General features: G+C 32.5%; 19 protein-coding genes, 1 non-coding gene and 2 pseudogenes across 42 annotated transcripts; 10 read left to right on the forward strand and 12 right to left on the reverse strand.

The window, feature by feature from the left end:
* Positions 1 to 1,875: 1,875 nt before the first annotated feature.
* On the forward strand, positions 1,876 to 3,983 carry LOC121223682 (uncharacterized). Of its 3 annotated transcripts, none has more exons than XR_005921001.1 (5): positions 1,876 to 2,211; positions 2,402 to 2,488; positions 2,692 to 2,826; positions 3,277 to 3,480; positions 3,768 to 3,983. XR_005921001.1 is itself a non-coding variant. In XM_041105741.1 (4 exons), the coding sequence occupies exons 1-4, from the start codon at positions 2,062 to 2,064 to the stop codon at positions 3,349 to 3,351; spliced, it is 447 nt and encodes a 148-aa protein (XP_040961675.1). In that variant the 5' UTR covers positions 1,876 to 2,061; the 3' UTR covers positions 3,352 to 3,983. The 3 variants fall into 3 exon arrangements, 1 of the variants encoding a protein (XP_040961675.1); XR_005921000.1 differs by having other exon boundaries at positions 1,877 to 2,211; positions 3,710 to 3,983; XM_041105741.1 differs by having other exon boundaries at positions 3,277 to 3,983.
* TRNAA-UGC (transfer RNA alanine (anticodon UGC)) lies at positions 3,848 to 3,920 on the reverse strand. Its single transcript has one exon. It is a non-coding gene; the product is annotated as a tRNA-Ala (tRNA).
* A 1,490-nt stretch (positions 3,984 to 5,473) lies between the features above and the next one.
* LOC107911814 (vesicle transport v-SNARE 13) lies at positions 5,474 to 8,665 on the reverse strand. 5 transcript variants are annotated; one of them, XM_041105742.1, is made up of 6 exons: positions 8,497 to 8,665; positions 8,264 to 8,402; positions 6,952 to 7,005; positions 6,678 to 6,866; positions 6,398 to 6,568; positions 5,474 to 6,020 (listed from the first exon to the last, which is right to left on the reverse strand). In XM_041105742.1, the coding sequence occupies exons 2-6, from the start codon at positions 8,333 to 8,335 to the stop codon at positions 5,868 to 5,870; spliced, it is 639 nt and encodes a 212-aa protein (XP_040961676.1). In that variant the 5' UTR covers positions 8,336 to 8,402; positions 8,497 to 8,665; the 3' UTR covers positions 5,474 to 5,867. The 5 variants fall into 5 exon arrangements, with proteins under 5 accessions (XP_040961676.1, XP_016695241.2, XP_040961678.1 ...); XM_016839752.2 differs by having other exon boundaries at positions 6,952 to 7,010; positions 8,497 to 8,628; XM_041105744.1 differs by lacking the exon at positions 8,497 to 8,665 and adding an exon at positions 7,508 to 7,610 and having other exon boundaries at positions 8,264 to 8,403.
* A 430-nt stretch (positions 8,666 to 9,095) lies between these two features.
* LOC107911815 (SNF1-related protein kinase catalytic subunit alpha KIN10-like) lies at positions 9,096 to 13,794 on the reverse strand (annotated as a pseudogene).
* LOC107911816 (transmembrane protein 230) lies at positions 13,381 to 17,147 on the reverse strand. 3 transcript variants are annotated; one of them, XM_041105745.1, is made up of 4 exons: positions 16,810 to 17,030; positions 15,848 to 16,175; positions 14,676 to 14,763; positions 13,381 to 13,560 (listed from the first exon to the last, which is right to left on the reverse strand). In XM_041105745.1, the coding sequence occupies exons 2-3, from the start codon at positions 16,116 to 16,118 to the stop codon at positions 14,684 to 14,686; spliced, it is 351 nt and encodes a 116-aa protein (XP_040961679.1). In that variant the 5' UTR covers positions 16,119 to 16,175; positions 16,810 to 17,030; the 3' UTR covers positions 13,381 to 13,560; positions 14,676 to 14,683. The 3 variants fall into 3 exon arrangements, with proteins under 3 accessions (XP_040961679.1, XP_016695246.1, XP_016695245.1); XM_016839757.2 differs by lacking the exon at positions 13,381 to 13,560 and adding an exon at positions 13,936 to 14,182; XM_016839756.2 differs by lacking the exon at positions 13,381 to 13,560 and having other exon boundaries at positions 14,542 to 14,763; positions 16,810 to 17,147.
* Positions 17,148 to 31,863: 14,716 nt separating this feature from the next.
* On the forward strand, positions 31,864 to 36,406 carry LOC107911817 (chorismate mutase 1, chloroplastic). Its single transcript, XM_016839759.2, has 6 exons — positions 31,864 to 32,487; positions 32,939 to 33,164; positions 33,255 to 33,341; positions 34,955 to 35,098; positions 35,825 to 35,917; positions 36,013 to 36,406. The coding sequence occupies exons 1-6, from the start codon at positions 32,297 to 32,299 to the stop codon at positions 36,256 to 36,258; spliced, it is 987 nt and encodes a 328-aa protein (XP_016695248.1). The 5' UTR covers positions 31,864 to 32,296; the 3' UTR covers positions 36,259 to 36,406.
* Positions 36,407 to 53,048: 16,642 nt separating this feature from the next.
* On the forward strand, positions 53,049 to 59,812 carry LOC107911818 (uncharacterized). 3 transcript variants are annotated; one of them, XM_016839760.2, is made up of 10 exons: positions 53,049 to 53,387; positions 55,360 to 55,653; positions 56,246 to 56,326; positions 56,638 to 57,117; positions 57,223 to 57,358; positions 57,492 to 57,654; positions 57,786 to 57,914; positions 58,585 to 58,779; positions 59,253 to 59,375; positions 59,476 to 59,812. In XM_016839760.2, exons 2-10 carry the CDS (start codon positions 55,383 to 55,385, stop codon positions 59,587 to 59,589), a joined length of 1,692 nt encoding a protein of 563 aa, XP_016695249.2. In that variant the 5' UTR covers positions 53,049 to 53,387; positions 55,360 to 55,382; the 3' UTR covers positions 59,590 to 59,812. The 3 variants fall into 3 exon arrangements, with proteins under 3 accessions (XP_016695249.2, XP_040961680.1, XP_016695251.2); XM_041105746.1 differs by lacking the exon at positions 53,049 to 53,387 and adding an exon at positions 54,168 to 54,373; XM_016839762.2 differs by lacking the exon at positions 53,049 to 53,387 and adding an exon at positions 54,418 to 54,903.
* On the forward strand, positions 59,721 to 60,189 carry LOC107910869 (stomatin-like protein 2, mitochondrial). Its single transcript, XM_041103916.1, has 2 exons — positions 59,721 to 59,741; positions 59,863 to 60,189. Exons 1-2 carry the CDS (start codon positions 59,721 to 59,723, stop codon positions 60,187 to 60,189), a joined length of 348 nt encoding a protein of 115 aa, XP_040959850.1.
* A 3,815-nt stretch (positions 60,190 to 64,004) lies between these two features.
* Positions 64,005 to 65,606, forward strand: LOC107911232 (lamin-like protein). Its single transcript, XM_016839108.2, has 2 exons — positions 64,005 to 64,294; positions 65,217 to 65,606. The coding sequence occupies exons 1-2, from the start codon at positions 64,285 to 64,287 to the stop codon at positions 65,537 to 65,539; spliced, it is 333 nt and encodes a 110-aa protein (XP_016694597.1). The 5' UTR covers positions 64,005 to 64,284; the 3' UTR covers positions 65,540 to 65,606.
* A 2,009-nt stretch (positions 65,607 to 67,615) lies between these two features.
* Positions 67,616 to 69,478, reverse strand: LOC107911819 (lamin-like protein). Its single transcript, XM_016839764.2, has 2 exons — positions 68,984 to 69,478; positions 67,616 to 68,261 (listed from the first exon to the last, which is right to left on the reverse strand). Exons 1-2 carry the CDS (start codon positions 69,162 to 69,164, stop codon positions 67,915 to 67,917), a joined length of 528 nt encoding a protein of 175 aa, XP_016695253.1. The 5' UTR covers positions 69,165 to 69,478; the 3' UTR covers positions 67,616 to 67,914.
* Positions 69,479 to 74,793: 5,315 nt separating this feature from the next.
* LOC107911820 (chorismate mutase 1, chloroplastic) lies at positions 74,794 to 78,452 on the reverse strand. Of its 2 annotated transcripts, none has more exons than XM_016839765.2 (6): positions 77,875 to 78,452; positions 76,859 to 77,084; positions 76,680 to 76,766; positions 76,230 to 76,373; positions 75,333 to 75,425; positions 74,794 to 75,235 (listed from the first exon to the last, which is right to left on the reverse strand). In XM_016839765.2, the coding sequence occupies exons 1-6, from the start codon at positions 78,063 to 78,065 to the stop codon at positions 74,990 to 74,992; spliced, it is 987 nt and encodes a 328-aa protein (XP_016695254.2). In that variant the 5' UTR covers positions 78,066 to 78,452; the 3' UTR covers positions 74,794 to 74,989. The 2 variants fall into 2 exon arrangements, with proteins under 2 accessions (XP_016695254.2, XP_040961681.1); XM_041105747.1 differs by having other exon boundaries at positions 74,794 to 75,230; positions 77,875 to 78,409.
* Positions 78,453 to 78,968: 516 nt separating this feature from the next.
* Positions 78,969 to 81,686, forward strand: LOC107911821 (tRNA (guanosine(18)-2'-O)-methyltransferase). Of its 2 annotated transcripts, none has more exons than XM_016839766.2 (6): positions 78,969 to 79,292; positions 79,554 to 80,007; positions 80,198 to 80,336; positions 80,543 to 80,604; positions 80,998 to 81,136; positions 81,249 to 81,686. In XM_016839766.2, exons 1-6 carry the CDS (start codon positions 79,181 to 79,183, stop codon positions 81,387 to 81,389), a joined length of 1,047 nt encoding a protein of 348 aa, XP_016695255.2. In that variant the 5' UTR covers positions 78,969 to 79,180; the 3' UTR covers positions 81,390 to 81,686. The 2 variants fall into 2 exon arrangements, with proteins under 2 accessions (XP_016695255.2, XP_040961682.1); XM_041105748.1 differs by having other exon boundaries at positions 79,098 to 79,292; positions 79,585 to 80,007.
* Positions 81,687 to 82,914: 1,228 nt separating this feature from the next.
* Positions 82,915 to 88,914, reverse strand: LOC107911822 (phosphatidylinositol 3,4,5-trisphosphate 3-phosphatase and protein-tyrosine-phosphatase PTEN1-like; annotated as a pseudogene).
* Positions 88,915 to 89,444: 530 nt separating this feature from the next.
* LOC107911824 (uncharacterized) lies at positions 89,445 to 91,950 on the forward strand. 2 transcript variants are annotated; one of them, XM_016839769.2, is made up of 2 exons: positions 89,445 to 89,686; positions 90,765 to 91,950. In XM_016839769.2, exon 2 carries the CDS (start codon positions 90,832 to 90,834, stop codon positions 91,636 to 91,638), a length of 807 nt encoding a protein of 268 aa, XP_016695258.1. In that variant the 5' UTR covers positions 89,445 to 89,686; positions 90,765 to 90,831; the 3' UTR covers positions 91,639 to 91,950. The 2 variants fall into 2 exon arrangements, with proteins under 2 accessions (XP_016695258.1, XP_016695257.1); XM_016839768.2 differs by having other exon boundaries at positions 89,527 to 89,675.
* A 163-nt stretch (positions 91,951 to 92,113) lies between these two features.
* On the forward strand, positions 92,114 to 94,579 carry LOC107911826 (uncharacterized). Its single transcript, XM_041105749.1, has 6 exons — positions 92,114 to 92,609; positions 92,734 to 92,883; positions 92,987 to 93,245; positions 93,331 to 93,549; positions 93,631 to 93,773; positions 94,107 to 94,579. Exons 1-6 carry the CDS (start codon positions 92,313 to 92,315, stop codon positions 94,404 to 94,406), a joined length of 1,368 nt encoding a protein of 455 aa, XP_040961683.1. The 5' UTR covers positions 92,114 to 92,312; the 3' UTR covers positions 94,407 to 94,579.
* A 201-nt stretch (positions 94,580 to 94,780) lies between these two features.
* Positions 94,781 to 97,667, reverse strand: LOC107911825 (membrane-anchored ubiquitin-fold protein 2). 2 transcript variants are annotated; one of them, XM_016839772.2, is made up of 5 exons: positions 97,334 to 97,667; positions 96,661 to 96,966; positions 95,487 to 95,648; positions 95,200 to 95,290; positions 94,781 to 95,112 (listed from the first exon to the last, which is right to left on the reverse strand). In XM_016839772.2, the coding sequence occupies exons 2-4, from the start codon at positions 96,791 to 96,793 to the stop codon at positions 95,235 to 95,237; spliced, it is 351 nt and encodes a 116-aa protein (XP_016695261.2). In that variant the 5' UTR covers positions 96,794 to 96,966; positions 97,334 to 97,667; the 3' UTR covers positions 94,781 to 95,112; positions 95,200 to 95,234. The 2 variants fall into 2 exon arrangements, with proteins under 2 accessions (XP_016695261.2, XP_016695259.2); XM_016839770.2 differs by having other exon boundaries at positions 96,661 to 96,969; positions 97,334 to 97,662.
* A 677-nt stretch (positions 97,668 to 98,344) lies between these two features.
* Positions 98,345 to 103,114, reverse strand: LOC107911827 (probable galacturonosyltransferase 13). Of its 6 annotated transcripts, none has more exons than XM_041105751.1 (7): positions 102,401 to 103,111; positions 100,997 to 101,052; positions 100,719 to 100,874; positions 100,239 to 100,560; positions 99,970 to 100,076; positions 99,570 to 99,872; positions 98,345 to 99,268 (listed from the first exon to the last, which is right to left on the reverse strand). In XM_041105751.1, exons 1-7 carry the CDS (start codon positions 102,585 to 102,587, stop codon positions 98,984 to 98,986), a joined length of 1,416 nt encoding a protein of 471 aa, XP_040961685.1. In that variant the 5' UTR covers positions 102,588 to 103,111; the 3' UTR covers positions 98,345 to 98,983. The 6 variants fall into 6 exon arrangements, 5 of the variants coding, with proteins under 5 accessions (XP_040961685.1, XP_040961684.1, XP_016695263.2 ...); XM_041105750.1 differs by having other exon boundaries at positions 102,377 to 103,109; XM_016839775.2 differs by adding an exon at positions 99,410 to 99,440 and having other exon boundaries at positions 99,127 to 99,268; positions 99,970 to 100,560; positions 102,377 to 103,114.
* A 1,281-nt stretch (positions 103,115 to 104,395) lies between these two features.
* On the reverse strand, positions 104,396 to 106,970 carry LOC107911828 (pentatricopeptide repeat-containing protein At5g39350). 2 transcript variants are annotated; one of them, XM_016839776.2, is made up of 2 exons: positions 104,826 to 106,970; positions 104,396 to 104,660 (listed from the first exon to the last, which is right to left on the reverse strand). In XM_016839776.2, the coding sequence occupies exons 1-2, from the start codon at positions 106,806 to 106,808 to the stop codon at positions 104,484 to 104,486; spliced, it is 2,160 nt and encodes a 719-aa protein (XP_016695265.2). In that variant the 5' UTR covers positions 106,809 to 106,970; the 3' UTR covers positions 104,396 to 104,483. The 2 variants fall into 2 exon arrangements, with proteins under 2 accessions (XP_016695265.2, XP_016695266.2); XM_016839777.2 differs by having other exon boundaries at positions 104,396 to 106,968.
* Positions 106,971 to 107,502: 532 nt separating this feature from the next.
* LOC107911829 (protein FAR1-RELATED SEQUENCE 5) lies at positions 107,503 to 110,427 on the reverse strand. Of its 2 annotated transcripts, none has more exons than XM_016839778.2 (2): positions 110,268 to 110,427; positions 107,503 to 110,046 (listed from the first exon to the last, which is right to left on the reverse strand). In XM_016839778.2, the coding sequence occupies exon 2, from the start codon at positions 109,574 to 109,576 to the stop codon at positions 107,870 to 107,872; it is 1,707 nt and encodes a 568-aa protein (XP_016695267.1). In that variant the 5' UTR covers positions 109,577 to 110,046; positions 110,268 to 110,427; the 3' UTR covers positions 107,503 to 107,869. The 2 variants fall into 2 exon arrangements, with proteins under 2 accessions (XP_016695267.1, XP_016695268.1); XM_016839779.2 differs by having other exon boundaries at positions 107,503 to 110,030; positions 110,268 to 110,418.
* Positions 110,428 to 113,396: 2,969 nt separating this feature from the next.
* On the reverse strand, positions 113,397 to 116,249 carry LOC107911831 (UDP-glucose 6-dehydrogenase 1). The gene is made up of 2 exons (NM_001327056.2): positions 116,160 to 116,249; positions 113,397 to 115,142 (listed from the first exon to the last, which is right to left on the reverse strand). Exon 2 carries the CDS (start codon positions 115,118 to 115,120, stop codon positions 113,681 to 113,683), a length of 1,440 nt encoding a protein of 479 aa, NP_001313985.1. The 5' UTR covers positions 115,121 to 115,142; positions 116,160 to 116,249; the 3' UTR covers positions 113,397 to 113,680.
* Positions 116,250 to 130,541: 14,292 nt separating this feature from the next.
* LOC107911832 (probable mitochondrial-processing peptidase subunit beta, mitochondrial) lies at positions 130,542 to 135,354 on the forward strand. Of its 2 annotated transcripts, none has more exons than XM_016839783.2 (9): positions 130,542 to 131,469; positions 132,163 to 132,327; positions 132,504 to 132,641; positions 132,734 to 132,885; positions 133,005 to 133,113; positions 133,873 to 133,971; positions 134,445 to 134,510; positions 134,757 to 134,869; positions 135,016 to 135,354. In XM_016839783.2, the coding sequence occupies exons 1-9, from the start codon at positions 130,798 to 130,800 to the stop codon at positions 135,221 to 135,223; spliced, it is 1,722 nt and encodes a 573-aa protein (XP_016695272.2). In that variant the 5' UTR covers positions 130,542 to 130,797; the 3' UTR covers positions 135,224 to 135,354. The 2 variants fall into 2 exon arrangements, with proteins under 2 accessions (XP_016695272.2, XP_016695270.2); XM_016839781.2 differs by having other exon boundaries at positions 134,757 to 134,864; positions 135,015 to 135,354.
* Positions 135,355 to 135,391: 37 nt separating this feature from the next.
* On the forward strand, positions 135,392 to 137,183 carry LOC107910870 (metalloendoproteinase 1-like). The gene is made up of 2 exons (XM_016838794.1): positions 135,392 to 135,418; positions 136,623 to 137,183. The coding sequence occupies exons 1-2, from the start codon at positions 135,392 to 135,394 to the stop codon at positions 137,181 to 137,183; spliced, it is 588 nt and encodes a 195-aa protein (XP_016694283.1).
* Positions 137,184 to 139,544: the final 2,361 nt, after the last annotated feature.

Genomic DNA, 139,544 nt, shown 5'->3' on the forward strand with positions numbered 1-139,544 from the left:
ATATTCAGAAAAAAGCGGATGAGCCGTATTTATCGACTGGGGTTCTCTGCATGTTCTAGGGCGAAAATGGGCAAACCTCACGCAATGTGAGTTTAGGCAAATTTATATTGCAAACATGACAGTTCATGGGGTGCCTAGGTGGCATTTTGTTAACCTTTTTAGCGTATTCTGATTTGGCCTTTATGGCATTTTAATTTGGCATTTGTGGTATTATGTTAGCCTTTGTGGCGTATACTGTATGTTGCCTTTGTGGCGTAGTCTATTTGACCCTTGTGGCATACTTTGCTAAGTTTATATGGAGAATTATGTATCGCATTGTGGTAAGTTTTGGGTACATTTAAAATGTTCTTGATAGATATCTCTATGCTAAGTTATGATATGTTTGAAGATATTTTGGTTTAATTAGTTCTGTGATGTAACCAAAAGATTCTTAAGAGAAGCTCCTTGAAAAGAAGTACGCATCTGTATGTTCGAAAAGGATATTCGCCATGATAATCTATTAGTTTAAAATATAGGCGTGTTCGCAATTATGAAAGAAATAAGTATCCATTGGTCTAAGTTTGTCTGTACTATGTAGGGTTCTATATGAATTATCTAAAATCCTCCATATCTGGATAGCATCTTGTTTCGATTCTATAATTTCATGGTAACTACACTATTCGTTAATTTGGGTATCATCGTGTTTGTAGCAAGAGTTGTGAAGAATTCTTCTGAACGATCTAGTTATTTCATTATTAGTATGAGTTTGGGATTAATATTGAATTGGAATATGAATTGATTGGTAAACTGATAGTATTCAACTTAGTGTGGAAATCAACTGAATGTGTAAGTATCCCTAGTGAACAACCATTCTAGATTAAGAGTATATGTGAAGAGATGGTTTGTATGAAGTAGTCTCTGATGGTATATTCTTTCGAAAGATATTAAATCAACCAGGTAGCTAAGAGAGAACTGGTGTGGCGTGTAAAGGTAAGCCTGAAGTTGTGAAAGCATTCGCCGAAACAGAAATAAGATGTTAAGAATGGTAGTTAGCGCAGATATTCATTTGATATTAGAGAAGTATCTGCTGAGGTATTATGTTTTACAAACTCACTAAGTTTGTATAACTTACAAGTGTTATTTTATATTTTAGGTATATTCAGAAGATTGAGTTCGCCTTGAGGGACTACACCAGGAGGGCGCGAAGGAAGCGACGGTCCATGTTAATATGCATACAGTGGACTTTTGAAAGTGGTGTGTTGTAGGACTACACCTTAATGGGTTTGTCTTAGGCAAACTTTCGTAATGTAATTAGATGTAACAAGTCTGATGTAATATATTATTTTTAATATTTCCTTTATTCTTTAATATTGAGTCATTCAATAAAATGAAAGGAAAAATATTTTAAACAAGTAATATTTGTCAACTGTTTTGAAATTTTTGTTAAGTAGTATGTATAATAGCACCTGAGATCTAGATCCAGTGAATCAAGTCGGGAGGAGGGTGGTACACCACCACTCTCTTCTTGCCTCCTCCCTTATTGATCTTAGGCATTAACAAATATAAATCACAAATAATACATGTTCAATGGACTAAAACTATAGTACATATAAGTAACTCCAAAGTACAATAAATTAAAAATTAGAATATATCAAAACCAAAACCCATATATATTTAATACATATATATAATATTTTTATTTAACGTTTTAACATATTAGTCATTTATGTTGTATTTGTATTTAGAGAATTGATAATAATAAAAAATAAACACGACATTAGTACATCAATTCACTTGGCTGATTTAGGGCAACAGATAAGCACATCTACCATAATAATATTGTTATGTTTGCATTCTCTCTCTGAGTTGTCTACGTCAGTGAAAATATTAGGCACCACAATTACATGAACATGAAAAGTAATTAAAAATATATAAATATTTCAAAATTAATATAATAAGCATATCAAAAAATATAAAATACTTCAAATACAATTACAGACAAAATGCAGAATACAGAATGGATGCACGGATTTTGCAGTGTTTGTTTTGCATTAGAATTTAGCGAAGGAAATAACAAAGAATATGAGTAAAGTTGCTCCATTGCAACTGAACTATCATTTAGAGCGTAGGCTTGAGAATTTGAGGAATGGGAAAAGGGAAGTGAAGCTGAAGAAGAAACCACAACTTGAATGGCATTTAAAGAATATGAAACCAAAATCCCACAAATATTTGGTGAGGAATGAGTTTTCAGTAAAGCCAGCTACTTATTCTGCAAAAATAGTCACTGATATTCCCCTTTATGAGACTCCTTGGGAATGCCCACTTCCTCTTTTCTTTTCTTGAGATTCCGATATTAAGCTTATTGAGAATCACAGAGTCAACATAGGTTGACTCATTTCTTACCTAGATGGGGTTTGTACAGGCTTTGTTTCACGAGTATTTGGAGGATAAACCCAGAGTTTTCAATGCCATGTTTCCTCACAAACATAGTATCCAACAGCTTTATGAGGTAATTTGCTCTTTTTTTTTCTAATTTGAGTTTAGTTTAGTTTAGTTGATTAAATTCTAAAAGCTTGCAGTTGTTGAGTTGAGGAGTACAGAAGATTTCAATTGTATCATCATTTACCTACACCATCAACAATTATAGAGATTTCAGATATTGAAACAGCTAGAAATCAGTATGGTATAATTTGGGTTGAACATATAATGCAGGATGAATGGAGGATTAAGATGATGCCATTAAAGGTGGTGGCCCTAAAGGTGTGGCCAGTAATTGACTTTAGGTTGAAATGCAAATACCCACCCCAAGTTCCTTCGGATATCACAAAACTTCTCGAGGTTCAGTCGGTAAGCAAATATGTGAACCAAACAAATTAGCTTTTGTATAATCCCACAATCAAACCAGGTTGTCACTGTGTGTCTACTTATAGCCAAGGTATTCATGTTTTTCAGCATCTAATCCACTTTTCAAAGCTTTACCTCCTTGGGTTTCAAACCATAGCATTTCCTTTACCGAGAGTCTTTTTACCCTCACTCACAACTACCAATTGAACTAATATTGTTTTTGCTTTGAAATGAGGGAGATGCACCATTGGATGGAAAAATCTTGAAAACCTATTCATAACACTTTTTCATGTAAACCATATTTTCACTGTGAATTAATAAAGCTTGATGAAGTTCCATATTAATATGCATGGGTCATCAATCACTCCAAGTGATCATTACACTTTGCATGTACACCATTCCTTCATCCCTTATATATATATATGTAAATCCAAAGGTGAAGTGTTGTTGCAGACAAGATGTGAACTCCAAGGGCTTGACAAAGTAAATGACTCATCATCGCATTTCGCACTTGGTGTGAAAGCATGATTATACCCTGATAGAAGAGGCAACAAAAGCCGGATTAGGGGTGACTGTGAGATCAACATTAGCCTTGTTTTTCGGCCCGCTGTCACTTTCATACCGGGTGGCGCCATTCGCGACATTCTTGTCAAAGGGGTAAGTCAGTAAGTACGATTGGTGATGAAAGTTTTTAAATTCATGAATTAACTTTTTAATGTACTTGAAAACTAACCTGCATGGTGATAGTTAGTTAATTGGCAAGTATTTATTCTCTAATCTTATTTTAATATTCTCATTTCACCGTATCATATATACATATGTTGGTGGCTTTTTAGTTCACAAATGCTAAACAATGACTAATTTAAGAGAAATGTGGTATTGAAAGGTAATGGCAGAGATAGGTGAAAGGATAAAGGTGGGTGCTGATGATAGCTTGCTTGCAGATTGTAGAAATCTCAGGAAAGAGAGATCAGATAACCGCCGGAACTACTTCACCAAAATTTAAAAACAATGTATAAGCAAATGGAGATGCGGGGGATCGAACCCCGTGCCTCTCGCATGCAAAGCGAGCGCTCTACCATTTGAGCTACATCCCCTGCTGCTTAATGCTGTTAAGATGATTTTATAAATAATATTAAATCATTTCGGTTGAAGGCCAATCCCCGTAAAGTAGTTGGGACGGTTGACAAAATATCATTTCCTGGCCAGCCTTGAAAGTATTTAAAAAGTTGTTTTTATTAAAATTAAAATATTATTTACAAAGAATCAGAATAATTAAATTTATTAAAAAAACTATTACTAAATTTAATTTCAACGGATTACACAAGCTATATTATTCCCGTGTTTTTTTCGATAAATTTATCCTAAGTTAATAATACCTAATGTTGCTTATCATATCAAATTTTAAAATTTCAAATGATTCAACTAGATGATTATACGCGGCAAACATAACAGAAAGATCCAAGGTCCTTCCTTGGGGGTGCTGATATTGTTACAGAAGGTAGTTACTGCTCGTAGAATAATGCAATAGTGTGATGTGTTAATTTTTTAATTGGAGAAAATAGACCATATGTATGATAGTAATTGAATTTAATCAAATGAGTTTAATTATTACTGTTTGGATCAGAATTAAAATCGAACAATTCAAAACGTATAGAAATTAAAATTGATCGTTTCGAAAAATATAAAAATTAAAAATCGATCAAATAAAAGTATAAGAACTAAATGTATAACTTTTGTAAAGTATAAAAACTAATAACAAAATTCAACTATTACTAAATTCAATTAAGCATAAGCTGTAATGAAATCTGCACATAAAGAATGGTATTCCCTTGCTTTTTGATAAATTCATCCAATGCTAGTAACACATGATGTTGCTTTAGGTATCACTTCTAGCCGTGGCTTGAACCATAACTGTAGCAATAACATATTTGTGGATAATTCTTTAATTTACTGTTTACACCAATTTTAGATTTAATTTTTGAATAATTTTATTTTTTATAATTTTTTTATTGAAAAGATCCACTTATATTTATATATACTTTTTATAATTTTTTATGTGATTAAGATTTTGATAATCCAACCAATATAATTATAATTATGGTGCATATAAATTTTTAATCCACCCAATTCAACTTTGGCAATTTTTTTTTATTTAGTTAGAAATGATTTTTAATTATTTCAGGGTAAATTACATAGATAGTCGCCCAAGTACAAAAAAAAAATCATTTTAGGCACTCACAATAGAAAATTTACATAATTCACTCCTATTAAAATCACAAATGGTACGCAGACGTGACAATTAAAAAATTGGTATAATAATAAATTTAGCCATCAAATTTTACATATTATATTAATTTAGTCATAATTTTAAAAAATTAACCCTTAAAACTTATAAATATTTTCAATTTTATCTTTAACTCTAAAAAAATTAACTCCAGTACTCCATCCATGTATCCTTCATCGTTAATTTTCATTTATCGTGGATTTTAGCATTTGACTCAATAGTTGATGTGCATATCTCTATCATTCAAAGAATAGAGTTCGATATTTTATTTATTTATTTTTAGCATTAGTTTGCAGTTGTTCTAAAATAATAATGGATATCCATCACAAAAGAAGATCCAATGGAAAATGCAAAGATCGTGTATAATAAATTACCATCTTTATATAAAATGCTAAAACCGTGATAATGTACATTTATGCTTTGACTTGTATGGAACAATAATTAAAATTTTTGTCAAACACTTGACACAAATTCAACCCATTTACCCTCACCCCAATATTGTATATAAACAACATTTATTTCTTTGTATGTCTGACACCACATTATCCTCCAAATAAATGATAAAATCTTTAAAAGGAAGTCCCAAATCCAAGGACTGAAGTCAACCTCTTTCTTAACGTTCACCACATAGAATTGAAATGAATGAATGAATAAAACCGAGTCTGTGGATTAATGAAGCACATTGCAAGGACAAAATAAACTTATCACTCTCAGAAACACCCAGAGCCAAGATGGTGAAGATGCAGAATGCCACTACCTATTTAACACGTTTGAAGTATAAAACAGCGGCAATAGTGATGATAAGAACTGCAATAATGATGCCAATGATCCACTTGTTCCGGTTCATCCTCCTTGACATGGCTGTCAAAATTCTCTTGCTCTTGCCAATGTTGTCATCCACTCCATGAAGCTGCAACCGTAACAAAAACCCCAACTTTTAAATAGATATCCAAACTGGTTTACAGTCGAAAATTATAGCTTAATGTGAGATATTTTAGGATTATTGTATAAGCTTTTTGACATAACATGCTCATGCAATAGTCAGCAGAAAAGAGGGAGGAAGAAGCAAAAGAATAATATGCTTGAAGGCTACGAGATGAGAATACTAACATCATAATAATCAAACAAAATAGCTACTATTCCACAGTCGACAAATAGGGCTTGAATGAAGTTATATAACTCAAATACGAGAAAACCAAAGTTAAAAAAAGCATACTACTTATGGTAGAGAATTGGAGGTCATATGCAATAAACAGAGGAGAAAACCTCAGTGAATAAAAGAGATACCGTGTTATTGGCATGCAAGAGAGCCTGTCGCTGCGAATGCAAATCCTGAAGAATGGAAACACCAAGCTCTTCTGTTTCGAGCATGGTTCTTCTACTATCCCTAATTCTGTCACTGCTCTGATTCAATCGCTCTGTAGTCATCACTAGTCTTGATCTTTGATTAGTTGATGCCTATTACATATTCATCTATAAGTAATCAAAAGTTAAATGTAAGGAAAGCAAACAGTAACAACTGATCAAAACGGCATGTTAAAAGGAAGTTAGAAGAACCAAAACATACCGTGAGTGCATCAGCCATTCCAGACTCTAACAACTGATCTCGAGCATCTGGATTTATATTGCCAGATGCAATTCTTTTAACTTCGCTTTTCAGATTGTTAAGGTCCGATTTATATTCCCTTAACTTAGCAAGAAGCATAGTCTTGACATTTGGCTGCAAACTTCTTGCCTCAAGGTCCATTTGCCGAATCTGATAACCAGAAAAGCAACAAGTTAAATAGTCAAGTGAAAGGAAAAACCACGTAAGAGAATCAAAACATGAAATGACCAGTTACCAGATCTTCTGCATTCTCCAATCCAGCTCTTATATCAGAAACTTTTTGTTTTTTCTGCTCTGAAAATAAGAAAACAATCAATTACTTGAAACAAGAACAATTGGCTAACTATAAAGGAGGATGCTTGAAAAACTTTGAAAACATTTCTCATCAACACCTCCAATGACTTAAAAATCAAACCTACTGCATTACTCGATAAAAGGAAACACAAATTGTTAAGATTCAAGCCTTAATTGTGTCTCTAGCAAACTCTTCACCGTCACATTCCTTCACTAGCTCAATGATTCAAGCAGTGGATGCCATTATCTACAGGCCAAAAACTTTCGAATAGTGCTGGATTTGATTCTAACTTTTTCTATCTCTTCTTTTCTCTTTATTGTCATCTTTTAAGATTCATATATCTCAATCATCCTATGTTACTCCAACCCTTTAATTTTCTTGAAGTGCCCATGTCCGACACTCATGCCAGATGCATATTAAGACATGAGTATGGGAACGTGACACTCCAAGACACTCCAAATACATAGAAAAAAACTTCAAAAAAAAATTAACATACCCATGTCAGATATATATCCGCGTCCAATACTCACATCTGAGTCCAAGTAACAAAATAATCATCCCTCTACCTGACTGTTTCATATAACTTTCCTCTTCTGTTTCTACTTGCAAATAATAATACACCGATTTAAAGATCCCAAGTAAAGAACAAAAGCAAACGCCATTGCACATGATAAAGCAATGCAAGTTAATTCCAAAACTAGAATTCAGTCATAGCAGTTTAACATTAAATCACTGCAAACCAATTCCATTTACAACATATATTCTACTTTATATATCAATATTAGTTTATAAATTCCATGTTTATCGCTTAAAATTCAGGCATTTCAAATTCATCCCTTAGATATATTTAACTTAAAGTTCCCACCTCAAGTAGCAAAACTTCAGCGAATTCCAAAAAACTAATAAAAATCAAATATTGTAAACTGCAAAAAAGCACGATGAAAATCATGAGTATTAATGAACTTAGATAAAAGTCTAAAAACCAAAGGAGATAAAGAAGATCTGATCTCCTTTTCTTCATCTTCATATCTCCAAATTAAGCATTTTATTTTAATTTATTTTTAATAAAACCCTAATTGATAATCAGCATAAAAACAAAAAAGCACAAATTAACCTGAGAATGCTTTATTCCGCTAAATTAGAAGGAAATAAGAATCTATTATGCCATCAAGTATACGCAATCAGGAGCACGGAAATGAAGAAACTAACATAAAAGAAAAGACTCGTTCAAATGAAAATTTTGGATTACAACCTCCACCAAGTGCAGCCGCCGCCGTACACTTCTTGGAAAGATTTGCCGACAGCTCGCAATATTGCCGTTCATATCCTTCGAAAACTTCACTCATCTTTTAGCTTCTTTATTATCTAACAATGATTCTCTTCAAGATCAACTAAAATCAGGAAATTAAAATTTAAAATCAGGTCGAAATTCGAAAATTTTCAAAAATTATAAAAATGATGAAATTGGAGAGAATGCGAGAGAACCTGAGATGGCAATCGTCGTGGCTCGCGGGCTTCGAATATTATTTCCTTCACCTTTTAATAATAAAAAGTAGACAAACGACAGCGTTTCAGCTTTTTACTATTGTTATCGTTTTTGTTCCTGTGGCTGTGGGGGGGGGGGCAGGGAGTGATGATAAAAGAGAAATAAGGTTAGTTTTAGTTTGTTTGTTTTTTAGTTTTAATTATATAAAATATTATAATTTTTTGCAATATTTTATATAATTATATAATTAATAAAAAATATTCAATTACCCAAATTATCGCAAATCTCGTAAACAACCCCACTTGCACAAAATAATGTTGTTTCTTTTTTCTTCATAGAACTTATTTGATTGAGGGGAACTTTAATGTGGACAAAAATATTCAAATATCAAAATGAAAAGAGTTATTAAATTCAGGGACCAACGATAGAATGTTCCGCTGATAAAGGCAGCCTCCTTGTAGTAGTAGATATCACTCAAATTAACCAGTTAATTCATGCCACTTATTATGGTATAACTCATTTCAGTGACAGTGAGTGAGGGAAGAACTTGATATAACGAATATTTAGAAATATAAAAGGAGTCGGTAGCGGATGCCTGTAGAATATAATAGATACCAGTTAGATTATTATAAATTTTAAGATTATTATGTATCTATTAATATAATACATAGAAAATTATGAATAAAGATACTAATATTACATTTTTTGGCACAGATATCAATATTGCTTTTAATACTAACATTACTATTATGGATTGTATACTAAATAATTTTACAAGAGTCCCTATAAAACCCCTTAACCAAGCCTGCATTTAATTCCAGCTAAAGGGCCCGGAGGTGTTGAAGGAATGCAGCACAAACATCCAAGAAGAGAAACTGCGGCCCCTCAAGCCTCTGAACATCCACCACATACTTCTCCTCTTCAGTTTTGTAAAGCTGCCCATCATCAATCATACATTTTAAGCCAAAAACACCTGATTTTCTCAAACAAACAAAGAAATACATTACCTGCAATTGGAACTTGACAACATTCGGGGACTTGGTAACACCACTGTTTTCGATGACGGTGGATTCATCATCCCCAAAGTAGTGATTGTTGTTAAGACCAGGAATAAATCTGGGAAGCCACCTACACTTCATGTTATAATGCCCTATATTCTTCCATCGGACGTTGATTGCTTGCAGAGCTTTGAGAACTTCCAGCATGATTTGGAAAGGCTGGCCTCCTGACTGTATAAACAAATAACCCTGCAATGTCAATTACATGCCTACATACTTAAAACTGGACTTACTTGTCCAAACTTCTTAACTAGTAAATAAAACTGTCAACCACATTTACAATTATACTTCATTTTCCGAAAACTGTTATCACTAGGAAAACCAATTGGAAATCGCAAACCCAACCTGAAGTCCGAGTGCCCATTTTCTCTCAGGGCTTCTTAAATCCATTGCTTGATTATCAGTATATCCTGGAAGGCTGTGTCCAACACCTGGGGCTGCAGCTTCAATTGGATTGGTGGGATTGAAGCTAGTAGTTTCCTAAATATGGATTAAAAAAATGTATAAGAATTCCGACTCTATATGGAAGTCTGCAAAGGTAAGAAGAAATGACAACTAGACTAACAAAAATGTTTTCCACTGGTGGACTATATTAAATCATGAATCCCAAACTCTTTTTTTTTATTCACGACACAGGTAGGTTTACGTTATGCTTAGCGATAAAATGGACAAAAAGGTATGTTATACCTCTATGCCTCATAGATGCGACATCATCCAAAACAACTATTATATCAGATTCAATTTTATCGATCTTTTCAATTTTCCAAGTCTACCAACCTTGAAAATGATCACATCCAAACCATATTCTGATTTGAGTGTAAGTTAGACCTTACGAAAGAGCAAATTATGGGGTCAAAGACCAACTACAAACCATCATCTATAAAATACTCCCTCTTCTAAGAGAAGAGGAACAAATAAAACAATAGCATTCACACTTTGCTCAAATATGTACTCAACATTCTCAAACTATCAATTTTAGTAACTTTTTGCACCATTTATAGTGTGAATCATGCTTATTCTATTGTCTTTTCGCATTTTATTCGGTGTGAACTGCCACTTGTATATCATTCTATATTTGGTGTAACTTAATTGTTATAAGAAGGTACAAATAGAAGTGCACCATAGTTTCTTGAAACTCAGCTCCAAGATAGCCGCTGGGAACTCCGAAACGGTTGTCCAATAGTAAGTAGTAAGCAACAGTTCCCTGGAAGATAACGAAATAAGAAACTACTCAAACCCATCAAGGAAGGAAAAAAAAGGTTAAGTCCAAACCTCATTTTGAACTCTGTTCCGAAGGGACTCGACTAAATGGTTCTTTTCAAACCCCATCCTAACCACTTCCTGAAGGATCTCCTCATCAACCTGAAATTTATGTTTCAATCAGGAGGTTTCATGTTACATAACAAGTACAGTATTAAAATATCTAATATAGCAGTTCAGTAGAGAAAAAAAAGAACCTTTTTTGCTTGTTGCGTTGTATCTGGTCGGGGAACAGCTAAATATATGGGAAGATGTGCCTGAAACCAGGGGTGCTGGCGGATCTCAGGAATGGTCGGTCTCTTCATTGGATCAACTACAATAATCCGTGAGATCAAGTCTCTAGCACCAGCAGATAAATGCCTTGGAAGAGTGTAGCATCCGGCCTGAAAGACCCCCCCCCCCAAAAAAAGAAAAAGCAGATTTCAACTCAGTAGTCAGTACTTTCAGGATTTAAGCGGGTAGGTAAGAAACATCATCAAAACGTGGAAATCCAATTTGGAAACCATAGACAGGATAGAGAGAAGCAACAAACAGAAGATCAAATGAGCATAAATATGCAAATCAAGACCTATTTGTCTTGATATTACTTGCCTTTATTTTCTTATATAGGTTATGAAAGCTTTCATCCTCAAAAGGAAGGGTGCCACTGAGAAGGGCATACAATATAACTCCACAACTCCATGCATCCACTTCAGGCCCAGCGTATAGTTTACCGGAAACAATCTATAGCAAATGAAGATCCACATACATTACAAAATTCCATCATAACGTGAAAAAAGGTTTGATATTAAATAAACAATAAAAATGTATGAAATCAACCATTAATTTTTATTTCACAAACTCCTACCTCAGGGCAGCATAGTTTGGGCTGCCACAACTTGTTTTAAGGAAATGACCATCTCTCATTATGTTGCTAAACCCAAAATCAGCAATCTTCACATTAAAATTGGAATCCAGAAGCAAATTTTCAGGCTTAAGGTCTCGATGAACCACCATACATCTGTGGCAGTACTCCACCCCAGAAATTATCTGCTCCCAAACCAAGATTTCATGCCTATAGTTTCCAAGGAAAAAAGAACATAAAAGTAGACTAATGATCAATAATATATATAGATATATCCAACAAGACCTGCTGAAAAAGTTTGCGAGCCTCATCCTCCTTAAGCCTTCTTTTCTGTACAATATAATCAAAGAGGTCCCCATATTCCGCATATTCTGTAACTATAAATATTTTTGTTGTGGTCTCGATGACCTCATACAGTCGTATGATGTGAGGGTGCATAAACAATCTCGATATTTTAATCTCTCTTCTAACTGCACCAAATATTAAGCTTCTCTCAGTCGATACTGTGACTACCTTACGCAAGAATCCATCCATGTACCCCCCCCCCCCTAACTCATGCCAAACACTGGTCGACAAAGCTACCAAAACTTCCCTTTTATTTATTGAGATAATGGCAAGATTTACCCCTGCACTTTAACAAAATTGTCAATGTGGTACTTATACTTTCAATTTGACTAATTTGGTACCTATACTTTATCTTTGTTAATCATTCTGGTACCTGACCCTAACAACAACATAAAGGAAAGTTTTGGTGTTTATTTTGAAAAAATAAGTCGTATAAGAAGAGGAAGTTTTGGGTTATCAGTAGGAGGTCCCTGATCGCCGGCCCGACAACTGACTATGGTGACAAAGGGCAACTAGGGTATTAACAAAAAAAAGTAGAAGAGGAGAAGTAGTTTTTGTTTAATTAAAGGTTAAAATGAAAAGGTAATTAATTAATTTTTTTAATGCATTTAATTATGAAATTTTAAAAAAAAAAAGAAGAAGGAATTTATATCAGAAGGAAATTAACTTTTTTAGTACACGTCACAATGTCATTGAATTTGATTAAAATGTTTTTATTTTATTTATGTTTTATTTAATATTTTAGCTTAAAAAAGAAAATGATGTAAAAGAAAAAGGGAAAATTTGATGCAAGTCCCCCTTCCATTACATTCAGCTTTTCCTTTGGCCCACCATGTCATGTGGCACCTTTCAAATGGTCCACGTGGTAATATGTGTCAAATTTTAATATAATTAAAATAGAATATCAAAGTATTAGTACTAAATCGAATAATTTAAAAGTATATATCACATTAACAATTTTAGTGAAGTATAGGAATAAATTTTGTTATTATCTTATAGCAGGAAAAAAACGATATTTGAGTTGCATTTGAAAACTTAGATTTCTGTAATTTGGATACTTTTCAAATGATTAATTTTTGGATTAACTTGAAATCCTAGATCTAAAATTCATGGTTTTATAGCTTTCAAATATTATATCTTACCTAATTTATATATATAATTTATGCAATTCCATTTTCAAAATTTACATAGAAAATTGTATTTGCAAATTTATGTTTCGAAAATAACAGTTAATCAAACTTTAAAAAATATAAAAAAAATTCTTCAGAAATTTATAAATAACGTGATCAATCTAATTAACAAATAGTAAACACAAAAGTGACGAAAATATATTCATTCAAAATTTTTAAAAAAAAAATATACCTGTTTCCTCCATTCCCATATTCTTAATTTTTGTGAGTTTAAGAATCTTAATAGCAACTTTATGGCCAGTCAATACATGTTCAGCTATTTTCACTTTTCCAAACGTGCCGATTCCGATCCTTCTTCCAAGCTTGTAAGTAGGTGATAATACACCTTCCAGTCCACTTTTCACTGATCCATCCATTTTTCTCTTCCTTAAATTCGAAACCAAAAAAAAAAAATCAAAATCAATCGAATCAAAGCAGTTAAAAGATCATGGAATGTAAGTGTAAAAATCACATGATCGGATCGAAACTGCCTCCGCTTCGGCTTTCTTTGTTTCTTTGTTAATGGGGAATTCGATCGGAGAAGACCCAACAAGCGAAGCTATGACCCTTTTTTTTTCGAATGTTGTATTCATCAAGGGAAAACTTTTTATATACAAGAAGCGAAAAGGAATGAAGATCTCAATTATTTTATTTAAAAAAGGGTCAAAATATATGTAAATAATTAGGATAAATAAATACATTTAGGTTAAACAATATATTTAAATGATGTCAAAGGGAGAAAAATACTTAAATGATGTGGCATTGACGCACAATCTGTTCATTGTAGCTTGTCTTGATTGAAATAATATAAAATCAATATGACATGTTCATAGTCCAAACACCATATATTTAATTCATATATTCTATTTATACATAAAATTTCAATAACTAATACTAATTTATAATTACATAACTGATAATGAAAATAAATATTAAAAATCCAAATAAAACAAATTTAACTTTTTTTACCAGAGAACAGCTGGATCATCACAGTTTTAACTTCCTTGGCCTGTTTTATTATTCAAAAACAATAAAATATTAAATAACTATTTTTTACATTTAAATTTAAATAAAATGTATATTCAAAGGAAACCAAACACTGAGTTCATTTCAACAGTATTTAGACAGAGCAATTTCCATGACCTTTTTACATCCAAAGAAGAAAAAGAAAAACATAGATACCTTTGGACTCTATGAGTCAGGTCGGACAACAGTATGAACTTTTAATTTTTCTTGACCAGGCTCGATAACCCATATTACTGTTTAAAATAAAATTCGACTTAAATAACAAAATTCATTGCCCTTTACATATGGCTGAACCTGTCTCTAAGAGGAAAGAAACTTGAACTAAAGGATGTTTTCTGCCTGTTTACGATTAAAGTAACGAATAGATTGCACTCAAAATTCATGAATTTACAGCATTGTAAGGTTGCTTTAAACAATCTCTTTAACTATAATGTTACGATTTAGTTCAATACAAGAGGATGCATCCCTCGACAAACCTCAAGTCTTAATAATCTGGAATGGAAGCAAAGCTGTATCCTTCAGCACCCCTCCAAGAATAATATGCTATCCGAGTCTCGTAAAAACCTGCATCATACAAGTTCCGATCAATAAAAATAGCATCAGTCACACTCTTTTGAAGTTTGACAATAGCTAAAGATAGCATCGAAGCAGATCGTTAAGAGGCTTTCAAAGAGACATCAGAATGATGGTTTTTTAAGTTATTCAATAAAAACTTCGCCTGCAATGCCGCAATGCCACAGTTGTATTTGTCATGCACTTTTTGGTATGTAATGCCTCTCACAGGAATGTTTGTTGCAAATGGGATCGTAATGAAATAAATATAAGTGAGTCTGATCAAAAGCATAGAGTTTTCCTATTATTGCTTCCCGAATAAATGGTCGTGACGAAATTAGTTTTAAAGGAAATCAAAATTTGGAAGTTCCATAGAAGGAAGAATTTATTTTCTCCCACTAAAATTCCCTCAACTTCAAGGAAATACAAGAAAATTTCTCATACCATCTCCCTCCATCCAAACAAAGGGGCTAAAATCATCTAGTGCTGCTCAATTCTTCCTTTTTCTTTTAAAGTATTAATGTTCCACACCTATGTCCAATGCATACCTAGAAATGGTTGGTATATGACCCTCTAAGTACGCTCTGAATATATGGAAAACTTCAAAAAAAAAAGATACCTAGAACAGATACATGCCATATCCAACACTCACACCCACATCCCAATAACTTAGATGTCATCTTCACCCAAAACTTCCCCAAGTCAGCAATACATAAAAAACAAGAAATGGAATGCCCTATGGCTCTATAACCATAAATGCAAGGGTCATATGTTTTAGCAATATCATAACTAGATCCACCCAGGTCCAGACCAGTGAACAGCATACATGAAACAATTAAAACAATGATTTCACAGCAAGCTCTATACTAGTATTCAATAATTATCCAAGGATGATAAACAACTTCCCTCCCTGAGAACCCAGACTAATTTCACCATTACATAACGAAATATCATTAACCATCAGGTACTAAGGAAACAAGTTAAGCATAACTCTGAAAAATGATTTAAATTTTTAAACCAAATCACCAATTCAACAGTTAGACATACTTTCAACACCATCCAGTTAAAAACACAATTTGTCGAATCAGTTGCGTACCTGGAAGGAAAGTAAGAATTCCGAGGACTAGAAGGCCATATGCCTGTGACTTCTCTCCTCCCATATGCCCCGAGAAGATGAAAAACGAAAGAAAAAGAAGCAAGCACCCCAGACAAAGCAGAAAGACTGCAAGGACAATGGATTTCCATGGGACTCTATCAAAGGCTTTTGGTGAATAATCAAACCTTGGGTCGAAACGCCTTCCACCATTATAATCATCATCTTCATCAACAGCTAAAGGACTGTAACGAACATGACGCCTAGACGACATAATAGTTAAACACTCAACTGTCTCCTAGAGGATCCTTTGCAGATAAACCAGATTCGTCTAAACACACAAAAAGAAAGACAAATTTGCTAATCTCAGATGTTAAATCAAGAAGTTATTAAAGAAAATATATTGCTTGAACTCTTCATTATTCTTGAAATAATTGTGTCTGACACTTATTTCTGACACATGAATATAGGGATATGACCTAAAAGAGCCTCCAAATGCATGAAAAAATAGTATTTACTACTATATATTATTGTTTAGAAACCAAACAATCGGATCACCACTGAACTTCCAAATCCAAATAACCAAGCTTAAGAAACATAAAATCTAGCAGTAGGTACTAATTAATTCAATAAAATCCAGAATAATTAACATCAAAGTTGCAGTTCTTCTTTATGGATGATTTAGCAGATAAAATAAAATCAATTAACAACCAAATATTTTCTCCTTTTTTTTTCAATTTTTTCCAGCAGTAAAGACCATATCTTTGAGCTATGGATTAAATTGGGTAACTATTAAATACAAGAAAAAATAGAAATTAAATGACCCAGAAACTAAAGTCCGCGTGTAGTTCAATTCTAAATAAACCCAGTTGCAAACATATCTTATCATTTCTAAAAAATTGATAACGAAATGAAAATATAGGAAAATTAACGATAAAAAATAGAGGGAGAAAGAAAGGACTTACAGAGGAGAATAGAAGAATTTTGATCGCAAATCAGCACAAGAAACGAATAAAGAATCAGTGTTATTGAAACTTCAAAGCAAATATTCAAGATCGGAAGCGATATTGTGGGATTTTCATTTGTTTAACATGATATGACGTAAATACCCTTTTTACTTCTTTTAATTACGAAAAAGTCTCTTAAAATAGACATTGTATGGGGAGGTTAAGTGATAATTTTCCCTCAACTGGATTTAGCCTTTAGACCCAATCGCTCTCATTAGAAATTCATATTTGTCTTGTACGGAAATAAAGTCTTCGTCTGTTACTTTTACTCGGTAAGCATTTGTTTATTTGAGATTAGAGGAGTTTATGGGTAGAGGATGAGGTTTAGGTCAGGTTGAATAAAAAATTTAGGCTTGTTTGTTAGGTTTGATTGGACCTAAAATTTTGATTTAAAATTTTGTCTAAGTCTGGCCCAAAAAAATATTAAAATTTGGATTCAATCCGCCTGTATTATTTTTTTATTTTTATATAATTTTTAAATATATATAATATATAAAAAATACTAAAACATTAAAATAAATATTTCTCAACAAATTGAAAATAAATTTTAAAAAATATGTATACTTAAATAACTCTAAGATAGATGCAACTTAACGAGTAAATGCCTCTAAAATAATAACAAAATTAACAATATAACAAGTATTATATAATATTCAAATAATAACAAAATGGTAGTAACGTAATTGTGAAATGCTAGCAAAATAAGAAGAAAAAATAAGAAAATAGTATTAAAATAACAAAAAAATAACAATTTTTTTGTCCTTTTGTGAATTCGAGTCGAACTAGGGCCAAAAATGTCTTACCCGAGGCTCGGCCCGTTTAAAAAATGGGCATTATTTTTTTGTCTAAGCCCATTTTTCAGATTTGTAGTTTTACCCAAACCTTCCTACTTTTCGGGCAAACCAAGTGACCCGGCCCATGAGTAAGTCTATTTGATACTTTTAAGTGAAACATTTTATTTAGAAAACCCTTTAAATTTAAGTAAATAACTATACCTCTAAATAAATATTAAAAGTTGTACCACTTTCAAATATAAAGGTATGTTTAATATATTTTTTGAAACTAATTAATAATAACAAAAAATTAAAAAATGTACAATGTTAAAAAGAAAAGAAATTTAATTTAATTGTGAGTAAAACAAAATTTAAATATGTATATACATTAAATTAAGAATATTAAAAGAATACAATTTTTATTATGATATTGTCATCAAATTTGAGTTGGTGCCAATTTAACTTGTGATACCAACTAAATTGACAAGATTATTGTACCAGTCCAATTTTCAGTGGTGTCGAAAATAGTGGTTCGAGACCACTAAATCCAACGAGTGAGTTTGAAAGTTTTATTAATTATTATTTACGATTCAAGTGTGATCTTAGGAAGACTTTTGAATTAGTGATTTGAGTTTTAGAATAATTTATTAGGTAAATTGGTTGTGAAAACGGGGTATTGAGACCTCGATTTTATAAAACGAGCCATAAATATTTTTATAATTATTTACGAAGTGTCATTAAGTTAGAATTAAAGTTTCGTTAGAAAATTTTAACGTTTTGATAGTTAATTAAGTAAAAAGGACTAAATTGAAAAAGGTGTAAAACTTACTAATTAAAAAATTGGTGATTAAATAGCTTGAGAGGTAAATAAGGGAGGGCCAAAAATGAAATTATACACCCATTAGAAGGCTGAAACGGCACATGTGTACAAGAAATAACAAAATTAGTGTGAACAATGGGTAAAATGAGAAGTTTTGTAAAATTAAACAAACAAACTGACATTAAAAGAGAATTCTAGACCATTTTCTTCATGAATGAGCTGCTCAAAACGTGAGAGTCCTTTTCTTATTTTTGCTTCAAGTAAGTTTAATTCTTGCTCTTTTCTTAAATTTTTTGTGTTTTTAAGACTTTTACAACTAGGTCCAACTATCTATTTCATTAGTTTTTGATTTTATGGGTAATTTTGAAAGTTACCATTGATGAGTGTTGGAAGTTTGTGATGAATTAACATGGATTTAGAGCTTTAATTTTGTTATATGGTATTTTTATCAAGTGATTTTAAAAAAATTGATTTTAGGACTAAATTGTGAAAATATTAAAATTTAGGGTTTGATACTAAAATTTTGTTGATCAAAGACAGTATGATAGCTTAGAATATCTAGATAAATTGTCAATTGAGAAAAGTTAGCTCAATTAATAGGCTAATTGGTGAAGGACTAAATTGTAAAAATTATAAAAAAAATTGGGGTAATAGTGTAATTTTGAAAATTGAGGGTATTAATTGTGAAGTGGACTGAAATTTAAATATATGCTGATAAATGAATAATTTTACATTTTAGATCAAGAGCCCGTAGACAAACGTGAAAAAGGAAAAATAACAGAATAGTCCCTGAATTACTACAAATCTTACAATTTAACTCAGGTAAGTTCGTATGGTTAAATTTTTATATTTATTTATTAACTTGATGAATTTTATTATGTATTTATTTATATCTATTGTTAAAAACAAATTTTACTGTTAAATTATGAAATTGATTTGAATGTTCAAAACCGAGTGGAGACGCATGATTGAGTATAATCGTTCTTTGGTAAATGATGAATTGACGAATAATGTAAAGGATAAATTGACGGAAAATATAAAGGAGGAACTGACGGAAAATGTAAAGGATGAATTGATAGAAAATGTAAATGCTGAATTGATGGCAATTTACCTAAGTAAACCAATGTTCAGCATTTGTTGCGAACTTTTGTGTTTACTTTCCGTTTAGCTCTCACGAGCTTCTCTTAACTCATATGAGTTTCCGTTTAACCTTAATGGGTTTCCATACAGTTCCTATGAGCTTCGCTCAACCCTTTGGGTTTCTGTTTTCCATTTACGTGCTTCTGTGCAGCCTTCGGGCTTTTGAATACAATGTACTCATATCTATAAGTCGTTCTCCGATTTGGCGAGGTTTGGCAAAAGACTTATGTGATTGAAATTGAAAGATTTATCATTTTTTATTGATATTGATTTGAGGGAAAAGTATTCATCGAATTATGTTGTATTTTTTACAGGAAGAATGTATTATTAATTAATTATTGAATTTATTATATTAATTTCGTAAGATTTATGTTTAAAGCCAATGAAGTTACTAAGCTTCTTTAAGCGTACTTCTATTGTTTAATGTTCTTTGTAGATTTTCTAAAAGTCGGGAGATCGGATCAACACATTGTATCACACTATCCAACTTGCCCCGATAGATTTTGCTATACATAGGGGTGTTTAGTCGGTTAACCGACCCGAAATAACATTAACCGAATTAACCGACCTTTCAAAATTTTTAACCGTTAACTGAACCAAAATTTTTTTAAAAAAATTAACCGAACTGAAATTTTTTCGGTTAGTTTGGTCGGTTAACCGAATTAACCAAAAATTATATGTTTTTTTTATTTTTGGTTAAAAATTAACTGAATTACCCGAATTAACTGAATTAACCGAATTACCCAAATTAACCGAATTGAATCACTATATAATTTAAAACATTACATAAGTCTTTGAATCACTAACATTACATAAGTCTTGAAATTAAATTATTTTTAGTTATTAAATTATTTGTAATTTTTATGATTGGGTTGGGTTGGGTTGGATACTTGAGTTTGGATTGGGTTTAGGTGAACAGTGGGTCTATTTATATATTATAATTTTATTTATTAATTTTTTTTGTTAAACCGAAAAAATTCGGTTAACCGGCCGGTTTCGAACCGAATTAACCATTAACTGAAAAATTAAAAAATAATTAGCCGACCCCCAACCGAAAAAAATCGGTTAACCGACCGATTATCCGAATTCAGTCGGTTAATCTAATTTTTTCGGTTTTACCCGAATTTTGCACACCCCTATCTATACATACTATGTTTTATACGGCATGTATAGGGATTTAAATGGTTGTGTAGATGATAAAAATTACACTATGCTTATGTTTCCAGTCAACTTATATATGTATGGTTTTGTCATGTTTGGTATAAGTGTTGGTGTGTTTAATGGATGAATAATTTCTAAGCATAGTAATGAATGAATTGATAAGCATGTTGATATAGGTAATTTATGAGTGAATTGATTTATGTTCTAGTTAGAATGTTAGAATATATGTGATAATATAACCATATTAAAGTTAGGAATTGATTGTTTTGAAGATCTTGTTATGACCTATAAGTATGAAATTTGAGTTGTATAGGTTAAAGTCAAGAATGGGTGAGAAGAGATGTCATAAAATGACCTATTGTAACACCCCTTACTCGAGACCATTTCCGAAGTCGAGCATGAGGCATACTTAGCTTATCTTACTAATTCGGAGTATAAAAACTTGTTTTGAAAATTTATTTCACTATTTACAGCAAATATACCCAATCGTGCAACAGTTACTAAATTAATTATAACTCCAGCTACGAGACTCAAAATTTAATTCCGTAAATTTTCCCTGAAACTAGACTCATATATCTTCCTACCATAAAATTTTTAGAATTTTTGGTTTAGCCAATTAGTACCGTTTATTAGTTAAAATCTCTCCTATTTCACCACTTGACTATCCTAACCTCTTGCCACTAAAAATAAATTTTCTCATTATAGGATTTTCATATGATGTTCTCACTTGTTTCTACAGAAAATAGACTCATTAAGGAATCTAAGAATGTAAAATACAGCTCGAAAATATTTTTGTACAATTTTTAATGATTTTCTAAACTCAGAACAGGGGACTCCAAAAACAGATCTGACCCTGTCTCATTAAAATTCACATATCTCAAAATATAAAATTCCTTTTGTTAAACCGTTATTTTTCCATGAAAATAGACTCAAAAAGCTTCCAATCTACATATCAATCACCTTCTAACTAATTATATACTATCCTAGGTGATTTTTCAAAGTCACGTCACTGTAGCTGCTTGAAATATGTTTCTTTGTAAATTTTTACTCTTTCATGATTTCCATGCATGATTTATCACCTAAACATACATAGTATCAAACATATTCATACTTAACCATTTTAAAAGCCAAACATTATCACATACTCACACATCTTCCTTTAGCAATATCATAGATACAAACATTCAAAATGACTAATCCCTATACATCACTTAGGTATATGCATTACTTAGGTACATGCCACGTTATCAAAAGAAAAGTACATCACTAAAATTTTTCTGAGATCGGGATTACTCTGGATGCTGGACTGAACACTGAATTTCTACTAACCTGCGCACGGAAACAACCGTACGCTGAGCGTGGGAATACTCAGTGGTATTACCATAATTCAAATTTATAACATTAATCGATAAATTATATACATTTAATTTATGTCTACAATTATTCATTAATTGTCTCATACTTTAAAACTACTTGATCACTAATAACAATAAGCAATATTTCAATTTTATATTTAATTGTATTCATACCTTATTTCACTATCTAAATTTTATTGGATTTTTCAACATCTCATTTTAATAACTCATTCCAAATTCATACAAATTCAATCAATTTATCAACTCATTCATTATCATTTCTATTTATATCCAATTTATACTTTAAATCTTTTAATAATCAAATTAAAACATTTAGACCAATATGTTTCAATAAAAAAATAATATCTAATTTTATAAAATTGTATTCAAATGAACTCATACACTATTTCTTAATTCAATTTATACCATTAATCTTTCAATAAACATTTAGTGCATTAAATCAACTTGTTTCAACAACAATAATAATAATAACTATCTTTTAATTCGATTCGTTCTTTTATAATCAATTTACACTTATAATCTTTTAACACTCAATTTATTCATTAGATCCATAAATAAATTTCAATAACTTGTATTCAATTAAAATCACATATTATTTCACTATTTCAAATCATTTTATTTTCACTTCTCATTTCTCAACAATAGCTATTTCAATTTGTTTTTCTTTACTTATATTTTTACATCATCTCATACTACCAAAACCATTTCATGAACTATATCGTTATCTATTTCTTGAACCCATGGTTCATACATTTCATTTCCATATCTCGATTTAATATCTTATTTCAATTCATATTCAAGATCATTCAATAAAATTTATATTATCAAAATTATTCATTTACCCCTATTAACTTGACTCGGACTTTGGCGGATACACGGATCCAACCAAACACACCAGAATGGCACCTAGTGCCTCATCGGATAGTTCGAAGCAATAAAGTGACACCCAGTGTCTCATCTGCCAAGCCGAAGTAAGTTGGTACCCAGTACCTCATCGAATCTATCCGAAGTAACAGTATGACACCTAGTGTCTCATCGACTCAAGGTCGAAGTATCCCTAAACACTTCCAATCCTATGGCATGCCAACTATATCCGACTCAACCCGACTAGTTAATAGGGTATTCAAATCATTTTTCTATTTCAAAATCACATTTGATTCAATCACAATTCAATTCAGATTCACTTCCCACTTTCTAATCAATATACAATTCAATACCAATACATATTTCAGATATTCACGTACAATCATACTTCAATTCAATTTAAACCACTTTTCAATCTATACTCAATTCACATATTCACACATAATCATAATCTAAATCACTTTTATTCAATTCATATTTTTAATTCATTTAATTCAATATCGATATTCACCTTATTTTTATTTACTAAACATATTATTCAAAATTCAACAATTACTATCAATAAATTCAATACCAATACGTATATATATATTTCATTCAATTCAATCGTGATACTAACCTCAATTTGCTTATCATGTATATTAGCTACGTAATACTAACCAAAATTTCTCTCGAGTTACTTCTTATCCACCTTTTTCCTTTTCCTTTCTTGGACAATGACTCTTGCACGACATTAGCTACGTAATTAAACAATTAAAAATCATTAATACACAATTTCAGGGTTTTTTACAAAAATATTATAAAAAATAAAAATTTACCAAAATGTTATAACTTTTTTTTATTTACCAATATATTTTTTTATTTACCAAAATATATCAAAAAAAAACCTGCAAAAAAAATCTGACCAATGTGACGGCACCTTGGTCACGCTAATGGCATTGGCGTCACCGATGGTGCCAATGCCATTGGCGGCACCGATGGTGCCATATTGATTGGCGGCACTATTTGTATTATAAATCCGAGATCTATCCAGCTGAAGGGAGAAAAATCAAAAAAAGAAGAAGAAGAAGAAGAGTTGCTGCGAAAAAGAAGAGAAAAAGAATGTATTTTTTAAATTTTTTTGATTATATTGTTGTTATTATTTTGTATATTTTGTAACATTTTTTGTTTTAGTTTAGTTATTAAGATTAATAAAACTCAAAATAATAGTATTAGTTAGTATTATTATTGTTGTTGTTGTTGTTGTTAGTATTAAGATGTTATTAATGTATTAAGATGTAACTTAGTAATATTATTGTTAGCAAAAAACTAGTATTATTATTATGGTTACTTATTATTTTTATTTACCAAATTAATAATTTTAGTGTGTATTATTTTTCGTATAAAATTATTAATATTATTAGTGTGTTAGTTATAAGGATTAGTGGTTAAACATTAAATTTTTTTTAAGTAATTTAGTTACCGTTCGAGAATTCTTATGAGATTTTATTTTTTTGACAGATTAAATATTGAAGATGGATGCTAAGTTTCTTGTATGCGTTTATTTCGATGGAGTCATCTTGACAACAAGTGTTGGATGTGTATTTGAATGTCGACAACAAATAGCAATGAGATTTAATAGAAATATATCGTTCGATGAAATGAAGGCAAGGATTAATGCAAAAATTCATAGATGTTGTGGAGAAGGGTATCAAAAATTTTCTACAAGTTTCCAGTTTCGACAAATCCGGTCAAATTCGTCGAAATGGAACTTGTAGACGACGAAGACGTGGAGACAATGGTCGATCTCTACTGTGGGAATGGGAGTGAGAAGAATGCACCGATTCACTTATTTGCTGAGTTAGTCGGTATGGAGCAAAATGAATATGTTAATGCATCTGATGAAGAAGACTGGGCTGAAGAACTGCGGATGGTGGCTCCAATATCATACGTTGATAGTGAATCAACTATGGGTGGGATGGGTATCGACCTGAATATTACACCCGATGTTGACATGGTTGGTGGTGAAGAAAAAGGTACCGGCGAAGAAGAAGGTGGTGGCGATCATTGGGATGAAGAGGTCGATAGTGACGCTGATCCCGATGTGGACGATGTACCTGATGATATTGACGATGAAGATGTCAACAACGATGAAGGTATTAACGCTTCTTCGGTCGGGGAGCAGATGCGGCGTATTGTGGTACACAATAATCCTGGGCCACACATGTCGCTTATAGACCCCGACGCAGCGTATGTAGCTGAGTTTCCGGAGTACCCTAAAATAGTTCATTCTCAAGGACTGGCCGTAACATTTGATGATGATGAGTTATTCATAGGCCAGAGATTCAGCTGTAAAGAAGAGTGCGTATATGCCATTAAACGGTACAGCATGAAGATATCAGTGAATTATAAAGTCTTCGTGTCTACTCCGATAATATATGTTAAGGAGTGTTGAAAGGCAACGGAAGGCTGCAATTGGCGGGTACGAGCTGCATTCATTAGAAGTTCTCAAATGTGGGAGATACGAAAATTTGTTTGTCCTCATACATTCACATCAACACGTATGACAGAAGATCATAGAAAACTTGATTCGAAAACTATTTGTACGTGTATCATGCCAATGGTGAAGGACATGCCGACCATTAAAGTTTCGGTACTCATTGCGGAAATGCAAGCACGATTCCAGTATCGAGTCTCATATCGGAAGGCATGGATAGCTAAACAGATGGCGATGGAGCAACTGTATGGGGATTACGATTCGTCGTATAACGAGCTTCAAGGTTGGATAGCTGCTATGATGGAGTACGTACCGGAGACTGTGATTGAGTTGCAGACAAGTTCATATTACGGCCCGGATGACCAGTTACAGCTGGCAAAAAAGATTTTCCATCGGATGTTCTGGACGTTTGATCCATGTGTGTGGGCATTTCCCCACTGCAAGCCAGTTGTGCAGGTGGATGGGACCTGGCTGTATGGAAAATATACACAGATACTGCTTCTTGCAGTTGCTCAAGACGGTAACAGAAACGTGCTCCCGATAGCATTTGCTATCGTAGATAAAGAGAACATGGAGTCTTGGGAATTCTTCCTCACAAATCTGCGAAGGTATGTTATTAGGAACGATAACATTTGCATCATCTCCGATAGAGGGAAGGGTTTAATTGCAGCTATTAGGCGTTCCGGTATGCCGTGGAGATCCGTTTACTGCATTCGTCACATTGCGTCTAACTTCCATAAAGATTATAAGAATGCAGACTGGAAGAGACAATTCGTGGCAATGGGTAAATATCATAAACTTAGTCTTTTATAATTTTACATTATTTCAGTGCATCATGTTTGAAATTTATTAATTTAGTGTGTTAAGGGGAAATAAAAGAAAATAATAAATAAGGAGGGATTAAAAGTTAATTAGCCACATATTTGTGCCGCATTTTTTTCCCCTCCATCACCCTTTTTTTCCCTCTATTATTTTGGTAAATAAAGAAAAAGTTTATAATATTTTAGTTTTTTTTGTAATATTTTGCTAAAAAACCCGCAATAAACCCTTTCCCCTGCCCTTTGGTCGTATTATTATTTTCTCGATTTTTATTACTTTCAATAAAACAATATTATTTTCGTATTTTATTATTTTATATTATTTTAATACATTTTATTTCAATTATTTGTATAAATTATTTCTGAATTTTTTAAAAAAATTTACTAATACACTCTTACTTCAACCATTTGTTCGTATTTTTTTATCCGCATTTTATTTTTTTTAAAATATCGTAATTTTTTATTTTATAATTTTACATTATTTCAATTTATTATGTTTGAAATCTATTACATGTGCATTTTTCGCGTTTTTTCCGCATTTTATTATTTTCGATAAATATACAATTCTCGTTTTTTCTTTTCGTATTTTATGTTTTCTTAAACATACTTCTTTGTCATTTTACTTTTAATGCTATTTTCCTAAAATTTTAATTTCAAATTCCTAAGTAAATTTCATAAAAGAATCCCTAATTAACATACAATGTACATACCATTATTTTTTCATTCTAAATATATTTCATATAATATATATGCTAAATAAAATAATAAAATAACTATAATGTACATAACATAAATTTTAAATACACAAATATTACAAAAAAATTAAATTTATAAATAAAATTACTTTCTTTTTTTTTCCTTCCTTCCCTCTTCTTCTTCCTTTTTTTTCTCTTCTCCTTTCCTTTTCTTTCCTTCTTTCTTTCTTTTTTCTTCTCTTTTCCTTTTCTTCTTCTTCTTTCTTTCTCTTCTCCTTTCCTTTTCTTTCCTTCTTTTTCTTTCTTTCCTCTCCTTTCTTTCTTTCTTTCTTTCTTTCCCTCTCCTTCTGCCCCCCACCACCGACCCCCCCTATTATTAACTGGTGCCGCCAATGGTTTTGGCACCTTTGGTGCCGCCAATACCATTGGCGTGACCAAGGTCCCGTCACATCGATCTGATTTTTTTTGCAGGTTTTTTTACAAGTTTTTTTATATATTTTGGTAAATAAAATTTTTTTTATATATTTTGGTAAATAAAAAAAGTTATAACATTTTGGTAAATTTTTATTTTTTATAATATTTTTGTAAAAAACCCCACAATTTCATCTAAATATTTCAATTTATACCTAAACTTTACCCAAATTCTAATTTAATCCCTTATCAATACTAATTTTATTTTCCCATTCTAACTCCATATTCTCTCTTAATTCTTACTATAAACTCAATTTAGCTCTTCAAATTTACCATAAATCCCTAATTTCGGGATTCTTTCAATTTAGTCCCTACTTTTCAAAACTTACACTTTATTTTACAATTAAATCCTTTACTAACTTCTAACTTAAAATTCAATCAATTTAACCCATAATTCTTTCATTTATTCAATATAATCAATGTCTAGAAATATAATAACTTCCAAAATTTCAACATAAACTATGAAATATTTTGTTCTAGAACTCTAAAAACTCAAAAAGTATAAGAAAAGGGCTTAATTTGACTTACCAATTGAGTTGGAATCTCAAAACCTCAAGTTTCTCTTTTCTTTCTTTCTTTTCCTTCTTTCCTTTTTTCCTTCTCTGTTTCGTTTGCCTATTCTGTTTCTATCCTCTTTTCCTATCTTTTCTATCTTTTATTTAATTAGTTTAATATAATAACAATAAAATAATAATAAAAAATTAATTACTTAAATAATAAGTAAGTATGTAATAATTACTAATATATGTATTTCATTTTTCCACATGTCATCATATGCACCATACATTTGTCAACAATTTTTATTTATTTTAAATATAATAATATAATATAATTAATATAATTTACAATATAATAAAATAATAACATACTTAAAAAAAATCTAAGATTTTTATCATGCAATGCCGACTCAACTTTAGAAAAAGGTATACTTTCCTATTTGGTCCTTTTAACTTTTCTTTGATCTATAATTAAACTTTTATCTCTATTGCAATTTAATCCTTTTTCATAATTAACCTCAATTTAGACAAATTCACTTAATTAAAACCTAATTAACCACACAACTAACTTCGTAAATATTTATTATAAATATTTACGAATCCGATTTACCAGAGTCTCGGGAATACATTTTTTTCAATTTTTTTGTCCCTTTTTAATCAATTAACCATCGAAATGTTAAAATTTCTTAACAAAACTTTAATACTACCCTAATGACACTCCGTAAATATTTATAAAAATATTTATGGCTCAGTTTATAATATCGAGGTCTCGGTACCTCGTTTTCGACCCAATTTACCTAATAATTTCTTTTAAATCACAAAATTCACTAATTCAAAAATATTTCTAAAATCACGCTTAACTTACAATTATTAATTAATAAATTTTATAACTTTTTCATCTGATTTAGTGATCTCAAATCACTGTTCTGACACTAATAAAAATTGGGCTGTTACACCTATTTTCGTCCACACGGACAGAGACACGGGCGTGTGTCTTAGCCGTGTGTGACACACAGCCTGACACATAGGTGTGTGGTCTGCCCGTGTGTCCCTTACATCTTAAAATTTCAAAACAAAATGCTCAGGTTTTTGCACACGGCCCAGTACACGGGCATGTGGCTTGGTCGTGTGACCCCTGCACTTTACACACGGCCTAGCACACGGGCGTGTGACTTAGCCGTTTGACCCAACTCAGAGAGTTATAAGGGTATAGATACGAGCTGGGACACGTCTGTGTGTCTCACATCAAATGCCTACATGACCTAAGGCACGGGCGTGTCTCTTGGCCGCGTGAGCCACACGGCCTGGCCACACGGGCGTGTGTCTCCTACACCTAGGAAAAATTTTGGAATTTCATGAAAAATTTTCTGAGTTTCTGATTTGATCCCGATTTATTTCTAATGTGTACTTAGGGCATTGAGGGCCCATATAAGGGACAACATGAGTGTTTTATTATTGATTCCTGATATGTATATTAAATATTTTGAAATGTTCGTTTTTAATCCATAAAGTCCGGTAATGCTCCGTAATCTTGTTCCGGCGACGGTTAATGATTAGGGGTGTTACAATTATTAATACTATAAATTTTGTCACACACACATGCTTGTGGGAACTATAAAGTTAGAACACAAATATTTGTTTATAAATAACATATAATAAATAATAAAACATATGATTTGAAGCTAATTAATAATAACACGTGAAATATATACGATGTTAAAATGAAAATATTATATTAAAATTGTTTATCATAGTGTTGTGATTAATCTTGAGTTGTTGTCAAGTTAACTTGTAATACAAACTCAATTGAATACATTAATATACATTAAAATATATATATACAATTGATAGAGGTAATAAAATGTGTATAATAAAAATTAAAATGTATAAAAAATCAAAATGAAACTTTAGTTAAATGGTAAATTAAAAGTTTTACTAATATAATTTATTTGTGTTCAAATTGTATTATATTCATATTTTTATTGATTTTTTAATAAAAAATTTAAATTACCCTAAAATAATATAACTTATTTTAATTATTAAATAACATTTCTCAACTCAGTAAAACACTTAATAAATAGTATAGATATATATATATAACTATGGAGATAATAAAAATTGCATAACAAAATTAAAATGTATAAAAAATGTTAAAACAAAACTTTATTTGCGTGATAAATTTAAAGATTTTTTAATATAATTAGCCTGAGTTAAAATTTCATTACATACATATTATTTTATTTAAAACATAAAAAAATTAAAGTATTATTAAATAATATAAATTATTAAAAATACCAAAAAATTCAAAATATTATTCTTCAGCATCCTAGGTGAAGTTTAAACTGAATTAGTTCCTTCATTTTATTTGAATAATTCATGTACTTTTTTACAATTTCGTACAAGTTTCATAAATTTTCTATGATATTCTAATTTTTATAGTTTTTTTTCATTTTTGTATTATTTTAATGTTATTATAATTATTAATAACTTTTAGTAATTTTTAATATTTTTTTTCTAAAATTTCATTTTTTAGAATTTTTCACTTCACATCATCCATTTTTCCATGCTCATGCACATCAATTGTCAGTTTGTCACATCATTGCTTGTTTGATGGAAAATTATAATTTTGACGTTCCAACTTTTTTTTTAAAATTATATTTAATTTTTATTTAAAATTTTTTAGTTTTTAAATTTATTTTTTATTAAATCACCTTTTAAATAAATGAATATATATTTTTATCTTTATTGATGTGACACACATGTAAATAACATGTCAATATTTAATTATTTTTAAAAATTTTAAATTTTAAATCAATAAGAAAAACATTTTTAAAATTAAAAATGATTAAAATTATAAATTTTTAAAAATTAATTAAATATTAATATATTATTCACGTGATAATTCACATATACATCGCGTTAGTAAAATTAACAAATATTAATTTTACATTAATTTTATAATAATTTGACAAAAAAATATAAATTTAATAACTAAAAATAAAAATATTAAATAAATAAAACTATTTTTTTTTATAAAGTTGAAGTGAAAAAAAATTCATTTTTTTTTTCATTTCACAAATAGGCAAAACCATGTGATATGCTGAAATAGACCTTTAAGTTTGTCCACAAACTCAGAAACATCCATGGCTACGCACTTTCTAAATCTTGAATGGCTGTCTCCTGTTGTACGAAATTATATTTATTTTATTCTTAAATATTTGATTTGATTTATGTAAAAGAATTACACTCCACATCTATTTGATTAATTAATTTTATTAATTGATTTAATTAATTGATTCTATTAACTGTTTATTTAAAATTGTTTAGTAAAACTTAATTGATCGTTAAAAACTGATATGTATAAACTGACAAATAAAGACATAACATATTTTATTGTTAACTATTTATTTGTTTATAATGCTCTAACTTGAGTAAATTTATTGAAATAATACCCTATTACCAATGAATTAAAATATCTATTATTAAAATTAATTAGTGAATATTTTTGAAAATTTAAATAAACAAATTTCTTAAGTTCCTTATTTGTAAATATTAACATTGTAGAAATTGCTAAATATTAATAGTTTATCAATATAATTGTAAACTATATTTTTAGTGATAATTATGTCATGTAGTAATAATTAATATAAAGTGATTTTTTAAATTTAAAAATACCAATCCCATAAATTTAATAAAAAAATTAACCTATTGATTTTGAATGTTTAAATTTGAAAAGTAAATAACTTAGTTTCAACAAGTTTAAAGCATTTTTTTAACACTGAAAAGTGAGAAGCTTGGGACCATACTAACAGGGGACCATTAAGTCAAGTAATTTTAGTTTCAGACGACTCTCTGTTTTACTTTTAGGAATGAAGCAAAAATTCCTTTAATGCACAGACAATCTATTATTTATATTAAAGAAGCTTTGATTTTTTAGTGGATTCTCATCCACCGATCACCAACTCCACCACCACCACAAGGAACCCGCAAAGCAGGTCTTTTTTCCTTTTTTATAATTTTTTTATTTGAATTTCTTTTCTGTACTTTTCGTATACATATCCTTTTTATTTTTTTCAACTTTCTCAGCGATTCATTGTTTTGAAGTTTCAAATTTTTTATTGGTTTCTCATACTCCACCAACCTCTGTTTTCTGTTTTCAGTTTCCACCACCTATAATTCACCTACCACAAGGAACCCGCGAACCAGTCCTTTTTACTTTTTTTTTTAATTATTCACATATACATATCCTTTGTCTTTTTTCAATATTCGCAGTGATTCATTGTTTCAAAGCTTCAAACTTTTGCATTCTTTAGTGTTTCTATTTCTTTGGAAAAGGTCTTTCTGTGTAGCATCAATGGAAGCTAAGTTGTTCATAGCTTCTTCTTCTCCAGCTTCGTTTTCTGTTAACGGAACCACCAAACTTTCAAGACCCAGTTTTCCTTTAACTTCACAAACCAGGGAATTTCCCATATTTAAGCTCCATTGCTCTGCAAGGTTGTCAAAGACAGCCATTCAATCTCTTCATGCTTCCACCAACTCTATTGGGTATAAAACTATCCTCCCTTTTGCCTCTTCTTTTGTTCAAAACTCCAATTCAGATTTTTGGTTGTTTAAAATTTATTCTTTCTTTATTTTTTTTCTCTGTTCTTTTGCTTTGGTTGTGCTTGACTGTGGACTTCGCTGACCTTACTTTATAATTGCGTTTGTTTCAATGCTTCAGTTGTTTAAAAGTCCATTGTTAGGATTCCTGGAATCTTGTAATTTAATTGTTATTCTGATGTTTGGCAAGAAAATGTTTTCCTGGCTGATTAATGTCTGAATTCCTTTTTTCTCACTGAATTTTTTAAAATTTATTTTGGAATGGATTTTATACCTTTATCATGTCACTACTGAATCAATTACTTTTTCCCCCTTCTGGAGAGCTCCAATTTGAGTGCTCTGGCCAACATTTGATGAAGGTTTTTGATAACTTCATGTTATGGTAACATCTCTTTAGATCAACAAGAATCAAGCCAAGGGTGGATAAGAGCGAGAACTTGACCCTCGAGGCAGTGAGGTACTCGTTAATTCGACAAGAGGACAGCATTATATTTAGCCTTCTAGAGAGAGCTCAATATTGTTATAATAAGGATACATATGACCCTGATGCCTTTTCAATGGATGGGTTCCATGGCTCCTTAGTTGAGTATATGCTTAGAGAAAGCGAAAAGCTTCATGCCAAGGTATTTATACTCAATAATCATAGGGAGAAAGGAGATACGTGTAGCAAAATCCACGTTGCTTTTCTCATAAACCCTTTAATTGCATGTTAGGTTGGCAGGTACAGGAGCCCGGATGAGCATCCTTTCTTCCCTGATGAATTACCTGAGCCCTTGTTGCCACCTTTGCAATATCCACAGGTAAAATAATAGGACCGGATGGTAGGCATTACTTTTTTTGTTCTTTTGCAGTGGCCTTGGACTTTTGTTCATTGCTCCATACGTCCAAATTCTCGCTAATACATGAAGTATTCTGTGTTTTATTTGAACTTTTAAGTATTTGTTACTGCCATCACTCTAGCTGTAAAGGGGTTGGAATATGTTGAGGTCTGTCTTAGATTCATATTTGACAGGGTAAAATGACAATTCATGGAAAAACGTAGTCTTTCGCTAGGAAATCAGTTTTAGGTACCCTCTTGAAAGACTAGGGAGTTCTTCTCTATAACACTTATCATCTATGTTACTCAAACTTGGGTGACACAGTGTATGTCTGATATGAATACATGTTCAACATGAGTATGTTTAAATTTTTTTAAAAGATTTTCCATTTTTGGAGGGTCTTTGTAGACTCCTACCATCATTTTGGTGATGAATGATGCTCCTCTTGCCATCATGAGAATACAACATTTAAATTCTTATGCTGAGTAATGCTATCGTCCTATTTATTATAATGAGATAGAAGCTTGAAGAGGCTTTGTTTGACTCAGAAACAATATCCGAGAAAATTATTAAAGCGTTTTGGCATGATTGAAAAGTCAAAACCTGTTAGCACTCCTCTTGCTCATCATTTCAAGGTTAATGTCTCTATGTCGCTAAAGAATGATACAGAACGAGAATATATACATGATCCAGGAAAGTAGCATTAGGAAGCTGTGAAATAGATTTTGCAATATATCCATAATACAATGAATTTTGTAATATATTATTAATCCAGATTATGCTGGTGATCTGGACAAACGATGGTCAACTACTGGTTATGTGTTTACTCTTGCAAAGGCACTAGTTTGTTGGAAGTCTACTTTATAGTCAACAGTTGCCTTATCTACGATAGAAGCGAAGTACATAGAAATCACAGATGCCGTAAAAGAGGCAATTTGGCTTCAAGGGTTGCTTGGTGAACTGGAAATTAATCAGAAATATGTTAAAGTGCATTGCGATAGTCAAAGTGCTATTCAATTAGCAAAGAATCAAGTTTATCATGCAAAGACGAAGCACATTGATGTCTGATATTATCTTGTATGAGAAATTCTGGAAGGTGAAGTAAAGATCCAGAAAATTTCAATCATTGAGAATCCTTCAGATATACTATGTTTGGACTTGATCAATGTTAAATCTTGAAGTTTGAATTTTGAAGGCACTATCAAATGTTATTTTGCAAGGAGATTGAAGATAAGAAAATTTACTAAGGTGGAGATTTATTGAAATAGTACAATCCCAAAACAATCTTTTCCTCTTTCTGTTTGTAATTTTTTACTTGTATCTTTTGCAGTGAAATATATTCAGTAGTGTTTGGGCTATTAAATTACATTGGAGGGAGATTCTCTCTAGGAAGTTACCGTCTGCTCCAATTTTTTTTTCCTTAGAAATCGAACCTAGTGTAATTTTTTTAGTACAATAATTTACTCTCTTTTATCCTATTTGCACAACATTATTGTCCATAATATTTATACATTTTTGGACACTCAGAATTTTATGCGGCGACTGCTAAGTTTTTAACTTCTTACTGGAGCCTTTTTTTTCTGACAATCAAACAGGTACTACATCCTGCTGCTGATTCAATAAATATAAATCCAAAAGTGTGGCAAATGTACTTCAGAAATCTTATTCCCAGATTAGTAAAGGCAGGAGATGATGGGAATTGTGGATCTACTGCCGTTTGTGACACTGTGTGTTTGCAGGTAAATATTTTAAGACAAGTTTCGCATGCATTTCCATTTCAGTTTCTGCTCGCTTGTTCACATGTCCGTAATATGGCACCTTACATCCCTGTGTCTAAAATGGTGACTGACTCGGCATTATGTCTATCAGTCTTGTTTTCAAAGGATGAGGTGGGATCAAGACTTTCTAACTGCCAATAACATATGCTCTGACTCGGGGAGTTTCGTAGCATTGCTCTTTTTTCATTGCTTGAAATTGACAGCAAATTGTATATTAATCCACCCGCAAAACTAGTCTTCTTGGTTTATATTGGGCACTAAATCATGGAGAGTTGATCTTTAGTAACTAATTAATGTATTTGTCTGACGTCGGTATTAACTTTTTTCAAAGATTTCCATATATTTTGAGTCATTGGAGATCATATCCTCATATCCATGCCCAGATATGTATCGGGTGATGGACATAGATACTTCAAGAGAAATGAAGACTCAGAGCAATACAAACTCAGGTCTTACTGTGGGAATTTATTCCATTTGTATTTCTTTAAGTGTGAACCATTGATGACTATGTTATCCAATTTTGAGGCCGATTCTCGAATGTATGTGCTTTGTTGGTCAAATAAGGTTTTCATGTCATGTGTATTTACCTGTTGTTCCGATTAGTTCTTCCATCGAACTGGTTATTGTACTCCAACAACTTGATGTTCTGGGAACCGCTGGATGCTTAACATTTATGTGTGACTGCAGGCTCTTTCGAAGAGAATGCATTACGGAAAATTTGTGGCAGAATGTAAATACCAGGCATATCCGGATGCTTATCGAGCTGCAATAAGAGAACAGGTATTATTTATCAGTTTCATTTAAAGAACAGTTCATTGAAACCTTTATTGAATTGTGTTCTCATTAGTTGTTCTTAATTTTTTTTTTTTTTGCAGGACAGGGATTGGCTGATGAAGTTGCTCACATATCCGTCTGTGGAAGAATCGATCAAGAAAAGAGTAGAAATGAAAGCTAGAACTTACGGACAAGTAGTGCCGGATAATATGAACATGAAGGATGGTGATCCGGTTTACAAAATAAACCCAAGCTTGGTAGCCGACTTGTACGGGGACTGGATCATGCCATTGACGAAGGAAGTCCAAGTGGAGTACCTGTTGAGAAGGTTAGACGGATCCGAATGAATAATATAAGCAGTTTATGATGAAACAGAGATAAAAGTCATAAGGGATCAACTTTTCATTAGCTGTTTGTTGATGTTGTAAATTGTTGAAGGCACTAATATGAACTACAACATTATTTTTAAGATTTACCACATTAATTTCATAGTCATTTGAGATTTTTTTTTCTTTTGCAACTTAGTCAAAAGAAAGAAATAAAAAATAAAAATCTCTTCATTTCTTGCTAATTACTTCTATTTCTTTAAGAAATTCTTTTAACCTTCCTATGGAAATCAACTGCAAATTTATATATATAATATTCATATAGATTAAGCTATATATCTTCAGATCCAATTTCTTTTCATTAAATTATAGAATGCTCTCTTTAACCACTACTTCATAACCAATCAGATTACTGTCACAAGAAAGTTTATCTTCTCCAAACACTTGATCGATGAACGATCAAAACCGAAAGCTTCCTTCTCAATTATTTCTAAAAACGATTCCTCTATTACCAATGTAGATTTGTCTTTAGGTTTCTTTGGAAAGTACTCGGAATATGCTTTACAAGTTGTATTCCATTGCAATGCCTTATGTTTTAGACTCAAATTCTGGAGATTATGGTGTTATATGTAATTTAGAGAAAAGATTGTATAAAACTGTGATTCTACATTATTTTTATCCCTTCCCAATAGGAGCATGACAAATCAGATTTTTCCTACTGATTTTCGGCTTTTTCCTCCTGAAAAATTTCAAATCCAACTAAAAATGTTAAAGATCAGGAGAAAAAATCTGACTTATCATTGGAAAGGGATAAGAATGACGTGGAATTATAATTTCATACCATCCCTTCTCAATATTATTCTCCTATTAAATCTGAGTTGTCGAAATAAGTTAGCATTTACCATGTTATTATTTAGCTCTTTGATTCGGATGTAATCTCCAAAACTATCAACACAAAGCTATCCAAATTCTGAAATATGCAAGAGACTTTGAGAGGGCAAATTATTATCTTAGCCTCGTGTTGAAGTTTACACGGTGGGAGACAAGTAAAAAAGGCTAAGTTGAGCAATATGAATTCAGAAAACATTAACCGTACAAGTACAAGCTTTTACTTCAAGGGATCAATCCATTAGAAAGGTTCATATCATGAAAGTCTGATCATCATATTGTTGGACTTGGAAGATGAAGAGTTTCAAAGAATACAACTTTCAAACATTCCCATCTTTTTAACAATTTTTTGATATGGAATGAAGAGTTAAATGTAAACTGATGTAATTAACGAATATGGTGGAATAAAATTTTGGAAAAAGAATTTCAGAACCAAAATCCCAAACCGCCATTGACAATGTGGGGAAACAATGATGTAATTTGGAGATGAACAATGCATTAGTGTCTTACAATGTTAGCAAACTGAGAATTTAAGACACTTGGAGAGCCATGTTTCAATCAAAACTACAAATGTTCGAAAGGATATGTATGAACTACACATATGATAGAAGATTTTTTTTGTGTCAATTAGTGATTTTATTTTGTTGGATATGATTCAATTATTTTGAATTTGTTATAATTATTAAGTTACACTAAATGTAGAACAAAATGATGATAGTGGATCACACCGTAAATGGTGCATAGAGTCATTAAAGCAGAGATGATTTACATTTGAGATCATATTTTAGTACAATGTCGATACTTCGTCTTGATTTGTATTTTTTTCTCTCTTGAAAGAGGAGGTATTTATAAATTAAAAAGAGCATGTAACAAATCTTTCATCTCATAATTACCTTCTTAGTAGAGTCTTAACTTAAACCAAAATTAAGGTATGGTCTGAATTGACCACCTTCAAATAATTGCAGATGTACCTACCCAAGCTCCTGAGCAGTGCAAGATGGCTAACCCTGCTCCCATAAAGATCTCAAAGAAGCAAAAGAAAGTTAGCTTAGCGCCTTCTACTATGGCCATTGGCGTCTCCGAAAATGATTAGACTAGCCAAACTCAAGCTACCATTCTTAGAAATGTTCTTTCTATTAATGGGAAGATAATTAAATATCGATATGACCAAATACCTAAAATATCAAATATAAAGCGAGACAATTGAAGGAAGCATCAAAGTGCTTGGCCTGGCCTTGCTTTTCCTTTTTATTATTTATATATTATGAATCCAGACAGCCCCAAATCTTCACCAATTTCCAATGCTCTTCTCCTAACCAACACCTATTTACCACATTCCCTCTTGTTTTGATGGTTTCACTTGGATTAAATAATTTGGAGGAATCAACACTCCTGATTAGAGTCACTAAAGTTTTCAAATTCTGAACCCCATTCTTTTAAATATTATCATCCAATCTAACATAGCATATAAAAATAATTAAAAACCAAAAGGAAAATGCCAAAACCATTCACTCTTATCTCTAATCAAATGTATTCATCATTGCTGTCACAATATCTTCAATTTTTAAGCAAGTTTTAGTTCCCTTGCACTTGGGTTAAACACCAACTCGATTTTCTAACTCAATTCAAAATTTAAATATTTATTTTTGGATTTAAGTTAGAATTTTCTTTAACATGTCTAAAAATAAAATAATTTTATTTATTTTCATAACTATTAAAGATAACCGTTAAGATACTCAACTTTGAGCCAAATTTTAATTATCTCAAATATATACATTAGTTTGTAGTTAGATGATTTTTTTTAAAAGAAATTACAAATCACATTCTCAATTTTTAAATTATTTTAATTTCTCAATGTTTTTTTTACCAAAACCAAAAATAAATGCATTAACATTCCTTAAAGAATAAAATCATAAGTTAATAACTTTCAAGTTTTGTCCTACCTTCTTTTACGGAATCTCAAGGAAAAAAGAGAGAAAGATTGATACATTAAAATTGAGGAATAAATAAAGAAAAAGCATACATAGTGTTGGTGGTGGAAGGTACCTAGTCAAGTTCTTTAGTATAATAGACCAAAAACTTTATCATTTGAAGTAGCCATTTTGTATGGAAGGTATCAAAAGGCTTAATAAAGTAAGACAAAGATGGTTGGGAGAGAGAGGCGCCAAATCCAAACAATTTCCCCATTTTTTAGATTTATTCATTTCATATATTATTAGATTTTTATTTTTGGATTTGCAGCTTCTTGGAAACACTAATGCAGCATGACAGTTGGTTTTGGGCGGTTCTTTTTTTTTCTCTCAAAGATGATTTTATTTATATCTATAATTATAGATTTATAAGATATAAAATTAAATGTTAAAATGATAATTATATGGTGTGGTGGTTGCTTACCTTATTCCTTAATCATGAGATTTAGGGTTCAATTTTTACCCATGAGAATGAAGTACATTTCATAACCAACCGTTTACATTTTTGGATAGCACTCGAAGCAAAGGGATTGCTATCAGCAAATGGATGCCTTAATTTCAACCCAAAAAAATATTAAAATGTTTAATTTATATGATATATCAATTTTTTAGAGCTTGTATAAATACTTTAATTATGATTTTGATTTTTTTTTGTTAATAATATAACCAATAAATCATCCATTATAGTTCATTGATGAGCTCATAATTAATATAACTATAACATATTATATTGTGTTACATAAATGTATTATTTGTAAAATTTTATATATGAATTATAGAGGTATTAATTATATAAATAATTAAAAACTGATATTTAAAGTTAAATCAATATTATTTTTTTTCTTTTAAAAATAATACGTTATTTTTTGTTGTTATATAAATTCATTTAGGGAAAGCCTCTTAATTATAGATGTGATAAATCGTATAAATAGCAAAAATATTTAAAATGAAAAAAAATAATAATATAAAGAATTACAAAAAAGAAAAGAAAAGAAAAAGGTATATTGGTTTGTTTGAAAGTTTCATTAAATTGATGCTTTATATTGTATATATATTATATAAAATAGTTTTATTTTTAGTGTTACAACTATTACCACTTAATTAGACTATGGACATTGATATTAAAATTTTCTTAGTATTTCTTGAATCATTACAATGCAAGCCATGATTCATTAAAGCTTAACTAGAAAATGATCAAAATTAAACACGAAATATGATCTCCCTAGCTAGGCTCAAATATTGTTTCATAATGAGTCGTTTATATTGAATACATAACTCAACTTGCACACTGAATCTTTTTATTCGTTGAATTACAAGTATGAAGCATATAATCTGCTACTTTCATGTTGAAAACTACTTTAGGTATATTTCTATCAAAGGAAAAATATTACTCAAATATGACATAATAATTCTCTTTTTAAAATTCAAAATAACATTATTATTTAATACATTTATAATATAATTAATTTATGTACATCGATTTTTCAAAGATCAAAATAATAAAAATTGAAGAGTATAAAATAATGTTATACAACTAATTTTTTTTAGATATATTTTTATCTTTTAATAAAACATTACTTACCTTAAACATATAAAAATAAAAATAATTAAATACATATATTTATGTGTAATGTACTTGAAAAAGTTGATCATATGTGATAAGGATTCGTGTATATATTTGCCTTTCTACAATTATTTTCAGTGCCGAAGGCTTAGCTAAGTTTTGCGCAATTATTGTTGTTCAATTATTCATATATATAAATATTTGGTGCATTAATCGTGGGTGCACGTGTGCCCTCTCATGTCAAAATGGCTACCAATTGCATGCTATTCATTATTAATTAAAATTTTTATTTTCTTTCACTTTATGTTTTATAGGTTAGTCACCTCATTTAATCGGATTTCAACCTTCTTTTTATATTTTTAATTCAATAATTGAGTTTTTAACCAGCCAAATTAATACAACTCATAAACAATTTTATTTGTAATCTTATGTGTATTTATATTTTATACTACTCGACATGGAAGAAAGAAGTTTGGTCCATTGTCTCTGATGTGTTTTTGAGTTAGGGGTGTACTCGAATTAGACCTGTTCATAGATAGATAATTCATCCAAATTCAAAGGTTCGCCTAAAATTTAGTGGAATTTAAATAAAAATATTACGTTCGAAAAATAGGTTTAGACAAAAAAAATTAAGTTCATTTCAAATATGAGTCGAGTTTAGACTCAAGCATTCAAGTCTCAAGCTCAAATTGCTCAACTCGTTTTCTATGTTTGCAATATGTTATATTATATAATTTATAGCACATAAAAATTAAATCTATAGTAATATATAATACTATAATGTAAACATATTTAAAAAATCTTAAGTTGCTTGTATATAATTTTAATAAATGTAAACATAAAAAATTATTAAATAATAAATATTTTTAAAATATTAAAAATAATATGAGAAAATATAATTTTAAAATAAACTTAGGTTAACAAATATAAAACGTGTTAATATTATACTTAAATTTAACTCCTTCTAATTTAAATTAAATTCAACGCAATAAAAAAAACTTAAACTCAAATTAAATTTAAAATTTAAGACTAAAAAGGTGAACTCATGTTAAAAATTAGAATTGATTTCAAGATAAAAAAAAAAGAAGCTCAATTATTATGCTCATTTATCCATTTAAACCTTGATTACTCAAGCCCCAACTTGAATTAGAGTTGAAAATTTTCAATATTACTAATTAAACAAAATTTCTCAATTAGACTCAATCTCCCCTCCCGAGATTACCCTCAATAACAATACAGTTAAATTCGAAAATTTTAAAATCACATATTGTTTTATTGAACTTATCTTTTATCAATTATTATTGTTATAGCACTGAGGTTACATAGGATATCAAACAACACAATGAAGACGGCTCACACCATATGAAGTGTAGAGAGTTTGCTTGGTTTGGTAGCTGGAAAGGACATGCTATAGTAGAGCTTTAATGCTTTTTGTCTTGCTTGTCCTGTTCTTCTTGGATGAGGGCTCTTTATGGTTGGAAAAGGGCTTGGAATGGACCCTTTTCTTGTCATAATCTTCTTGTAGAATTTAATCTTAAGCCCGATTTAAGGTGTGAGTCGGAAGTGATTATCTCGAGTGTTGATAAATCTAGAAAAATGAAATTAAACTTAATGTGATGGTTATTCTTGAAAGTGTTATAGCAATGCTCTTTAAATCATGGACATAGAATCCATCTATTTTAATTTCAGTTGAAAATATTTGTGGTTAGGGAAGTATGATTGAATCTGACAGAGATTGGATTAAAAGAATTAAATTTGTGGTGAATAAGACTTAGTTGTAAGCATGAATAAGTAATTTGTGAGAAAAAAAAGGGTTTTAAATATTTCAAAAATCATAAATATAAATATAAACCAAAGAAAACAAAATGCAAAATAACAGTAATTCAAAATAATAAGAACAAATTAATATGTTGAAAATTTCAGCCTCAGGTGCAATGTTCATGATATTGGAATTGATCGCATTTTATAGATATTTCCTTATTCAATGATGAGCTAGCTGGTTACGACCATCGAAGAATAACTTCAAACCACAAATCTTTTTGTAGATTGTAAGTTAATTGCAAGAACAACTAGACAATTAACCATTGTTAGGCGAAAAATCCTAAGAACTACTCTTAAGATTTAATTCATCAAATGACTTGCAAATTAAAAAAGACTCAACTCTAATCATCAAACCCACTTGCATAAAAAATTTAAATTAAATTACTCACTCCAATAACATAATTCAACAACTTGACACAATCAAATTATACTATCTTGTTCTAATTATAGAATAAAAAATAATTATGTAACTAATTACCCAAATTAACTATTTATTATTCTAAATACCGAAAAATGATAAGAGAGGAGTTTTATCCTAACTTCATAGAGATGATAGGATAAAATAGTAAAATAAAAGATAATAAAAATATTTAAAATAACTATCTTTAAAAGGAAAATCATAAGTAAGTAAATACAAAACAATTATTTATCTCATATCAAGCTCCATAAATAGTAGTTGACTTAATCCAAAAGTTCTCATGCGTGGGCTCTCTGTTTTAGGACACATGCTTATGGATGAATTACAGTTATAGAAAATAAACAAAATTAAGGACACAAATATATCAATTATGCCCTCACACCGAGTAGCTATAATGACGTGAATTCCATTCCCAGGGCAGAAAATGTACATACGAGTATAACAATTATACACTTAAAATGACCTCTTCTGGCTCTCATTTTAGCATTTGGATAAAGACTTTCTTTCACATATTGCATCTTCCTTGAATTTGCATATGCTTTCATGCTCTCTTCTTACTTTTATGAAACATTCAATGTCTACACCTAGTCAACTGCTTTATTTCTCATGTAACATAAATATCCTTTTTTTTCTTATAATTTACCACCTAAGGATTGGATCCTATACAAATATTTTAGTTAAAGTTGATCTAGTCCCTTCTATTTAACAATTATATTTTTATTCAATTTCACTTATAAAATTTGATATAAAATTATTTTTATTATTGTAAATTAAAAAAACGGCCCCTTTGTCTGCTGCCCCCTTCATCCCTGCCTTGTACTTTTTCCTGGGTTTATATAAAATAATTATGTTCCAAATCAATTTTTATTGTTTATTAAACTAAGCCAGAATTAAATATAAAGTAATTAAAAGAAAAAGTGGAGTGTGTTGCACTTTAGGAAGGCCAAAAGGAAGTTTCTCCAAACTTAGTTTGGTTTTGAAATGGCTATTGGTATGAAGCTTGCTTGGAAGGATTTTTTAAATCAATATCTAAGCTTAAACTTTATTACGGGAATGGTGATGGAATCTAAAACTTAACTTTTGATGTTAGGCCTCATGTACCTAATCTAATATCATATATCCAAATCTCAAGTGTTAAATTAGCTAGATAGTTACGCATCACAGAAAAAAAAATGATTCAGTAAACACTTTAATTGAACCACCATTTAAATTCAGAGATTTTTTGTATATATTATTATAGTTCTTTTCTAAAAAAGTTGTGTCTTAATTATTTTTTAATCAATTTAATTTATTTTTTACTATGAGTTTGCTTCAATGTTGTTGTTAGAGTTGTGTGACCTAAATTCTAAGAGATTACTTGCCAGTCAAGTTAAACAAAATATATTTTCTTTTTAGAAGATTTAGTATTTATTAATATAATATATTTAGCATTTATTAGCATAGTTTATTTCACCTACTAATTTAGCCTATAAATAGTTTCGTTTACAACCTTAGAAAATACACTCATTAGAGATTAGAACTCATAACACATTTAGAGAATTTTGTGTTTACGTTTTGAGGATTCTTTGTTTTCGGGTTTTTCGAGGTTCAATTTTTTATCTCCATCTTTTGTACTCTTCGTTCTTTTGCCATTATAGTAAAATTGTCTTTGCTCGTGTTTTTTTATCCTCTTTGGAGGGTTTTTCCACGTTAAATTTGTGTGTTTAATTTCTCAATTTATTCCGCTATTTTTTGTTACTTGTTGCTTAATCGGTCGATCCAAACAAGTGGTATCAGAGCTAGTTCAATTTTCATAGATTAGCTCGTTCAGAGATGGCAGCAACAAGGTTTGAAATTGAAAAGTTCGATGGTGAGACAAATTTCAATCTGTGGCAAGTTCGAATGATGACAATTCTAGTTCAAACTGGCTTGAAAAAGGTTGTTACCGAGAAAAAGCCTAAGAATCTAAATCAAATAAAATGGGAAGAGCTTGATGAAAAGGCATTGTCTACAATCCAGTTGTGCCTCGTGAATACGATATTGCAGGAGGTATTGATGAAGAAGACCTCATCCTCCTTGTGGAAAAGGTTAGAAACTCTTTATGCAACTAAGTCTTTGGCTAATCGTTTAGTGTTGAAACAACGTCTATTTACGTTTCGCATGAACGAATATGAGCTTCTTAGAGATCACATCAATCAATTCATTACTCTTTTAAATGATTTAAAGAACGTTGATGTTCATATTGATGATGAAGATCATGCTATGCTATTATTGTACTCTTTACTCCATTCATACAAGTTTTTCAGGGAGGCCCTGATTTATGGCAGAGACAAACTCTCGTTTGAAGATGTGAAAGGGTCATTTGTTGAGTAGAAACAAACTCAACAATGAGTTTGGTTTGGATAACAAGGCAGATAAGCAAGCCTCTATTTTGGTAACATTAAAGAAACGAGACAAAATGTGTCACTATTGTAAAAAGTTAGGTCACGTCAAAGCAGATTATTATAAACTGCGAAATAAAAGAGATGCTGAGAGTAATGAGGAAGATGTAGTTAGTGCTAATTTGGCTGATGAAAGTGGTGATGATTTCTTGTTAGTGCCAACGAGTGATAACTCCAAGCTCACGTCCGAGTGGCCCTAGATTCGGGATGTTCTTTCCACATGTGTCACAATAGAGAACGGTTATCCACATATAGTTCGGTTGAAGGTGGAGTTGTGCGCATGAGAAACGATTCATCTAGTAAGGTAATTGGTATCGGTACTGTTAAAATTAGGATACATGATGGGATGATTAGGACACTTTCAGATGTCAGGTATGTACCTGATTTATAAAAGAATCTCATCTCCTTGAGTATTTTAGACTTGAAAGGATGCAGAATCAATATCGAGTCGAGCGACATTAAAGTATCTCGTGGAGCTCTCATTTTGTTAAAAGGTAAAAAAATCGGCAGTCTTTATATTCTGGAAGGTTCTACAGTAATTGGTGAAATCGAACATCTCTCGTCCGTTACGGAGTCAAAGTCAACTCATTTGGAGTGGAGGCAACTTGGTCATAAGAGGGAAAAAGGTATGACTGTTTCGTTGAATAGAGGTTCTCTTTTAGATGTAGGTTTTGAAAAGTTAGGGCACTGTGTTCGTGAAAATCAGACCCGGGTTAGTTTTGATTTGGCAGTGCACAAGTCGAAAGCTAGAACTCTTCCAGCTTTTAAGCACAGATTTGACTCAGTTAATTCCATGCATAGTTCAAGATAGGCCCGGGGCGGGCTTTGGCAAAAATGACGTTGTAAGAATTCGTGTCAAGGTGGAGATTGTTAAAGTTGAGTGACCCAAATTCTAAGAGATTGCTTGCAAGCCAAGTTAAACAAAATATATTTCTTTCTAGAATATTTAGTATTTATTAGCATAATATATTTAGTATTTATTAGCATAATTTATTTGACCTACTAATTTAGCATATAAATAGGTTCTTTTACAACTTTAGAAAATACACCCATTAGAGATTAGAACTCATAACACATTTAGAGAATTTTGTGTTTACGTTTTGAGGGTTTTTTTGTTTTTGAGGTTTAGTTTTTTATCTCCATCTTTTGTACTCTTCGTTCTTTTGCCATTATAGTAAAATTGTCTTTGCCCGTGGTTTTTTATCCTCTTTGGAGGAGTTTTTCCACATTAAATTTGTGTGTTCAATTTCTCAATTTATTTTGCTATTTTTTGTTACTTGTTGCTTAATCGGGTTGATCCTAACAGTTGTCAAAAACTTTTTTAGAATCAAGAGAGTTGCTTAGCAAATTAAAATTGTAGTTAAAACAGTGTTTTGGAACTATGGCGATAGTTTCAACCACAAAATCAAAAGTGAGATGGAGTTTTGCTTATTGTTGTATTAGAAAACTAAGTTTGAATTAAGGTAGAAGTAACCACTTGATGTGCTCTTTTAACTATCCACATTTCAAGCCATATTTGCATCAGTGTAGCCTACCAATGACATAGCACTATCTTCAGATAATAAAATGCTATAGTCTAAGGTGCCACTGATGTAACACCCCTAACCTGTATCCATTGTCGGAACAGGGTTATAGAGTATTATCGGAATATACAAATTTAAATACAGACATTTCATATTATTATTTAACATTCATGTCAGATATTATTCATAAAGTTCTTTATTAGAGTCTTCGAGGCTCAAATTTCACTTTAGAATCGAATCGGGACTAAATCGAAAACTCAGAGAATTTTTCGCGAAATTTTAAAATTTTCCAAGGTGCAGGGGACACACGCCCGTGTGGTCACACACCCTTGTCTTAGGTTGTGTGGTATTTGAAGTAGGGCACACGGCCGTGTCTCCAACCCGTGTAACTCTCTAACTTGCAAAACATTTAAGTGCAGGGGTCACACGGCCAAGCCACAAGCCCGTGTGCCAGGCCGTGTGAAAATTCATGAGCATTCTGTTTTGAATTTTTAAGATGCAGGAGACACACAACTAGAACACACGCCCATGTACACACGGCTGAGACACACGCCCGTGTCTCTGCCCGTATGGACAAAATAAGGCTATTTCCAAGTCTTATTCCTCACCCAATTTCATCTTCCACCTACATAAACACTTAAACACATTCACCAACCAATTCAAGATATTTAAACCAAGCCAAAACCAAGTCTTATGCATGATATTTCATCACTTGTATTCCTATACTCAATCTTACCTAATTGATTAAATTTACATATATGCATACTTTATCAATTATGCTATCTCCATCCATTCATCAATATGCTTACCATCATTAAACCATTTCAATTTCACACATCAAACATGTTAAGGCCATATATATACATATTTCAAAATATGCCAAACACAAGCCATACCAATGGCTAGTTACAACCAAAATATTTAAAATGCCAACAATGGACAAGTTAACCTACACATGCCATTATAACCAAAATTAGTTTCATAATTGTACCGAAATGGGCCAGTGGATAGTGTGAGTGATCTCTGCCAAGCTTCCAAACTGACGAGCTTCTGAGTACTATAAAACAAAGAAAATACAATTGAGTAAGCACTTAATGCTTAGTAAGTTCATATAACGGGAAATTATCTTACCATTCATTTACTCATACAATAAACATGTGTAATACATCCAAAGTAATTTGGCAATTAACCTAACACATATAACCTCAACAAACATGTTAGCCATGTATTTCATGTGAATAACAAGAATAAGGATAAGCTCATCAGGTATCGAGTTTCCTAGTATTTCATGTATATACAGATAATAGTTTCATTTTGATTTCGCATGTTCTCATGTCAGAATTTCACCCGTTGAATCATTTGAAATCTCGATGGATACTTGGGTAGTACACGTAAAGTGTACAATACTATAAATCCATCAATTCATATCTGGGAGTGCTTTTATGAGTACTTAAACAGAAAGCTCTCTCTCAAGCACTATAACGGGAAGCTTACAATGAGCTTATAATAGGTAGCTCCAAAGAGCAATTAACGGGTAGCTTCGAAGAGCAATTAACAGGAAGTATCGGATAGCCATATAACGGGAAGTTCAAGCGAGGACTAATGGGAAGCTCACAAAGAGCCTTTAATCGGGAAGCTCACGAAGAGCCATATAATGGGATGCTCATAAGAGTTGAGGTGTGCCTACAACATATGTAGGGTCACAACCGATCGGGATGCTCCGAAGAGTATTTAACGGGAAGCTTACAAGAACACTATAACGGGAAGCTCGGGACTAAATCGGAAACTCATAGAATTTTTTAAAATTATTCAAAAATTTCAACACTACAGAGGTCACGCGGTCAGGAGACACACCCGTGTCTCAGGCCATGTGGGCATTCGAAATAGGGACACATGGTCGTGTCCTAGCCCGTGTAACTCTCTAACTTGGGTCACACGGCCAAGTCACATACCCATGTGCTAGGCCGTGTGAGCATACTGACTTGTATTTTTAAAAGATACAGGGGACACACGGCCATGTATCTCTCACGGCTGGGACACATGCCCGTGTCTCTACCTGTGTGGATGAAAATAAGTCATTTTCTAAGCTATATTTCTCACTCAAATTGACACCAACCTAGCCTCAACAAATTGCACATCAACAAGCCATAACAAGGCTTTCAACACAAGTTAAAATTATGTCTTAAACATGTATTATCACCACCTACAACCAATATGCCCTTAGGCATCTTATATGACAACTTAAAACATGTCAACCAAGTATCCAAACTTACCTAATTAACCTATCTAACCAAGTTACCAAAGTTCACTTTAACTCAATTATATACATATATATATCACTTATATTAACATCACACTCATACCTTAATTCCATACCAATATGTATGCTGGTTATATAAACAAAATATTATTCATAATATTTACATAAGCTAAATTTTGATCAAAATTGAACAAAAGTCTATGCATGCCATATAAACCGTATTTAATGTTTCAAAAACTACCAAGATAAGCTGGATAGTGTGACTTGAGTGCTGATCCGATCGTCCAACCTTCTGAAAATCTACAAAGACATTAAACAATACAAATAAGCTTAATGAAACTTAGTAATTTCGACGGTTTAAACAAAAATCTTATCGAACCTACTATAACAAGTCAAATAAATAAAATCATTCATGTCAATTCCCTATCATTCACTGACAATTTCTTGTCATTCATAACTTATATTAATAAATACAACTGTTTTCAAGTCAATATAAAAATGAATAACATGTCTTTCAAATTCATTAGATAAATCACCTTACCGAAATTTTTATATTTTAAGAACGACTTACAGATAAGAGTACATCATTAACAGAAGCTCATAAGAGCTAGTCTTCCTGAATACACCAATAGAAGCTCGTAAGAGCTAAACAAAAACTCATAAGAGTTGTATAGAAGCTCATAAGAGCTGAACAGAAAGTAAAACACGAGAGTTTACAACAAATGCGAAACCTTGGTTTACTTGGGAAAAATGTCGTTGTCTCATTCCAATACCATCATACACCAAAATATGAATGTACTCAAATCTCGCATTCCATTCAAACCGAAATCCAATTCAATATTATAATTCCAACAATAATTCAATTCCAGCAATAGAATAAATAAATAATACCATTCATCAATTTATACAACATCTTAAATTTTTTAATCGTACGAACTTACCTGGATTGAATTGTAGTAATTGTAAAAGTTCAGGAACTATTCTGCTATTTTTCTTTTTTCACGAATATCTACGGGATCTTGATATGAAGCAAAAATATGAAAAACTAGCTTAAGCTCTCTTCTATGCTTGTTTTTGGCCGAAAATTAGAAGATGAATTGTCTATAAAACTTTAAATTCAATTTGTTTCATTTTAATTTTCTAAAAATTACAATTTTACCATTAAAGGCTTTATTTTATTTTTCTTTCTTTCATATGCCGCCTCAACTCTTCATTTAGGTTTATTTATTCCTTAAATCCTTTCTTATTTATTAATTAAATCATTTAATCACTTAATTCTTATAATTAATAAGTTTTATACTTTTTTTAATTTAGTTATTTTTAATTAATTAGCTATCAAAATGTTAAAAATTTTCAACGAAACTTTAATACTACCATTTGACCTAATAAATCATTATAAAACACAAATTACCAATTCAAAGACCCTTTTTTTAAAACCATATTTAATTCATAAATATTAGATAATAATATTTACGAACTTACTAGCCGAATTTGGTGGCCTCGAAACCACTATTCCTACACCACTGAAAAATTGGGCCGTTACACTTAATATATGTTATTAACCATAATTTTAATTATTAAGGTAAGCTCAAATACAAAATTTGATAAATGAACTTGATCTAGAATAGCTCGATTATATCTCAAGCCGAGCTCAAGTTTAAAAATAAATGTTTAACTGAGCTCAAGCCAAATATTAAACTTTGAATTTCGAGTTGAGCTCAAACTTAACAATATTCGAACTCGACTCGATTCAATTACACTTTATTCAATACAAAACTTTAATTTTTCCTCCCATTATAGTACATGTTTAATAGGTATATAATGATTTCTATTTGAAACTAGTAAAATATTCATGATTCTTATTAAAAAAAATGATTAAAGAACCAATTATTTTTGGTTAACAACTTTTTAAAAGATTGATAATTGACATTATTGTACAAAGCTCTTTTATTTTTTAATAAATAATAATTATTATCTTAACTTATTCAATAATAAGTTTTTTATTTTAATAAAAGAAAATCTCTCTTTTTAACTTCAATAATAAATATCTTAACTTGGATTCATGTAAACCGTGAAAGAGATTGATGCATTTTAAGTCCAAACCTATGAATAAAGTGCATTCCTTTTTCACTATGAGATTGTGACCATTCACCTTACATGAAATAGCAAGATAATAAGACTTCCATTCAAATTTGGATTTGAATTTGATGACTGGATATTTTTATTTGTTTTGAATTTAATTTTAATTCATTTTTTCTGTTAAAATATATAAAACAAATACAGTTAATTATTCTATCAAATGTGAATAAAATAGTTTTATTAAATGATAAGTAAAAAAGGGAAGAGAAAAATGGGATTGCCAAATTATGGTATTTCACTCTGAAATGAACTGAGAAGTTGGGTGGAAAAAGGGGTCACAAAATAAAACGTGCTAAATGTAATTTTAAAACAATTTTTATATTTTCACGATGATGATGTGGCATACATGTGGGTTACTACGTGGATGACATGTCAACATCTTTTTAATTTTTTAATAGTTTTGATCATTTTTAATTTTAAAAAATAAATTTTAAAATTTTTTTAATTGTTTAAATTTTTAAAAATTAATTAAATGTTGATGTGTAATCCATATGTATACGTAAGCAATGTTAAAAGACGTTAGATTTTCCATCTATTTTGAAGTGATCTGATAAAAAGAAATATAAGTTTAAGGGCTAAAAGAGATGAAAGATTAATTGAAGAGCTAAAATAAATTTTTTTTGTAAAGTTTGAAAGCTAAATAAGTCATTATATCAATATTAAGGGTGGGAAAATGAAAATATAAAAATGTTATATTAATAAGATAAATAAATAAATTTTAAAAATTCATACTTTGAATAATATGTATACACACATAAGTAAATAGTAGAATTTGAGTAATTGAAATCATCAGTATGGGATAGCTATAATCGGAAAAGTCTTTTGCGGTCCGATTGAACCGCCTAAAGGATTTGTAGACAAACTTTGAGTAGTGGAATAACTAAAGCCATATTTTAAAATTATTAAATAACCAAAGTTTATTGCGGATTAATTAATGATTACATTACAGTAAAACCTTTTAAGTGAATTAACCTTTTATTAAAAATTAGATTTAAGTGTAATTACATGTGGATAGTATCGTAATTAATGAATCTCATTAAATTAGGTGTATTTGGAGCACCCAGTTACATTCCTTAATTCTTAGGATAGAGGGTAAAAATAGAAATAATTATAAACTATTACATTCAAATCTAATTACCATATAGTTTTTCAAACATGTATGTGATTCAAGTTTTAAAAGTTATATTTATACAATAATAATATTTTAATTTTAAAAATATAATTATATAATCATTTAAATCATTTGAATTTTTTATTGATGAGATATAATTTTTTATAGATTTTAACCAACTGGATAATTAACTAATTTGTTATAAATTATTTAAATTATATAGATCAAGGATCAAACAATGAATATATGTTTAGAAAGAGAATAACATAGAAAATATGAAATATATTTTTCTTATTAATTTTATCAGTAAATGTATTATCGAATAACAAATTATATGCTTTTGTTACTCATTTAAAAATATTTTCTTTAACATTATTTAATTACAATTTACACTATTAAACACAATCTTAAAAATTACGAAATATATCCAAAAATTAAATTATAATTACTACTATACGTTGTTAGTGATTTCATAAGACTTATCAGTCTAAATTATAGTACTCAGCTTTAGCTTCTTTTCTATTAAACTCTCAGTTGATTAACATTTAAAATAAAATAAAATGAATGATTATTTCAGATTGAATACACTTGTTAAACAGTACCTATTAAATCATTAGCCGGAAAAATATGCGTTTATTTAATTAAGAAATTGGCAGGAAAAAGAAAAAGTTAGAAATGGCGTTCAGACACCATCATCACAATCAAAACGAGGAACAGTAAAAAAAGACGCAAGCTTTAAAACAAAAGCTAAATTCGAGGAGACAAACAACAAAACTCCAACACCATTTTTTCCCTTCATTTATTTAAACCTCTTCCTATTCGACCATCAAACTCTCTTCTCTAATTCCTTTGTTACCACTTTATATTCTTTCATCTCTTCATTCTTTTAAAATCAGTGCTTGCTGATTTTTTTTATTGATCTTCTACCCCTTGTACCTGGATCCGACTCGACCTGGATTGTTCCTTGTGTTCTTTTTCTGCTTTCTCAGCAGGGAGATCCCATTCTGGAGACAAAGAAGAACACAAAAGATCAAAGGTAATTTTATTTCAATTTGATCCATTTTTCTTGGTTAACTTTTCTGTGTTTTTTTATTTGTAATTTGTTATGTTTTCTGGGTTTTGCTTATAATGTCTGCATTAATATTCATTTAACATTTTTGTTTTTCCCCCTGTGTAAAGATATTTGCTTTTGTTTCTTTTTCCCATCACATTCAAAGTTCTCAACTAATTTTTTCCCTGTAATTTCATTTTTAGATTCAAAGTTTTTTTTTTTAAAATTTTTTTTATTAACAGCATTGACTTTTAATATTCATTTTGATAGTTTTTTTTGGGGGGAGGTGGGGGGGTAAGCATATTTGCTTTTGAACATAAGATTGATTCTGCCTGTGTTATGTATTTGCCAACTTCCAGTTTTGGATTCAAAGTGTGTGTGTGTTTCTTACCATTTTCTAAGAAATAAAAAATATGTTATTAATATTGTCTTTGTTAAGTCTTTTTCACATAATTTTCTTTGAAGTTTGAACATTGTTTTGCTCCTTTTTATTATAGGAAAACAAATCTTTTTTCCAATTTAGTCTTTGTTTTTAATTATTTTATATAATTAAATTACTTAAAGTTCATTTCCCTTTTTTTGATCCAAACTTTTCTTTTGTACAAAATTACTCTCTTTCTTAACTTTTTATATTATATATATATGTTTTATAAGATTAGCTTTAGCTCTCAGTTTTCACTTTCACATTGAGTTATTTGAGCATTTTTCATTTTTCTTTCTAATGTGGGACAGATTTCATTTTTTTAAAAAGAAAAAAATATATTGTTTTTGTTGCCTCAATCCTCTTTATTTGTCTCTTTAACCTCATTGGATATGGAGTCTATATTGTCTTTTCTTTTCAGTTTTTCCATTTTAGATTTATAGTTAAACTTCAAAGTAGTTCTGCTTCAAGTTAAAACAGTGGGGTTTTTTACATTGATCATCTTAAGTTTTCAGAAAATATTTTTCCTGTTGATTTTGGATTTTTTAAGGTTATTTTTGTTTTTCCTTCCTCAAATGCTTTTTTTTTTCTGATTTAATGAATATGGCAGGATTAAGCTCTAGAAATCCATGATTAACTGAGGACTTTATATTTTTTATAAATTACTCAAAGTTCATTTCCCTTTTTTTGATCCAAACTTTTCTTTTGTACAAAATTACTCTCTTTCTTAACTTTTTATATTATATATATATGTTTTATAAGATTAGCTTTAGCTCTCAGTTTTCACTTTCACATTGAGTTATTTGAGCATTTTTCATTTTTCTTTCTAATGTGGGACAGATTTCATTTTTTTAAAAAGAAAAAAAATATATTGTTTTTGTTGCCTCAATCCTCTTTATTTGTCTCTTTAACCTCATTGGATATGGAGTCTATATTGTCTTTTCTTTTCAGTTTTTCCATTTTAGATTTATAGTTAAACTTCAAAGTAGTTCTGCTTCAAGTTAAAACAGTGGGGTTTTTTACATTGATCATCTTAAGTTTTCAGAAAATATTTTTCCTGTTGATTTTGGATTTTTTAAGGTTATTTTTGTTTTTCCTTCCTCAAATGCTTTTTTTTTCTGATTTAATGAATATGGCAGGATTAAGCTCTAGAAATCCATGATTAACTGAGGACTTTATATTGGGTCCTCAGTTCAGTTGTTTAAAATCTATATATTTTTTATAATATGCTATGTTATTCAGACTTGGATATGTCCTTGGAGGATCATATCCCGGTACCTTTGTTTGCATATGTGCCGGACACGGGTGCTTTAAACAAAATGAAGAGTGCTTGCTGTCAACTAAGGAGTTTTGATGATTATGATCATGATTGTTTCATATATATATATTCACCTATAGTAACATTTCATTTTTTCCGGATTGATCATGTGATAATTTCTACCATTAATTGCAAGTTATTTGATCTTTTTAGTAAATTTGGCTTCCGGCAAAAATGTTTGGCATATCTAATGTAAACAATATTTGGTGTTAAACCAGGGTTCTGCAATTAAGCAGTCTTAATGGGGAGTTGTGTATCAGCAACTGCTGAAAGAATCAAGAATTTGAGAAGGCCCCGTCGTCGGTTCCGAAAACACCGCGGGAAGGTCTCCCGTTCCATCACAGATGGAACCAAGAAAAGGAATAGTGATGCTCGTGTAACAGATATAGCTGTTAGTGAATATTTACATATGGAGAATGGTGCAACCACTACTCGTAGAAGATCGGAGGTCTCGAGCTCAACATTCAATTTCACTCAATTTCAGTGGCATCTTAGTCAAATTGATACAAATGGTATATCATTTCTTTTCATCAATGCTAATAATCTTTGCTGAAGAATATAGTAGGTTACCAAAAACTTATGAAGAAAGGGTATAAATTATTTTCCAAAATCAAAGGGACTTATATTTTCAGAATTGCTATAACTTCCGATCAAGTCCTGTGATAAATATTTTGTTAAAAAGGAACGAATGTAAATGATAGTATACAATAAGCATTTTGGTACTCTATGTTATTTCTCCAAGTATATGTACAACACGGGTATGCTTAAAAATTAAAATTTTTTCCATATATGTGGAGGATCATACCTTCTTACACATGTCCAAATATTTTTCAACCATGTGTACTTGAAGAAAAACGAATGGTTGAAGTAACATAGTTGGTCTCCTTATACTTTCCAGTGAACTTTTCATTCTGTGCAATGAACTGTCTTAAAAACTATGTTTTTGTCATGATTCCATGGTGTTTTCGGTTCTAAATTTCCTTTCCTTTTTCCAAAAAAGATTCCTACTAAGAGGATTTTGTCTTTTGGTCCTTGCACTAGATTTTAGTATATACCAGTAATGGAAATCAAAGCTGACCAAAAGAAGTTTCTTTTTTGCTGTAGCTTGCCAAGAGGATCTTTGGTTTGATTCAGTTAGTATTCTTGAATCCGATTCGGACGATGATTTCCTCAGCATTCATGGAGGTAACAGAAGATTCAACCTTTCCTTGATCATATTTAAAGGAGTTCTGTAATAGAAAATAAAGCATGATGATATAGCAATGGGACAATGTGGAGCAGAACTATGAATCATCATATGAGACTATTACTCATTATCTTGTCTAAAATTTTCTGCATCCGCTGAATTTTAGACAATGTCAGTTACTAAATATATCAAATACATATGATTGCTAATTTTTCTTGGTTTTTATTTTTTAGTATGCACGGACAAGGGGAAGATTTAGTCATCTATGACCGTCTTATGTATGTAATTTGTCTGGATTTTTCTTTTCCAGATGGTTTTCCATCAGTGAGCAATGCAATTGGGAATATATCAAGTGGGCAGCTGCTTCAGTATGAAAGTTCGACGTGCTTCATGGACGGCAAGTGCAAAAACGAAGAATACCATGAAGGTTATTTAAAGACAGATGGAGGTAAAATGAGCAAAGATGAACCTAAAGAAACAGATCGATTGTCTCACATTAGTAGCCAGGGTAATGAGCTTTCGCGCTTTGGAAAGGCGGATGAAATGGGTAATAGGAAGAAGAAACTATTAGGTCATCCTTACGGAAGCTTTAAAGGTCTGAAGGAGGATAGGTGTAATTCTGAAGAGAAAAACTTAAGACCCGGATTATCGAGAATGATTCCTTCTGTGAGTTTCAATGAGAAGATTTTGACATCTGGTTTGGCTCCACAATCCCAAAGAAGGAAATCAGCAGTTTTTAGGCTTTCTTTTAAGAGGAGATCATATGATGCAGAAGACAAACTCGAGGACTGTAAGTAATTTGAGTTAATTTTGTTTCCAAAGTTTTGCTTTCTATTTTATTGAGTTCAATGATAACTCCCAAAGTAGAATATAATATTGACTTTATTGATAACAGATGCATCAAAACGATTTTTATATCGTCCCAAAGCTGGATATATAATTCCGTGTAGCAAGGATGAGAAGGCGAGTCAAGGATGTTGGTCCGATATTCCACCATCAACTTTTAAACTTCGAGGCGAGACCTATTTCAAGTATGCTAGTTATTCTAACCCTTGAATTTTACCATTTGTGTTGGTATCTTTCCAATGAAGTTCACAATTATAATGTTTTTATATTTCTATCCATTTAATCTTTACTGAGAAACTTTTATTTATTTTCCATTAGAGATAAACGGAAATGTCCGGCACGACATTTCTCCCCATATACTCCAATAGGCGTTGACTTGTTCATCTGCCCGACAAAGATAAATCACATTGCCCAACATATCGAGCTTCCTAACGTAAAAGCAAATGGGAAAGTGCCCCCTCTTCTAATTGTTAATATTCAGGTATTTTTCAGAATGTCCGTATTTAATTGTTGTGATGTATCTTGGTGGAATATTGCGCTGGAATTCAATCATTAAAAAGATGCTTCCTGGCAATGTCATTTCAGTGATTTGTCTTGCATGTTCTCTTGCAGTTGCCTACTTATCCCGCTGCAATGTTCCTTGGCGATAGTGATGGTGAAGGAATGAGTCTTGTTCTCTATTTCAAAGTTTCTGAGAATTTTGACGGGCTCATCTCGCCTCAATATCAGGAGAGCATCAGGGTAACATTATAACATTTCACTGTCAGAACATGTATCTTTATTTAATTTGTATGGTATTCAAGGTCATGCCCTTAGCCTTCTGTAAATTCTTTTAACTCCCAGGGCTTACTGTACTTTGCTGCATATTGAGGATAAGTGTTGTTAATACCCGTAGTCAGTAGTAGAAGGGTCCTTAGTCCGGTTTCTCAGGTCAAATGATTCTGAGCTATTCCTCTTTGCTGCTAGAGAATCCCACTTAGTAGATTAAACTAAAACTTGTAGTCACTTGGATGCTATTTCTACTTATGCTGTGCTGGTTCTTCATATAAGTATCCGTGTCGACACCGATGTCTGACATGGGATGAGGATATTACACTCCTAGGGTCCTTCAAATATAGGAAAAAAGTTAGAAGATGTTGAACTTATCTCAAGTAACATAGACTTCTAGACATGCAAATGTGTAGTAGAAGTATGTCTTAGCTTCATCGTCTCGGCACTGGCATGGATGCCTCTTGTTTGGTATTTTGTAGTTCTAGAATGGTATAGGTAAATTGAACTGTGAATAAAAGAATATAGGATAAACTTATCTTTTCAAATTGATGTTACGATATTTCTGGGTTATTCATTCAATATTAGCCACTTTTTTATTTCACTTTGTACTCTCTCTTAAAGATTTGTGCTTTTGGTCCAGAAATTGGTCGATGATGAGATGGAAAAGGTTAGAGGGTTTGCGAAAGACTCTACCGTTCCCTTCAGAGAAAGATTAAAGATCTTGGCTGGGTTGGTTAATCCTGATGACCTCAATTTGAGTTCTACTGAAAAGAAACTCGTAAATGCTTATAATGAAAAGCCTGTTCTCTCACGCCCGCAGCACAACTTTTACAAGGTATAGCATAAGTTTCTACTTTGCTCGTTGGCTTTGTCAGTGTTTAGTTGAACGAATAGGTTAGGAATATAAACAGACAGCACTATGATCAACCAGAATTTGTTTTATGATGTGACTTAGACACACCGGTCTTGTATTTCGGGCATAACTGAATTCACTAGGTAGTCCCAACTTATTTGATGACCAAATAACATATTATATTGTCCCTTGAGATAATCCCAATGGGTTTCAGCCTAGAAGCATACTCAGCAAACACCAAGGCCATTCTAAATTCATAGGAATGTTAAACCTTTACATATGTCATTCGGATTCTTCATTTTTCTTGAAGCTTTGATGTCCAACACTCGTTTTCTATCAGCTTGAATTCCTCTAGTTTTTCTGAACTTAAAGCGCATTTGATATTTAGTTGTAACTGCCAAGTCATTGGCATCATACAATCAGTTACAAGGATGTTGACTCTATTTCTCATGCAGGGTTCAAATTACTTTGAGATTGATTTGGACATTCATCGCTTCAGTTATATATCAAGAAAGGGGCTTGAGTCTTTTCGAGATCGATTGAAGAGCGGAATTCTTGATCTGGGTTTAACCATCCAGGTAAAGCCCTGATCTGGGTTCTTTGTTAAATATGGTAAACTTCCTTCAAACTCGTAAATGTTTAAACTTTGGATTAATGATCTTTGCCTTCAATTGACAGGCACAAAAACAAGAGGAACTTCCGGAGCAAGTGTTGTGCTGTTTGAGACTGAACAAGATCGACTTTTCTGATCACGGCCAAATACCAACGCTTCGAACGGCTTCTGATGCCTGAAAAGGTTGTTGTGGTTGAGGTGGAGGATACCGACTCTTGTAAAATTTAGAAACTCTTGTATGGAGGATCAATTTCGTTTGTGGAAGCTCAGTCGTTACAGTACCAGCTTTACTGCAAATATATTTCATAAAATGTTTGATTTCTCGTTAACAGTACCAATTATATTGGCCGATACATACCAATTTAGAAAAAAAATAAAAATTAAAATGGAATTAACAGCGTACCATTTCGGTTTTTATATCAATTTATATGTACTTGTATTGATCAATATAGATAGGTGTTAACTTGTGTCAGAAGGTATCCATAGTTGATAAAATCAAGTATGTGCATTGGCTTAAGGAGCAAGCAATCGCCATATCAGATCAAACTACTAAAACAAAGGACTATGTCCCAATAGCCGTTGATGGACTGCTTTATGTAAGGATTGTGGATCCTTTATTGGCACCTTATGGCATTGAAGATCCTATATTTGCAGTCATTCAATTAGAGCAAACGACAATGAGAACCAAACTCGGGGAAATCACTCTTGACAAGACTTTCGAAGAGTGTGATGCACTCAACAAGAACATCGTCGATGCTATTGACAACTGGCCTTTGTAAACAGTTTGGGGACTATATGGTGCTTGCTTTATGAGATCAAAGATATATCACCACCTAAAGGCATATAGAAGTCGATGGATCTTCAGGCAGAAGTGGAACACAAGAAACACATGCGGATTCTGATTTATGAGGGGAAAGTCGGCTCAACCGAGCAATGGCCAAAGCAGAAGCTATACTTGCTAATGCAAGAGCTACAGCAAAGGCAATAAGGGAAGTTGCAGTTGCAATCGGCTCTAGCTGGGTCAAGGAAGCGACTGTGAGGGTTGTGGAGCAAAACATCGAAGCATTCAGTGTGATAGCCAAGGAGAGCACCACAACTTTACTTCCCAACGATGTTGCCAATCCTGCAGGGATGATGGCACAGGCTTTAGGCTTATATAGAGGCATGATAAAGAGAAATTCAGGTAAATGAGTTGCTTTTAAAGCAAGTAAAGAGGACCTATTGAAGCTTTGTAATGGTTCACGAAATTGGGGTTGGTCTTTTTTGTGTTTTCTCGAATTGCCAAGTTATTTAATATCTAGAAACTGAATTTGTTTTCTTGGGAAAATTATGGATGCTAGGATGCTTTTTTGTGTTAGTAAATTTGTAGGGTTTAATTTTTTTTTTCTTTTTTCCATTTATTCCCTTCGAAAATTGATGCTTTCTTGAGAAGAAAATGTATTTTTAAATAGTAATTTAAAGAATAAAGATGAAATTAATCAATTTGATTTAATGGTCCAATTTATTTAGACCTAAAAGTTTCACAAGTTGGTTTAGTATCTATTTGTATAACTCCAATGCTAGTGAGATTATTTAGCATAACAATGAGACTAAATATAGCAACAATGAAATTAAAATTAGTAGTGAAATATGTTTTTAGATTTAAATGGAGCGGTGAAGTGCCGATTGAGTCTTACTTTGGTTGGTATCGGTATTGTTTCCAGTACAGGAGGGTGTGGATATTTAAGGGTTGGGAAGGGGTTATAGGTAGTTCTAAGTATTGTATCAAAAAGAACAAATATGACAAAAACTATAATGAAATTAATGTTGAAAAAATAGAGCAAAGAAGTAAAAATAACTATTATGTACATTAGATTAAAAATTTAAATCATATTTATATTAAATGATAAAATATAAATTACACTAAGGTTAAATAATAATTAGAACTTATTAAAATTATATCTATAATAAAATAAATAAATTGTATTTATATTAATTAATAAAGTATATTAAACTTATTTTTATTTAATCATAATTAAAAATATGTTATAAATATAATAACAGATAAAGAATGTAAAAAGGTCAAAATGAAATTTGTTGAGGTCCACTACAGGGAGATACATTTACAAAAAAAATTTAAGCAGACGAAGATTGAAAAAGAAAAATGAATGCCAAATGACCCTGGACTTGATAATTTATATATTCATGTTGTACTTTTACATTTTACGTATGCCATTGTGTATAAATTAATTGGAAAATTAATTGATTTGAACTAAAAATAATAATTTTCTCACAAGATGATTTAGACTTGATAATTTGAGTTTTAGTCTAAACTTGCTCATGGGTCGATTCATTGGCCCAACTCGAAAACCTGTTCGAAAGGTGGGAGAATTTGGGTAAAAATATAGACATGAAAAATACACTTGAATAAAAAAATAATGCATGTTTCCTAAATGGATCGAGTTTCAAGTAGGCTTTTTCGGCCCAAATTTACAGAAAAAAATATTGCTTTTATTTTTTACTCTTTTTTTGTTTGCTTGTTTTACTGTTTTTTATTGTTTTGTTATCATTTTATTATTATATTGTTACTATTTTGTTGTTATTATTTAGATATCGAATGACTCTTATTTTATTATTAATTTTGTTACTATATTAGAAGTATTTGCTTGTTAAGTTACACTTATCTTAGTGTTATTTAGGCATTATTTTTTAAATTTTTTCCATTGTTGTTGGTAAATATTTATTTTAATATTTTTAGTAGATTTGATGTATTAACTTTTTTATATAAAAAAATTAATACGGGCGGATCAAGTTGGATTTGAATTTTAGCATTTTATTCGAATCGAGTTTGAACAAAACTTTAAATCAATTTTCTGGATCTGAACCTAAATTTTTTCTTGACCCAACTCGACCCCTAGACAACTCAAATTTAATCCAGCATATACGTGATACCGACAGGGACTTTATTAAAGTCTAACAGCCATTAAAAGGCAAATTAAAAGTCCAAGTTGGACTGAAGATTTTATTATACCAAGCAGGATGCTGATTTGAGGATGGCAACAAATCGTGGGACCTTGGAAGGATATTTTACCCGAATAACCTTAAAAATAATAATTAGTTATGACACTAATTCAAAAATAATCTGAAATAAACAGTAAAATTAGATTATAGAGACTAGATGGCCGACATCATTATTTTTTCTGTTAAAAAAAATTAGGATTTTGAACATTAAATGATCAACATCCATGTATTTTTTTCAAATTATATCATATTGATATATATTTATACCAGTATTTAAAAAAATAATTTTGGGTGTTGGCACACTAATGGCCCCCTTTATCAAATAAAAAAATTTATTTTTTGGGGTGTCAGGTGTCGGCCAACAAAGGCCCGAACTCAACCAACAAAAGGGGATGAGAATATTGCAACATTAACCCCTCCTTATTTTTTCATATTTTTTATTTCCCAAGTTTGATTACATATTTTATATTTTAAAATAATATTGCCACTCATATTATTATTAAATTTAAAAATTAAATTAATATGCACAATGTGTAATATATTTATAAAAGAAACTTACCTTATAGATTAAATTAATTTATAAAGTTAAATTTTAATAATATATTAAAATTTAATTTTATAAATTAATTTAATGTATTTAAAATTTTTAAGTTTATTTAAAATTAAATTTTTAAATACTATTTAATTGTTTCTAAATTTATAATTATATTACATGCTATTTTTTAAAATAAAATAAACAATAATTTAACAATGTTTATTTGAATTATTATAAAAGATTCTAATTTTATCAAAAAAAAAGTTTAATTGTGCATGTTAATTTTAAATTAAATTTTAAATTTAATATTTAAATTTAATAATAACGTGAGTGATGCAATAATAATTAACATTAGTCCAATATTATTTTAAAATATAAAATATGTAATCAAACTTGAGAAATAAAAGAGATGGAAAAACAATGAGGGGTTAATGTTGCAATATTTCCATCCGCTTTTGTTGGGTGAATTTGGGCCTTTGGACACCTAACACTCCCAACAAAATATTGATAAAATTGTGCTAGCCATCAGTGTATCAGCACCTCAATTATTATTATTTAAATATTGATGTAAATATATACCAGTATGATACAGTTTGAAAAAAATATATGGGTGTTGGTCATCTAGTATTCAAAATCCCAAAAATTAGTTTTTAAACAAAAAAAATAGTGATGCCGACTATCTAATCCCCATAACCCAATTTTACTATTTGTTTTAAGTTATTTAAATAATTATTTTTAAATCAAAGTGATTTATGTAATTAATTATTATTTTTGGGTTATTTAGCCACGAAACCATGACTACCTACTAAATAATTTCTCAAGTATGTTGGCATGGTTACAAGGTCAATGCAATCATCCATCCCAAAGTCAAAAGTATCTTTGCATCTCTATGTTCCAAAAAGAAATTCAATCCAACTTGGATTTTTAATTTGCAATTTAGTGGCTGTTGACTTTGAATAATTCTGGTAGACTGCAAAAAGTGAAAAGGTCAATGTCAAATCAACAGTTTAAATGCTTAAGTTTTGTCGATTAATAAATGTGGGTACACTGATAAAGCACGAACCTGACTGAATTTGTGAAACATGTTGATTTTAACAAATCCAAATTTAAAAAAAAAAAAATCTTAATCAATTGTCGATCTAGAATCTGCTCCAAATAAATAAACCCCCTCTCTTTTTTTTCCTTTTTTTTTAATTGATAATAATTAGCTGGACACTGCTTATAAACCAAAGCTAAAAGCAAAGCAAAGCAAAGCAAAATTCAGCATTAATGGAGAGAAGCAAAGTGATGAGGATGTTAATGATAGTTCTGGGATTGGCTTTAGTACTGTTAATGGCCGATGCTACAAGGTGACTCAAACTACACTTTCTTTTCATTATTTTAGCTTGTTTTATTGTTTTTATCGTTGATAGATCGTTTTGAAATGAATTGATAGTCTCAAATCTTGAATTTTTGTCTTGATTTTCCTGGAAAACTACAGCTTACTAGCTAGTTTTAGTAATATGTTTGCTTTGTTTGGGATAATTACTTTACCTTATTAATAACTTTGTTGAACTAAGAAAAGGGAAATTTTAATCTAGATTAACATAATAATGTTTTTAATTTGTGGTTTTCTTCGAAATGATGTTAAACTTCATATTTTAGCTGCCCAAAAAATGCAGAAAAATGAAGGAAAGTGAGTAAAAGAAATGTTTTTCCTAGGTCTGGAAATTGCAGAAATTTCCTTCTGATTCGATTTCTTGTTCTTTTTCCAATCAATTGTTCCATAGTATAAGATATATACCCGGTGATCTAAATATATTTTATTGTTTTGGGATTTTTTGATTTTTTGTTGTTGTCAATAACGTCGATAATCACGGCAGAACGGTCGCAAAACAATAACAAAAGAAAAATAAGAATACACAAACTTTTACATGAAAACCTTTCAAGAAAAACTACAAAGGGAAGAAAAAAATTCACTAATATTAAAAACAATTGATACAAGAGGAGTTTTAATTATATATATTTAAGGGTTAAAAAATTTTGTTCTAATCAAAATTAAATAATAGAAGTATAGTTCTATACAGACTCAACTTGTGCTGTATGGTCCTCGGCCTCTCGCCCCATAGACCCCTTATTTTACCACTATATTTATTTCTTCAACAAGTAATAGAATTCAGGTCACACAATCTAAAAATTAAAAACTAATAGTTTCCTGGCCGATTATTAATTATGAATGTGTTTGTTAATTTCTCAATTTTCGTATATAATCGGAACGGATGAATGTGATAGAGGTGAACAAGGCGGACTACGAGTCATGCAATGCTGATCATCCATTTCACAACTGGACGACTGAACCCGGAAGGGATGTTGTTCCACTTAACGTCACTCGGAATTACTATTTCATTAGCGGCAGAGGGTTCTGCTATGGGGGCATGAAGGTAGCAGTTCGCGTCGAGAACCGGCCTCCTCCTCCAACATCTGCTCAGTTGACTGAAAAGAGTGACTCCTCATCAAGTCCGATTGTCTACATAGGCCAACTTGTTTTACCAGCTAATTTCATCATTGCTGCATTATGGGATGCGTTTACCCGAATTTGGTACTTCCAAAATTGAGATCCAACGTAGACAATTCCTTCGTTGTGAAACGAGTCGAGTTCAATCATATTTTAGATTTCATTTCCTTAATTGATTCATACATTATTGATTTTCATTTCACATTTTATCTATATATTTCAAATTAAAATAATAAGAGAAAAAAAATAAATGAAATATGTTGAATTAAAATTATGCAAATTTTAAAAATTTCATTTCAATTTCTCTCATTTTTCGATTTTACTAATAATAAAAATTATTTTTTATTTCATTTTTTTTATTTTTCTAACTAAATACATTTATGAAAAGGTTTTATATTTTTTATCATTCTATTTTTATAATTTTTCATTTTTCAAATTTTTTTTCACTCTATCAAGTGATGCGTAAGTGTGCTAACCAAAAAAATGGTAATAGTATCAATGAGGCACTTATATTATGAGTCAAATTGTATTTTGCTCATTGTATTTTTAAAATTGACAATTTATTTCATATACGTTAAATCAAAAACCAAACTGATCTTTCTGTAAAAAAAATTATCTTTGTACGTCAGCATTAGATACAAGTGGCGTGCTACGTGTAGCTGTCCAGTTATTTTGTCAATTGCACTAATTTTTAATAATAAAAATGAATAAAATTTTAACAAAAAATATTAAATTACTCTGTAATCTAACATATAAAAATTAACTTATTATTTTTAAATAAAAACAACAAAAATACAATCTCATTACTAGTAAAATAATCTCAATGATACGCTTGCCCAAGAAAAGCAACCCAGGCGCTTTGCTTCCTAGAAATATGGCCAATCCCGCAGGAATGATGGTAAAGACTCTAGGCACATGCAAAGGCATAATAAAGGGAAATTGAGGTAAATAAGTTGCTTTTAAAGCAAGAAAAGAGGTGGCAGGGTTTCAAATTTTAGAATTTATCTTCTCGAATTGCTGATTTCTTTATTATCTGTAATTTGACTCTTATTTTCTTGGGAAAGTTATGTATGGTAGGGTGCATTTTCTAAAAGTAATTTTTAAGGCTTTTATTTTTTTTCGAAAAGAAAAATGGGTTTTTTAACTCATTTTTAATTGTTAAAAGGTCATTTATTCAAATTAAAAGAGACATTTCATTTAATTGGTAAAATTTTGAAGAGTTTACAAGAACCTAAAAAAAAAATATTAATTCGATAACAATTAATTTACGAGATATTAAAAAATGTAGTGAATCTTGATGGTTCCAAAAGTCTTAAATAAATAAAGAATTCATACTTTCATGTTATATTTATATCAATTCAACATATCATAATCATATTTAAAATGTTATATATTTATATTTTAATATGATAGTTCAGATAATATTATTTTCTATTTATTATTATAATTTAATTAATATTTTTTTATGTTCAAAATCATGGATATTTTATATAATTAAACAAGTATATAAAAGGGGAAAATATATACAAATACAAGTATAGAACCTTGTACCTCTTGTGATTTTTTTTTTTTGAATTACAATAAAAGAGTAAAGTCTAAACAATTAACGCAACTAGAACTCAAGCCACACTTGAGATGATGAACGCCCTTATTCATCAAGTCATCACATAATATTTCTATTGTGAATCGACTTTAAATCTACACAAATGATTAATTTCATTTTTCTTGAACGAAATTGATGAAATAAATTGTATAGCAAAAAAGGAAAGTTTTGTGGACCAAAGATGGTGGAGAGAGGGGTTTTTTAGCACAAAGTTTGTCCATTTCAAGCAATAAAATGTAAGAGAAAAACATGGTCCCGAAATCAGTGGCCATTTTTCGGATAACATTGACCAAAAAAGTGACCTAACCAACCACACCCTGCATTGGACCCAGTGTCTCATAATTCAGACCAGAAATTAAACTCGTATACTTTTTTTTATGTCGACTATAACTTTAATATTAAATATTTAATAAAATCATGTATTTAATTATATGTTATAAATTTTAATATAAATTTAAACAATGAACAAAATTATTTTTGTTTAAAATAATGTATTCCATTATTTTTTTATTCGACGATTCTCCAGTTGAATGATATATGCTAGACCAGTCGGGTGTTTTTAACAAAGATGGATCCCATGAACTTCTAATTTCATTTCTAGAATTCAATAACATTGCATTTTGCCACAAATTCAAGCAATAATTTCCCCAGCAAAGAAAGCATTTTTCAAATGCCTCCCTATCAGCAAACCTTAATTACATTTCAAAGTTCAAAACCTCCCCTAAAGCTAGTTTCATTCATGTCACCTATCATGAAAACAGATGAAAAATGAAATGAAAAATCACACCAGTAATTTAAGAAGAAATGGAATTTGATTTGATTCGTTTCACAATTGATGAAGGAATTGTCCAGGTTCAATCTCGATACCGAAACTACCAGATTCGAACGAATGCATCCCACAGTGCGGCAATGGCGAAAGCAGCTGGTAAAACAAGCTGGCCTCTGTAGACAATTGAACTTGGTGAGGAGCCACTCTTTTCGTTCAATGGAGCAGCTTTTGGAGGCGGGGGAGGGTTCTCAACACGCACTGCTAGCTTCATGCCGCCGTAGCAGAATCCTTTGCCACTAATGAAATAGTAGTGGCGAGTCACATTAAGCGGAACCACATCCCTTCCAGCTCCGGTTGTCCAGTTGTGAAGAGGATGATCAGCATTGCATGACTCGTAGTCTGTCTTGTTCACCTCCAGCACATTCATCTGGTTCCGATCATATACAAAAACTGGGAAACAAACAAACAAACAAGATTTATAGTTAATATTAGCCAGGTTTTAAACTATAATTCGAATCAAATTCAACTCAAAATCAGGTTTACAGCAACTAAATGGTAGCCAATCCTTTTAACATAATGGCCTCTTCTCTCGGGTTATGTTATCCAATCCCGAGAGGTGAGGATAGCTCTTCAATGTGTGATTAATATCTACTTGCTTGAATTCTGCTGCGAATGTCGGATAGTATGTTAAAAATTTTCTACTATTTTTCTGTGTGTTTGAAGGATTCTTTGAGACTTGTATCCTCACACTAGTACGTAGATATGCATTGGACACAAATATCGAATAGAAATACTCAAGAGAAAAAAATAAAGAATCGGAGTAACATCGATCCGGTTCTTGTTTATGCGACGAGGCAGATAATGTCCAAATCCCTCTTTTTTCTTAGTTCAACAAAGTGATTAATAAGATTAAAAAAGAAGAGTAAAGTGCTTATCTAGAAGCAAGAAATATTACTAAAACTAGCAGGTAAGCTGTAGTTTTCCAGGGAACCAAGACAAAAAGTCCAAGATTTGAGACAATTAATTCATTTCTAAACAACCCAAATCCAGATCTGTCAATTAATCAACTAAAAGAACCCAGAAACCAAGCTAAAATACTGAGACGAAAAACCAAGAAGAAAGAAAAGCAGATCTAAAGACAAATGAAAGGGAAAGAAGAGCTAAGAAGTTACAAAGCCAGTCGCCATTGTAGAAGTGCTTTCCTCGAGCCCAGACAGTGTAATTGACATTAGTAGTCCAACCGATGCCTCCCCCTCCAACAATGTACCTTGTAGCATCGGCCTGTGGCACCATTAACACTAAAGCCAATCCGACAGCTGCCACTGCCATCATCATTGCTTTGCTTCTCTCCATTGCTGTGTTTTTCTTTGCTTTGAGTAGGCTTGGGTTTTGCTTTCGGCTATGGTTTGTAAGCAAGAGCCAGCTAATGGTTATCAATAAATAACAAAAAAGGGTTTTATTTATTTATTGGGGGCAGTTTCTAGATCCACAACTGATCCAGATTTTATTATTATTATTATTTGGATTGGGTAACATGGGTTAAACAAAACCCCTTTTTTATGTTTCACAATGTCTTGCTTCAAAATTCATTTGTTAGGTTTTTTGCTTAGTCATTTGTATTACAGACAAAAATTCAGCATTTCATGCTGTTCTGTCCTTTCATTTTCTTTTAAAAAACACGGTATGAGAAAGAATTATATATAATTTTGTAGTTTTCAATTTTAAAAGAAACAAATTAAAAATCAAACTAAATATTATACATAATCGAATCAAATTATAATGATTCGAATTAATTATGTTCATCAATTTTATAAATTAAAATGATATATTTTATCATATGTTCCAATTTTTAATACTTTTTAAATACACTAATTAAAAATAAAAATTAAGCTAGTTTAATTATTATAATTTTTAATTTATGAATAAAAATTATATTTGAAATCAAATATTTTAACTACATAGCTCGGATAGAAGTGAAACCAGTGTTAATAGTAACCTAAATTTAAGTTTTATGGATAATTATTTGATACGCAGTGAAGTTTTTTAACACCACAAATGAGATTAAAAGCATGGCAAGTGTTATTAATAGTTGCTTTAAAAATTTTAAAGAAAATGTATATATAAATGTATTTTAATTTTGCTTATAGAGTTAAAAAGTTCTACCGCCTTGGTTCTGGGGTGAAAGTGTCACGGGCCGCAGTTCAAAGCTCGTGACCATCGCACCAAATGCATCCAATGGAGGTCTATTGCTTAGATGGGGATCATTTGGCCTACGAGAACTAGCCCGATTCAAAGAGCTATTGGACAAGCCTATCAGATTGAAGCCTAGTTGGCCCGATAATGAAGAGATGGCAACTTAGGCTAATATGGTAACTAATCTTAGAAGATAGAGAGGACCATATCTTGTAAAGGTTAGATTAGATTTGATAAGACTAATATTGTAAATCCCTAAAATTAAGGGATATGGTTAAATCTCATCCGTCAATGTAAATGTATCTTGAATAGAGAGCCTCCCCTTCAGTTGTACTGACTCCATTCATTGTTTCATTATTCTTTGTGAATAAGAGAAATAGAGAGCATTTACTCAAACACTTTGCGAGCGTTCTTTCTGTTGTTCTGTGTTGTTCTTCTTTTGGCATAAATCGCTTCCGCTCTTCAATTGGTGCCTTGGAGGAGTTCTAAAAGAATCCTCACTTGAGTTAAGGCTGACTTGGGCGAGTTTGGACGAACAGATCGCCTAAGGCCGCACGGATTGCGAGACGAAAGGTCTAGTCCCGTGACAAAATGGGGTTCTGTCCAAAGCGGAATAAACCTTAATAGAATCATTAGGGAGCACAGCAGACGTTTCAAACTAGCCGAGAATTCTCAAGGCCCTCTACCGAATGCGATGAATTCTATTGTCAAGCTAATTAGTGCCTAACTCGAGACAGATTCTGGCAAAGGTGCACTGAGTACTGTTGGGGATCTCCAGTAGGAGTCATCTACTCCCAAGCAGTAGAGGTTTGGTTTCTTCCTTTTTTGAGTTTATGAATTTATCAGTTTTATCCTAAAATTATTAAGGATGTGCGAACTATAAGTTCTTTCACATTTTTCGTAAGTATAATCGGGAATACAAGTCTGATATTGTGAACTTATTAGAAACTAGAGTTAGTGGAAGCAAAACAGATTTGATCATTGTTAAATTGGGATTTTAGTTCTCTCATCGTGCAGAGGCAATTGGTTTTTCTGATGGTATTTGAGTTTGATGGAAAGATTCGGTGCAAGTTGAGCTTATTTGGAATCATCCTCAATATATCTTGGTTCGGGTCTCTGCTAACTCTACGTCTCATCCTATTTTTATCACTTTCATCTATGGGAGTCCAGACAAACGGAAGAGAAGGCTTTTTTGGTAGGGTTAAAAGTCGGTTGTTCCTGATGTTTTTGTTCTCTGGATGGCAATCGGAGATTTCAACGCTATTCTTTCTTCGAGTGAAAAGAAAGGTAGGCGGAATTCTAGGAGGAGCTATTCTTTTGTTGGGGATCTTATGGACTCGACTGACCTCCATGATTTGAGTTTTTGTGGGCCCTCTTTTACTTGGCAGAGAGGTGGGATACACAAGCTCCTTAACAGAGCCATTAGTAATAATGCGTGGCTTGCAACTTTCCTTCACAGTATGTGACTCATCTCTCACGGATCAAGTTTGATCACATGCCTCTTTTCCTTTCTCTAAGACCAGAGGCTAACTTGCCTAGGGAGTGAACTTTTAGGTTTCTAGTTGAATGGGTTAAACATCCAAATTTCTTAGGGTTTGTCAAAGGTAATTGAAGCTATAATTGGGGATATAACTGCTTCTCTTGCTCATTTTACTTTTAGTATTAAAAATTAGAATAAATCATTTTATAGCCACATTATAAACCGTGAAAGACAATTATTACAAAAATTCTTTGGCATTCAATAGGTAATGGAGCGACTAGATTCTGACTTCTTAGCTCAACTAGAGATGAATGTACGAGGGGAATTGGAAAGTGTTCTTTATCATGATAAATTTCTCTAGAGACAGAAAACAATGTGTGATTGGTTGTTCTTAGGTGATTGGAAAACCAAATTTTTTCATAGGCTTATGCTTCAGAAGAGAAAGCATAATAGGATCACTGCCCTGAGGAATGATAGTGGATGATGAATTTTTGATGAGGAGGCCCTTCAACTTGAGGCGGTTATGTTTTTTTCAAAGGCTCTATGATGAGTTACCAAGTCCAATGAAGGGACTTCTATCTAGTTCGTTTCTTAAGCTCGAGCCTGGCGAGGTACAACTCTTAGGTAAGGATGACACTGTTGAGGAAATTAGGATAGCTCTCTTTGATATGTCTCCGTTAAAGGCGTCGGGCAGTAATGGGTTTCATGCTTTATTCTTTCAACATTAATAAGACCATATTAGGAGTACGGTTTGTAATTGGGTCAAAGATAGTTTGAAAATAATTGCTTTAAATATGTATATATTAAACCGCTTTCGCAATGACTTTCCTAGCGGATTGATTTTGTTGGATGCTACCAGCAAAAGCATGCGTATGAATAATTCCATTTTGCTTTCTCCAAAAGTAGTGGTAGTGAGAGTGACAATTGTCTGCTTTGTTTTCTCTAATAGCAATGGTGGTGTTAGTAGTTGTTAATGTTCTTCTTTGGGTTAATTTTGTTTTTTTTGAGAGATTTGGAGTAGGTTGGACCAATGTAACATCCATTGATTTAGTTTTGAGGCTAGTTTTGTGCACCACCAATCGTAGTTTATTATTGACGTAGTTTGATAATGATGAGATTAGAACACTATCATTAACAATTAACCACAACAATCAATTTATTTCTCATCCTTATATATATCTCCACTATTAAGTTTGGTGCATTTTATTGCTTGTACTCAATTAATGGTGTTTAATGAGTTGTGTTATTATTTTAATTTGGTACCCACTAATATTATGTAATTATGGCTTTGAATGAATGAAATTGTTATTATTTCAATAAAAACGAAATTCAAATTTAAATAGGCTTTTTTTTTTGTCTAATTTTTCAATCCCACCTTTTGCTTTATTTTTCATTTTTTTTATTTTTCACGTTTTAAGAAAAATAAACTTTCAGTAAAGTTGATTTGGAATATTTTCAAACAGTTCCTTCGGCTTTACCTTTTCACTTTTTGCAGTGAAGTACTACCCCCAAATGTACAGATTACTTTTTACACTTTTTAGAGAATCTTAAGTTAAAAAATTTATATGAATTTTTATTGACCTTTATCAGAGAGGTCAGTTTGACTTTGACTCCCTTTTGATTAGTACTAATTTTTCTTTTTAATGAATTAGTGATATTAATTATCCGCAATTTTGTTTTTCAAAACAATTTTTCTTTTCTTAAGTAGATTATGATACACTGTATGAAAAAAAATATATGTTTTTGTATATATTAAAAATAAAGCAAATGGTTTAAATATAATAGCATTTTAGCTTCAAATCTTATCATTTATGATTTTTATTTTATATAAAAATATAGAAAACTAAAATAATTTCATAATAATATAATTTATTTTTAAAAATATTTTTTATATTGATATTCGGTTGACTTATGACACTAATTTTAAAATTTAAAAAATTTAAATTTCCTAAAATCTTATTTAATTTTAAAAAAAATAAATACTATTAAAATGGTGTTTTTATGTGTGTGAAATAATGATGTTTTTATCTTTTCATAATTTTATTTGAAGTTTTACTATTTTAACCAAATCCTTATTTATCTTCTACATGAATTTTTTCATCTATACATAAGTGTATTATAATGTAGTAAATATATGTATATTATTATAAAATCTTTTACGTGCCACCACTTCAATAAAAATTTAAACAAAAACCAAACATATATTTATTACGATATTCTAAAATAGAAAGACAAAAATATAATATTTAACACAAATAAAATGAGCATGAGTGACCCCTCAAGCTTGTACTTGTCTTAATTGTGTAGCATTTTCACCCTAAAAAACTTGCCTTAATTAAATGACAACTTTTTTGCCCAAAATCTATATAAAAGATCATGTCATTATCAAATCCATGGTGGGTGTAATTATTTGATGTTGCTTTTGAAATGAAGTAAAACCAATTTCATAAGAAATTTATATATATATACTCATAATGCTGGTTCGTAGGCTAGGGATTATGAGATTTTGATGGAATAAATTCTATAAATTTCCCCAAAAATTTAAAAAGAAAAGAAAATAATAATAATTAAGGCGATCTTTCCCATGTATTCCTAATAATTATTGTTGTAGCCAATGATAACTCGCAAAAAAAAAAACTTTTATCTCTTAATTATTAGGGTAAACTACATCATTAGTTACTAAATTATGAATTAATTTTTATTTTGGTCACTTAACTAAAAAATATTACAATAATAAAAAATTATAATTGAAGTTTTTGTACAAGAATATCACATGCACGTTTAATTTTTATTTTATTAAATAATGTGCATTTTTCATAAATTTTTTTACATCATATAATTAAAATTTTAAATAATATAATAAAAAAAATTAAATTAAAATTAAAATATTATTAAAACTATATGTTGTATCGTCTTCGCTTTTCAATTTTCATATTATGTGATTTTGTTAATAGTTAATTGAAAGTACATTTTGTGATCAATATTATTAAATGTTGTAGATCATCACTACTTTGTTCTGCTATGTAATATTCAATACAACTAAAATTTTAATAGTTGATTCAATTTTTTCGTCCATCCAAATAGGAGTAAAATAACATTAGGTTTAAATTTATCACTATTACATTATTTTATAATATAACTATGGATAAACAATTATGTATCTTTTAGAATGGGAAACTAGATTGATTCATGGAGTCGCCATTTTTGAGATTCAAATTGATATCCTAATCCCTTTTCCCATTTGATTATGACCTCCTCCTAAAACCAATACCTACTGGCCGATACGGTCAGTGCTAAGCTAACTGCTGCTTACACGTAAATATATATATATTCTCAATCGACATGCCCAATATTCAGACATAAACGAGATGTTTGTGTCTTTTAACAATATACAACTCTTCTGCCATCATGCTTTCCATAAATAAACAGCTAATCAGAACTTTATCCCCTATTAACTTTTATCTCTGCTTCATCATAAACAGCTAATAAAAACTGCTTATATTATTCATTCGGATCCGTCTAACCTTCTCAACAGGTACTCCACTTGGACTTCCTTCGTCAATGGCATGATCCAGTCCCCGTACAAGTCGGCTACCAAGCTTGGGTTTATTTTGTAAACCGGATCACCATCCTTCATGTTCATATTATCCGGCACTACTTGTCCGTAAGTTCTAGCTTTCATTTCTACTCTTTTCTTGATCGATTCTTCGACCAACGGATATGTGAGCAACTTCATCAGCCAATCCCTGTCCTGCAAAAAGGAAAAAAAAATCAAGAACTAATAATGAAAACACAATCCAATAAAGGCCTCAATGAACTGTTCTTTAAATGAAACTGATAAATAATACCTGTTCACTAATTGCAGCTTTATAAGCATCTGGAGATGCCTGGTATTTACATTCTGCCACGAATTTCCCATAGTGTATTCTCTTCGAAAGAGCCTGCGGTGACACATAAATGTTAAGCAAGCATCCAGCAGTTCCCAGAACATCAAGTTGGTCAAGTACAATAGCCACTTTGATGGAAGAACTGATAGGAACAACAGGTATTTACGCATGCCACAAAAAACCTTACTCAACCAACAAATCCCTCTCCAAGATTTCGAGTGCAACCCATGAAAGGTCACGGAGTTGTAGCATAAACAGTTGGCATGGATATGAGAAATAAAGAATAGACATGTAAAAACAATGCATGTACGTGTTACACTATCAAAATCCAGTTTTGCGTATTCAAATTTATCCTAAATCAGAAGGCGCAACTCATCATCAATCTATACTGCTCGCATGCTTCATTTCTCTTAAAACATCCATGTCCAACACATATTCAAACATGTATGAAGGGATAAACCAAGATACTAGTTTGGCAGGTGATTTAGCATACAGTTTGCTGTCAAATTCAAGCAAACAATAAAGGGACAATGTTAGAAACTCCCAAGTCAGAGAAAAGGTTCTAGACAATTTAAGTCATAGGGTTTCTGCTTAGGCACCTGCACCTATCCACTATTAGGCATCAGTGACCCTATGTTATCTGGATGCCACTTGGCTAGCTAAAGGTTTGAAAACAGCGATAGACATCATGCACATAACTGAAAGTATAGAGAAAGGAAAGAAGACAACAGTAGATTTCATGCCCAGTCAATGACCATTTTAGACGAAGGCATCTATGGTACATGTTACGGGTGTATGTGCAAATTGATTCAGAAACTGAATCTGAAATGCATGGGAGACTTGTCTTAAAATATTTACCTGCAAACACATGGTGTCACAAATGGCAGTAGATCCACAATTGCCATCATCTCCTTCTTTTACTAATCTGGGAATAAGATTTCTGAAGTACATTTGCCACACTTTCGGATTTATATTTATTGAATCAGCAATGGGATGTAGTACCTGTTTGATTGTCAGAAAAAAGGCTCAAGTAAGAAGTTAAAAACCTAGCACTCACCACAAAAAATTCTGAATGTCCAAAAATTCATAAATATTATGGACAAGGAGAGATAAAGATCATGTTCAGAGGATTAAATTCTTAGAATAGACTGCCATACAGTATACTTAAAAGTTCCAACAAAACATGCAATTAACAGAATACTTCATGTATTAATGAGAATGCAGACATATGGAGCAATGAACATAAGCCTAAGGCCACTGCAAAAGAGCGACAAAAATAATGTCTCATATCCGGTCCTATTATTTTACCTGTGGATATTGCAAAGGTGGCAACAAGGGGTCTGGTAATTCATCTGGGAAGAAAGGGTGCTCATCTGGGCTCTTGTATCTGCCAACCTAATGTACAATCAAAGGGTTTATCAAAAAAGCAGCACAGATTTTGCGAAACCCATATCCTTTCTCTCTATGCTTGTTGAGTGTAACATTACCTTGGAATGAAGCTTTTCGGTTCCTCTAAGTATATACTCGACCAACGAGCCATGGAACCCATCCATTGAAAAGGCATCAGGGTCATATGTATCCCCATTATAACAATATTGAGCTCTCTCCAGAAGGCTAAATATAATGCTGTCCTCTTGTCGAATTAACGAGTACCTCACTGCCTCGAGGGTCAAGTTCTCACTCTCATCCACCCTTCGCTTGGTTGTCGTTGATCTATAGAGATGTTACCAAAACATTAAGTTATCAAATACTTCCATCAAATGTCATATGGAAATCACCATGTAAACACCAATGGAGAGAAAAAAAAAATTTCAGGAAGCTTTTTCCGCAAGGGTCAATCAAATTTCAATTTATTCATCCTTAATATGACTTCCAGTATGATTTATGAGTTTATTGCACTTCATTCTAGTACCATAGTGATAGCCAGAGTCTCTTGAAGCTCATACAAGTCTATCGAGATTCCAAGCTTACACCCGATGTGCATATGTAGCAGAATGGTGTTCAAATGTACATAAATTAATACATTTAATCAAAGAAGAAGACAAACAGATAACAATGTTGGCTACTGCACTCATATTGGTGTTCTCCGGAAGGGGGCAAAAAAGCAATTGTTCTCACTAATTACCAATAGAATTTCAGTAGTGAAATAATAAAGGAAGAAAATCCATTCCAAAATAAAAAATCAGTGAGAAAAAGGAATTCAGAAATGAATTTCCTAGCCACATTGGAAAATGAAATGCTTTTGATGCAATAATCCAATAGCCAGGAAAACATTTTCTTGCCAAACATCAGAAGAACAATTAGATTCCCAGGTTCCAAGAAACCTAACAACGGAATTATAAACAACTGAAGCATTGAAACAAACACAATTACAAAGTAAGGTCAGCGGAGTCAGCTAATCCTATTGTCAAACACAACCAAAGCAAATGAAGAGAGAAAAAAACATTAAAGAAAGAATAAATTTTAAACAATCTAAAAGCTGAATTGGAGGATAGTTTTATACCCAATAGAGTTGGTGGAAGCATGAAGAGATTGAATGACTGTCTTTGACAACCTTGCAGAGCAATGAAGCTTAAAGATGGGAAATTCCCTGGTTTGTGAAGTTAGAGGAAAACTGGGTCTTGAAAGTTTGGTGGTTCCGTTAACAGCAAACGAAGATGGAGACGAAGAAGCTATGAACAACTTAGCTTCCATTGATGATACACAGAAAGACCTTTTCCAAAGAAAAAGAAACACTAAAGAATGCAAAAGTTTGAAGCTTTGAAACAATGAATCAGTGCGAAAATTGAAAAAATACAAAGGATATGTTGTAAATGATTAAAAAAAAAGGTCAAAAAGACTGGTTCGCGCGTTCCTTGTGGTAGGTGAGTTAGGTGGTGGAAACTGAAAACAGAGGTTGGTGGAGAATGAGAAACCAATAAAAAGCAAAAAAGAATCTATCAAGTTGCTTCATTCCCAAAAGTAAAAGCAAACCATCGTTTGGCTCAAAATTGGGAGTTCAACGGTCAGCTTTTTACCCATTAACCTACTCAAGATTATAGCAAATATCTGTTACAAAATATCTTATACGAGGTCTAATATATTTTAGGTCAATTACACTGTTCACTAAATTATAGGTAAGAATTCGTCGTCACTGAACTAGAAAAAGTTATAATGTGGCCACTAAACTATTAAATTTTTTTTTATTTAAGTCACTGAATTATTAAATATTTAAAATTTGATTCGTTTATTATAGGGATAAATACCAAAATTATACGTGAACTATGATTTAATGTATAATTATTTATATGAAATTTTGATTTGATCCAATTCTTATAAATTATTAACACAATTATTGATATAACATCATTTTATATTTATATACTGCATACATAAATAATTATAGTTATCCAATATAAAAACAAATTAATGTATTTATTTCTTTAAATGTGTATGATTAAATCAAAATTAAAGTTTCAAGTATACATTTGAACAATAATTAAAATTTTACATGTATATAATTACACATTAAATCAAAATTCACAGAAAATTAAAATCAATAATAGAAGAATTCAGATTAATTTAAATACAAAAATAATTTGGTGTATAAGAAAATCAAAAGGATTCCTATTATTTAACAAAATAATATCACTAATTAACTTTAAAATAAAAATACCAGAAAAACTACAGCGTTTTGGTGTATAATTATCATCTTCCAGTCTTCCTCATAAACCCTATCCATTCAATAAAAGGTTTCCCCTCAACTTCAACACTGCAGCTCCTTGGCGCCATAACCAATTCTGCGCAAAAACCCCAGAAAGGGGAAAAATATGATTGCTTGCAATACCCTAATCCGTGCGCACCTATCTAATCTTCATTGTAAACTTGACTTAAACCCTAAACCATTCTTTTTTCCCCTTTCACTTCGCCTCCTTACTTCAGGTATGTTTTCATTCAACACAAATAAACCCTCCTTTTTTTTATGGTTTTTTCTTTTGCAAAAATACGGAAAACACAATTTACAAACCCATAGTTTTTTATTTCTTACGTTCATGTTCTTTTGGTTAAATGCAATGCCTTCTTTGTAACCCATTATTTTTTGTTTACTTGGAGAACACCCTAGAAGAGTTAGATGTGATTTGAGTTTAGATGAAATATGCTATGCTTTTATTCATCTTTGATTTTCTTTTGGGTTAAATGTAGTTCCTTTATGCAATCGAATTAGTTCCTGTAGAATCCGAACGAGGTCTTTCTCGGCTATACCGGAAGTAGCCCCTTTAGAAGATGAATCCCCGGAAGACTTGGCACAGGACACCGTGGAACACCTGCTGACTCACCAAGATGATGTTGCGAGGTTGATGAAAATGGAGAGGAGATCGGGAATGGATATCCATAGCAAGCGGTGGTTTCCTTACTTGGATAGGTTTAAATGTGGGAGTGAGTCACTGAGCAGCAGGGAGGTTATAGAGGCAGTCGCACCTGTCTTGATGGAGGAGAGGAAAGAAAGGTTGAAGAGGGTGGTGAGAAATAGGAGCTATTCAGTTTGCTTGGTGGTTGAAGGGCTGTGTGATTTCGGCAATGTTTCAGCCACGTTCAGGTCTGCTGATGCTCTTGGCTTGCAGTCAGTTCATGTGGTATCGTGTGACAGCTCAAAAAGGTGGTAAGACTGAAGCCAAAAAGGGTCTGGTTTTTGGTTGATGTTTGAGGGTTTTAAGTAGTTGTGCTTTTTATTATTGTTGCGTATTGGTGAATTCTTAGTTTGACTTGCTTAATTTATTGTGTTTTTAGTTGGTTCAAGATGAAATTCAATCAATCAATTGCTGTCCTAACATCATTTGTTTATCCAGATACAGAGAAAACCGCCATGTCAGCATGGGTGCAGAGAAGTGGTTGGATATTGAACTTTGGAACTCTCCCAAGGAGTGTTTCAAAGTCTTAAAATCACGTGGTTATCGGATTGCTACAACACACGTAGGAATGGATGCGGTATTGATCATTTTTCCCATCTTTGGCGGCACTTACTAAAATATTGATCTTTAGGATAAATTTATCCTGTATCAGATTGCACTTTACCCTTAAATCAGATGTTTAACAGTCACGGACAAAATAAAATCCTTAGCAAGCATATGGTCCTTGATGATCAAAGTTCTAAGATTCTAAGTCGGGATACTTACATCACTGACTATTTGCAGGTATCCATATACGACATGGATTGGTCAAGGCCAACTGCAATTGTAGTTGGGAATGAAAATAGGTAACTTACATTGTTACCTTTGTAAAACTTCTCATAATTTCTGTTTGGTAGTTTATTACTTTCTTTAGTGTTTCTATGTGGTACATGATTAGCATTAGACATAATTTACTAGTTGTTTTCTGACTTTGAATTTCCAAAGTTCATAACAATATCAGATATCTAACTGAAAACAATAAATGGAAACAAAGGCAAAACTATCAAAGATGTTTTATGATTTCTTTTTTCATTTCAGGTCAATCTGCTACCTTAGTTTTGTTGATGTGTTCCAAGTCTTGTTATATAATTATGTGTTGTTTTTGTTTCTGCAATGTGGCCAAAATGTTTTTTTTGTCACAGTTTTCTATATTCCTCTCTTCTTCAATGTTACTTGAGGTTTATGTGGCCCTGTTGCAGGGGAATAAGTGATGAGGCGCTGGAACTGTCAGATTTGCATTGTAGTATTCCGATGAAAGGCATGGTTGACTCTTTTAATGTTTCAGTGGCTGCAGGCATAGTCATGCACCATGCTGTTTGTGACAGAACAGTGCGCCTGGTAATATTTGCTGCCCAAGTTCATACACATCTTAGTCCTGCATGTATTGTGATTGTTCTATCTTTTTGTCCACTTCAATTTATTTCAAGTACATATAATTTGTCCAACACAGGGTTGTCATGGTGATCTGAACGAGGATGAAAGCCAAATCTTATTGGCAGAGTTCTTGTTGCGTCATAATAATAGCTCAATCAGCATAGCTAACGAGTACGCTAAGCGGAAGGCTCATATGCCTCTCATACCAAGACTGTGACGCTGTTCTCGAAGTCCTTACTGTATGATTTATGTAAGATTATGGTGCACACTTCAACTCCAATGTCTCAGTAGATGTGGCTGCCAAGAAATGAAGAACTGGAGTTTGATGATATCATTTCAAGCCTTCATAGAAAAAAGGGTAAAAGTGACTGACTTAACTCAGTTAAGCTAGAGTTTTTCAGATGAATGCATGAGTTAGAAGGTTCTAAGCCACTTGTTTGCATGTCAAACCCTAAAATATCAAGGATTATGATATTTAGAAAAATTATAATGCAGAATTCTAATTATTTTTCTACTTCTTATTTTCTTTTTGAAGTATCAATATTATATAGACAAAAGTATGATATATGATCTTTCAAAGATCTTTCGAATGCATAAAACTTATACCCAAGTCGGATATAGATATGTATTCAATATTAACATTTGAGTATAGGTAACATAGCTAAAAACACAAGGACGACAAGGGGTTTTCTTAAAGCTTCAAACAGCTGGATTCATCACACATCTGCATTATTTTCATTGCAATGCTATGTTGTTTTGAAGTCTAAATATTCGACATCGTGACACGATTATGAGATATGATCTTTCAGAGATTCTTCAAGTTTTTGTATATATTAATATGATGCACACGAATTCGAGTGAGCAACATAGCGAAAAACACAAGGATTCTTCAAGTTGTTCTTTTAATGCTTAAAATAGCTGGATTCTTCATATGTCTGCTAATTATCATTTTTGTGCACTACTGCTTTAGAAACTTTTAAACGATTAATCACAATTTGGTTACAACATTAAACAAGCTTGGACCAAGTCCTCGGGCTGCTCTAACCATTACCTAAAATAATGTCAACAGGCTGGTTTGGTCAATTTAGCATTTCCCTAATAAATCATCACATATCCTTAATTGGTACTTAAAAAATAAATAAACAAATTTCATTATTAATGTATTTAATTAATAATCCTTAAATCTATATTATATTGAAGTGTTTGTTTGAGTTGATATCATGAATCTATCAAATACCAATTCAATTAGAAAATAACTAAAAACTCATATTATTTTACAAAGTAATAATATTGTTAGAGGGTGCTTTTTGTTTAAATTTTTATATAAAATTTATAAAAATCAATTTAGAAAAAATAGCCATACATTTGAACCTCATTTCTGAAATTTCAACTTTATTATTTCCATCAAAGTTTAGTTTGTTTTTTTTTTGTAAGTATATTGTTTGATTGCGGATGTGCTATAATCATGGTTGTTTGAAACCAGATCGGACTAGATCGGTTGGTCGAATCGAGAACTGATTGAGGTACCAATTTAGAGAAAGATTTGTTTAATAGAACCAGTTCGGACGAATTAACCAATAATTTTGTTTGACCACATGTTGAGTTCTGAAAACCATGACCACTATACTTAGAGTAGTTTCGTGAACTTTTAGAGTTGGTTAAAAGTGGAAGATTAAAGTAAAAAAAAAAAAAACCATGGGACGAATTTGGATACTGTGAATACAAATGAAGTGGGATGAGAATGAGAAAATACAGGCTTGCCTGGCCTCGCCCTGTTATGACTGCAAACATTGATATAACTCTCATATTTTGTTATAATATTAACAAATGCTCTCAAAATCTTTTAAGTACAAAACTTCTTGTCATTCCTAGTATCTTCTTCTTATCATCCATGGAAAACTAGAAGGCGGCAAAAATTACGGTATGAATCACTTGATCCATATATCATTTAACAATCCAAGTGTTTCTGCAGAATAAAAAAACAACCAAAATCATAAACCCAACATGTAGAATCATGTATTGTTTTTATTATTTTTTAAAACAAGTCCTTTGAGTTTAGGGTTCAGTACAAATTCATTACATCATAATTAGATGAAAAAGCACTCGAGAGGCTCCGATTGGGACCGAAAAGCAACTCGACACAGAATGCAGGGCCGCATATTAATCTGCCGGCACTCCCAACTTTGTCCAGATCCCGGATCGTAAACTGGCAAAGTTAAACAATGCAGTAAGCTTCTTGGTGCGTATCGGTTTATGAATCACTGAAAATTTCCATGCGCATACCTGTAGCAAGCTGCTCTTGATGAAGGCTGTATTGAAACAGGCAAAAAAAAGGCGACCTCCGATCATTTTTTGATAGAATATGACGCGCACGTCTCCCTTAACCTGTTCAATCCAAGAATATGATTGTGTTCATGCTTTTGATACCTTTTAAACGAATCTATTTCATGGCATATAAGACCTTTTCGAGCACAACCGGACTCCCAAGATGTTTCCAGACACGATATACACCATTTACACTTAGCATATGTATGTAGGTCATATACTCCATGTTTTTCGGATTTGAGTTCATGAATCATCATTGCAAAGCAGACATATTAGTATAGGTGCAAGCTGCAAGTGACTTACTTCCACAGGTTTATTGAAACGATAGTCAAGACAGTTCTTCTGATATAATATGGGACTCTCCGTGTCCATTTGGACTACAACACGAGGTTCTTCCGATTCTGGTGTAGCCCCTTCTTCGTCCCCTTCAACATATGACAAGAAATATCGAGGACTGCAATTCGCTTCACTTCCTTTTTTGATTTGTCGACAGCATCTCTTGGCAACTTCAACAGGCGGGCGGTTCATCTGATCCGGAATCTGCAGAATAAGGTTATACGTATGTGAAACCAATACTCAGTTTATATCATCACTTTATTCAAATTTGTGAGTTGAGCTTGGTGTTACGTATGACCTAACCTCTTGGAGCTCCGAGACAACGAAGAAGACAGAGTTGGTATTAACTGTGTCGTAAAGTCGTATCCGCCGCAATTCTCGGCTACATGGTTGAGGCAAGTGCACATCGACAGGTCCATTGCCAATGCCTCTGGTAAAAGAAAGTAATTTTTCCCAATACCCCACATAACGGCGTTGGCTTGGTATAGAGACCTATCAACAAAAGTGCAAAAGATTTAAAAAAAAGAGGGTATTTCCATGTATTTAGATGGCTTTGGAAGATCATATCCTTATATTCAGTCCGATAATGCATTGAGCAGAAATATTTCAACAAAAATTAAGAGTGAGAGCAACATAACTACTTACTCCTTCATTGTTAGTTGTCCGCTTTTGGGCATATAACTGAAGTGCTTCCTCAGCTGACATTCCGGTGTAAACAAGGTAGGCACACACCATTAAGCCTGTTCGACCTTTTCCTGCCTGCAAATTCCGGTGAAGGATGTCAAGCTTTAAAGGCGAGAACGTTATCTAATCCAGTAAAGGAAAATTAACACTACCATAATTCTTTGACTATTGATTTTAGGCTACTAAACATCTATAAGGAAACAAATTTGTATGAATTTAAACCAACAACCGGACTAATATTTGGTTGCTTGGTGACCAATAGAGTTGCAAGAAGTATTCATACAAAGATACGTAAATGCAATGGCCTCTAATATATTTCTGTTGTACATACCAATGAGTAGTGACCATACAGCCTGTTGGCATCTTCTTCCTTTGGGGTCTTGAATTACTTGGATTCAAGTTTGAGCCGTTGGGTAAGGGTAGGTGTCTAACACAGATATGTTCAGTTTTTAAAAAACTTTTTTTATGCATTTGAAGAGTCATATATCCCTTATATTAATGTCTGAAAAAGAAGAAAGAAGTTTTGCAAGTAATACCATGCAATGAACAACTGCAATGTTTTAGGGTCATCTGATAGCCATGAATGAACACTCTCACAGAATGACTTCATCATTTCAAAGTGGGGAACGTGATTGTCATCGAAAGGGAACTTCTCGACTCGACCATGGAAGTGTGATGGATCATAATCTTCTTCTATGCACAAATTGTAGACCTGTAGAATTTGGCAAAGAAGTTGAGAGAAAACTTGTAAAAGGCAAGATATATAAGAATTAAAAGGAAATGCAAAACTAACTATGGAGATAAAACCCTTTAAGACTGAGATACATCAAAACTTTGCTGCCAGTCAACTTCCTACTGGTAGAGTGACCTATACAAGACAAACAGACTGAAGGATAGACAAACATGAAATTTCATTTTCAGCACAGTAGCACCCTTGTCTGAGACATATCAGGACATAGATATGAAGATAGGACCTTCTAAATACACGAAAAGTCTTCAAAAAATTGAGTCACCCAAGTCCGAGTAACATAGCTAGCACAAACGAGGAAATTGCTTACCCTGTAATGCCCCTGATGTATCAATTCCAGCACAGACTTGACCTGCCATAGAGGATTCCGATACATTGCTCGCATACGTTCGGCAGGGAAAGACATTGCCAACAAACGATCAGTTATATAGGACATGTCCAGATCATATCCACCGACTAGCATTCGCCTTCTTTTCTTCGACACCAGGTTTCGAATGAAAGAACTTGCTGAAAGATAAGAAAGCATTTTATGCTGGAGGAGAAGGGTGGTGTTTGCACCCTTTATTGGGCCCGCCTTCGTAAATTCCAACCCCATCTGCTGATACCTTGACAACTTCAGAATGTCAAAGTAGCTGCTAAACAGAACAAGCATAAATACATTTATATACATTGTAACATATACATATATGCATACACTCAAATCCTGGTATCTATAACCCGTTTTTTTGTTTGTTTGTTTTTCAGATTACAGTGAATATAATCTTAGAACTATATATCTGGTTTTCCCTAGTTTACATACAAGGGAAAAGAAAAACCCAACAAAGTGTAAAAGGAAAAATCAAATGCAAGAGAAAAAGAAGGTACCAATGGGGTTGAAGCTGCTGCTGCTGCTGAAGATCATGAGGATGATGATGATGATGATGACCTTTCATATTGATTCTCCCCTGATGGAGAGAGAAAAACTGATAAGTGGGAATTTGGATATTCTATGCTAAATTTGGAGGGAATTCTAACACCATCTCTCAACCCCATATTTGGAGCAAATTCAGGCAACAACATTGCTATCCTTGAAGCAATTTAGAGAAACATGTCAACCGAATTTACTGTTGGGATATTCCTAGGATGGTGTTTTTCTTTTCAATAAACATTTTTCCTAGGTTGTTGGGTTTAGTTTATTTCAAGGCATTAGATATAAAACTATGCTCAATTTAACTAAAACTCAACTTTTTCTTGATGTAAAAATTGCCACAAATTTGATATTTGAGTATGAATAACCTGATTAAAGAAAAATTCAAATGTAATAGTTCTTCACAAATTAAGGTAAGAATCAATCATCAAAGATGAAAAACATTTAGGTATATTAATTAAATAATTACTAGATTCTCTATATTTATCCATTTTAATCGCTTTGATTACAGACCATACTCCTTTTTAATATGATCTTTGATTGTATCCAAATGGATAATTAAAGCAAAAATATTATGATAGTCAATACCAACCTATTGTACATGGTCTTTCACCCCTAATCTAACTTTTTTCTTTGGACCGAACCATCCAAATTTTGCTTTACCTTAGTATACCCATTTCACTTTAATAGTTTTTTTTTCTCATTTGACTTTTCAACCAATTCCCATATCTTAGTCTTTTCAATTGCATCAAAAAATTTTTTTTTTTTGCATAATTTTCTTGCAAGCATTATCTTTAATTGTTTTTCATAAATTTTAAATTGCACTAATTTTGAATGTTAAATTATTTGATTATTAAATTACATAAAAAATAAACATTAACAAATTTGAAACATGTCAAATGATTAAATTTCACACTTACATTTTCGAGTCACTTTAAAACACAGCAAGTGTTTTGCCCAATTCAACTTACCGTTGAGGCCTTCATCGCACAAACAATTCTAGTACTCCTCGCTGGGAAAGGGAAGACTGGATGGACACAAGAAACATCCAATGATAAATGCAAGCACCACGGCCTTTAATTCAGCAGATTCAGCCTCCAAAGTGGTCATATGCTGCACTAATTTAACAAACCTAACATCCTTTGAGATCCGATACTTAATTTATGTCTCTGATTCCTCTTCAAAACAGTGGACACATCGATCCCATCATCTTTAGATCCCAAGATACTGGCCACATCTTCAACAGTGAGTAATATTATGACCGTCAACTTTTATAGCACAACTTTCAGCATTGAACCTCTCAATCAAGTATATTATGACCTCCCTCCTCATTGATCGAGATTTCATTTGCAACAACGACCCCATATTGATACTATGAAGGATAGTATCTATCTTCTTATCCTTAAAGTCCTTGAACAACTTTAGCAAACATATAGGACTGCACCGTGTAAGCAAGACCTACACCGGAGAAAGTAGAATATGAAAAAGTAACTTTGTTTCTATACTACTCCGGTATAACTAGAACCATAATTATACCTTAATTCTTTCCACCTTCATTTTCACATTCTAATTCTCTTTTTATTTTTTCATTTTCTACTTTCTCCATGACAGTCTTTTGTTTGAAAGGCTCCTTCTCTGAATCCAAAAGTTTTGCCCACTGTGCGGCCAACTTTTGATGTTCCTATTTCAAAAGAATACCAACAATTACTAATAAACATATAATCATCATAAATGGCTGTATATAAAACTCGTCAATATACCAATGATAAACATAGAATTTCTTAAAATTTCAACCCACCTGTTTGCCAAATTTCTGTTTCTCCATACTTTTCTCCTGACCATTTCCTTTCCAAACACTTCTACTGCAAAAAGACTATAAATTATCGTTCTGAATTTTCTAAACATTAAGCATTTATAATCTATATAACCCTGAATCGATACGTATTTCACAATGATAACAACTAATGTAACTTACACAAAAGTAAGTACGATGATATTGGTTTCTGCACTTTCTTCGAGGTTCCAGTTGTCATTAGAACCTATATTGATAATACAAAAAAAAATTTAACAACAATCTCAATTCGTACATGGAGTGGGCACACTTCCCTCATATCCATTTAGGGCTGCTGCTGGAAACCAACAACCAAACTAAGGTGAATAATGTAAGTGGCTAATTCGATTTTTATACAATTAATTTTCTCTTTAGGAAGAGTTAATTGCAAAACCCAGCTTTGATTATATTACTTATCTTGCTTTAAGGTAGAAATGACTTCTTTAATAGTTAAAACAACAGCTCAGTTAGTTCATATAGGTATATTATAATATAACATGGCTGTTTGTTTGTTCAAAATGCAATTTACATGAAGCTGAATAGTACAAGAGAAAGTTTTTTAAGTTTATTACAGTAACGGTTTATTTCACAAGGTTCTAAGCAAGCTCAGAATCAAAGATATATTCTTAACATGATATAATTGCAACACTATGTTTAATATTTATCTCAGAGTCTGAATAACATAGTAGCAATGTGCAAAAACAACAACAGCTAATAACACTAATATTTCACAGTGAAAATCTAATCTTGTTATATAGAGATTGGAGTTTCTAACCACAACGGCCTGTCGGACGGGGCCGGATCGGGATAAAAACGGCAGCTAAGGTGACGGAAGGTGACTACGAAGCGGGAGAGGCTCGGCGGTGACCAAACGAAGAGTGTAAAATACAAACGGCTTTTTAAAGTATCTGGTCGCACCGGAGTTTCGAACACCGTCGAAGTGTGGGTTAATATGCAGCGGCGACGGCGACGGAAGTCGAATCCGGTGTTGGGGAGGTTTTTCTGTGAAGATTCGAATATAATAAATGCCGATTTTTGGGCTGTTCGGCGCCGGGGTTTCAAACACAGTCGCACCGGACTTCTATCGGCGTCGGAATGAGGTGGAACAGGCGGCGACGGAAGGCGAATGGGAAGCTGGCCGCGGTTCGGCAGTGAAGACAATGAGAGGAGAATCAGACTTCTATCCGCACCGGAGTGCGGTGGAACAGGCGGCGACGAAGGCGGCGGCCGGCGGCAGTTCGACAGTGAAGAAGATGAGAGGAGGAAGAAGTTTTCTTTTTTCGATCCAATATTTTTTTCAAAACAGAACAGGTTGGATTAGGGGTTAAGGTTACTTTTACCTATAACCGGTCAATACCGGTTGTTCACTATTTTTTATTTTTTCAACAGTTATGATGTAATAGTTGTTAATCTAATGGCTGTTCTCCCCCCTTTTTGGAGCTTCTCATAAGCTCATTTTACCTCTTTTTTAAGAGCCCACCTTAGAATTTTCGAGCTTGAATCTTGATTTTTCCTTTTCTTTTTACGAACACAGATTTTTGGCCACACAAATTAAAGTCCACTTTATTTTACCTTTTAAATTTCTACTTGTAGCAGTCAGAGAGAAAATTAGTGAACGCAGAGAGAAAACGAGAGCTTTGAAACTTTTTTTTTTTGTTATCATCGAATCAAGGTACATACTCTGTAAGATCATTATTTGAAGCCTTTTTTTTTTTCAATTTTCTGTTAAAAATATGCTTTTAAATGTAAAGATCATACTTCCGGGTATGTTTTGTGTGAGTTCATTGCTGGGTTGTTTGCAAACTAATAACATTTAAAAAAAAAATCTTTTTGTTTCTTTCTAGCTTTTATGTTATATGATTATTTAAAGTGTTTTCCTTTCTGTGTTCTTTGATTTCATTTTGTTTAATATATCAATTAGCGCTTTAACTTGTACTTGATTCGTTTAATATATATAATCTATATTCAATTGTTAATAGTAGCTTTGAAATGAAATGATATGATTTTGGAGGAGGTAATTCATTTTGGTTGTCTTTCGTTCTTTTTCTGATTTAAGATGATTTGTGGAATTGGGTATTTACTATTATTTTTTCTTGTACAAATTATTCCCTACTAGATAGATGAACCAAGTGAGCCGAACTTTGGGTTTTTGGTATCTAAGTATTTGATGCAAAATGAAGTTGTATGATAGCTTGGTTTGCCTTGTCCTAGCTTTGTTAAGTTGAAATTTGAACTTGATTGAATCAAGTTAAATTTGCAAGCCTGCTTCTGTAAATCTAGTGCCTAGAGCTTGAGAATAGATGGTTTAAAGGACATTTCTTTATGTCAAGTAGTCTTCTCTTTTCTTGGATAAGAACTAAAGCATACTTTGTCGAATTAGGCTTGCTTTCTACTTAGAAGGCAAATGATCATCTCGCCTTGTGTAAAATTTTCACTTTGGTGCTTAATAACCACTGTGAATTTTAGTTTCTTGTTTATCTGTCATAAAGAATAATTAGTACAAATTTAAACTTGAAATTAGAAAGGTAAATAACACTCTCGTAGTGTTCTCCCTTTTGATTTGTACTGTAATATGCATATTAATGGTGGGTTAATTAAAAAAGGATTGTTATACTGGTAAATTGTTAATTGCTGCATGCTGTTTGAAATAGAAATGCTTACTGAAGTCTTAGCTGCCTAAAGTGCCTATTATTCATACTTCTTAGTTTTCCTTTCGGGTTGTCTTTTGGCACTCAGCACACTTGGTATTTATACTTGGCAGATGGACCTTATTGGATTTGCAATTATGTTCTAGTTATCGGAGATTCAGTTTCTGCCACTAGAAAATCATGTGGAGTTTTGCGTCCAATTGTGTAGCCGGAACTGTTGGGCGGAAAAATGTTTTTCTAAATCAAACTCATGCTGCGTTAGAATGTTCAGATGATGAAGGCCCTTCCGTAATTAGCAGGGATGAGTGTTTAGAATGCCCGATATGCTGTGAATCTTTCAACATCGTAGAAAATGTGCCCTATGTTTTATGGTGTGGTCATACCCTTTGTAAAAACTGCATTCTAGGACTTCAATCGGCTGTCGTGAAATTTCCGACTCTACCAATTCAACTTCCGCTTTTCGTTTCCTGCCCATGGTGCAATCTCTTGTCGTTTCGTCTGGTTTATCGGGGAAATCTCAAGTTCCCTCGGAAGAACTATTTTTTACTTTGGATGGTTGAGAGCATGAATGGTGATAGACTGAAGTCTCATTCTTCCTTCTGTGAAGATCATCAGCCTGAATGGTCATCGAACAATAATTCAGCATCGGGAAACCAAGTGACTCAGAGTAACCACAGCAGGGGACAGTATCCGCCTCATCCCGAGTCATCAAGATCAAACTACAATCATACTCATCTCATTAATTACTCCAATTCGGAAAGAATATATTCTTCCCTTCGGCAATCTCTGGCGTTCTTCATACATCTGACAGCCAAGTTCCCATTAGTCATAATATTTCTCTTAATCATCCTGTACGCAGTCCCCGCCAGTGCGGCCATCTTGGCCCTGTACATACTTATTACCATTCTATTTGCTCTCCCTTCGTTTCTCATTTTGTACTTTGCATACCCGAGTTTAGACTGGCTTGTGAAAGAGATCATCACTTGAGACAGTAGCGGTTTCGTGTTCAGCGAGCATTGCACCTGTAGCATGATGCATCTCCAGTTGACGACTTTCCAGTGCCCGAGTTTTATGGCAGTTTCTTAGTATACAGTTGAAGTAGTTATGTAAAGTCTTTTAGAAAGCATAACTACTTATGTACTTGGACAGTTAAAAGAGTGTTTGTTACTACAACAATATGCTTGTTTTGGATGAAAGCAATGAGGTATTGGTGAGCATGTTGTGATTAAAAATAGTTTGCGGGGCTTGTTAGATTTGCATGTCTCCAATTCTAATACATTGAACTTCAATAATCCTGTACATGAATTGTGCTAAGTTGTAATCTAATTCTTACAAAAATTGGATCCAACAGATCAGTCTGCTTTTATTATTTAAATAATATTTGTTACATTTAAAAATAAATTTCTTATTTAATAATATGAGCCATCAATCCGAGTCTAAACTTGAATGGTACTCAAGTTTCGTTAAATTTCCCATCCTCATATAATATATATAATCCAAGTAGGAGAATGAACCTCCACGTGTCAGAAGCATGTCCTGTAATTACAACCTTGGGATCTTGCCTAGTCCCCCTTGCAAGAACTTTCTGGCTGTTGTTGTTTTTTTAAGTTAAAAACTGCCAAATTAACTAAACAAAGATTCCAGAAAAAGGGGGAAAAAAAATGGTGGCACTCGTTGCTGTGTCTTCTCCAAAATCAACTGTTTTTCAGAGTCCGATTTCATTAAGAGATTCCAATTCGAGTTTCGTTGGCAATTCCTTTTCTTTACAGTTGAAACCAAGGAAAAGCCAGAAAAAAGATTGTAATTTCGGCTTGGTGGTTGCTTCAGCTAGTTCTGGTGCTACAACCACCGTAGCTGGAAGCGACAGTGGTGGCTCCGCTGACAGATTTTACTTTAATATCACTGGCTTTCCTTTTCCTCTTGGCCCTTTTCTTAACAGGCGCACTACTAGGACTGAGGTCAGTTTTTTCTTCATTAATCAAATGTGATTTTTTGAAGTTTAATTAATTGAATATCTGGGCTCTGGTCAGGTCATTAGAGATTGAAATTGTGCCCTTCAACTTTGCCCCATGTCTTTGTTAGGCTGTGAAAGGCTCAATATGGCTGTTCGAACAAGAGCAAGCTTTAGGGTTCAGCAGTGTGTCAACAAACATTCGAATGACAGTTATCAAACTCAAATCTGGGGGACTATGGGTCCATGCACCTATTGCCCCAACCAAGGAGTGCATCGAGGTTCAGTTTTCCTCTCTATTTCTAAACTATGCATCGAGTATTTCTATTCTTTAAGAATTCGTAATGCGTCATCTAACAAGGGATTTGCTTGTTACCTTTCCAGCTTGTGAAGGAATTAGGAGCTCCAGTAGAATACATTGTCCTGCCTACATTTGCTTATGAGCACAAGATTTTTGTGGGCCCATTTTCTAGAAAATTTCCCAAGGCTCAAGTTTGGGTGGCACCTAGGCAGTGGAGTTGGCCCTTAAATTTACCCCTCGAATTTTTCGGGATTTTTCGTGCCAAAATCCTGCAAAACGAGGATCCATCTACTCCATGGGCGAATGAAATTGAACAAAAAGTTCTAAGCTCCCCAGAAGTTGGTAAGTAAAGTTGAATATGAGCTGCCTTCAACTATATATCTAAAGATGTACAAAGTTCGAACTCGATTTCCTTGAACCATTTCAGGGATTGGACCATATGTAGAAGTCGCTTTCTATCATAAACAGTCTAGAACGCTTCTGGTTACAGATGCCGTCATATATGTTCCCAAAAAGCCGCCAGAGTGTATCAACAAAGAGTACCTCCTAGAATCAGCAAAAAATGGATTGGCAGTGAAGATTCTTAGCAAAGGGAAGAAAGTTCTTGATGAACCAGTTGTTGACAACGAAATAAACCGTCAGAAAGGTTAGATTTTCGTGTCAAATAGATTGATGTAACTTGAATATGTTCATGTAAGAAACTGAACGAGACTAATGCATGGCACAGGGTGGGAAAGAATGGTTCTACAGATACTATTCCTCGGTCCCTCGAATCTTTTGGAACCAAATGCTAGTTTTGCTCAGATGTCTCAGAAGTTAATTGTTTCTCCAATCGTAAAGACACTAGTCTTCAGCAAAGTTCCAGAAAAGGTAAGAACCATGTTAACCTTTTATTTTACTTGAAATACCTATATCCATGTCTGTGTCTTAGGCATGTCTAAATATGCGTATAAAGATATGACTCTCCAAATACATGAAAAAGCTCAAATAAATGAAATATACGCATGTCGGACATATTCCCTTTGCTGACTGTGTCATATAAAACAATATATATTTGGGACACTGATTTTCTTACTGCATAAACCCCAAGAGATCATTTCATTGTGAAGAATCCCTGGCCTATTTGTTGTTTATGTTTCCATCGAAGCAATTGATTTAGGGTAAAATTATTTTAACCATCTTTCATGCTTCTCAAAAATTCAGGTTCGGGATTGGATCGATGGCATTGCAAGGGACTGGAAATTCAAGAGGATAATCCCTGCACATTTCGCAGGTCCAATCAAAGCAGGCCGGGCCGAACTATTAGCTGCATTTGCATTTCTTGATGAACTTTTAGGTGAGCGTTATGTGACTCGGCCTTCACTTTCTCTACTCTTCACATCACTTATGGGGAAGGCAGCCAGTTACTTCCCACCAGATGATATGAAGACGTTATCATCCCTCGATCAATTTTTAGTGTCTGTCGGTGCCGTTAAGAAGACAGTCTCTGGTCGGAAACGATGATATCAGCCTCCTTAATCCGCATGAACTTATATATCTAAGCTTATACATTACCGCATACCATTTCACACTTGTCCAACATGTTTACAATTTTAAGACATCAAAAAGTAGAGTTCTGGATTCCCTTCTTTGAGTACTGTTGAATCAAAATTAAATGCAAAAAAGGCAGGCTGAAATACTGGTTGCATTTGCAAAATAGGGTTTAGGCTCCAAAAAGAACAAAAGGAAAATAGTTGGAAATCAGATAAGGAAATATGAGTGTGTGCTATAAATCTAGTGTTATTTTTCATGTCAATCCTGTAAATACAAGTAAAATGAAGGTTATTTATATTTTCACCAGCAAGTTATAAAACATCAATATATATGCAACTGTAATATAAACTATGAGCCACCATGAATCTTTATAATTGGTAAAAGTATGGCTGCCAATATGAATTCGATTACACGATAGAAAACAATATTGTACAACGGAAGATGAATTTGGACACAAAATCTGAGATTCAATAACTTCATGGCAAAGTCTAATTAATGTAAACGAAAGAAGTGAATGAAGAGGATGGACGGTGATTGGCTAAACAAATGAGACATAAACCAGAAGAGAAGGAAAAAAAACATGACCAATATGATAAAATCTGCCTGATGTCGACCGCCTTCATCAATCGGAAAAGTCCCCAACTTGATTTTCTATACCAGTTCAAGTGCTTTTCATCTGCAGAAAAATTTCCAATGGAACTTAGTTCAAAAACAAAAGGGTTTATGTTAGCTATGAAAGAAACAGTCAATTGAAAAAAACCACCTCAAAATGATGTAATCCCATTGTTGAGCTGTGGATTATAATATGACGCAAACACATTTATTCTGCTTTGCTTGATTTGTTGTCTTCTTTTCTGCTCGATAAAGAAAGATATAAATATTAATTAGGGGGAAAAAGCATCAACTGAGAAGGATTTAAGTTTGGAAAAGGGCAACACGAGTTGGTAGCTGGTAATGTATGGCTAAAAACTGCCTAAAGTGGAGCAATGCAAACATTACAAGAAAAAGTTCAGATTATGATTTTTGGAACTCCGCGGATTATAATTGTACCTTTCTCCGAAGGAGGTTGAACAACAACGTGCATCGTCGTCAACCCACCGGGAATATCACAAAGAGGGCTCTGGCACTCCCCCAGTGTTTTGTTGTTCTCCAATATTTTTCCTGCACTAATTAACTTGACATCTTTCACTGTCCTTGGACCATTCTCCTTCTCTGCACAAAACTAAACTAGTACGATTACATGCTTGGAACAACTTTAACACGATTGAAGCAAAATAAAGAGCAGAGAAGGCTCGTCATATACCAGAATTTGAAAAGAGAATAAATAGAAATTTCAATGGCATTCAATCAGAAAAAAAAAATTCTAAGACTTCCCACATGCTATCTTGTATGACATTGGATAAGCGAAATGCAAGGTAAAAGAAGAGCTAGATGATAGAATTTAGCTCAAACTACGCTGTCAGTTGGACCAAGTAACTGTAGCTCAATAAGCCGACAATGTACAAAAGTTGCAAAGCACCTAAGAGTAAGAATCGAGAAAGAGAGAGAGTGCAGGATGGAAAAGCAGGATCAACGAACAGAACTGCGATATACCAGCATAAGTCTTTAAAATTCAGTAAGATTATCTCAGCTTGCAATTCAATTATGAACTGTCAACAAAAGAGCCTCAAGTCATATGTTCATCACTCAACAAAGTTTGAAAGCCCAGCATCCAACACAGACATACATTACCAGTAGAAACACCAATGATGCAATGAAGCAAACCAAAAATCAGTACAAGATGTTGGTTTAAGTGATAAGAAAGAGAAATATTCAGTGACAAACTGATACTCATGAAATGAAACAAGTTTGTAAGAAAAAGAAAAAGTTAAACCTTGCTATAGCGGGAAAAGGCCCGAACTATTCTTTGTTCGTATTTGGTAGCATGTTATATTTCATTATTAAGCATTTCATACAGCAGTAAGAAATTATCATTTCTAATAAAGTTTACTGATCAAAGAACAGATTCTAGCTTCTCTGCATTGAATTTTTATCCTAATTCTGAAGGAAGTAAAGCATATGATTCTATTTTCCTGCATAGTTTCCATATTTGAATATTCAACCAGCAATACAAACAAATTGAATACACATTGAAAATCAATACCATGACCCCATCTTTCTAGTTCAAACTATATGGAAGAATGAAATAAATACATTTGTGGATTTAATCAAACTTTAAACTAACCTTTAGGCCATTGAGCAAGAACACTTTCCTTCAAGGTTGCAACACTGGTAGCAGCAGGAAAGGTTTTAGGACCAATATCTGATCCATCAGTCAACCTAAACTTGATCTCCAACTGATCTTGAACAACAGCCATCTCCAGAAACCTTAAATTTAAAAATTCAAACACCCCAAGATCTTTACTTGGCCTTTCTCCTTTTACTGGAAACAAAAACCTCAATCTGGTATGCTGTAAAGACACCAAAAGGTGGTATTCAACATGTTCGAGATTTGAACCCCAGCATTTGCAACCCTTCTTTGATTCCAAAACTACTATACCAAGTTAAAAAAAAATTTACTTCACTCAGATAAGTTAGAAACATATATGCAGGCGAACTATAAAAGGAAGCAAATTTAGGAGTATAGATTTGAATAACCGTTTCAAAAATGTAATAAAAAATGGGTAAATCCAAAAATAGAATCTAATCTACTCCAAAATATATAAAAAAAAAAGAAAGAAAGAAAGAGAAAGAACAGAACAGTTCAAGTTATAAACACATTAAAATAAGTAATCATCCACCAATATTAAAAGTAAAGCAAATAGAGAAAAAAAAAAACCAGCCAAAATCCAGAACTTGGTCACTCCAAAACCGAATAAATACTTAAAGCAGAGACAAAATTTGCTGGGTTATCTTACTTGATTCCAAAACTGATCTGGGTTGGTTGTTGTTGGCTGGAAAATCGAAGCTTTGAAGAAAAAGAAGAACAAGAAAAGCCGATTGGGCTGCTTTGATTGATATAATTACAACACTATTAGATCAAATCAATAAAGCGAGAAAGAGAAAGAAGAAGAGATCAAATAATAATAAATCTCTACAAACGAGGCTGTTTCGGAGTTTTCTAAATCTATGGTCAATGCTTCCATTCTTGCCTTGATCTCGTAAAGCTATAGAAATGGACAAAATTCACCCTCTCTTTTTTCAAAAAACAAAAGAGTCAACTCTAAACCTACGTTTTTGCATGTAACCTTGTAACCGTTGGATTTTGATGTTTGATCATCTTGTTATTCATTTATTATTCCACGTGAAAAATGAAAAAAAAAGTTTTTTTTTTCTTTCCCTTCTTTTAGGTGGGTAATTTCTTGAGAAAATATTAAAAAGAAAAAATATTGGTGATTAAAACGATAATAAAATATTATTAGAGAATAAATTATATTAAGATGATGTTAAAAAAGTATAGTTTTTAGACAACAATATAATAAAATATTATTATACACTCATGACTCATCTATATTTAATATCTTCTCCAACTTAAATTAACTTTAATTAAATTACTTAAAATAATTAATTTTTTAAACTAAAACAAACATCTTTTCTTCTTTTATAAATTTTAATCATTTTGTTTTTTTATAAATGAATATTTATTATTTTTAATCATTGGCACATAATATTTTAAAATTCTATTTTTTTTATAATTTTTTATTAAATCTATAATTTTTAAAAATCGAAAATTCTAAATTTCTCATTGGTGTTAAAAGGACAAGGGTTTAATTGATTAGTATATTTGATTGAGAGTTAAATTAATTATTAATTTATCAAAACATGCCATTTTTCGGATCATGTTTAGTTATAGTTACATAGGTGTAATGAAGCAACATGGTGTTATGTCATGGAAAAGAACAAGAAAAGAATTTTTATGCACAACGTTCTAGACATTTCTCCTGAACTATATACATATAAATAACCTAAAAACAAACCCCAGCTCATGGGAGCGCTGTAATAAAGAATTCTCTATGATCTAATTCTAAAATCAACAAGATATTTAAAATCAAAGCTTAGAAAAAAAATCAAACCAATAAAAGATTTTTTTTTTTTTTTAGATATGGAAGGGAAAAATAGTCTAGGATGATGTGGGAGCCTGCCTCGCCAAATAACTTGCCTAAGCCATTCTCTTTCCACATCAACGAATCAGTGGAAGCATTCTATAATCTTTGTGTATTTTGCACCTTATTCCGACATATGCATTAAGCCAATAACTTTGCAGGAAGAGTAACATCAGAATCCTTTTCCGGCTCCAAAAAAACAAAATATTGCTTGCTATGTTATGAACTGATAGAACGAATTTCGTACCCAAGCTAATAATGCAAGTCCTTCCTAAAAAAAGTTCTAAGATTGATGAGGGTAAATCCTGTTGTCAAAAGTCATCACCTTCTTGGTCAATTTTTAATCTCACCTTCTTAAATAAACCTCGAGAGAACTTTCAGGCTGCAATAAAACTTACGACACTCGGCTTGCCAGCATCTCTTCTAAGTCTATCGTTTTTCTTAAAGTCCTCTGGTCGCTTTTAACTACGATTCCAAAATGTGGCAATTCCTAACAAAATCATTGGAGTAGTTGACATACTTGGTCCAAAACGGCCGAAGATGGTCAAAGCCAATCTCCAACCACGGTTTTGACTGGCCATTGTAATGAATAACTGCAGCTCTTTTGACATTCTCGATGTTGGTCTTACGCTGATACCCCAAGCCAAGCATATGCCATGATGGGTCAATTGGATGAACACGGCCTTTAAATGCAATCAAAGCAGGAGGTAGAGTTCCAAGTTTCCACATGGTCAAGTTTGACTTCAGGTTCTGTCACAAACAAACCAAGAATCAGAGTAAATCGGTAAAACAAAATTGACTATAAGAAACCAAATACCAGTCAACGTATAATAATAGAAACCAGTATTTAAAATCGAATGGAATTTATTATAATAGAAACAATGCCCTTACAAAATGTGGAAAGATCAGAACCCTCTTGCAACTAAGTAGATATTGTATTTCCAGTACCCAAAATAAATCAACATTGATAGCCATCATGAGTAATGTCCAGAAGGAAAGGGAAAGGTTAAATTATGGAGATAGTCGATAAGCTCGGTAAGTGATAAGTTACCTCTTTCAGCCAGAAATGATATGTTTCTCTTATATTTGTTTTTCTCCAAGCACGTAGATCAAATATATTCATTCCATAAGCCCATGCACATTCATCAGGATCCAAATGCTTAGCTATAAGGGGATGAGAAAAATTAAAGTAGTTTTTGAAATATTTTGACATCACCCACTCGTCTTCACCTTTACAGGTTTCTATAGCTCCATTAACCTTTCCTTGTAGATCAATCTCCCAAAGTGGAGACAAATCACGCTGAATCACAACATCGTCATCTAAAAAAACTACTTTGTCAAGGTCTGGAAAGAGCTGTTCAAAACAAACAATCAGAACAGATGTTTTAGGAGGAAAGATGAAATTGTCCATGTAGGATAAGAAAGAAATTGTTATAGCCACATCTAATTACCTCAGGTAAATATATCCTAAGATGGTTGAGTAAGGATATGTACTTTGGACTTCTAGCCTGCAATTTTGAAGCGAATGATTGAGGAGTAGTATTAGAGAGATTTGCCCCTGCAATATGATTGCCATGATAGTAATTTCTGAAGTCATGATGGCTCTCTATAGCTTCAAGCACTGGAACATTCTCTCTAGTTAACCAATCAAACTGGTGAATGCCTTTCACTTCAACTATGATAGATGCTACGGGATTTAGTGCAAACCAAGAATGCATACCCGCATAAGTTTTCTTGTCAGTGATGACATGGAAGACGACCTTTTCAGGTTCTAGTGATGACCGGACAACAGAAGTAACAACTACCGATGCAGCTAGTATGTTGTCCGTAGACAAGACAAAGTGATGGTAAGAGTTGTTAGAAAGCACAGGGAGGAGCTCAGGAGAAGGTAGTTGTCTGCGCGCATAAGCATTGGAAGAGTATTCATCAGTTAAACGCAAAGAAAAACAATGGATGCCTTTTGGAATAGAACTTGCAGCAAAGTGCCTATTCATCAGCTCTGAAACTTTAGATTCCCTAATTTCCCTTTCAAGTTTCTCCATCTGTGTAAAAAAAAGGACTAATTAGAAAATTTACCAAGCTTAAACAATATGAGAAACTTAGAATCCATAATGAATCTATAAACCCTCAACATGTTAATACATACCAAAGAAGAATAAAGTAAATTCAAAGTAACTATCTTTATGTAGCATGACAATACCATTGCTCTTAACGAGAATGCAAAGGTCTTTGCATCGTACTGGTTGTTCTTCAGTTCAGCAACAAGTTGACTAAATGAATCTGGAAGCTTTAGACCATCAGGGATTTCCTCAGTGATTACTTGATTGAAGATCTTATAAAAGTCCCTGACTAGTTTCTGCGGAACCATCATTATCACCATAAAGTACAACTCAAGTTAAAAGCAACGACAAATTGTTGACCATACGAAAAATCCCCCCAAAAAAAGCAGTTCTTGTATGGAGAGAATGGGATACTTACTCCTGAATCATCAACTCTCCCTAGAAACCTCGGTCCGAACCGCCTACCAAAACAATCTGGGCATAGTAGAACAAGATGAGAACTCATGGACTCAAAGACAACATTATAAACAGTAAAACGCTATACTGATCTAGTTAGATAACTACGAATCCAACAAGAAAGGCTGACCAAGTTCTTAAATGATCATAGTCAAATTTTATTGATATAAACACTAAAATGAAATGACCAGAAAAATCAAATAACACGAATTAAAAAAATAAAAAAATAAAAACCGCGAGTTATAAGCAATCAATTTCAAATATCAATGAGGACATTATTATATAAGTTTGGATTAACCAGTTCTGAACAATTTCCAAGGTCTTTCCATCAAGAAAATAGGTGCTCAAGAAATTTAAAGGTTAAATAGATAAATAAACCTTTTCTTTTACAATCTAGTCCAAAGTTGACCTATTCCAAAGAAATAAAATGTTTAAAACCTAGAATTTCACTGATGCTAATTTGTGTAAATCAACTGGAAAAGAATTCATATAGTGATAAAACAAAAAAGAAGAACAAATAAGAATTCAAGAAAAAGCTTCACTGTTAACCTGGAATGCAACTCCAACTGAATTATAAACATTTGAAAAGTAGTGATATATATTGAGACCACAAAGCAATAAAATGCTTTTGAACTTTCAGAACTATCTGCATAATTTATCCGATTCATTAATCAGATATCCAAGACATTTTTTATTAACAAATCAACTGCACTAACCTAAGATACAGATCAACCAGTAAAGTTAAGTCCAAGAAACTCAGTAGCAATTATATGTGGATCTTATTCACAAACAACCTTTTCTTTCAGCACTAAAGTATACAAATTTATCATCAACATACACTGCAAAATACTAACCCACATTTCCTAATCCATGAGTAATCTAAAATCAACCAACAGATTAACGACTTAGCTCCATCCACACACTAAATCAGGCAGGTAGGAATCCCATAAATCGAAGCATCAACGATATCAGCCAAATGAAATAAAAGCAAGACCGCCCACGTCAACAAATAGGGATCAAGATAATTCCAAGAAATAAAAGAAGACATGAATATATCAAAAGAACCAACGCAGTAGTCAGTATCCAATTAGCTTCATACACACGCTAAATTAGATTGACATGAACCAATGTCAAATGCATAATCAAATACACATGAAGACAGTAAGAATCGGACAATTAAGATCCCAAGAAAAGCCAAACAGATAACATCCGAGAGTGATAACAAAAGAAAGCCCATCAAATCAGCTCCTATCCCATCAAATGCATAAAGAAAAACCAAATGAAACCTAATCAAGATCAAAAAGAAAAGAAAAAAGAAACAGGAGATTAAAGGAAAGGGTACCAAATGAGGAGCACTTGTTGGCACCTTCAAGGGTAACAAGAGCAGTAAGAATGAAGACAAAAGGCAACAAGAATGCGACGATGAGAATGGTATGGAAAAGGGTCCTATATGAAATATGTCTAGCTGCCACTTTGATCTTCATTAAGTCAGTAAACCCATTGTTGCTTGATATCGTTATACTTCTCATGCTAGGCGAGATGTGAAGCTGCATCCTTCTCTATGCAGCCTCACCACATATAAACAATTCTTCTCTACTCTATCCAAAAACACATCGTCTTTCTTAATGTTATCAAAACCAGCTGCTGCTCCTTCACAGTCTTTCTCTTTAATAATCCTCTTCACACCCAATCCAACCCCAACCACCATCAGATCCAACCCTTTTCTTCTTCTTTGCCTCCTGATTCAAGCTTTGATTTCTTGATCTGGGTTTTCTTTTAAACTCTCCCTTTCTTTGTTGGTTCCTCTAACAAAGATATCCAATGCATTGGGCTTTTAAGAATCATACTTAGATATTATTGAAATCTGGATTTTAATTATTGAATCTTAACCATTGTTAGATTTTGCTTTCCCATTGGATCAAGAAGGAAAGGATAAGAATAAAAAAAAATAAACGAAAAACAAAGAGGAAGTATTGTTCTTTTTCCCCTTAGAAAATAGGTTTTTTTTCCCTTTTCCTTTTTCCTTTTGGTTCCAATAGAGCTTTTGCGTTGGTGAATCAATTCATCAAAATCTATTTTCTTTAGAAATATAAATTAATATTTTTTTTATGAAAATAATTATTAATATTTTTAAGAAAATGATTCATCAAGGGAATAATTTTGAAAATAAAAATGAAAATGAAAAGAAAGAGAAATTGATTTTTCATTTTGATTTTGAGGAGTCAAGTGAGAGAAATGTGGGGATGAGTTTGACCTCTGAAAAGGGAGTAAAGCAACAATCTTTAGTGCTAAATTTAGAAGTTTTTCTCCTTAGTTTAGTTTATGAGCTAAATTTAGAGACATTTTATTATATGTGGGTGTTATTTTCTTGAGAGAATCACTAATAAAAGCCCTTTTTTAAAAAAATTTATCGAAATGGGCCGACTTTTTGATTATTTACCGGAATAGGCCATTTTTTGCGAAATCGCGTCCACGTCAGCGCGATGTTAGGGTACGTGTCAGACATCGCGTCCACGTCAGCGCGATTTGCTGATGTGGAAGGAAATCGCGCCCCCTAGGACGCGATTTGCTGACGTGGCATGAACAGTGTGTTTTTAGCTTGGAAAACTTTGAAAGGTCATAACTTTTGGCTCGGTTGTTCGAAAAAGATCTTTTTTTGCCCCTAAATTTTGATTTTTTCGGTTTAAAATTGAATTTTGAAACATTCAAATCGTTATTTTCCTCATTTATTTGAAGTAAACACCGGATCTTTTTTTACAAAATTGTCTTATATCATCGAACAACCGAGCCAAAAGTTATGGCCTTTCAAAGTTTTCCAAGCTAAAAACACACTGTTCATGCCACGTCAGCAAATCGCGTTCTAGAGGGCACGATTTCCTTCCACGTCAGCAAATCGCTCTGACGTGGACGTGATTTCCTGCGCGTACCCTGACATCGCGCTGACGTGGACGCGATTTCGCGGAAAATAGCCCATTCCGGTAAATAATTAAAAAAACCGGCCCATTTCGATAAATTTTGAAAAAAAACGGCCTTTTTTGGTTATTTGCCCTATTTTCTTAATTAGATTTTTTTTTTTGCCAACTTAGTGATACCAACTTTTTCTATATGTCAACTGAAAAGAAATTGAATCTAATTCTATTAAGCTGTAAGTAAGAGATAAATGATTTTTAAATTTTAAATGTGAGTAGTGGATTTTAAATTTAAAAAATAAATAAATATTAATAAAAATATATTGAATCAAGATTAATAATATTAAACATCTTGGGTTCGAAACATACTTGATATTTAAGAAAAATGGTTTTGAACTTAAATACTTGAAAAACAAAATCATAATGAACATATTTACATTTGACACTCATACTTGATTCCAAATAACACAACTAAAATATATACAATAAAATCCTTCAATCTCATCATACTGAAACAACATACGGATGAATGCAAATTTATCATGTCCGATGCTCATGTTCAATACATCTTTTGGACACGAGTACATGAATATGAATATGACCATGACCTTTTAGAAACCTATAAATATATGACGTATCTATATCCAACACTTCTATCTGAGCCCGAGTAACATAGATAACTGGATTTTCCTGATTAAGTTTCGCCTCCATTTTGGACTGAAAAAAAGAAAAGGCTTCCACGTGATATTTCTTAATTGCATAATTTAAACAATGACCTTTTGGCATAGGATATGAGCTTCCAATTCATGAGTCTAAATTCAAGCTGAGGATTTTAGTCATTCAAAATAATTATCCTTGTACAAACTTTCACATATTTCTTACCTGAATCAAACTGTGAGCTGGTGCTTTCCGCAATCCAATGTCATTTATTATACGTCTCATATTTTCTGCATCTTTCCACCTCCCAACTGCAGAATAAATTTTTGCCATCAATACATAATTCCCGGTGTTCTCTGGCTCCAGTTCGAAAAGCCGCTTTGCAGCTTTCTCCCCCAACTCAGCATTCTCGTGTATTACACAAGCACCAAGCAATGCACCCCAAACGGCATGACTAGGTGTGTACGGCATTGTTCTAATGATATCATAAGCCTCATCCAGTCTACCAGAACGGCCAAGAAGGTCGACAATGCAAGTATAATGATCATCTGCCGGACTTATTTGGTGGTTTATAAGCATGAATTTAAACAAATCCAAACCCTCATCCACCAAACCAGCATGGCTGCAAGCATGCAGCACAGAAGTGAAAGTAACTTCATTAGGCTTTACCCCGGCTCGAACCATCTCTTTGAAAAGCGAAACAGCTATCTCACCATGTCCATGTGCTCCAAAACCAGCTATTATTACACTCCACAGATAAATGTCCTTTTTCTTGTCAGGTATCCCACTAAAGATCTTGTAAGCAGATTCTAAATGGCCGCATTTTGAATATATATCAACTACCGCGGTGGCAATTTCACTGTTTGACAATAATCCAGACCTTACCAAATAAGAATGCATGTTCATTGCTTGCTGTAAATCTGCATGGATGGCATATGCAGGTAGAAAACTCTTCAAGGTAGCACCATCAGGTTTCATCCCTTCTATCAGCATTTCTTTGAAAAGTATTATTGCTTCATTTCCAAGTCTATTATGAATGCAACCGGCGAGAATTGCATTCCATGGAACCGTTTTCCTTTTTGAAGTTCTCTTGAAAACTTGGAAGCTAAGGTCAAATCGATTGCATTTAGCATACATATCGATCAATGAAGTCTCCACCATAACATCAGCCTCAAGTTTTTGCCTTATTGCCCAACCATGCAGACACCTACCATCCATTAAATTGTTCGACTCCCCACAAGCCGAAAGAAGAGATGCAAGGGTAACCGAATTAGGTTTCACACCTTCAAGCACCATCAAGAAACAAAGTCTCAATGCAGCTCTTAAATCACCATTCGAAATATACACATTGATCAAAGAAGTCCAAGTCACCACATCCCTTTGAACCATTCCATCAAAAACCAACCTTGCTTCCTCCATACTCCCACATTTTGCGAACATATCCACTAACGCATTCCTCACTACTACTTCCTTCTCCCAACCCTTCTCTTTCACCAACTCATGAACCCTTCTCCCAACCTCCAATTCCTTCAAAAATCCACAAACAGGCAAAACCGAAACAACAGTAGCACAATCCACGACCACCTCATCATCCACCATCTTATTAAAAATTTCCAAAGCTTCCTTGGCGCGTCCATTTTTGAAGTACCCACTAATCATCGAATTCCATGAAACCACATTAGGCTTCAACATAGAATCAAAAACTTTCCCTCCTTCCTCTTTCTTCCCGCAATTCATATACATTGCCAACAAAGAATTCATCACAAAACTGTCCTTTTCAAAACCACCCATCAAAACTCTCCCATGAACCACCCTACCGAAATCAACCAACTTCTCTTCCCCGATAGCCTTAAAAACAAAAGGGTACGTATAATTGTCTGCCATGCATTTCCCCAAGTTAACCATCTCAAGAAACAAATTTAGTGTTTCCAAATAGAACCCATTCTTTGTGTACATTTTCAACATCATGTTATATGGAAACAAGGTTGGATGAGGTATTTCATCGAACAGTTTGCGAGCAGTGTCGATGTGGCCGCAACAAGCATATGAACAAGAAAGGTCTGAGCAGAGATGGGGGCTAAGGAGGCCTGACGTTATGATTAAGGCATGGAGTTGGGTCGTTTTGGTGAGGGATTTAGCGGCAATGTAGTGTTTTAAGAGAGACTTGCATTGTTTGCCTTTGGACAAGACCAGAGATTGCCCATTCATTAAGTATGGTTTTTCTGCTAGAACTACACCCTTTTCTTTGTCTGGAAATTTATGCTTCTATATATAGTAATTAATATTTCAAGATTTTCATAAAGGAATCGGCATAGAAGTGAAAGTAGTGAGAGTACAATAAGAAAGTAAACCTCTACGTAAATATTAATATTATAAGTTATCTTTTAAAATAAAAAATTGAGTACTTACATTCGATTTTTTTTTAAATAACTCGATTTTTTAGACACAATGCCTAAAATTACCCATATCTCCTCCTTTTAACACACTTCGGGCTTACACCCGAATTTATATATATAAATTACACGTATTCTTTTTTCAAAATTTATTCAAGTTGAATTATGTTTCGCATTGAATTAATTATAGTTAATTCTAATTATAATATATATAATAAAATATTCTTTCATATACAAATTAAGTTATACTTGTACGAGGATATTTTTATCTTTTTATATAATAAATCAATAAAAATTGAAAATAAAATTATTTTAGAACCTAAATCTATTTGATTATTATCAATTCAACTATCACCCAATTCTTATATAGTTGTGAATATAATAAACAAAACTTATTCACGATTCAACCCATCCATAACCATCATACCTACTCCTAGCACCTTTAGCTAATCTCACATTCGTTTCTTCTTTAAGAACATGTTTTATTAATTAATAATCAAGAAACACAATTTAGTTCAATATCTCAAATCTCAACATAGTCAAAGATAAAAATGAAGTTGATTAAGGCAAATTATTTACAACTTTGACATTATCTCTTTGATTCAGAATATAAAATCACTGCAAACTATTTACTGCATCTTCATTTGATACCAGGGATTGTGTTGGGTTTTTATAATACATCAAATCTTTCCATATTAACCATCGAAGCGCTTCCTCTTGCATCCTTCAACCACTAGTAATGATGACTTTCATGTCCAAGGCACTTAAGAGTTAGTGCTCTGCTTGATAACAGTTTTGATGCATATTTTTCTGCTCAGGAATCTCTCATTTTATCTTGCTGATGATCTGCAGGAGTGATTAATTGCGATGAACTATCTATGTGGTTTTATCATCCGTATAGTGGGTGCTGGACGCAGTCTCAAGTTTCTGAACATTGATTGCGTTTTTCTTAGCACTAACAATTTTAATTCTAGCCTCCCTCAAGGCATTCAATGCTACATTGAAACTGTGATCAGATGCCATCCCCTCTTCTGCACACTTTATGGCTTCCTGGTACAAAAGATTGTACTGTTTCTTCCCCTTCCGAGAATTGTCATGTATCTCAACAGATGGTAATGCATCGAACTTGGCCTCCTCCTTTGCATTTTTAGTCCATCGCTTTAGAATATAATGTTGAGGAAGCAGGAAGATATTAGTTGCTTTGCACACGGCGATTACATGTCTGCAAAGGATCCCTTCAAACTCGAACATCTTGCAACTACAACTAGCAATCTGATCAGCTATATTTATTCCTACCCGATAAACTTTATGTTCTTCATCAAATCTTGCTACCTCAAATGTCTTTGATAATCCATCATCTAGACTTGATTTCACAGCAAGAACAAGAGATTCATAAATTTCATCCTGGAAAACCAAGAACAACTTTCTCATATAAACTTCAGCCGCTTGTTTTTCCATAGGAAGTGGTGTTTTCAGAACTGGTTTAGTGTAAAAAGTTTCAAATTCCGCTCTCACTTCCTTCTCATACCGACCATCAAGAGCCCGTTCATACTGCTCTGCTAAATCTTGTAAGGCAGTCCCGGCATTTACATAGCCATCAAATAGAGAGATAACACTTTTGCTTGGCTGGATCGAATACATGCCAGCAAAGAATGTGTCCCTCACATATGTTGATACCCATAACTTGCGATCATTATAAAGGGATTGAAGCCATTCATTTCCTCTAAGACTGCACTTATCAAGCAGCAACTGCCAAGCAGATTCAAATTCTTCAGGAGTCTCACTATTGTTAATGCATTTCTCGAACTCCACTTGAAAAGTCTTTGGGAGAGAACTAAATACATGCCCTATTGCCTTCGGCATTTTGCTCAGGATGTGCCGCTTGCAATACCGATGCCTCGACTTCGGGAAAACACTTTCAACTGCTCTACTAATGGCAGAATCATAATCGGTCATAATTAGGCCTGGTTGACGCCCAGACATTGCCTCAAGCCAAGTCGTGAAAAGCCAGATGAATGTAGATTCAGTTTCATCTGCTAGTAACGCACAACCAAACAACACTGACTGTCTATGATGATTTACTCCAATGAAAGGTGCGAATGGCATTTTATATTGATTCACTTGGTAAGTGGTGTCAAAAGATATAACATCGGAGAAACAATTATAAGCAATTCTTGATCTTGTGTCTACCCAAAAAACACTACTTAGACGATCTTCATCATCAACCTGAATAGCATAATAAAATGCAGGATCACTAGTTTGCACAACCTTAACGAATGCCAGCAAACTTTGAGCATCTACCCCAAAATTGCTTAATCTTCCTCTTCTGATAAAGTTAACATTATTCTGTGCAGCAAATCCCAATTTACCAAAACTGTTATAGTCTTCGGGCAACACATTTACAGAAGCATTCAAACCCACTCCCATGGAACCGATAGTGCCATTCAAACTTTTCTTTGGATCATCCTCTTCCTTATGCGACCGAAGGAAATGCCTCATTGCCGGAATCACAAGCTCATGGTTATGATTTTTCTCTAACTTAGCTACATACCACTTTCCATTCTCCCGTTTCCTGACAGTCATTAAAGCCTTGCAACCCTCCCTTGTAATAGGCCGAGCACGTCTCCTCTTTGTATGTCTCCTGAATCAGTTTTTCTAGAATGTTTATCCCGACGAAACCCTTCTTTGGAACAACAAAATTCTCTAGATATAATCAAATTATCTTTCTTTGATCGATAATAAGAATTCACACGTTACTAAAACCCGTCTGCTTAGCGTATGCATTGTAAAAATTCCTAGCATCATCCTCCGAAATAAACTCCATATCTAACGTAGGCTCTACTACCCCACCAACTACATGTTGAGAAAACTCGAGATTCAAATGTTCATCCTCCTTTCTAAAGTCATATAAAACCATGGGATTCTCGTTCTCTTCAACCACACAACAACCATCACCTTCCTCCTCCAATGCCACATATGAGTCGGCCATTTCTTTACCTCCACTAACAGGCTCTTATTCCATTTTATTTTCTCAATCCTGTCAAATAAATTATCTGCTAGTCTTTTAATTCTCATGCTTATATTCCATGAATCCTCTAAATACAATAAAAATTATAAACTAAGCTTCGAATGCTAGGAAATGGGAAACCCTTCAAAAATAAAGGATGAAAATAGAAAACAACAAAATCCCAGAAAACTGAACCAATTAAAACATATATAGGCTTTTTTTTTCCTTTTTCTTGTTTGTTTTTTAGGTTCAAAATAAATAGCTAACCTGTTCTTTTAAGGGTAAGGGGAGATGAAGATGCTGCCGCGGACCGGAAGAAATAAGAGGACGCAAATTACCGTCTGCTTTCGCTGTTTTTCATAGAGCGATTCATGTGTGTATTGGTGGCCGTTGGATGGGTGCATTTTAACATCTAACGCTTAATAGGTATTTATAGAAATTCTTTTTCATACGGAGACCACACGAAGAATTACTTGATTTTTTTTTTTTAAATCTTGCATTTGTCTTTGGCTAAAATAAAGCTCTACAATTAATTTTAGTTGTTGAACGTTGATTGATTGTTAAATCATCACAATAAAGTAATCATCGGTTAATTTTATTAATGTAGCATCCACGTAAAAATTTATATGTTTGTCACGTTAGTAATTAATTTTTTTTATATTAAAAAATATTTTTATAATTTTATAATTTTTATTTTTTTTGAATTTTTTATATTTAAAATTTTAATTAATTTCTAATATAGCATTCACGTGTCTGCCAAGTTAGCAAAGTTAATTTGTGTCAACTTTTCTATCTATTTTGAGGTGATTCGATAAACAAAATGTATTTAAAAGTTAAAAGGATAAAAAAATTAAATAAATAACTAAAATGACTCTTTTTTTTTAAATTAGAAGGCTTAATAAGTCATTTAAAGTATAAAATTAAATAGAAAAATTAGAAAATTTAATCTAAAATTAAAAATTTTCCATTATTATATAATTGTAAGTCTTAATTCTCGATTTGGTCCCTAAGATATTATTATTTTCTCACTTTAACATCTAAATTATTTTCCCAATTTAATACTTAAAGTATGTTTATACTATGTTTTTGGTCCAATTTTTAATTGACGTTAAAAAAATCTGTGGCTATTTTAGCCAATAATAAAGGGCCATGTGTCATTTTTAAATAAAAATAAAAAAAATTAGAAGTATATATAATCTAAAATTATTATAGTATCAATTTCCTAAAAAAACTTGTATAGCATCAATTATTTTTTTAAATCAATATTCTTAATAGTTTCAAACTCAACATTGAAATTTCCTGTAGATAACCACCACCGGCCACCTGATCCACTGTTAGTTGTCATTTGCTAGTGGCTGTTTAAGTTCAAATTTCACCATTATTTTATTTTCGATTTTCTCTTTTTGTTTTCGACATTCATTTTTCTTAAAAGAATATTAGATTTTTCTAAACCTATAAACCAATTTCAAAACTTCAACTCCAAATTTGAGTATTTTTCACCGTTGGTTATCTACAGTTTTTGTTAAGTTCTTCCCCTTTATAAGTGTCCCGTTCGCCATTTACATCAATCAAATAATGCACAATTTAATCCAAATTGATTGTACTCAACATTAGATTTATGACTTTTCATGCTTTTACTTTTATTTTTGGGTGTATCGTTAGTTATGATATGGATACGTTTATGTGGTGATGAAAAAGAATTTTAGCAATGGTGATTTTTTTTTTCTATTGTGTAAAAAGATGGAGAAAGGAAGAAGAAAAAGTGGGGAAGAAGATGAAAGAGGAGAGAGAATTGGAGAACGTGGGAAAATAATTTAATTTAAAAATATTTTTCATTTTTATTAATTTAATTTAATAAATATATTTTTAAGTCAAAAAGATAAAACATTAAACAATTTTTAGTTTTTTTTAATTTTTTTATATAGTTATTTCATGTTTATTTTAAAGTTTATATATTATAATTCCTTTTATATGTATTTTTTGAATTTTTACATTTTTATTTTTATTTTTTATAATTTTTAAGGCATATAATTTGATTATAAAATAGATAATTTTTTTATAAAAGAAGACCACGTGGTATTTTTTTTATTTATCATAACATGTTATATGGTAATTTTTCATTGGTCAAAATAGCTAAAACATTTTTTTTATAACATCAATTAAAAATTAACCACAAAACATAACTTAAATATACTTTAAATACTAAATTGAGATAAAAAAATTAGAAATATATAATATGAAATAACAGCTATACTTGAAGAATTAACTAAAAATATTATGACACGTGTCACTCCAATGGCATTCTATAAATATGATAATGATGTATAATGTATGCGAAGCACGTTGGCTCTTCAATCAATTATGCTAATAGAGACAAATGTTGCGTTTTCCAAAGGCCATTCATGTTTGGGTGGTGGAATTATTAGTAAATATTTAAATCGTGAATGAAAAAATTATATAAAATTTTATGCCAAAGATAAATGCAGCTTTGATTGTGATATCAAGATTAATGATTAAAAATTAATGTATTGTAAGTTAAAATCCTTAGGTTATAATTATTTTTTAAGGATTAAATAAAAATTAGTTCCTAAATTATATATATTTTATTTATGTACTTAAATTATTTTTATTAAAAGTAATACATAAATTATAATTTTGTTAAAAAAAATTCTTAACAAACATATGATATTTTATTTATTTTCTTTTTATTTTTTCTTTCACCAATTTTGATTTTTATTAAAAAATAATTTAGATACTTAAACGAGAAAATTAATATAGTTCAAGATCAATTTTTTTATTTAAGCCTTTCTCTAAATTTATTTTGAAAAGTTCATTATAAATTATATTTATTACTTTGTAAAAGTAAGGGTAAACTATATAAGAGGTAACCCAATTATGATTTTTTAATCACGCAACTATGTAAAGTTACAAAATGATTGTTTAATTATTCAATTTTTTTGTCCTTAATGTAAAAATAGAAACACCCAAAAATTTAAGATAGTTGAGTGACTAAAAAAATAAAATTAAATAATTAAGTGATCATTTTGTAACTTTACATAATTTCGTGAGGAAACAAAATTTACTTGACCATCTTAAACGTCTCATAGTTAAGTATAAAAAAAAACAGTAATTGAATCACCTGTAGTGCAAATTAATTTAAAATAATAAATTCTTTTAATAATTTTAAAGCGTAAAGATATATAAAAACTTAGGGCTAAATTTTAATGGTTTAAGGTTGATAGTTTTGAGGCCTACGTGCTGGTCTGATCACGTTGTAGTCGATGAATGCCAAATGAAGCTTAGTTGTCATATAATATTCAACTGTTCCCTAAAAGCATGTAATTTGGAACCTTCAACAATTCCATTTTGTGATCATTCATGCATGCATGCACTGCCTTTTTGAGAATAAAAAAGGTATTCCATTAAAGAGACAAATCGTTTATGAAATTTCAACATTCTACAAATGACACAAGTTCTGATCGAACTCAATATAAGTTTCCTAACAGACGACAAGAATTAAAGGCACAACGCAGAGCCTTTTAAATCTTCATTATGATGGTAAAATTCCAATTATGCTGTGGCTGGGGGAAAAACAAGGTACAACACAACTCTTCATCAAAAACAAAAATCAATAGGTATGAATCAAACTGACCCGGACTCCATCTGTAATCGATTGACATTTATGCTACTGCGGGCATGTCCTTGAGCCATGGATCCAGTGGCTTACCAATTGAGTACACTATGAAACCAATCTCCCTCAGCTCATCCGCGTTCACGATGTTCCTTCCATCGAAAACAAAAGCCGGCTTTTGCATGTTGTCGTATATCCTCTTGAAGTCGAGTTTCTTGAATTCGTCCCACTCGGTCAGAATGCAAATTCCATGGGCATCTTTGGTTGCCTCATAAGCATCCCACACCCAGCTGACTTGCTTAACAGTCGTGGGACTCATGGGTTGCAAGTGAAGAGGATGGTCCCAGTCAAACTTGTTCATGGAAAGATCCCGTTGGACCTGGTCTTCGGTCACCTGCGGGTCATATATGCTCAACCGAGCTTTGTCTCCCAAGAGTCCTTTGCATACATCGATGGCAGGGGTCTCCCTAGTGTCACCGGTATCCTTCTTAAAGGCGAACCCTAAGATAGCAATCTTCTTGTTTGAAACGGTGTTAAACATCGAGGAAACAACACGATTAACAAATCGGTTTTTCTGATAGTCATTGATCTTAATGACTTGCTTCCAATACTCTGCCACCTCGGGAAGGCCATTGCACTCGCAGATGTAAACCAGATTTAGAATATCCTTCTGGAAGCAGGATCCACCAAAACCGACACTAGCATTCAAAAATTTGGGTCCAATCCTTGTGTCCTTACCAACAGCATAAGAGACCTGCGTAACATCAGCCCCGGTTGCCTCACAAAGAGCAGACATGGCATTCACGGATGAGATCCTCTGAGCCAAGAAAGCATTGGCAGCAAGCTTGGAAAGCTCTGCAGACCAAAGATTGGTGGTAAGAATTCTCTCCTCAGGAACCCAATGAGCATAAACCTCCTTCAATGCTTGGACAGCCTTATTGCCTTCTGGGGTTTCCCGGCCTCCGATAAGAACACGATCAGGGTTAAAAAGATCTTGAATTGCAGTTCCCTCAGCAAGAAATTCAGGGTTCGAAAGGATTTGGAATTTGATTCCCTTGCTGTTGTGGGTGAGAATCTTTTCAATTGCCTCAGCAGTTTTGACAGGGACTGTTGATTTCTCAACAACAATCTTGTCAGATTTCGATACGTCCGCGATCATGCGGGCAGCACTTTCCCAATATGTAAGGTCTGCAGCTTTGCCAGCTCCGAGCCCCCGAGTCTTGGTGGGAGTGTTGACAGAAACAAAGACTATATCAGCCTCACGCACATGTTTCTCTACATCAGTGCTGAAGAAAAGGTTTCTGCCACGACACTCCTTCACAACACCATCAAGACCAGGCTCATAGATAGGGAGCTGGTCACTGTTCCAGGCAGCGATCCTAGGTACAGAGATATCAACGACAGCCACTTCAATATCCGGACATTTAAGCGCGATCACAGCCATTGTAGGCCCACCAACATAACCAGCTCCAATGCAACAGATCTTCATTTTGTTTTTGTACACTTACCACCTGAAAAAGAAGAAGCAAATATTCAAATACCATAATGGTGAAAACCATTCCTCGATCTACCCAAAAGCCGCACAAACCGAATCATAAACCTAGAAGACACTTAACAACTAATTTCATTTTGAAAACAATAAGACCCAAATGACAAGTTGTGTATAGACACGGAACTAAGCTATGTAATGTGGTCATCAGAAAACAATATATCTCATAAGCAAGTGTTATAGTATCTCACTATCACCTTTCCAAATGCTTCTTTAAACATGAAAACTAGGCTAAGCTCTGATAATGCTACGTGATTCTCTTAGACAATTAACTACTACTGAAGCATAACATATAAAACAATAACCAGAGAAGAATATACCATCAGATCTGACCAAGCCACTGAAGAACCGACAACTATCTCAAGTTACATTTTGACAAACAGATCAGAAAAAAGAAAAAACCAGATCCGGAACTTTAAAGGGGAACTAATGAAATCAGCAGAATTCAATTCAGATCCATAGAAATTAGCTGTGATTCAAAGTTCCCATTCAAATTCCTTAACCAAAATATTAAGATAATTTACAGATCAACCACGAATGACATTTTGACAAACAGATCTGTTTGGTCAAACCAATCAAGACCAGCTTATTTTACAAAATTGAGAACTATTTGCTTTACTTCATGAAAAAAATGATAGAAAAGAAAGTGATTTTGAATCTAGTCAAATAGAGACTCAGATCAAGAACAACCTCTCAAGAAGAGGCAAAATTTGAGCCAGTTAACAAACAGAGCAACATCAACTAACAAAGACAAAAAGTACCGATTTTAATTCATGGAAAACCAATGTCAAAAGAGTAGGAAAATATGAATCTTGCCAAATGGAAACTCAGATCAAGAACCAACAACTCAAAAAAAATAAAAGAGTCCATTCTTCGAAGCAGAACAAGACGCAAGAAAAACACTACTAGCTAACTCAACTCAAATCAACGAAGAGAACATCAAAGGAAAATAAAAATAGAATAATTTGCAACAATTTACCTCAAAAAAATTGCTTTTTTTAAATAGAGACAAAGAATTCAGAGGAAAATGAAGAGCAAGAAGAGAGGAGCTTTGCTTCTTCAACGATATGAAAATCAGAGAAGCGGGGATAGTGATTTTATACTCAACGTTGTTCCGGTTTTACCCTTGTCGTATTCCAAAAATTCCTTAAGTACAAAAGAACGAAGGGGGTGTATATGTAAAGTGATGAGCGACTGAAAAGTTATATCAACTGAAATTGGCTGGCAAGTGAAACGGTGCCGTATTCAGAATGAATTAAAATATTCTCAACGCGGTTCTTTTTTAACAGCTATGCAGATTCTGGTCTGTATTCAAATGACATTGAAACCTTCCTTGATGCCGCAGGCAAAACCGTTTAGGAGGGAAAATATTTATAATCTTTTTAATAATTAATTATATATATATTTAATACATTCTTTCTTTTGTTGTTGACAGAATTTTAATTATTTTTATATATAAATATAATGCAATTTTTGAGTTTTTCCCTTTCTGTTTTCTCCGCAAGTTTGTGGTCACATTTCTTGAAAAGCTTCACATGGGCTCTAAAATTGAAGCTCCTAATTAGTTAAACCCAAATGTTAGCTTTTAATATAATTCATAGACTTTAAGAGTTTCTACCTTCCTTTTATATACATATTTTCTTTTCTATTTTAAAGACCAAATATTTATAATAATAATAATAATAAGCTAACATGGGAAAGAGGTACGAGGTCTATTTATCTGGAAACTATTCTAATTGAAGCAAGTTATTTGATAATTCATATTTAATTTAATTGCTTCATATAATTATTTCATTTGGGTATAAATATAATTCATATTTTTATCACTATTCTTGCATTGTTTGCTAATTGAAGTAAGTTAAAAGAAAATTGTTTAATTTTATTAATTCATACTTAATAAAATTCAACTTATAGTTAAAATTTCATTGTTATTGGGGCATAAAGAGTTATTATTAAAAATGATTTCCATGTGCATTAAGGTCGAGCATCGATGAAGAAGCATTTATTAAATAATTGTGCATAATTTTTGGGTGGGAAAGAGTATGAAAGTGAAATCTTGAAAACCAAGAATGAACTTTGCTTGAGGACTCGGGAAATAAAGTTTTGATTGCAATTGAAGACATTTTAAGTACTATAATAACAACAAAGAAAAGGGCGTAATGATGATGGATGATAATATAATGACAATGTAGTCATAAAAATAAAAATGCAAGATCGTGCTTATATGGTAATTTAATTGACCGCGTGAGTGGGTTTCAAATTCTATTATATAAATACGATAAAAATAAACCTATAAAACTTTAAAGAAATTTGCCAACGAGGTTTTAGTTGTATCGGTAGAGGTTGAGGTTTTGAGATTTTAGTCAAATATGAATTTTACTACACACAAATGTCATGTTTGGATTCTACCCACATTTATTCCATGTTTGTTATACTCAGTATTTAATAATTTTAATTTTAATTAATTAAATATGCATTATTTACCATTTATACTTATGAACTCCTTCGAAAAATTTATTGTAATTTATATTTTTAAGTTAATTATTGTAATTTATGTTAAATAAGTAAATATTGATTTTGAGATCAAAACTTTTAATTTTTTTTTATAAAATAACTTTTTTAATTATATTACAACTCATTATACTCACCTTTATTTAAAAATAATAAATTTTCACATTCAGATTGTCGAAACCATTTTTTGAAAACAAAAATTTAGTTGTCGACTTTAAAAAACAAGAATTGGATTCGCCACCGTAACCTCAGGGAGGTAAAATTTGCCATCTTCGATCTGCTCCACTACCGCTTAAGGAGATAAGATCTGAAATCTTCAATCTATTTCACTGCCAACTAGGGGGATAGAATTACTGGCTTCAATGTACTCCACTGTAACCTCAGGGAGGTAAAATCTGCCATCTTCGATCTGCTCCACTAATGCCTAGGGAGATAAGATCTGAAATCTTCAATCTATTCCACTGTCAACCAGGGAGATAGAATTACGGCTTCAATGTACTCCACTGTAACCACAGGGAGGTAAAATCTGCCATCTTCGATCTGCTCCACTAATGCCTAGGGAGATAAGATCTGAAATCTTCAATCTATTCCACTGCCAACCAGGGAGATAGAATTACGGCTTCAATATACTCCACTGTAACCACAGTCCACTAATGCCTAGGGAGATAAGATCTGAAATCTTCAATCTATTCCACTGCCAACCAGGGAGATAGAATTACGGCTTCAATGTACTCCACTGTAACCACGGGGAGGTAAAATCTGCCATCTTCGATCTGCTCCACTAATGCCTAGGGAGATAAGATCTGAAATCTTCAATCTATTCCACTGCCAACCTAGGAGATAGAATTACGGCTTCAATGTACTCCACTGTAACCACAGGGAGGTAAAATCTGTCATCTTCGATCTACTCCACTACTGCTTAGGGAAATAAGATCTGAAATCTTCAATCTTTTAAATTGCGCTGCCAAAGAGATAGGATTCGCTGCCCACAGCTTCAATCCGCTCCACTTAGCTAATCCAAGCCTTAACACTAGGGAGATAAGATTCACCGTCGTGGCTTCAATCTGCTCCGCTACAACACCCAGGAAATAAAAAATCTGCTATTTTCAACTTACTCCACTGCTGTTCAAGAAGATAAGGCTGAAGTTTTACCGGTTTGTTCTCTAGGGAACACGACCTGTATAATTCAAATTATGAACCTAATTATACCTAGTGATTAGTATGTCATGATTAAAATGAATCAAATGCTCCTAACTAGACATGTATGAATGACATTTGAATGAATGTAGAATATTATTTTTCGAGAATGATCCCTTTTTAAGCTTAGGTTGTCATGACTCCAAGTTTATTAAAGTCGTATCACTGACACACTACAACGTCCTCCTGCTCGGCTAGTATCTCCAAAGAAACACTTGATCAGATTGCCCCCACTGTGAATTTCAAAGTTCAATCCACTGGGATGCAACATTGGTACCATCTTTTTCCCGCTGTAACCCAATGGTAGAAAATTTGGCCTTTTCTCAATCCTCATCTATCGCAATTCAAGGATGCAAAATGTGAAGCTCTTTGGTCTTTCATACCAATTTCAGGGTGTTATACCAAATACCTATGCACGAATGAAGGATTCTCCTCTCCAAAGAAACCCATTGTTATTGCTTGGTGATTATTGCTTGCTTGTTCATCTAAGCCTTGCCACCAACCTATCATCCTGTCATTTTGTTCAATCAATGTTTTTTACAACAAAATCAAAAAGAAAGTCCTAATTTAGACTTTTCCTTCTCAGATTTCCAACCTTTAAACCTGGTGCGTTCTAAACAACAGTCCTGTTTCAGGCTCCTATATTGTTTAAAAACTTCTAGAGTAATATGCAAAACTTCCATTGTGAAAGTTTTATTAGTCCATTAGTCATTATTCCAATGCAACATGCTTGCAAAAAGGTCATAACAATGGATAAGAATAAAGTTAGTTTTGAGCATAGCTCGAAAGGAATAAATTATCAAAAATAGTAAACAAGGATAACAAAGAAATTGATTGGGAATGCGTATCTTGGAAAAGAATGAAGTAGTCCAAAAACAACAAATTCAAAATAAATAGTATGGAGACGAGGTGCCCCAGATGTCGCAGCTTGAACTTCTCTGTACAAACTTCTTGAAAACCATTTTGAGTTTGACATGTGTTTAGGAGATCCACATTACTCTGTCGATGCCCCAAGATGTCGCGTACCCTTTCCTGCTGATTCAGGCATAGCAAGATCACTGCATGCCCCATTCTAATCAACATTTGAGCTGCTCTGATTACCTCATGCCTAATTTTGATCAATATTTGAGCCGCCCTTTTCGGGTTTTCAACTCAAATCCCTTTGGTCTAAGGTGCCCTTTGCGGGTTTTCACCTTAGCCTCTCCATTTTTACTTTTTCCATTTTTCCATTTTTATTTTTTCACATTTTTTTTTGCAACTCAAAGTGCCCTTTGCAGGTTTTTACCTTGATCCTCTCCTTCTTTAAGCGAAGTATTTCTTGATTGAATCTGAGTTTACAGGATTAGACAAGTTTTGTGCTATCCATCTCACTCAAGATCAATGCTCCTCCTGAAAATGTCTTCTTTACAACATAAGGACATTCCCAATTTGGTACTCATTTTTCTCTAAAATCTTTTTGTAGAGGAATGATCTTTTTCAATACTAGGTCTCCTTCGTGGAATTCTCTAGGACGAACCTTTTTGTTGTAAGCTCGCATTATCCGTTTTTGGTACATCTGACCGTGACGAATAACTTTTAGCCAATTTCCTTCAATTAAGTTCAACTGATCTTATTAAGATTGGATCTTCATCCTACTTTAGCTCAGCCAATACCCGAAGAGAAAGAATTTTAACTTCAATGGAAAAACCGCGATAAGCTAAAGAGAAAGACATTGCCCCGGTAGAGGTTTTTTTGTTTCTTTTTATTTTTTGTTTTTTGTTCTCTTTTTTTCTTTTTTTCTCTTTTTTTATTTTTTTGTTTTTTTTTTGTTTTTTTGTTTTTTTGTTTTTTTTTGTTTTTTTTAACTGAATCTGCACTCATAGGATTAGGCAAGTCCAGGTCATCCTTTTCGATCAGAATCAATATTATTCCAGATAAGGTCTTCCCAATAAGATCTTTCACTTTCATTTTGTATGCGAAAGATCTTCTTTGGTATCAGGTTTTTCTTATAGAGCCTTTTGGGGCAAAACTATGACGAGAAAATTTTAGATTTTCCTCTTCGATTAAGATGAAATCCAACAAAAATACAGAAAAATGACAACTTGACTTCAACGGGATAAGCCAGAGAAGAAGGTATTGCCCCAACAAAGAATTCTAACTGCATCGTTCATGATGTGAATCTTGAACATACTGCAAATTTTTAACGTGCTATTGCTCAGATTACAATATCAATGCTTAATCTGGGCATATCCTGGTATAACCATACGAAGACATCTTTGAACTCTTGAAGTAACTTAACAAGGTCTTGCTTCGTTTCTCCGGTTATGCATATTCTCTTAAAGTCACAATCTCCATTGTATTTTCAAGAGGTAAAATTTGTTCTCTTCTTGCTCTACCATCCTCAACAAGTCTGAACATAGGCTACGATCTATGTCATCTTCAGAGTCATGAGATCCCTCTAAACACATGTCTTGCTCAAAAGGAGATTCTAAATATGTAGCAGTGTTATTCATGACATTGATATCTGGGGGCCCATAATAAATACCAAAGAATATACAAAAGAATGTATAAATTTATGAAGAACTATCTGTACAATATGATTATGAATGAATGAATGATGTGGAAGAAAATTCAAAAGAATGAAAGAATAATTATTCAAAAAGACCGAAAGAATATTGGTTAAAAAAAATGATTGCAATGATGCATTAAAATAACGATATTTAGACATTAGCCTACTTCACAAAGGAATTCTTATTGCCTCTAGGCTAAAAGTAACAAGTGTGTTCCGAACATTACTCTAAATAAGTTCTAAAAACTATAGAGATTTCTTCTACAATCCGATTATTTAGAACACTCCCAAGTTCATAAGGATAGATATCTAAAAAGGACCCTTTTCAATTGTGTCTTCATATATGGCATTGATGTGAACACCTCTCAACACTTCATCATACATCACATTCACCCCATTATCAGTCATGATTGGGTAGCGGATTTTCTACACTGGATGAATCCTCAAATCTGACAACGCCTATGTTGATGAGCCTTTCAACCAATTTCTTGAAAGCGGTGTAATTTTCTATCGAACCCTCCGTAATTCCTGTATGGTATTCACACTGAGCATTTGTATTATACCATTTAGGAAATGGGGGCAACATTGGTTTCAAATAGAAGGGGGACACCACATGTGCATTAAATAGGCTTTGATATAGCTCGCTATATGACATCGGTATAGGCGTGAACTGAGGCCCTTCTGTATTTGTCTTCGTGTAAGATTCTCGCTTTAAAGGGCTCTGACGGCTGGTGATTTCTGTCTTTGGCCGGCCTACAGTGACTGGTTTTAAGTGACCCTTGTTATATCTGCCTACATTATCCCCATTATTCCCCTTCTTCCTTGGAGCCTTTAAAGTATTGATTTGAGAGTTCCACTCTCGCCCTTTCCGTTTGTAACGATCTTCAAACTGTTTTAGGAACTCTACCCTCGCCTGTTCTGTTTCTGCTTGATCATCAATGACAACATGATTAGTTAAATTGCCTATCGAGTCGGAACCTGAGCCAGTCTGGAAATTCACCGGTGCTGGGGTGCTGGTCTGATATTGGGGTTGGATGTTAACAATTACCCTTTGTGGATATGCATTTGGTTGTGCTTGGGTATTTGTTGGAGTGAAGCCTGAATGATATGTAGGGTCTTCATTATTATCCCCAAAGTGGACCATTGGGGTCTTCCCTCTTTCTAAACCTTTAGCCAATAACTGGGTTAACTGGCACATTATATTTCTTTGGAATTCTAACAACTGATCTCTAATATCTTGCTGAAATTTGGTCAATTGCTCCTGCATCCGCACTTGCATTTGCTCTAATTTCTCCAACCTTTGGTCCATTTCTCTAGTATTTGCTTGGGTGCCGTGAGGGTGTTGGTTTTCCAAATTAACTGAAATAATTTTACTCAATTAGGCTTTTTCAATGGATTTTAATGCATATGATGTCATGTAATGCGAATGCATGAAATGAATGTATAAAGAGACGTTGATTCTGATTCAATTCCATTTAGAAAACTTCACTAGAAGACAAACTTCTTTACATAAAACGGATGCATATACAGCCTCGCCCTCATACTCCAAGAAACATCGACCTCTTACTTCATCTAGATGTTTAAGATAAATCTCGCAAATTTCCAATGACTTGCACTACTAGCTCATTTTTGCTTGATTTTGGTTGCAATCCATCGTTTGCCAATCCTAGTAGGGCTTATCAGCTTCTTTAAGGAAGTTGGAATGTCAACAGCTCTCGAATAATCAGCTTGAATCCTCGGGCCACAAAGTAAAGTCATGAACTCTTCCATCGCCCTTCTCACGTTTCTCGGGATATATTTGGGCAACTGTATTATCTTCTATTTTATCAAGAAATCCGCATTCCATGACAAGCTTTCTAAGTTAGTAATCAAACTTGAACCAACATCTCTTTTCTAAGATGCAAATGCAATACAATCATAATCAAAACAAAACAAAATGGGTTAGTATAAAACAAAAACGAACAAGAAAATAAATAGAGTACCTACTCGGGTAACCTCTAGGAGTTTGGCATAGTTCTACCTAGGGCAAGTTCCTAAGGTTCACTATATGAAGTTTGATTTCTAGGGCAAGGGTACCTGAACCAGCAGATTCCTCGATCCTCACCCATTATAGGCTCATACAGACCGAGTTCAGTTCAGGGGGATACATTTCCCTATGGCTACACGGAGATGAAAATCTCACGAAGACATAGGTACGGATGTATCCCGAAAGTGATCCACTATCCTGCACGGAGGTGAAAACCTCACGAAGGAGTAGCTTCTCACTCTCACTTAGAGGGGTGAAATCGTCCATGCAATGCAAAATGCAAATAAACTAACAGCCTTAGACCAATTAAACAAACATATCATGATAAAAATCAATGAATGCAAAAGAGGAAATCGTGATTTAAAATAAATTTGAAACCTTTCCGACAAAAAGACAAAAGCTAATCAATTTATGGCTCGACTCTAAAAGTCCCCAGCGGAGTCGCCAAGCTGTCGAAACCATTTTTTGAAAAGATATTAAAAACGATTCTGGTTTACGAAATTTAAGAAAATGGGTTCGGGAGTCAGTTACGCACGAGGAAGGGTTAGCACCCTCCCAACGCCCAAAATCGGTACCAAATTGATTATTTAATATCTTGAGTCCCAATATGTTAAGGTACAATTTCTCAATATCCCCGAATTTTGAATATCACTTTTTAATTAATTTTTTAAAGAAAATCTTCATTTCGAGAAAGCAATATGTCATGCCCAATGCGTTAGGACATAACATATTGAATTCCCGAAAATGATTTTTGTTTATATATTTTAAATAACGAATATTCTCGGTTATTTGGAATTAACGAAGAAAATCGGAACCCAATACGTTAGGGCTGAATTTTCCTCGAAAATCCCTAACTTTGAATATCGTTTTTTTTATTTTAAAAGCCTATAAAAATAATTTTAATGTTTTGATAAAATCAAAATATTTATTATTATTATTATTTTAAAATATGATGAAATATTGATGCATATATACATGTAAACAAAAATAACATAAAAAATATATATATATAAAATAACAAAAAATATAAGCATAATATATTAGTAATCATAAAAGAATATGGAAAGTATATACAAAAGAAAATGCGAAGGATACATATTAAAAAAAATTGTCGAATAATGTGAGAATATACATGTATATATATTCTAAGCAAATAATATGTTTAGATTGTAAAATATAAAAATATAAAAACAGTATAAAATGCAAAGGTATACACATATATTTGTACATAAATCTAAGAAAAATAAAGTAATAATAAAATATATGATATGTACATATTATAAATATATATATAAACATATAAATTATAAAACATGAAAATATAAATAATTATAAAAATGTGAATGTATATAATATATTTATAAACTATATAAAAAAAACAGAATTGTAATAATAAAAAACGTACTACATATATATTTAAACATTTAATATATATATTCACATATGTACATATGCGCACACATACATGCAATAATAATATAGTAATAATTAAAAATAAATAATAATAATAATAACATAATAAAAATAAACTAAAAAAAACAAATTAAGGACTAAATTAAAATATCAAACAGAAATGGAGAGCTAAATTTGAAAATAAAAACAATAAAGGGGTAAATTTAAACAGGTGCAATAGATAAAGGACCGAAAGAGAAATTTTCCAACCCGCCCTAAAGCGCTGCACACTATTGGACCAATTTGAAACAAAAATAAAATGTGCAGTAAAATTTAAAAGAGATAAATTGAAAAACACCCTAAAATCATGAAGACTAATTGCGCAAATATTCCTTTTTGAGCCCTTATAAAATCATTTCCCTTCTGTCACTTGAAATGCGCCGCAGCAGCACTTCCTCTTTGCTGTTTCAGACCCTCCCCTCTGCCGTTCAAGTCCTTTCCCATTTCCGACTGGAATCCGACGAATCGGGGACACCTTCCGACGACCCACAACGGTAAGTCCTCCCTTCCTTCCCCTCCTCGTTTTTTGTTTTGTTTTGAGAAACAAAAGGAAAATAAAATAAAATAAAAACAGTAAAAAAAGAACAGAGGAAAAAAAAGAACCAAAATCCGTCACCTTCAAAAAAAACTTTGTTCTCTCTTGTATTTTCTTTTTTAAATTTTCAATACAAAAAAATTTGCTAACCCCCCTTTTTACAGATTCGATTTCCCTTTTATCTAGCCCCCCTAAATCTTTTTTACAACTTGCTACCCCCCCTATTTTGCTTGCTGCTCGTGGTTCTTTTTATTGCAGGTACATGCGTGTATGGGAATTGCTGCGACGTGGGGTATGCACGGCGCTGGAGGTTGCTGAGACGTGTGATGTTGTTGCGAGGGAAGAACGTGGGCAGTTGCGGCATAGGGCGATGGTGGCGTCAAGGCTCTCTGCTGGTTAGGCTAGGGATTTGGGTTAATGACTTGGGCTTGTAATGGGTTTGGGCCTTAGGCTTAGTTGGGTTGGTCTTATTTTGAATGGGCCGGGCAAAAATGGGCTATTACACAGATGATGCGTAAAAAATATTTTTGTATTAAAAATAAAGTAGTAATTTCTCAAGTAAGGAGTTATTTTTAGGATAATTATTTATTAACATTTAAAAAGTTTAAATGTCAAAAAGATATAAGAGTTTCAAAATAATATTATTATACATAATCATATTACCAAGGGAGAAGTCATTTAAGAAAAGCTAGTTCCATCCAAAAGAGATTTGAGATTATATTATATCATTTAAATCTTTTTATTTTTTAAATTTAAAATGCCACATCATCAAGTTTTTATATTTTCAAGTTTAAGAATCAAAATGGACATAATTGTTAAGTTTAAATTGGACTCAAAAAAGTACAAGTATTGAAGTGAACCTAGTTGTCAAGTTCAGGGGCCAATGTGGACATACTTTTCAAGTTTAGAGATAAAAAATTACATTATCCCTTTTTTTCACGGTCATTAATAAGATGACCTTAAATAAATAACAATTTTTAAGTTCAATAGTTAAAGTGATAAAAAAAATTTAGGGGTCAATGTGGACCTACTTACCAAATTTATGAGCCAAAACTTATATTATCCTTAAAATTATGATCCGAAATATTATCAATTTAATTTATGATACGATAAGAAATGAAAATAAAGACCATAAATTTATTATATTTGTTTAATATAAAAGATGGCTTTTAGGCAATTTCACGGTATAGTTGGTTTACTATAATGAAATGAAACAAGAAATGAATAATTATTCTACGAAAAAAAGAAAGAAAGATGTAATAATATTACATTGTTTGGTTGGTATGAATAATACTATAAAATAGGTGAAGAATAAATAAAAATTACAAGCTTAACATTGAACTAAGAAATATATTCTATTTAAATTATTATTCATATTTTATAAAAGAAATTTGAATACATTATCTATAATATATGTAACATTTCGTTTTTTAGTGATGTCGAAAATAGTGGTTACAGAACCATGATTTCGACCAGCGAGTTAGTATTTTATTATTTAATTAATATTTATAGAGTTACTAAAGTGTCATACTAAAATTTGGATAGATAATTTTACTATTTAGATAGTTAATTAATAAAAAAGAACTAAATCATAAAAGTTGTAAAAGTTAAACGTTACTAATTTGTAAGTGCTTTTTGGTTGTCAAATCATGGTTGGAAGGCCTTATGTGATAATTTGGCCTTTTTAAATTGTAGTGGACAGTTAAAGGTTAAAAATTGGTCTTTTTGGATGAAAACATTAAGGGCAAATAAGTAATTAAAAACAATAACAAGAGAAAACAAACAAGCTATCATCATCTTCCTTTGGTATTTATCGAAAATTGAGAATCGGTCATTTAGGTTGCTTGTTTGTAAGTGATTTTTGCTTCCGTTTTTAATAAATTTTGTGTTTTTTAGATCATTGTCACTTAATCTAGCTAGCCCAGGGACTAATTCATAGAACTGTTAAAAGTTTAAGGACTTACCATGAATGATTTAAATGTGTTGTTGAAGTTTGATGGTAGATTTATGTGCTTGATAGTTAAACAAGACTATTTTGTAAAGCAATTTATAGTGAGTTTATTGTTAAATGATTAAATTGTTAAGTTGGTAATATAAGTTGTTCAAGAAATATAAGAAATTCAGCTAGCATAGTTTCAGCGTTCAATTTGAAAGTTTCGGGTTTTAGGACTATATATTTTAAATGTGTTAAATTTGAAAGTTTCAAGTTTTAGGACATAGTTACATAAGAGGTAAAGTTTAGGGGTAATTTTGTAAAGTGTGAATAAAAGGGTTTAAATGCATAAATTTGATTGTTTTTGTGGTTTGATGAGATTAATTAAATTAAGCTATATATTTTTTTTGTTGATCATTTAGTATTAACACATCTCTTCCTAGAATATTCTTTTTCAAAGGTAATACGGTTCAACTTAGTTAAGTTTCCGGCACACATGTTCAAAAATTGATTGAAAAATGGGTGGTTCAAAAGTCAAATAATTCTTACAGCTATCACTGGTTCACATGACAGTTTGCAGGTACATTGGGTGTATTTGGCTTTAAAGAAATGAAGTGTGCTTCAAGGGAGTTGTGCCTCCAAGAACTTTATCTATTGTTGTGAAAAAAGGTTTAACTAACGGAATGGAAGAGTAAGTGAATGGTGCATAAGACACCATGGGGTGGATGAGAGATGACGGACTAGCTGAAAGAATACAAGGAGTGGAGGCTCATACACCGCAGTGGTGGCATGGAAAGATGTCAATGCTAACTTTGGTATTGCTTTAAGAGTATGGAAGCCAAGCTGTTGACAACTACAAAAAAGAGGATACACACCATGCTACATAGTACATTTGGAGTAAATACAGATTAATCGGGCAAATTTCTCTAGGAAAAGGCCAAATATTCATTGGAGTCGAGATCCCATTATGGAGGATATCATGGAAATGCTAAATCAACGTAATACAATTTGGCTGAAAGACAAGAGACACTGGGCACAAGATGAAGTGCTGAAGAAAGCGATGGAGGCTGGAAGGAACAATTGCACGTTCTCTTGGCCTTAAATTGCGGTAGTTTAATTTGTTGTTGTTGTTTTGTTTCTGGTTTTAATTTATTTTACTAATTTGTGGTATTGGGTAGCTTGTTTTATTTGATTGAACTCTTGTTACGTTACCCTCCAAAAAACACTTAAAACGTGAAAAAAACACTTAAAACGTGAAAACATTTTTTAAGTAGTTTAACTTGTATTATACCTCATACTTAGCCCACATTAAAAAGTAAAGGGGTTTTTTTTTTATCAAATTATTATAAAAAAATAAAAAAAACCAAAACATTATATATATATATTTTATTTACCAAAATATACAAAAAAAAAAGAGGCTGATGGAGGGGTAGAGAATGGCGGCACCAATGGTGTCATTCTCATTGGCACCACTAAAGTTGAAATATGGCTAATTGCTTTCTAAGCCTTTTTTATTTATTATTTTCTTTTTATTCCCCTTCAACTCACTTTTTTAATTAATAAACAAGTCCTCAACTTATTTTTGTAGTTAAATAAGCTCTTAATTTATGATTTTTACTCATAAAAGCCATTTATTTTATTATTAAAGTAAATATATTTTATGTTTATGTGAATTTGATGAGAATAATTTATTAAATAAAAAAATTTATGTTTATCAAAGGCTTATAGCTATAATAGTCCCTTAAGAAAAAACCAAAAAAAGTTACTAAGCCCATTGACTTAATTTGAACCCAGTTGAGCCATTATCATTAACCTGAAAATTAATTAAGCTCTTGCATTAATAATTTTCACATTTCGTTACATTAACCATTAAAATCAATTAACGGACCAATTAAATGACGAAATATGACAGGTTGTGATTTAATCTTTCATATCTCCGATAAAAACCATAAAAATATCTATCTATAATATATATAAAAGCACGAGTCTTGAAAAAACTTTTGAACTGACAAAAATATCTTTTATTGTTAATTATATTACTAAACTACATTAGATTAATAATTTATTAATATTATTATATAATAATAAAAAGTAAGATTAATTAAAATAATAATATATTAATGTGAAATTAATTAATTTGGTCATATATTATAAATGCTCTACTTAAAAAAAACATAATATATTATTAATTAATAAAACTATAAATCTATAAAATCATTGAATATAATTGGATGAATTTAAAATAATAAGAATTTAAGTTTTTTAATTAAATAAAAATATTTTTTATATATAAATACTCTTTATAAATTTAAAAATAATTATAATTTAATAGAAGTTGTGAGAATTATATATTTCAAAATAATTATAATTTAAACTACAATTATTATTAAAAAATATTGTGCTAATTTTAAAATAGAATTGTTATTTAAATAGAACTTTAAGCATAAAATATAGGAAAAAAGACAAAAAAATTGTGATAATTATAATTATAATTATAATTTATTGTTATTAGTTAAAAAATTTGAATGCTACTTTTATTAAAGTAAAGTAGAGTTGTTACTCAATTAGAATTCCAAGTATCTTAATTATCACTTAGCTAATATTAGATTTAATTAAAAAAATTAATAGAAATACCAGGCATGCTTTATTAAAAAACCAAAAGTAATAATAAAACTGATCACCCATAAATGTAACCCAAATAGAAAAAAAAATTATAATTATAAACTATTCTCATCAAATTTAGTGAATTTTTTATTTAATAAATTATTCTCATCAAATTCACATAAACATAAAATATATTTACTTTAATAATAAAATAAAGGGCTTTTATGAGTAAAAATTATAGATTAAGAGCTTATTTAACTAAAAAATAGGTTGATGGCTTATTTATTAAATAAAAAAGTGAGTTGAAGGGGAATACAAAAAATAAATAAGGAGAGTTTAAAAAACAATTAGTCACATTTCAACTTTAATTGTGCCAATAAAAATGGCACCATTGGTGGTGCCAATGAGAATAGCACCATTGGTGTCGCCATTCTCTTCCCCTCCATCAGTCTCATCTTTTTTTATTTTATATATTTTGGTAAATAAAAAATATATATAATATTTTAGTATTTTTTTTTATTTTTTTATAATAATTTGGTAAAAAACCCAAAGTAAAGACCTCATGCTTTAGTTTCTATAGTTCAGTAAAACGACTTAGTTTTAGCGAGAAAGAACAAGTCTATTTGACCAGTAAACGACAGCGTTAAGCTAAGCTCTCAGTCAGTCAACCTCTCACTCTTGACTTCCGCCAGAACAGTCATCTCTTTCCACTCTTCACTCCCTCAAACTCCCAATCCCTGACAAACCCTAAAAATTCCACTGTAAATAATAATAAAAAAAATACCCAAAGGGAGAGCGATAACCATCAAAGATGACGATCAAGCAGCTTCTCTCTCTAGCTCGGCGGTTAAGCAAGCCTTCCTCTTCTTTCAACATATCCCGTTCGTCTTCCTCCGCCGCATCTCGTCTCGCCGCCGCTGCCACTTCGGATTCTGCTGAAATCAGCCCTCCTCCACCAACGGCCATGATCTACGACAGATTATCCCTCTCCGTTAAATCAAAGCTCCAAAACCTCGAAAACCCCGATCCCCGTTTCCTCAAATACGGTTCCCCTCATCCAGCTGTTGTTTCCCACACGCACATGCTATCTTCCCCTGAAACCAAAATTACAACTTTGCCCAATGGCCTTCGTGTCGCCACTGAATCTACTCTATCTTCCCGCACGGCCACGGTTGGGGTCTGGATCGATGCGGGGTCGAGATTTGAGACTGAAGAGACTAATGGAACGGCGCACTTCTTGGAGCATATGATATTTAAAGGGACAGAGAGGAGGTCTGCCAGGGACTTGGAGGAAGAGATTGAGAATATGGGAGGGCATTTGAATGCTTATACATCGAGGGAGCAAACCACTTATTACGCTAAAGTTATGGATAAAGATGTATTTAAAGCGTTGGATATATTGGCTGATATTTTGCAGAATTCGAAGTTTGAGGAACACAGGATTCGTAGGGAAAGAGATGTGATTCTAAGGGAAATGGAAGAGGTAATGAATAGCTTTGGTTTTGGGACATTTTAAATAGGTTTCGGATAATATATGTTTTTTTTTTTAAATTGGTTTTAGTATGTGTTCTCTCTGTTTATAGGGAATACGAATCTAATTGTTTGTGTTTTTGCTTGGCATTAGGATATAAATAAGTAATTAAATTTATGGGGTTGGATTTGAAAATGTCAACTTTTTGGAATATATATGATCTTTGTCTATGCAGCATAAAGTTTTGAGGGAAATACTAAATAGGATTATTAGGGAGAAGCATGCCATTTTAGTGAACATGGAGAACGTAACTATATAAAATAAGGGATTTTTAGTGGGTTTTGGTTGATATGTGTTCGAATGTAAGGGTTGTTTGCTTGATTGGTTACATTTGGCATTAGCTGGTGTTTTATTTGTCCTGCATATGAATTTCTGGGGTTAGAAATCAGTATGCATGCACAACATGGTTGTAATATTTTTTTTTTGTACAGAGTAAAGATATGTGAAGTATGTTACTGTTGGTTGGTTTCTTTTCTCTTGGATGGGTCCATTGTGCGTTAAATTATCTCTTTTGGAGCCGCATGAGGATGTTTATGATCATTAATTTCTACATAGATAATGTTGCCTCAGTTTTGCTTAATGCATTTGTCTTCATTCTATGTTAATTATTAATAACATAAGTTATGATCTTGGGGAATTCTGTAGGTCGAGGGTCAAACAGAGGAAGTTATTTTTGACCATTTGCATTCAACTGCTTTCCAATACACTCCTCTTGGTAGAACTATTCTGGGACCTGCTGATAATGTCAAGACAATCACCAAATGGCATCTGCTGAACTATATTCAGACACACTACACCGCCCCTAGAATGGTATGCAAAGAACTACTCAGCTTTTCTATGTAGCTGTGTATACTACGATGTGCTTTAGTCCTTAAAGGATGAATGTTTTGCCATTCCATTGCTTTCCAATAATATCATGTGAGGTACTACGTGCAAGAGTTGTCAATAGGTTTTTGTAAATGCACATTTTTTGGTAACTTTTACAGGTCATTGCTGCTTCTGGAGCTGTTAAGCATGAGGAAATTGTAGAGCAAGTAGAGAAGTTATTTACCAAGTTATCATCTGATCCAGCCACAGCTTCTCAGTTAGTTGTGAAAGAACCAGCCACTTTTACTGGTTCTGAGGTGGGGTTGTCATAATAAAATTATTTTTTTCCTTAAAATCCACTTTCAGTGTGCTATGCTCTCTAAGTTTATTTTTAATTTTGAAAAATCAGGTCAGAATGATCAATGATGATATTCCTCTGGCGCAATTTGCAGTTGCTTTTGAGGGAGCATCTTGGACAGATCCAGATTCCATTGCTCTAATGGTTATGCAGGCTATGTTGGGTTCTTGGAGCAAAAATGCTGGGGGTGGAAAGCACATGGGGTGAGCTTTTTACCCTTACATGAAATCGCATTTTAAACTGAAGTCTGCCTTGTCAGTCTCACAACGAGAATCCTCTGTTGCAACAAAGTCTTGATTGGTTTTGAAAATCCTTTAAACAGTTCTGAGCTTGCACAAAGAGTTGGCATTAATGAAATTGCAGAAAGCATGATGGCTTTCAACACCAACTATAAAGATACTGGTCTTTTTGGTGTCTATGCTGTTGCCAAGGTGAGACTGCTACCTGTTCCTATAATTTTTGTTATGGTCTGAATAAAACTTGATGCCAAAAAAAACCCCTACTAGTTATGATTGACAGTTTTTTAGTTATAAGTTTGTCATGTTCTTCGTTGTCAATATAGTTATTTAATTCATTGTCTAGTGGCCTTAACATCTTATCTGGTTGTTGTTGCCCATTTGATGCCTAGGCATGCTTTTGTGTAAGGCAATAGGCTTAAAAAACCCTCCTGTTTGAAGTTTTCTTATTTCTTTTATTTTTCACTCTTTTTGTTAGATATACCTTTATTAGTAAGAAAGGGATAGTATCAAACCTATACTTCTCAATATTTGAGTATTCAACTATCGATATGGACCATAAGGAAATCATGTGTAATGACTAATAAAAGAATTGCATGTTTTGTTTTTAGAGTTTATCATATGTTTTAAGCTGTATACACACATACACAAAAACTCACTCACTCACTCACTCACGCACACACATATATATTGTGCTTCACTTCACTCTAGCTAGCACTCTTTTTGTGCTTTTCTCTTGAGGTAATATAAGAGTTCTAGTGCTTAGAGTGTGCCTTGTGCCTTTGACGACACTGGGTTGTTGACTCCACCTTCCGAAGCTTATGTTGGTTTGACTAAAATTCTTTTGTCATATGTGAACTTATAGTGGTTGGCTCTATGCTGTTTATTTGTATTTTCCCCCCAAATTTTTATTTTATTTTATGATGCAATAATAAGTTTATGTTCTGGTCTCAGCCTGATTGTTTGGATGATTTGGCCTATGCTATTATGCATGAGACAACCAAGCTAGCTTATCGTGTTTCAGAAGCTGATGTCATTCGTGCTCGTAATCAGGTAGCTACAATTGCTGCAATTTTTTCTTCATATTTGGTAGATAAGTTTTGATATTGTACATTTTGTATTCTTTTAAGAACTACTAGCAGTGTGCCAATAGTACAAAACCGGTTGGTTAGGCCATTTTGGAATTCTACATTAATAACGTTAGCCCAATATAATGCAGCAGTGAGTGCAGATTTTGTTTAGAGAGCTTATTAAGTTCTATATAGATTTTGTTCGAAATAGTTCATTATTTTAAAAAATTCTAATATCAATAATATTTTGGTGGAAATTCTAGATGCCTGTTGCCCTCATGTTTTTCATCCTCTTTAACGTGTTCCTGCGTATTAACATTCCCTGGCATCTGTATATGGAAATGGAATGAATTCCTCTGCCCTACAAAAATAGTGAATGTCTCGTTTAGCTCGTCAATATCTAGTCCATCTATCTAGTCATTGGGCTTAACTATTTTGTCTTTTACATTTTTGCAGTTAAAGTCATCCTTGATGCTTCATATTGATGGAACTAGTCCTGTTGCTGAGGATATTGGCCGTCAGGTACAATCTTTACACATGTTAGAAGGGTCTTTTAATTCCAGTGGGTGCATGGAAGCAATCCTATCTCTTGAACCAGCACATAAGCTGTTTTCAAGCAAAAAAAGTTTTAAAAGATTCAATTGAAATTCAATGACTGAATTTGTTTCATGCTGACCGTGCTTGAGCTGTTGTGGCAAGAGATGAGATCTGCTATCCTTTATTACTCACTTTGGATTTCTTATTGTCATTGGTGTCCTATCCTTACAGCTACTTACATACGGTCGGAGAATCCCATTTGCTGAATTATTTGCTAGGATTGATGCTGTTGATCCAAGCACTATTAAACGAGTTGCAGACCGATTTATCTATGACAAGGTAGCGATTGCAACCTAACCTAGAACTTACCAGTCTCTCTTTTCCAGCAATGGTTGCAACATTCAAGCTATATAATGAAATTTGGTGGGATAAGTCATTGAAATCTGAGGATGTAATCTTTTTTATGCGGTTTATGTTTGATATTCACAGGATATTGCAATTGCTGCAATGGGTCCGGTCCAGGGTTTGCCCGACTACAACTGGTTCAGACGCAGGACCTACTGGAACCGTTATTAGATGATTTTGGTTTGACTTTCTCAATGGGTTATCACCTGTCCTTGGCAATCACAAACTTTCCGGTACTCATACACCAATTTCCGGAAGCACACCTAAGGGTGGCCTTTCTATTCGTTGTGTAGGGTTCTTAGTTTCATCAATTCAGTAATAAGCATTGCTGTCTTTAGTATTTGTTGTGAGAATCAGGAGACTTGGATGAGCCTGATGTTGAGCTGGGACCGTTTTAATGGCAAAATTCTGATCAATTTCTTTCTTTCTTTTGTCCCCCACATCATCTCCGTTGCAAAAAGATGGCATCTTCTGGTTTTGGCCCTTTGGTTTTGGTTAAGCCTGCATCTTTTATTATTGTTAAACAACATAGGAAGTTTAACCTAAAATTTTTCATTGGAATGGAATGATATTTTATTTTGAATATCTTTCCTTAAATTTATTATATACGTTAATGTTGATCCAAAATGAATTAATTGCATGATTTTACTAATGAATTATAAAATAAGACAACAAGTTAATTAAGAAAAAATAAATTAAAGCACCTTTGAAGTTGGAATCAGAATGAATACACATTGAGTGGCATATTCAGATTCATGCATGTTATATTTGGTTCTTTGCTTCCTACTTTCGGGTTAGGCAAGCATGTAAATGTCCAATTCTAAATCCGTGAGAAATTGATATTTAAGCGATGGCAATTCCTTTGAAAATGTGAAAATAAATAATAATATCAGCTCCCATGTATTTTCTTTTTATCTTTTAAATAAAAGTTTATTTCTGACAACCACCATCGTTGTAAAATAAATTTCTTTTATTTACAAAATATGAAAATAATAATAATAATGGAAAATTATCTTATATACCGTGCATGAAGTTTTTTTATGAAAATTTAAACACCATAATAATATTTTTTATATACTAATCTAAAACAACTTTTCATGAAATTATTATTTTTCCATCCACAACTTAGATGAACAAATTTGTAATAACAAAAACGTGTGGATGTGGCCTAAAAGCCATGGTCCACCATTTTCAGTTGAAAACTTAATTAACTAAATTTTAGGCAGATTGACTTGTACAATAAATTCTAAAGATTAATTGAATTATTAACTTGATATTACAGATTAGATTTATATATGATTTTTCATACTTTTTCTCTTAATCCAGCCCAATTATTAGATATAGACGACTTTCACAAATTGAACTGCACCTATTCTCCTTAAGTTAACAATGTTAATTTTTTCCTACTCATAATTATACCAAATTAGATCTAATATACTAGATTCGTACTTACACAAATTGAAGTAGATACCCTTTTATTTTAATTCAGATAAATTTACTGTAGATGAACTAGAGTCTAGAATGAAGGCAGCCAAACCTAGTAACTAACTTTTTTTATTTTTTTGATTTGGGTATAAATAGGAGTCCATGCAAATACCAAAGCACACACCTTAAAACACTCAAGCAATACGTACAACTTGCACCATAGCTTGCAATGGCAGCTACAATTTCCAATTTGTGTTGCAATGGCAGTCTAGACCCGTAAAGTTTCACCATGGGCATAATAATGTGAAGCAATCCCCTCGTTGTGGTGTAACACATGGCAAAAGTGATGGCGTGTTTCACTTGGTTGAAAATTATTCCTTTTTCAATGGGAATCCTAAATGGGAAAACTTCCCGGTGACCTATGGTTTCCGATCTGGTTTTCCCCTGCCGGCGGGTTTGGATACTCAAGAGGTGGAAGATGCCATCGATGCCATTCCTAAATTTGCATTTCAAAAGGTAGAACCAGGCGACGGAGCTGATATAAATATTGCGTTTGCTGAACTTAGCGGCACAATGTATGGTTTTGCCTATGCACCACCTAATGGGTCGCTTTTCCTTGGCATAGACACCAACTGGAGCACAAGTTCTAATCCTGGAACGCTCCAACTAGACCTGCAATCTGGAGCCATGCATGAAATAGGACATACCCTGGGCCTTGATCGTAGTGAATTTGAAGATGCAGTCATGTTTGTCACACTTTGTACTGGAACTACCAAAAGGAAACTTAGCCAAGATGACATTGATGGCATTCGGACTTTATATGCCTAGCAACAACTTGCTTCAGTGAAAATCTATACAGCTTTCACGACTTATTGGGAAGCTTAGTTATATATATATATATCATATTAAATAAGTGATCAAGACAGTAAGCCTAAAGCTTTAGTTCCATTGTAATGTAAGGTATGCAAAGTATTCTGAAATGAAGTTGCTATGCCCTACCTATCTATTTTCCTATAATAATTACACTCTGAAAGCTTCGTAATAAATCCTAGTTTATGAAAGAGATGAATATTAGGAAATAACAGGAACACATGCTGCATTCATCAAATGTCCATATTAACAAAACCAAAGGCCAGAATTCAAACCTAACAGGCGCTTTAGAGATTCGTACAATCTCTTTCCCTGTAACATTGGATCATAGATAGAAAAATGCAAGAGATCAACAGTCTGTTTTCCTCCATCTGTTTCATGTTGAAGATTCATACCATCTCTTTCATTGGGCTTTGGCTTGAGTGATAGAATATACCTAAATGACCAAAGAGCTTGTACTGCTTGCCATATCACCATATAATAATATAATCACACATGCATAACAAGACGAAATTAAAACATTTAATTCCATTATCATGAATCTCTCAAAATCTTTATAATATATATGAGCTAGAGTTATCAATCTAATCAAAATTTATATAAATATAATCAATAAGTTTTTGTATTGTTGCTAATTGAGTTTTAGTTCAATTGGGTTCGAGTGCCCTTAAATTCATTTTGTCCTCTAATTTAAAGGTTGGAGAGAAGTTAAAAATAATTCTAAACCTTGTATTAAAAAAAAGAGACTAAGATTTTAAAATTTTGAGTACTTAAATTCGAGTCCCATTATATACAATTGTTATGTATGAGTTTTGACCGATTATTTTAAACGAATTATAAAATTGAAAAATGGGTTGGGCTCGACTCGCAACTTAAATATTAGAACCCAACCCTAATTCATGTTTCAAAGAAGATTAATTTTAGGTAAATTACACTAGTAATCACTCAACTATTGGTAAGTTTATTCTTTAGCTATCCAATTATGAAAAGTTATACAATGATGAATCAACTATTCAATTATCTTTTTTTCTTTTGTCATTGACCATTAAATAGCTGATGGAAAGATGCAGTTTTTAAATAGGCATAATAACAACTTTAACCCTCTAACATTTATAATTATGCCAATTTAATCTTAATTTAAAAAAATTAACCCTTAAAATTTATCCAATGTACAACATAACTAAAATTTCAGTGGTTTTATCTTACCAATTTAGATTGAATGATATAGTGATTATTTTGAATGATAAGTTCACATTTCTGTGGTGGAAATGAGTTGGGAGAAAGTAGGACCATTAATTGCCTCTCATGATACAGAAGATTAATTAGTTTTTTTGTTTCTTCTGGGCAAATAACAATATTATTCAAAGCAAGAGCGATACAGGGCGGTCACCAAACTTTCGATAATGTATAGCTCAGAACTTATCCTTTTAAAAAATATTTAGTTATGCTTAAGAATTTTTTGAAAATGACATGTAATTGGCTAATCGGTTACCCCATAAACGAACGTAGCATGCTAGGATGGTACTTGGCCTGTTATATGATACTAGATGACTTTCCTTTAAGTATTCTAAATTTACTAAACCCTAAACCACTACTCATTTTTGAGGTATAAATAGGGGCCAAAGGCAAACAGCCTAGGTGTTTAGAGCAATAGTTGATCTTACAACTTCCAGTTCCACCATAGCTTGTGTTGCAAATGGCAGCTAAATTTTGGCATCAGCTTCTTATGGTGCTTGTGTTCCAGCCTTTTGTAGCCATGTCTAGGCCAGTGAAAGGAGACATTGGTAATGGTGGTAATAAAGTGAAGCAATTGCTACCAAGTTGTAATGGCAGTGAGGGAAGACATGGCGTGTTTCACTTGGTTGAAACTATTCCTTCTCGAATGGGATAACCTCCGGTTGTCCTTCATTTTGCGATCAACAAGTGAGAGATGCCATAGATGCGGCATTTGAAACATGACAGCCTGCTCTTTCTGGATTATTTTCCCGCATTGGGATGGAACCAACTAGACCTCCAATCAGGAGCCATGCATGAAATAGGACATGCTCTGGGCGGCCTCGGTCATAGTCGAAATCCAGATGCAGTCATGTATTACAGGCTTGATTGTGGAAGGAACAAAAGGAACCTTAGCCAAGATCACATTACAGGCTTACAGACTTTATATGCTTGGCAACCATGACCTTGCGCCAGTTCAGTGAAACCTATACATTCAGCTTTGTAAAGTATATATATATATGCGTAAAGTAATCTGAAATGAAGTTGCTAAGCCCTATCTATTCTCCTGTAATAACAATACATTTGAATTAACTCCTGCTAAAG

This window comes from Gossypium hirsutum, chromosome D11, assembly GCF_007990345.1.
Source record: "Gossypium hirsutum isolate 1008001.06 chromosome D11, Gossypium_hirsutum_v2.1, whole genome shotgun sequence".
NCBI classification, from domain to species: Eukaryota; Viridiplantae; Streptophyta; class Magnoliopsida; order Malvales; family Malvaceae; genus Gossypium; species Gossypium hirsutum.

Coding starts and splice junctions, on each gene's coding strand:
- LOC121223682 (XM_041105741.1), top strand. CDS start 2,062: ATGAGTAAAGTTGCTCCATTGCAACTGAACTATCATTTAGAGCGTAGG. Junction 2,489..2,691: donor GTATCCAACAGCTTTATGAG/GTAATTTGCTCT, acceptor CATATAATGCAG/GATGAATGGAGGATTAAGAT. Junction 2,827..3,276: donor AACTTCTCGAGGTTCAGTCG/GTAAGCAAATAT, acceptor GTGTTGTTGCAG/ACAAGATGTGAACTCCAAGG.
- LOC107911814 (XM_016839752.2), bottom strand. CDS start 8,357: ATGAGTGAAGTTTTCGAAGGATATGAACGGCAATATTGCGAGCTGTCG. Junction 6,867..6,951: donor TGGAGAATGCAGAAGATCTG/GTAACTGGTCAT, acceptor TCTGGTTATCAG/ATTCGGCAAATGGACCTTGA. Junction 6,569..6,677: donor GAATGGCTGATGCACTCACG/GTATGTTTTGGT, acceptor AATATGTAATAG/GCATCAACTAATCAAAGATC.
- LOC107911816 (XM_041105745.1), bottom strand. CDS start 16,118: ATGTCGTCTAGGCGTCATGTTCGTTACAGTCCTTTAGCTGTTGATGAA. Junction 14,764..15,847: donor AATTCTTACTTTCCTTCCAG/GTACGCAACTGA, acceptor TGTATGATGCAG/GTTTTTACGAGACTCGGATA.
- LOC107911817 (XM_016839759.2), top strand. CDS start 32,297: ATGGAAGCTAAGTTGTTCATAGCTTCTTCTTCTCCAGCTTCGTTTTCT. Junction 33,165..33,254: donor GCGAAAAGCTTCATGCCAAG/GTATTTATACTC, acceptor ATTGCATGTTAG/GTTGGCAGGTACAGGAGCCC. Junction 35,918..36,012: donor GAGCTGCAATAAGAGAACAG/GTATTATTTATC, acceptor TTTTTTTTGCAG/GACAGGGATTGGCTGATGAA.
- LOC107911818 (XM_016839760.2), top strand. CDS start 55,383: ATGGGGAGTTGTGTATCAGCAACTGCTGAAAGAATCAAGAATTTGAGA. Junction 56,327..56,637: donor TTTCCTCAGCATTCATGGAG/GTAACAGAAGAT, acceptor TTTCTTTTCCAG/ATGGTTTTCCATCAGTGAGC. Junction 58,780..59,252: donor CGCAGCACAACTTTTACAAG/GTATAGCATAAG, acceptor TTTCTCATGCAG/GGTTCAAATTACTTTGAGAT.
- LOC107910869 (XM_041103916.1), top strand. CDS start 59,721: ATGTTTGATTTCTCGTTAACA. Junction 59,742..59,862: donor TGTTTGATTTCTCGTTAACA/GTACCAATTATA, acceptor TGATCAATATAG/ATAGGTGTTAACTTGTGTCA.
- LOC107911819 (XM_016839764.2), bottom strand. CDS start 69,164: ATGGAGAGAAGCAAAGCAATGATGATGGCAGTGGCAGCTGTCGGATTG. Junction 68,262..68,983: donor CTACAATGGCGACTGGCTTT/GTAACTTCTTAG, acceptor TTTGTTTCCCAG/TTTTTGTATATGATCGGAAC.
- LOC107911820 (XM_016839765.2), bottom strand. CDS start 78,065: ATGGAAGCTAAGTTGTTCATAGCTTCTTCGTCTCCATCTTCGTTTGCT. Junction 77,085..77,874: donor GCTTCCACCAACTCTATTGG/GTATAAAACTAT, acceptor ACATCTCTATAG/ATCAACGACAACCAAGCGAA. Junction 75,236..75,332: donor AAGCTGCAATTAGTGAACAG/GTATTATTTATC, acceptor TCCTTTTTGCAG/GACAGGGATTGGCTGATGAA.
- LOC107911821 (XM_016839766.2), top strand. CDS start 79,181: ATGATTGCTTGCAATACCCTAATCCGTGCGCACCTATCTAATCTTCAT. Junction 79,293..79,553: donor ACTTCGCCTCCTTACTTCAG/GTATGTTTTCAT, acceptor GGTTAAATGTAG/TTCCTTTATGCAATCGAATT. Junction 80,337..80,542: donor CACACGTAGGAATGGATGCG/GTATTGATCATT, acceptor GACTATTTGCAG/GTATCCATATACGACATGGA.
- LOC107911824 (XM_016839769.2), top strand. CDS start 90,832: ATGTGGAGTTTTGCGTCCAATTGTGTAGCCGGAACTGTTGGGCGGAAA.
- LOC107911826 (XM_041105749.1), top strand. CDS start 92,313: ATGGTGGCACTCGTTGCTGTGTCTTCTCCAAAATCAACTGTTTTTCAG. Junction 92,610..92,733: donor GGCGCACTACTAGGACTGAG/GTCAGTTTTTTC, acceptor TGTCTTTGTTAG/GCTGTGAAAGGCTCAATATG. Junction 93,550..93,630: donor CGAAATAAACCGTCAGAAAG/GTTAGATTTTCG, acceptor TGCATGGCACAG/GGTGGGAAAGAATGGTTCTA.
- LOC107911825 (XM_016839772.2), bottom strand. CDS start 96,793: ATGGCTGTTGTTCAAGATCAGTTGGAGATCAAGTTTAGGTTGACTGAT. Junction 95,649..96,660: donor TCTTGCTCAATGGCCTAAAG/GTTAGTTTAAAG, acceptor AGTTTTGTGCAG/AGAAGGAGAATGGTCCAAGG. Junction 95,291..95,486: donor TCAACCTCCTTCGGAGAAAG/GTACAATTATAA, acceptor TTTATCGAGCAG/AAAAGAAGACAACAAATCAA.
- LOC107911827 (XM_016839773.2), bottom strand. CDS start 102,587: ATGCAGCTTCACATCTCGCCTAGCATGAGAAGTATAACGATATCAAGC. Junction 100,875..100,996: donor GGAGAGTTGATGATTCAGGA/GTAAGTATCCCA, acceptor ATGGTTCCGCAG/AAACTAGTCAGGGACTTTTA. Junction 100,561..100,718: donor CATTCTCGTTAAGAGCAATG/GTATTGTCATGC, acceptor TTTTTTACACAG/ATGGAGAAACTTGAAAGGGA.
- LOC107911828 (XM_016839776.2), bottom strand. CDS start 106,808: ATGAATGGGCAATCTCTGGTCTTGTCCAAAGGCAAACAATGCAAGTCT. Junction 104,661..104,825: donor CAGCTCACAGTTTGATTCAG/GTAAGAAATATG, acceptor TCTTTTTTTCAG/TCCAAAATGGAGGCGAAACT.
- LOC107911829 (XM_016839778.2), bottom strand. CDS start 109,576: ATGACTGTCAGGAAACGGGAGAATGGAAAGTGGTATGTAGCTAAGTTA.
- LOC107911831 (NM_001327056.2), bottom strand. CDS start 115,120: ATGAAGATCTGTTGCATTGGAGCTGGTTATGTTGGTGGGCCTACAATG.
- LOC107911832 (XM_016839783.2), top strand. CDS start 130,798: ATGACGATCAAGCAGCTTCTCTCTCTAGCTCGGCGGTTAAGCAAGCCT. Junction 133,114..133,872: donor GTGTCTATGCTGTTGCCAAG/GTGAGACTGCTA, acceptor TTCTGGTCTCAG/CCTGATTGTTTGGATGATTT. Junction 134,870..135,015: donor TTTATCTATGACAAGGTAGC/GATTGCAACCTA, acceptor GATATTCACAGG/ATATTGCAATTGCTGCAATG.
- LOC107910870 (XM_016838794.1), top strand. CDS start 135,392: ATGGCATCTTCTGGTTTTGGCCCTTTG. Junction 135,419..136,622: donor CTTCTGGTTTTGGCCCTTTG/GTTTTGGTTAAG, acceptor TTGCAATGGCAG/TCTAGACCCGTAAAGTTTCA.